We start from the raw sequence: 144,179 nt of genomic DNA on the forward strand, positions 1-144,179 counted from the left end.
CTGTATACTCTCTCTTAATAGACCACAATAACCAGGACTGCTCCGCCCAGATCACTGTGTTCAAAGTGCCTCCTTCCGCGATAGGCTGCCTGCTCTCTCCCCCCCTCCTTCCTGCCTGTCATCGCCCTCTGTGTGTCTCTGGCCAGCCCGCTGCTATTCCTGTAAAATAAAATGAAAAATGTTTGACTGCCAGCCCCTCTATGTCTTCAGGCCGGTCACATGACTCATGGCCGCTTTACTGCTACGATACACGGCTTCTGCGGAGATCAGCCACGTGATCTCCCCTTCTGACTTCAGAGGGAGATCACGGCCCCTCCCACAGAAGCAATAGATCAGAGCTGCAAAGCAGCCGTGAGTAATGTGACCAGCCTGAAGGGATTTACACTTTTCGTTTTTTTAAAACTAGTGACACAGTGTGCTACGCCAGCCTCTAATAGAGGGCCTGGCATAGTTTTATATAGGTGGGTTAACATACCCATTAAACGCCAAACTTTCAGTTATTACACAGGAAACACTGTCATTCTGAAAATCCAAGCTGGTATCAACTTATGATTACCAGTACAGAGGAAACATAATGAAACAATTTTTCAGCTCAGAATATGAAAAGAATAATTGCATTGTCCTTACATGCCTGTCACCCTTGCCCTATCATTCAGTGGGTAAATTGATGAAAATAAAGCATACCCAAATAGCTCAATATAATATAGTTTATTTAAAGCATACAAATAATGTATTTACAAAAGAACCCAACACTATGCTTTGAGTTGAATTCAATGGACTTTAGTCTTTTTTTCAACCTATTTTACTATGGTGCATGTTTATAAAGCAGTGCATTTGACTTTCACCAGTCAATGTCATTTAAAAACACATACACATGCAGAAAATGTTTGGTAAATGTCAAATTCAATGGTTTATAAACATACCTTAAGGTAATCCGTGTTAATTTCCACTCCTCTTCTGAACCACAGCGCATCCTATATGCAGTTCCGTACAGTGGTCACTATTTCTTGCAGCATAGCATCTCTGTTTTCTTTTGTAATCTAAAATGAAAGATGAAATATATTAAATAATGTTTACAGATTGAAATGACATTTAACTTTTTGTATGAAAAGTTTATATTCTGCACTTAAATTGGGCTTTGCATGAAAAGGAAACCAACCAAGTTTCTTTTTTGTTTCAGAAATATGCTAAATAAAAAAAAAAAAAAATTTGTATCAGGTTGGAATCTAAATTTCTTTTGCAGCCCTTATTTAGAAGGAAATTGTAAAAAGTGCAGTTCCTTCAAATCTTCCAAAGACTGCATTTATAAAAATAGCATTTCTCCAAGAACATTGGTATATTAGTACTTGGAGTATAGCGATGCTGCGTAAGTGCACTTTTATGTAACAGAACACATTGGGGCAGATCCACAAAGATCTGCCCCGGCGCATCGTATATGAGATACACTATGCCACGGTACCTTACCTGGCTTTATTTCGAATCCAGGAAGATTTTGCGCCGTAAGTTACGGCGGCGTAGTGTATCTCAAGCGGCGTAACGGCGCGGAATTCAAATCGGCGATTAGGGGCGTGTTTCATTTAAATGAAGCGCGTCCCCGCGCCGAATGAACTGCGCATGCGCCGTCTCTAAATTTCCCGCCGTGCTTTGCGCTAAATGACGTCGCAAGGAAGTCATTTTTTTTAATATAGACGTGAATTACGTCCATCCCGATTCACGGACGACTTCCGCAAAAAAAAAAAAAAATTCTAATTAAATGCGGGAACGACGGCCATACTTAACATGGCAAGTCTAACTATACGCTTTAACTATACGCTGGAAAAAGCCGACTAGAGACGACGTAAAGGAATGCGCCGGCCGCTCGTACGTTCGTGGATCGTCGGAAAAATAGCCAATTTGCATACCCGACGCGGAAAACTACGTGAACGCCACCCAGCGGTCGCCAAAGTATTGCATCTTAGATCCGAAGGCGTACGAAGACGTACACCTGTCGGATCTAACCCAGAAGCCGTCGTATCTTGTTTTGAGGATTCAAAACAACGATACGACGTGGGAAATTTGAAAGTATGCCGGCGTATCAGTAGATACACTGGCGTACTCGCTCTGTGGATCTGCCCCATTTAAAGACACTTTCCCTTTGGGTATTTTACATTCCTAAATATAGGAACATAGCATAGGTGTGCCCTTTGTGTTAAAAGAAATCTGTTGCTGCATTGAGAAAAATAAAAATCTCTGTAAAAGAAGAAGCTTTGTACTTACTTTTCTGTGGTGTGATAAATCTTTACTTTGCTAAAGGGCACCAGGTGCTGCTATTGTCCGACACTTTTGGGTGTGTGCTCTTCAGGACAAACCAGAGAACCCAGCAGTCAACAAGATATCCGACAGACCCAGAAGAGTTGGATAGCAGCAAAACCCAAAAACGAATCGGATTGTAATATGTAAAATATGCAAAAATAATGTGAAAAAATTTACATATAAATACAGATGCATAAATTGTGAAAAAAATACACATGTATATGTATAAATAAATCACCTTTGCATAAAAGTGAATAAACAGTTGAATCTCTTAACAGAACCCGTGCACACTAAATCATGTTTCTAAGGTGTCACGTCCGTTCAGAAACTTTCCTCAAACTGACTATGTGGCCACGCCTCCGACATGTTTCGTGACAAATCACTTATTCATGACCCCCATGAATAAGTGATTTGTCACGAAACATGTCGGAGGCGTGGCCACATAGTCAGTTTGAGGAAAGTTTCTGAACGGACGTGACACCTTAGAAATTGTGCAGCAAGCCAAGTTTGGAGACTCTCTTTGGAGCATCTCTGCCTGGAAAAACTTATTTGTTCGGAGTGCAGTGGATTGCAGTGCATATGAGTGGTGAGAAACCCTGGCTGTTTGTAGGTCCGCCGTGACCATTTTTTACACCAGCTGAGGAATATAGAGGAATACTTGGAATTGCTGTGATTTAATGCTGATTTTACTATGTTGTTTGTGAGTGCATTTTTTGTAGCTTGTACATGGTGTTTTATTAAAACTGGTATACAGTATCACGCTATTGTGAACTTTTTTCCTTTTTTTCTTATCGTTTATGTGGAACCATATGGATCGAATTTTTGGAATTTGAATTTCAATTAACACGTTGGGAGTGTTTTAAGCTTGGTCGCCAAAGCACGAGAGTGTGAGGCATATAGTTTTGGTGAGTGTTCATTTTGACGGGTGACAGAAGCACTGAACACTTGTGGTGTGGTGGAAGCCTGTGAAGATTTCTGGATTATTCATTTATGAACTATATTTTTATTTTTCACATGATTTAGTGTGCACGGGTTCTGTTAAGAGATTCAACTGTTTATTCACTTTTATGCAAAGGTGATTTATTTATACATGTGTATTTTTTTGCAATTTATGCATCTGTATTTATATGTTAATTTTTTCACATTATTTTTGCATATTATTCACTTAAGAGGATATAATTTTCCTCGATAGCGCTGTTAATATTTGCTTGATATATCTCTTAGGAGAGGTATCACTTTATTCACTTTTTTCACACTATTTGTATTTAAACAGCAGCTAGGGTGTTTCACTGATTTTCCATTAGCGTGGCTGATCAGGAGGGCGCATATATTTAGATCATTCACTTTTTTTGAATAAAATGTAAAATATCCCAAAATATTTATTTTTTACTTTTTAGGCCATTTGTCAGCATATAATATAAAACTAACAGGGAACTTGGTAAAACAGGCCACCAAATAATGACTCCTCAAGTTCAACCCGTGCCTCTTCTAACATAGTGCACCACCCATCTCAATTGGGGCCTCCTGAACCTAGCTGCCCCTGTTGTGGACTCAACCACTTTTTGCACTCACAAATAAAATTTTCAATTTTCAAGCATCATTCACATCAAAGGTCATACAGGAACACTTTTTCCTAGGCAGCTTATTTTGCATCAGACTGGAAAAACTCAGAACTACATGACCCCATTCTCACCCATCATTCACTATGGATAGTAAAGGACCCAAGGTCTTGATTACAGGGGGTCAATTCACTAAGAGTTAAAGGGGTTGTAAAGGTTCGTGTTTTTTCACCTTAATGCATCCTATGCCCTCAACATGGGGGGGTGGGTGCTTTGGTGCAAGGGGGCTCTGCCCACCCCACCCCAAAGCACCTTGTTCCTATGTTTATGGGGACAAGGGCCTCATCCCCACGACCGTGGCAGGCAGTGTTGCCAACCATCAGTATTTTTACTGGCAGCCAGTAGAAAAACAAGCACATTTCTCCTGCCAGTAAAAGGTTGCCAGTAAAAAAAAAAAATGAAGCTGTGATGCTCGGCTTGGTCCGGAGCTGGCTGAGATCATACGAGCGCCTGCTACAGTGTGATCGGGCGGCTCTGGTGGAGGCAGTGCCTGAGCATATTGTGTGATGTCATGGTGCAATGGAGCCAAGCAGAGCGGCCAGAGCCTCATGTGTGGGTCTGCGGTATGGGAGCAAGGCAGGCTAGGACTGGGACCGTCAGTACTGTTTAGGTTGGGATTGGACTGGAGGGACCACATGGCTTGGAGAGAGACTGTCACTGTGACTCAGGAGGGGACGTGTTGTGTCTTTGAGGTCTCATCATCATCTGTGCTTATGCACACTGCTGTCAGTGTCACTGTGAGAGTCAATGTTATGTGTGTGCGCCGCCCATTCTAATTGCTTGCCCTCCTGAGGCCTGTCCGAGCTACTTACCGTGTTTCCCCAAAAATAAGACCGGGTCTTATATTAATTTTGTCTACAAAAAACACACTAGTGCTCCGTGCACTGAAGAGGGAGGGGCTACAGATGTCAGCGAGGAGCAAGGAAGAAAACCTCCTGCGGGTCAGCAGCGGCTGCTAATAAAGTATTTTATAATACAGTCACAAGGGGAGACACACTGCACTCCATAGAGTATGATCGTCCTACAAAAAGACCACAGGTTTTTCATTTACTGCTTATTTTCGGGGTAGGGCTTATTTTCGGGGAAACACGGTACTTACTATATCGAAAATAAAATAAGAAATATGTTTTTTGCCTTATTATCTACCGTATTTTCCAGGGTATAAGACGACATTTTGGATGCAAAAAAATGCATCCAAAGTCAGGGGTCGTCTTATACGCCGGTGACAGTCTCCGTGCTGCGAGCGTCCATGATTTAAAAGCCGCTCTTTCTTCTCAGCGTGTCCTGTGATAGGCGGAACACAAATCTTCCCAGCAGCGCCTCTGTTCTGTGTTCCTCCTATCACAGATGCCTTCTCATCCTCGAGATGCAGAGAGAGGGGTTATACCCAGAGGGCCTGCCCCTGTGTATGATGTGTTTAACATTTACTATAAGTTTCTGCCTAGTCACTCCTAAAGGAAGGCTAATATCCACTTTGTCAAGATTAAGGCTGTGTCCGTCCATGAACGAAAGAGAAATAGGATTTTTGGACTGTAAGATTTTTTTGCTGTAAAATCCTTTTCTCTGAAGTCCATGGACGGACACAGCTTCCATATATTCTTGACTGTAGGGTTATGTTCCGTCTATCAGGCGAGGACTAGGCAGACATGTTAATGGTTAAAACATGTAATCCTTAGCAAAGCTGAACAGCCCCACCCAGGGTGCGGTCCCTCTGGTCATAATCCCTTTCACTGCAGTGAGCAGCTCAGTTCGTCAAAAAGCAGTACAAACCTAAAAAGGATGGGTGGGTGCTGTGACTGTCCATGGACTGCAGAGAAAAGGATTTTACGGTGAGTACAAAAATCCTATTTTCTCTTTTGGCCATGGACGGACACAGCTTCCTTATATTCTTGACTGTGGGGACGTCCCCAAGCAGTGTAAAAAAACGGGGGGTGGGAACAGCAATCAAAAGTCAAACTTCACCCCAACACACCAGTGCTCCTCAACGACGAGACCGCCAGGCCTTTCTTTGGACCAGACACCGATACAAACAGTGAGTCTGACCTCTGAAAGGGAGCCGTAGCAGACAGATACACCTGCAAAGCACGTACCACGTCTAGGGAATGCAACGCAGCCTCCTTGGGATACGACCGCCGTGGACACAAAGATGGAAGTACAACATCCTCATTTAGATGAAAAGCCAAAACCACCTTCGGAAGAAACGAAGGCTGCGGGCGTAGCACCGCTTTATCCCGATGGAGGACCAAGTAGGGGGACTTGCAAGACAAGGCCGCCAACTCAGAAACCTGTCTGACAGATGTAATGGCCACTAGAATGGCAACTTTCTCAAAGGGAGGTTCCTGAAGTGCTGAGAGCACCAGATTCAAATCCAACGGAGGTAGTGGTGGTCTAACAGGAGGAGCCACATGTCAAACCCCTTGAACAAAAGTGCTCACTAGTGAGTGAGTCACCAAGGGTCTTTGAAAAAAAACAGCCAAGGCTGAAATCTGCCCCTTAATGGTGCCTAAGGCAAGTTTCTGATCCACTCCACGCTGTAGAAACAGCCGGAACCTAGAAACTGAATATGTACGTGGATGCCACCTCATCTCTTCACTCAGAGATGTAGGCCTTCCACGTGCAATGGTAAATCTTCCGAGAAGACGACTTCCGTGCCCTCAGCATGGTGGAAATTACCGAATCCGAAAGGCCTCGGTCCTTCAGCACCTGGCTTTCAACAGCCACACCGTTAAAGCCAGCGACTGAAAAGCAGGATGAAGAATGGGACCTTGTGACAGAAGGTCCTCTCGCAACGGCAGTCGCCAGGGAGCATCCGCCACTAGTTTTGCCAGATCAGCGTACCAGGGACGCCGAGGCCAATCTGGGGCAATTAGGATCATCGGGATCCCCTCGTCTTCCGCTGTGAAGCAGTTTCAGCGGGGGAAAGGCATAAATCAGCCGATACTGTCCCCATGGGGCCACTAACGCATTTGTTGCGTACGCCCAAGGATCTCTTGACCTGGCCACGAATCTGAACACCTTTCGATTGAGTCGAGAAGCCAGGAGATCTACGTCTGGCTCACCCCATTTCAGGCAAAGGAGGTGAAAAACATCCGCGTGTAATGACCATTCTCCTTGGTCCAGCATCTGGCGACTGAGGTAGTCGCCAGTTGTCTACCCACGGGAATGTATACAGCCGATAGAGCCGGTACGCTCCTCTCTGCCCACCGCAAGATGTGAGTGACCTCTGAAGCTGCTACCGCGCTTCTTGTTCCTCCTTCATGGTTGACATGAAAAAAAAAATGTCTCTGAGAGCTATGGGCGGAAGTGACTTTTTGACGTCGCTTCTGCCCTGCAATGGTATGGAGACGGGTGGGGGCCCATCTTCCCCCTCATTCATCTCCATACCCACACACTGAAGAGGACCCCCGATCGCCTCCGCCAATACCGACGGCAAGTGATCTTGTGGCAAATTCACCACAGAGACCGCTTTTATCTGAAAGCAGACCGCCCGCTGAAGAAGAGAATACTGGGGTTATGGCAGCCATCTGCTGCTATAACAATGATATCCCTCTTCAAAGGGCAGCCTGTAAGTAGTTAAAAGCAGTATTATACCCAAAATATATTGCAGCTTACCTTTTATTAAATATGTGGTGCCTGCATTAGGCTTTTTTTCCCCAGACTTTTTTTTCCCCTCTGTTTTCACCTGGTGATCTGGCCAGTAACACAGCTCCTGTATTAGAGTGCACCCACTCTGAATGAAGAAGCACAGGGCCACCCTTAGACAGCAGCATTGTCAGATGTACTAGCAGATTTAAGGACACAAATTGATGCCAAATTTGCTAACAAATTGATGCCAAACGCCAGCTCACACTGCAGTTACACAAGCAGTTACAGCAACAGTATTTTTTTCCTTTGGGATAAAGGTTTTACATGAATTAAAGATGATTATAAGCACCCCTGCCAATGGTAAATGTTTTTTCTCCACACTCTGCTACATTCACATGATAGCTGTTTTGTTGAGTAACAGACTTACTGGGAGGATCACCAGATGAAAATAAGGGAAAAAAGACTTAAAAAGAACAAATACAGCCAATCACATCTAAGAATTGTAAACCTGCAATATAATAAATGTTTGATTTTGGGGTTAATACCACTTTAAGGGGAAAACACATCCTGCATTCTCCTAACCCTTACTTGATTAGTCAAAAAAGACCCTTAACAAAACATGGCAAAATGTATACTTTGTCTAACAGGCAATGAGGAGGCACAGGGAGTATTACATGTTCCCTATGCTCAAAAGTACTGGATTTTAATTTGATATGAGGTGGCAGCTAAGGACATGGATGAAACATAAGCAAAACGTCTGACATTCTGTAAAGTCAGTACATGGGCAAAATACTGCTGGTGTTACTGTCACTTACGTTAAACACTTTAACAGCCTGACGATGTCTTATTTCTTCAACAAGTGGAAGCGGTTTTCCTTTTGGTACTGGAATGGTTCCAAACACCACAGCATTTGCAGAATCCAAAACTTTATGGACAGCTGAAATAAATTTATGACTAAAGAGCTCCATTTTTCCAATCTCATCTATGACACAAATGGATTTTTGTGCCAGATTTCCAGTTTTAAGCTGTTGGCAAAACAAAGTTGTTGTCAGTAAAAAAAAAAAAAAGTGCCTGCTTAATTACAGGGCACTTCCCCCCCTTCCTGTGCAGGCCAATTTTCAGCCATCAGCGCTGTCACATTTTAAAATGACAATTGAATGTTCATGCAACACTGTACCCAAACAAAATTTGTATAATTTTGTTCCCACAAATAGAGCTTTTCTTTTGGTGGTATTAGATCACCACTGGGGTTTTTATTTTGTGTTAAACAAATAAAAAAACACCAAAAATTTTGAATGACATTTTTGAATAAAAAAATGTTTTCTTTGTTTCCGTTATATAATGTTGTAAATAAATAAGTTTTCTCCTTCACTTATGGGCACTGATGAGGCACCAAAAGGTTGCACCAATGGGCACTGAAAGGCCGCACTGATGAGGTGGCACTGGCAGGTATACTGATGGTGACTGATTGGAAACCTTGGTTGTCATGGATGGGCATGCCTGGTGGCATCCTCGGGGGGGGTTTGGTGCTGCTCTGATAATCATTCAGCGTCTGTCAGCGCGAGTTGAGGAAAAGCCGATACACGGCTCTTCCTGTTTACGCTGTGATTGGACATAGGCTCTTTAACATATGAACACCTTTGTCAGAGGCTCTTTACTAAGATCGGTGACACACCACACCAACGATCGCTGCGCTGTTTATACTGCTGGACGTCATATACCACTTTGCGCAAATCATTCTGTTATATGGCGGGCAGTGGTTAAACCAAATTACATATACATCTGACATTTTATGCGATAATCGCATACATGAAGATAGACTTCTCATAGCAGGAGAACAGGTCATAGAAAGCCACGTAATCATGCACTTCCGCCTGCAGGGGGCGCATGTGTGTCGCCAGCGGGCTGCTTCTGCCGTGGTAATTCACAGCAGAAGCCCATCTGCGGGTGTAGGGGACCCAATGTCCTCCAGTGAACTTCAGTAAAACACAGAAAACTGAGATATGTCTATATAAAAGGCATATCTCCGTTCTGGCAAGGGTGAAGGGATGTATTCTGTGTCTTTGCAAAGCAGGGACTAGAATCAATTTCTTCCCCTAATGAAAAAAGCACACCGTGTACACAAAAACACTGGCCAGACACACAGTTAACCCTTGGATCACACTAGATGTTTAAACCCTTCCCAGCCAGTGTCATTAGTACGGTGACTGCATATTTTTAGCAACGATTACTGCATTAGCGACAATGGTTCTCCAAAAGTGTCAAAAACCTACGTTACACTTAACGGTATTTCTACGAACCTTCCACGACCGCACACCGGAGAGATAAGGGCTCCTCCCTACAGGAAACACAACCAATTGACAGCTTGTTACAAGTCCCCACCCTTCCCCTTGATCACCAGTTTGTAATAAAGTAATCCTGAATCAGTTCACAAGGAGAATCTCTCCACATTAGGTACTCACCACCTAGTGTTCTGCTCATTTTCCCCCTCCACATAAGGCGGGAAGTAGGCCTGCCGTCCTGGAAGGTCTAATGTAGGTTTTCTCCCATCACCTTCCAGGACGACACAATTGAGAGGAGAATAAAGAAACCACAGGCCTACTTTAGGGTGGGACCCCTGCCTGCAAGGCCTTTCTGCCAAATGCCAGGTTTTGACTTGAATTTTTATCTCCACTCCCTAGTGCGTGACATAGGTATCCTAGCTGGATCATGTAACTGATCTGCAGGTCTGCTCCACCTATGTCCCTACCTTCTCTTCAGATGCAGAATCTAGGTGGCATGAGCTCTTAAATATAAAATCTGAGAGCCTGTGAATTTTGTACGTTAGAAAGATTGTCAACCTTCTAGCAATCGTGGGCTATAATGTCTAACTGCTGCATAGAACCACTAAAAAAGACTAATCAGACTTGTTCTGTGAAACAAGGAACAACTTTGGTCAACAAAGAACAATCTGGTTCAGGAGAACGATTTAGAAAAAGGCTCCCTGACAGGCAATACTTGTGGGTCCCCTTTTTATTTATTTGCCATAGCCATGGTAAAAAGGCCCACTCAAGGGCTGGACAGGTATGTAACCAAGCATACCCAACTTCTGTTTTTTTTCCCTATCTGAATGCTGACAGCTGTCAGATGTGAAAATGTTCTATATCCCCAGGCTCCTTATAACCCTGCGGGTAGATGCATTAAAACAAAGCAGAAAGGAGCCTGGTAAGAACTGATAGTAACTATTTCATAAATATTAGGTGTCTGAGACCATAATCCAATCCAAGCACCAATGGGTGCCTCTTGGTACCAATGAGTGTTAAATTAAGCAGATCCCTACTACAGGGAATTCAGTCTATAGTATGAGTAAAAGACGAATATTGGCTAGCTACATCCAGTTTGTCCAAGGGGGTGACATGAAGTATACCTGCCGAGCCATAAGCCGGGTCGGGTTAACAGGTCAGATAAGTTCTGATGCTGCATCTACAAGCCAAAAAACTCCTATGAACATAACTCCCTAGTTATTACTAAAAAAAAAAAAATCATGATAAGTGATTTTATGACCTTCTTCCAGTGTCCTATAACCCTACTGGGTTTCAAGCCTAGGGAATGCCTCTGGCATGCCTGAATGTATAGGACTGAATTTTTTGGACACCTGGGTTTTTTTTGCAGTCAGAACTCCTGTTCCTTCCATGTGCATGGAAAAGAAGGTCTGAACTAAAAGTGACAAATATATAATATCACAGATATACAGGACATAAATCTTTATATGGAATACAAAACAGAAGAAGACACACCCAGCCTTCACTGTTGTATTTTCTGATATAGTCACCTGTAGAACAGAGAAGACACAAACAAAACGTAAAATGTTGTGTATTTCTAATACGTATTAAGATACCATCATATAACCTAAGCAAAGAGAAAGGACACAAACTTCAAAATGTATGCTTCTGATGCTCAACAAGGTAAGGTCATACAGCAAGGACACTAACAAATGCAAATGTGGTGTTTTTTCTAATCAATTAATATGAAAAACAGAGAAGACACCTTTCACTGCTGTGTTTTTCTGAGGTACAGCAAACCAAGGTAACAGATGCAAAAAAGGACAAAAATCACTTCAGTATTGTGTATCCCTGATACCGAACGCAGTACGGTCATATAACCAACAGAAATTATACTAACACATATTGTGCATTTCTGATAATCAAGAAAATGCAGTCGCATAGCCAGTATGATAACAGAAAAGACAGATGCGACCTACAGTTGTGTATTGCTGGTGCTGGACCATATGCCGTCATAACCAGCAGAGTGACACCAACACACTTCTGATTAACAGGGTATAGTCCTAAAACCAACAGAAACGTAACCAACAATAATTCAATGTTGTGCACTTCTGATTAGCAACACTGCACAGTCATCTAACCAACAGAAATGTCACTAGCAAAAACGCAATTCTGTGCATTTCTGTTTAGCAACTGTGTACAGTTATATAACCAACAGAAATGTCGCTGACAATTCAATGCTGTGAGTTTCTGAATAGCAACTTTGTACAGTCAAATGACCAACAGAAATATCACTAGCAAAAACTCAATGCTGTGCGTTTCTGAATAGCAACAATGTACAGTCACTTAACCCACAGAAATGTCACTACCAATAATACGTTGTGCGTTTCTGATTAGCAAACTTGTACAGTCATATAACCAACAGAAATGTCGCTATCAGTAACTCAATGTCGTGTGTTTCTGATTAGCAACAGTGTACAGTCATATAGCCAACAGAAATGTCACCAACAATAATTCAATGTTGTGCGTTTCTGAAAAGCAAGCTTGTACAGTCATAACCAGCAAAAATGTCACTGACAATTCAATGTTGTGCATTTCTGATTAGCAATAGTGTACAGTTATATAACAGAAGTGCCACTAACAATTCAATCTTATGCGTTTCTGATAAGCAACAGTGTACAGTCACATAATCAATATTATGCATTTCTAGTGAGCCATGAGATAGTTATATAACAGAAAAGACACAAAACAAACTTCCAATGTTGTGTATTTCTGATGCGTGGTCAAACAATCTATCATAGGCATAGCCTGAACTCAATCCTTCACCCACCAGTGAAGGAACATTGTAGTTCCAAATAATGGAAGTCTGAGGTTGTGTGACTATACCACAGTAGTGGTAGCTGTTAACCTACTACTGCATAAGTCCGAGTAGGTGTAGCTAGCCCACACACAGGTGGGAGCAAGTCCAAGCATCAGGTCTTAACGAGCACAGACCCAGAGATCAATTAAGTCATTCTCAGGAAGAGATTATCACAATCTTAGGCTGGGTTCACACTACTACACTACTTTCATCCTACTTTGCTCTGCTACATTGGTCCTACATTGGTCCTACATCCATCCTACTTTCATGAACAGGATACTACTTTGGTCCGACTTCAATGATATTCAATGGGCCTGAAGTAGGATCAATGTAGGACCAAAAGTAGTACAGGGAGCATTTTCAAAGTCGGACCGACTTGTGTAGGACGCTACAAGACGCTCTAATAGGGAAACATTAAACACAGAGCAAAGTAGGATGAAAGTAGTGTAGTAGTGTGAACCCAGCCTTAGCCTGGAGGCAGACACCTGTAGGGCTTTACACTAAATACAGGCTAGTTTATGTAGCTCTAGCATAGAGGTTTGCACCAGGATCCCATCAATTAAGGGATGCAACCATTCCAATATGCTCTTTAGGAATGTTTAGTGGCAGGAACAGCCTGCAAGAGACTGTCTAAAAGATCACACATCTTCACTAGATTCACCCATATTGATGTACTATATTAGGGCTTATAGTGGGAGGCTGGTAAGCTAGTTTTGCAATAACCACCGCATCTGAGTTACAAGGAAGCCGTGTACATTGGTCTAGCTGAAGCTTCTGGGCTGCTCCCTAACACAAGGGAAAGGATAGTAGCACCCCTGGATTGAGGGAGGGAGTCCTATCTTAATGTCCTAAAACCACCTGGCTGTTATTAGGGATTCTGCTGCTGAGCTCCCAAGGCAAAATGGAAGTAGTACTCACTGCTGTTGTCTTTACCCTTTTTTTGCCACAGGGCTCACTTTTCCAACCTCAGGGTCACACAGGAGGAGGAGAATAGCAGCCAAAAATCACTGCCCTACAAGTTGTTGTCCCACCTGGAGAGCTAAAAAAACAGGCTTTGTGTCTCACACTGCACCAGCATACACACGCCTCTCCTGGGACCCAACTTTTTCAAAGGAAAGGGGGAAAAGCCAGGTGTGGCTAGCAGATGGGGATTCTGTAAGACAGGAGATAAAGCATACATGTAATTTTACTCTGTCTTACCCCTAACTGCAGCCTTGTACTGGGGAGGGAGGGTAAGGCGAGTGGTGAAGCCCAACTTGTTCTGGCCGGCCCAGGAATTCTCAGACCCCTAGAAGCCAGGACCTCTCATCCCTTTTCCCTCCTCCCTTTCCAATGGTTGGTTTGTACTCACCGGGCCCCGACCCGGATCTGCTTGCAGTTGTAGTTGCCTTCCCTTCCTCCTGTTCCATGAGGAGGCTGGGTTCTGGGGCTAGTACAGCGAGCCCGCCACTGTCCGCGGCCTTGCTCCGTCTCTCCACGCAGCTTTTGATGCGGCCGTGCACCAGAGTGAGGCTTGGAGTGAAGCACTTCCTGCAAGATGACTCCCGGCAATGAAGAGAGCGGCTGGCTGCGGTGTTTCATGAACATGCAGCGATTGCACGCACTCCCTGTGGCCAGAGCGATGGTGCAGCCTTGGGGGCAACTTGTGAGAAGGACAAGCCTGCCCCGGCCTCCCTAGAACCTGTCTCAAAAGGGGACCATCTGACCCTCCCCGGTCATTTGGTCTTTCAACAAAACAAACATGCTGCTGTGTTCGGAAGAAACACAATCAATACTGGGGATCAAGGGGAAGGGTGGCGACTTGTAACAAGCTGTGAATTGATTGTGTTTCCTGTAGGGATGATCCCTCATTTCTCAGGTGTTCCGTCCTAGAAGATGATACGAGAAAGTGTCAGTGTCCGATTATATATATATATATATATATATATATAAGATTGGGGTTATTAGACTCCAGCGCTAGACTAGGACTTTTTCTGCCAGCAGTGACAGATCACAATAACCTATCATCACTACAAGTAATTTTAAACATTTGAGTTTTACCATTTTCCTCATCACCAAGGTCAAGTACCCTCTCATCCATCAGAGCGGCACCACAGTTGTCCCAGGCAACCTTTGGCTCCAACACACAGAGCTTCCTGGAGGTTTCCAAGGACAGCTCTGCAGCCTTATACACGGTTGCTAAGAGGAATCGCATATCCTGCTTAGCGATCACCCCTACCTCATTAAGCATCACATCACCATAAGTACATGTGTCATCAGCAATATCTTCATCATCAGCATTCATAAACATAGCAGTTTTATAATCTCTATCAGATTGTTTTTTATCAGAATGCATTGCACCCTGCATGCCACTCAGCACATCACCCTTCCTCTCCAAAATAATTATTTTTCCCACTAGGGCAGCTTCACAGTTGTCCTGGGACACCACTTGCGTCACCATCACAGGCTCCTTGGCGGTTTCCCCTGGCAACTCTGCAGCACCTGTCTCTGTCGCTAGGGAACATGGCACACCAACTGTTTTGGTCACCCCTAACACATCTCTCCCAGCGCTCTGCTGGATTACCTCAGGTGCACACAGAGTCCATATGTCCTTTTCAGTCTTTGACCTTGCTACAAGGAGGGTTTTAACCTGCGTCTCCCCACTGATCTGGGTAACACACTGCAGCAAGTCCATTTTTACACCTTCTGCAGATCTCCTCACCGGACACACTGCTACTTCACTTGGATCACAAACTGCAACAGTCTTACCATATCCCGTAACAGGCAAGTCCATCTTCACTTGAGTGCGCTGTTTCTCAGCTGCATAGTTACTGGCCAACTCCCCCTGGTGGCCACAGGATGAAATCACAGCAGGAATCTCCCACTGTTTAGCACCCCCTGCAGACACAACAGAAAACTCCCTGTTGCCAGGGGTAACTGCAAACATATCTGAAAGGGAATCTTGGCCCACCGACAAAGAGTTCTGCTCAGCAACATTACCTCCAGCTGCACCCCAGAATCTAGAGCAAGAAAATATGCCGTGGCCCAACTGACCACATTCCAGGCATGGTGTTCGGCGACTTTCTCTTGTTGCTAAGGGAGATGGCACTCTCCCAACACGCAGAATTTCACTTGCATCTTTATGGGGGTGGTGATACTCCTCTTCCCTGCAGCTCCTCCTTCTCATCGACACATCCTCTCCCGTTGCCAACGGAAACGGTGCTCTCCCAGCTGCACATTGCTGGCTCTCTCCGTGAGGCGGCGTTGCTTTAAAGTTGCCACGACCCTCTGTAGGCAATATCCTTGTCTTGCGGTCCACTGACCTGACATCATAGGCGTTGCTATGGGCAACTGCACCCATCTGCTCACTCTTTACACTCAGCGCAGGCTTCTCATACCTTTGCTTTGCTGAAGCCTGGGACAAAGGGCATTTGGAAACTTCATGCCCCCACTCACTGCACTGCGCACCTGGCTCTCAAGACTTTTCACATTGATAGCTGGCTGGCTTACACCAGCGTTGCCAGGGGCAACAGCATGCACTTTGACTTGGATTTGGTTCAGCACAGCCAGGTGCATCTTGCACCAGTCTGGGGCTTGTTCTGTCGGTAACAACCCCTCCAGCCATAAGGTTTTGTCTCTCATTTCTGCAATCATTGCTTTCTGTTTGCGTTTTGACCTCCCCATCACTGCAAACAGGGCAATGTTTTTTTAACACAGTTCCTTTTTAAGTTTCCAAGACTTGCAAACGGCACACTTTCACATGCAGACTTCACTCTTTGCGGTTCCGCTTGAACCATCCACTCACTGGGCCTTCCCAAGTGGATACATCTTCTCAGGCCACGCTGAGCTCACTTCCACAGGTACACCACCTGTATGCAACACAGTTCATCAATTGAACTCCTGTGCAATGCAGTTTGCCTGGCTGCCACACACAGCAGTTCACAGCAGAAAACTTTGACTTTCAGTTCACATTGGCTGCTCATCACAGTATTGCTGCAAAACACACAGTTCCTTTCTACTCACTGTTTTGTTGGTATGCGAGGATCTGGAACTCTTCCAAAACTGCCCGAAGCAATACCTCCACCATATGTAAGATTTGGGGTTATTAGACTCCAGCGATAGATGCGTTTTTCAGTGAGTATGCCAATCCAGAACTGAGTTTTTAAGGGCCTGGTAGTCCACTTTTATTTAAAAGCATAAAAGTTCACAAATACAATAGCAGCCCTCGCAGGGGGTTCCACCATTCCTGTATCTTGCCAAATCAACAGTGTAGCCTCCTGGCTGTCATACTTGCTACCCAGCTGTTTCAGGCCTTTAGCCTAGGCCCCAGTTCTGTTCCTCAGAACAAACAGTTTCCCAGAGTTAAGCACAAACCTAGCTTACTCCCATTAAGGACATCTGCCTCCTGCAGACATCCACACAGCCTCCGACTTCTCTCAGAGAGATTGGGAATCCACCCGATTCCCAGGACAGACTTCCTGTCTGTGGGTGGGGCCCTGAGCTATAGTCAGGTCAGAAGTAAATATCTGAACACACAGCTGTGCAATTAGTGTGCCTTTCTCTCCAATATATGGCGTAAACCAGCACTCTTTCCCATAGCACAGAGTCCCCCCCTCACAAAATATATATATATATATATATATATATATACACACACACACACACACACATATACATAATAAAAAAATTACATGAATATATCCCATAATTTGTTGGCGCCATTTCATTTGTGCAAACCAAATCACTATATGGTGATTTTTTTTTTTTTTTACCAAAAATATGTAGCAGAATACATATTGGCCTAAATTTATGAAATGTTATTTTTTTTTTCAAAACTGGGTCGGTCTATTCTTTGTCTCCACTTTCCCCGCCGCTGAGCCAGTAGGAGAGTGCAGCAGTGCCTCACGCATGCACAGTAGGGACCCAGCCTGAAGTCGTAATTCTACACTGCCGGGTTCCCTTACCTGCAATGGCGGAGGCAGAACCCGACAGCTGATGGAAACATCAGCTGCGGTGCCAACATCACTTGACTCCAGTACAGGCAAGTGTCCTATAATTAAAAAAGTCAGCAGCTGCAGTATGTGTAGCTGCTGGCTTTTTATTTTTGCAGGGGTGGGCGGACTTGCTCTTTAAAAGAGAAGTAGGGGATTTTTTTTTTCAGCATCATACTTACCTAGATGAATACAACATCTAAATCGATGTTGTATCTGTCCCCTGGAGCCTTTGCACTGAGAACAGAGCGCTCGAACATCACTGATGGCTCGGTTCTCACAGCTCCCTGAGCAAAGAGCTGCTGACTGTCAATCAGCATTTCTCCTCTCTGCTCCCTCTTCGCTCACAGGAGCGCTGAGCTGTGGAGGGGCGGGGAGCGGCCATCTCAGGCTCTCAGGAGTTGCTGAGAGGCTGAGACGGGTGTCAGATTCCTGGGACATCAGCAGAAAGCAGACTTCAGTCCTCTCTCTGCTGAAAAGGGTCATAGGCAGTAGATGCATTGTCATCCTTGTTTATTATACTTTAATCAAGACTAGGAATTTCTTTAAGTTTATAACATATTTACTTGTAAAAGATTGTATAATTATCTTTCATAATACAAAATAAAGACATTTTGACAAGGAAAAGGGTCATAGGCGTACAAAACAAATTGCACTCCTGTAATCCATAGGCGAATCCCAGCCACACAAGCTTTGGCTGGTTTTCTCCTTTAATTGTTAGCCTCAAGTACAGAAATTACCATGGTTACAGTACTTCATATAGTAATTACCATCTTCGGGCTACATACATAGTTAGCCTGAAGAAAGAGACATAAGTCTATCTAGCTCAGCCGTGAATAGCTGCACAAGCGGTCAACCTCCTATTGCTTTCAAGGAGGCTTTCACTCGCAGCTCGTCGCTGAGAACCCCTGCTCAATCTCCTGCTAACAGCCCCATTTGCAATGCCACCCATCAGTGTCATCATTGCCACCCATCAGTGCCCATCATCCGTGCCACCTCATTGGTGCTGCCATATCAGTGCCACTCATTGAAGAAAACATACTTATTAACAAAACATGTTAACAGAAAGGAAAACTTTTTATTTTTTTTCCAAATTTTAGGTCTTTTTTAATTTAGTGTGCAAAAAAAAAAAAAAAAATCGTAGAGGTGATCAAATACCACCAAAAGAAAGCTCCTTTTGTGGGAACGAAATAATAAAAAAATTTGTTTGGGTATAGTGTAGGACCACGCAATTGTCATTCAAATTGCGACAGCGTTGAAATCTGAAAATTGGCTTGGATAGGAAGGTGTATAAGTGCCTGGTATTGAAGTGGTTAAGATTGCAGGCCTCAAACTGCTGTATAATGATAAAAGCACATGACTGTTTAAAGACCCTATCCTGTACAAGGGAGATGTGTAGAAAAAAATATTTTCTTAAAAGCCCTTAAAGAGACTGATACCACAAACAGCTCTTACAATCCACTTTCAGGGAAAAAAAAATAAAAATTGCAACTTCTACAATGAAAACAAGACCACTCACCATGCAGTCCAATATAGGAAGTGCCAAATGCTCAAATGAACTAATATCCACAACATACTGCCCAACTCTGTATTCACGTTTCCCATCTGATTCACCATCTCTAAAAAGGAAAGAGAAAATTCTGCTGAAATAGGTTACATAATAAAAATAAAGTGTAATTATAAACAAAATTTAAAATAACACCCATGTACTCTTTCAATATAATTACATTGCAATATAACCAAGTGCAATATAACCAAAAGTCATTTTTCTTTAAAAAATAAATAAAAAATACCCGGTGATCCTACCAGGCCTGGGATCTTGCTCCAAAAGGGTGACCATGTTGCATGACCTGTAGTGAATTCACTGCACTGCTGTCACCCGCTGCAGCTGCACAGAGCTTCATCGCTATGCATGCCAAAGAGAAAGGTTATTAGAGTTGCCACCACTAAAGTTCCTCCCTCTTGCTGCCAATCGGTGCACTGGCCACTTACTTTAAGGTGATGCTCTGCATCAGGACGAAGTGATGCAGGGTGTTCTCTTGGATCCTTCATCCCAGCTCTGGCTGATGGAAGACTTCTGTGGCCACAATGATAAAGTCACTGGGGCAAGGGAGCAGATTTTTTTTGTATCATCTAATGGCAGCCTCTACATTTTGAATGTGAAAAAGATGAATTTTGACTTGCTTGCAAATTCCATATCTTGCCATACAATACAGGACACAGGAAAAGTATTCTTAGAAACTACCTTCAGGTGATTGGAAACTGGCAAATCCTCAGTTTTGTAGAAAGCAATGCAGAGTAACCAAGGAATGGAGGGTAGCCTGTGTCCTGTACTGTACTGTACTCCAATTCGCAAGTCTAAATTCCTCTTTTCAAAATTGGACATCACAGGACACTGGCAAAGTATTCATAGAACCAACGCTCCCAAGCAATTAATGAAAAGGATGGGCAACAACTAGGTAAACAGAACTATGCCAACAGGCCCAACAAGGGTTGACAGACCAAACTTCAGAATGCTGCCACAAGAACCTTGCATCCGAAAGCAACATCCACAGAAGATTGGACATTCACTTGGTAGAACTTTGAAAAGGCATGAAGAGAGGCCAGGTGTCACCCTTACAAAACTGGACTACAGAGGTACCAGAAAGCCCAGGAAACTCATACCGATTTGGTGGAATGGGCATGTAAAAGTCCTGGAATAGCTTTGTCCTTGAGAGTAAGTGCTAACAATCAGTTTTTTTTATCAAGCAATGGTGGATTTGATAGCAGGGTGTCCCTTTCAAGGTCCTGAGGACAGGACAAATGGGGATGCTGCCTTACTGATCAAAGCTGTTGTTTTTAAGGTAGACTCAAGTTCCGGCACTTGACTCCACCTTTCAGTATGCGCCACGCTGCAGCCGAGACTCGCTCAGTGCCCAGCCAGCACAGTACCCCCCGCTCACCAGGTCACCTGCCTGCTCTACAGAATGGAAGAGAAGGGGAGGCTAGATCTGCTCCACCTCCTCATGTCCCCAGCCAATGTTGTGGCTGTGAAGGGATTGTGTGGGTGGGAATTGTGAAGCAGTGCACACAATGTCATTGCCAGTCCTGGGTGAGTGAACTCTCCCCTCTGTATCTTCCTTCCATATTAACTGTGGGTAGCTGAAGCTACTGCATATTCACTTCCTGGATTTACATAGAAACACACCTTCAGCTCTGCAACTCTCATTGGTCCTCTTATGACTCATCTCCCCTCCCTTCCTGGAAAAATCTCTCTCTCAGAGATCTGTAAATAATATAAGCCTAGGCTTTTTACCAGACAAGAAACAGGAAGTGGGCTGTATTTACTGGCAGAAAAACCCCTGTCAGTCTTACCGGTAACGGTATTTCCAGGACAGCTACTTAAGAGATGATTGACTCCGCCCTCTACAGGAAATACAAATCAGATACAATTTAAAAAGGCCCCTCCCTTTCCTCTGACCCTCAGTTGTTTAGAAGATCAAGCAAACCTCCACCAAAGGGTGGGAATATAGATGCTGTCCTGGAAATACCATTACCGGTAAGACTAACAGGGGTTCCCCCCCCCCCCTTCCAGGACAGCTACCCGAGAGGATAAGCAAGATACTACACCTTAGGAAGGGACAACAGCCTGAAGCACTTTTCTACCAAAGGAGAGGTCCTGGCTGGAAAGCATCTGAACTCTAAAATGCATGAGAGGAGGACCAGACGGCAGCTTTAGAAATTTCTTCCCATGATGCCCCCGCTCTTTCTGCCTATGACGTAGCCATGAATCTTGTAGAATGAGCCCAAATTCTAGAAGGAGGTCTACGACCCGACGCTTTGTAAGCTTCACAAATAGTTTCCTTAATCCATCTAGCGATAGAGCTTTTGGATGCTTTGGATCCCTTTTTGGGGCCACTGAACAATACCAACAGCTGGGAGGAACTCCAAAACCCACTGGATTTCTCCAAGTAAAGCAGCAGACATCTCTTTACATCTAAAAAAACTAAATGTTTCCTCCTCCACATTCTTGGGAGAGGAACAGAAACTAGGAAGGACTACTTCCTGGGACCTATAAAAAGTTAGAAGAAACTTTGGGCAAATAGAAAGGATCAGACCTAATCACTGTAGATCAGAAATCCTTCCCCCTGACGTAATAGCTAAAAGGAAGGAAATCTTCAAGGAAATCAATTTCAGGGAAGCTTCATGCAAAGGATCAAAATGAGCCCTTTGTTAGAGCATTTAACACTTATGACAGATCCCAAGGAGGCACATGTTTGACGATCCTGGGAGAATGCCTAGATCTGGCTGAAAGGAACCTCCCGATTAAAGATTCTTCCGCTAGTCTCTTGTCTGAAAACACAGACAGGGCCGCAACCTGAACCCCAAGGGTGCCGACAGATAGCCCCTTCTCCACTCCTCTGTGTAAAAAATCCAATACACAGGGAGTGGAAAAAGAATCTAAATCGGATTTCCTTTGCCAGGAAATAAAAGTTTTCCAAACTTTCCCATAGATTCTTCTTGTGACCAACTTGCGGCTGTCCAGGATAGTTTGAATAACTCTCTCTGAACACCCTTTCAACTGAAAGATGCGCCGCTCAGCCTCCAGGCCGTCAAATTGAAGGTCTGAGGGCTTGGATGCAACACTGGTCCCTAATGAAATAGATCCTTCCGATCTGGTAGGGGCCAGGGAAGATCCACAGAGAGGGTCTTCAGAGAGAAAAAACAACTTCTCCTGGGCCACCAGGGGGCAATCAGAATCACTTCTGCCCGATCCTGAATAATTTTCCGAACTACCAGAGATAAGAGGGGAAAAGGGGGGGGCATAGGCCAGAGTGAAATTCCACGGGAAAGAGAGTGCATCCGTCCCCAAGAACTCTGCCTCGCTCTCCAGCCAGAACGCCGGGAGTTTTCTGTTGAGACTGGAGGCAAAAAGATCCACTGCAGGAAGACCCCATCTTAACACAATCTCCCGGAACGTGCCTTGATGTTGCTCCCAACAGCTGTAACTGACGCTTACTCTGCTCAGATAGTCTGTTCATTCTCTGAACCCCTAATGTGTACTGCTCTGATTGAGGTGACATTGATTTCCCCCCAGGACAGAATCTGCTGTGTCAGCGTCAGAAGCGACTCTGAACGAGTGCCCCCTTGCTTGTTCGGGTACGCTACTGTAGTGGCATTGTCTCAGAAAACCAATAGGTCTCTTAAACAGACCCTCCTCTTGCAGGGCCAAGAGAGCTTTCCCCACAGCTAGCAGTTTCCTGAAGTTTGAGGAACGGCCTGCCTCCTCTGGCAACCAGGCTCCCTGGGCCTGCCATCCCTGAGAGTGCGCATCCCAGCCTCAACTTTCACTGGAGAATGTTGCGCCCAGTTCTTCCCTGCAGGTGTTCCCGCTGCTCCCACCAGGAAAGATTGAGAAAATCCTCTTTTGGCAGCTGTACCAGCTGATCTAGAGAATCCTTCCTGCGATCCCAATGGCGCAAGAGAAACGCCTGAAGGGGTATGGAGTGTAATTGGGCCCAGGGTACCCCTGGGATGGCTGCAGTCATTAAACCCAATAACTGCATGATACGCCGAAGAGAGGTCTGTGGGAGTAACTTAAAGGCCTGCACGGAGAGAAGAAGTTTCAAAATGTTCTCCTCTGGAAGATATATCTTTTGAGCAACAGAGTCTATTAGATAACCCAGAAAAAGTATCCTATGGGAGGGCACCAGACAAGACTTCTGTTGGTTGACTTTCCACCCTAGTTTCTGAAAGATCCGCAAGACCAACTGCAGATCCCGGATAAGGGACTGTCTCGAGCAAAGATCATAAAATCGTCAAGATATGGGACGATCGATACACCTTGTATCCGAAAAAAGGCCATGACCTCAGCCATGATTTTTGTAAAAATTCTCGGTGCTGCCGAGAGACCGAAAGAAAGGGCATTAAACTGCCAATGACTCAGCCCATTGTCCATGAGAATCGCAAATCTGAGGAACCTTCGGTGGCTCTGGCAGATAGGTACATGAAGATAAGCATCCTGAAGATCCAGGGTTACCATGAAGACCTCTGCTCACAACAGATTTCTTACAGAATAAATATTTTCCATCCAGAAACGGCTGTAGAGAATAAATTTGTTTAGGACGCTTAAATTTATGACCATACGAAGGCTGCCGGAGGCTTTCCGAACCAGAAAGATGTGGGAATAAAATCCCCAGAATTTGAGTTTCCGGAACAGGGAAAAATCACCCCTTCTATTTCCCACATTGAAATCAGACTCAACATGGCTTGCCGTATCTCTTGGTCTCTCGGCAGACGGGTAAGAAAAAATCCTGGGGGGGGGGCAGGGGTGGGAAGACTCTTGAATTTCAACCTGTAACCCTTTTCTAATGTTTGATGAATAAAAGGAATTGACGTAACTCTCCGCCCATTCCTTGACGAAATGGGACAACCTTCCCCCTACCCCTATCCTGGCATCACTGGGGATTCTTGGAAGGGGCTGAAGGAGCAGAGAGTCCCCCCCTTTTTGCTTATCTTTGTTAAAAGACCACTTTTTCTTCGCCTGTTGGTTTTAAAATTAACCTTGTTCTGGAAACTGCGAAAGGGCTTCTTATTCTGTGGAAAAAAATGTTTTACTATCAAAAGTTAAAACAAAGGCAGAAGATTTAATGTTTGTAAAGTTGAAGAAATGACTGAAGTTCCGCTTTAATGATCCTTCCTTCCATGTGCCATAGCGATCCTTCCTGCCTTCCATGTTCATAGTGAACCCTTCTTCCTTTCTTCCATATACCAAAGTGATCCTTCCCCCTCTCCAATATCTCTCCCTAAGGGTTGGTTCACAATAAAGACTCCAGCTTGTGGCACAGCGATCATAACATATTTTATAGGTACACGGACGCCCAGGTTTTGTTTAACCACAGTCCTACACTCCCTCCCACTATCATGTTTGGCCACACCCACTTAGGCCCCTTTCACATGATCGGTCTGAAGGGGAACACCTGTCTGTTTTTCAGGCGACCCAATTGAACCCTCCATTCATCTCTAAGGTGGACTTGTGTCCATTTACACCCGCCTACCTCCAATCCAATCAAATCCCTGGACATGGACCTGTCATCCGCTTGCTCTGCTCATTGTGTCCTGTGACCGATTACCGAGTCGCTAAAGTTGCTCTTGCTCTTGAAAAGGTTGGGCACCCCTGCTCTAATGGCTCTGACTATGTTCAGGCAATGAAGAGACATTTCCTTCTGATGCTTTGAAGCAGGGCAAAAGAAAGATAGCACTATGTCCTCATTAACGTGGAAGACTGATACTATGAAGAAAGGATGGTCTTGTATGTTAGATTATCTTGTCCGTGTGAATGATGAGGAACAGCTTCTTACAAGGGAGCTGTCTGCTCAGAGATACATCTGACAGCAACCAAACATGCTACTTTGCAGGAAAGGTCATCTAAGGGAATATTCCTGATGGGTTCAAAGGGTGATTTCTGCAGGGCAGAGAGAACCAAGTTGCGATCCCAAGGAAGCACAGAGTGCTGAAATGGGAGATTAATGCCAGATACACCATGCATGAAAGTTTTTACAAGGAAGTTCAAAGCCAGAAGTCATTGAAAAAGAATGGACAAGGCAGAATCCTGGCCTTGTAGTATGGCAATACATGGCACATCATCTCTGGGATTGAATTGTCTGTGTTCACACCAAGCTTATAAGGATTTCCAAGAACAATAGTAAATCTTTCTAGAAGTGGCTCATCTTGATTTTAACAAGGTAGGCTTAAAAGACTCAGAGGACCCCGCTATCTTTATAGACCTGGGCTTCAACAGCTATACCGCTAAAGTAAATACTATGAAGCAGGATGGAACAGAGGGCTTTGGGACAGCATATCTGGCCTGTTGGAGAGAGGCCAGGGGTCGTCTACTAGAAGTCTGAGTATGTCTGGTTCTTCTGGGGCAGTTTGGTGCCTTAAGAATCACAGTCTTCCTCTCTTGCTCTATCTTTTTGAGCAGACGAGGCAGAATTCACACGGGAGAAAAGGCATAGGTTAGCCTGATCTGAGACTGGTGCTAAATTATCCTTGGTCCTGGCCACAAAACAGAGGTAGTTTGTTGTTAAATCTGGGAGGCTAGGATGTCTACACCTGGGGTTTTCCATTTCTGATTGTGTGCCCTTGCAGAAGAGGGGTCCAGTGTTGCAGAGGCACTTCTATTGCTCCGAACTTCAGGATTTTGATGGGCTTGGCTTCCATGGGTGACCAAGTTTCCTGGATCGTGAGGGACTGTCTCAAGACATGTTTTTGGAAAAAGGCACAAAAGTGCACAGCTGAAATCGCTCCATTAACCACTTGACCTCTGGAAGATTTACCCCCTTCCTTACCAGGCCATTTTTTACAATACGGGACATTGTTACTTTAACTGATAATTGCGCAGTCATGCAACACTGTACCCAAATACAATTTATGTCCTTATTGGTAGCATTTGATCAGCTACAACTACAGTTTTAATAAAACATACCCGATTCTTGACAAAATTCCATGTTTTCCAGATAAAGTGACAACATCAAATCCTATTCTCCTGCCTCCTTGTCTAACTTCTTCTGTGTAAAAGCCATCAATGGGGGTACCAGATGACTTTAAAGCTTCAGAGGCTTTATGGATTAAGGTGGTTTTTCCAATTCCTTAAAAAATAAAAATATTTATGTATAGTTTAAGGTTATACCATCTAAGCATCAACACCCAATCAATTACAACTAATGCAAACACTGAAGCCTGGTACACACAGGCCGATTATCGGCTGGTTCAACAAAAACCGGCTGACATTTGGCCCGTGTGTACACCAGCCTGTTGCACAGAAGCAAAAGAGGAAGGGTCAGTGTGTAATAAAAAGTCCATACAGCAGGCATGCAGCAGATACAACGCAAAAATTGCATGGTCAGCATGTACAATGTGGCAAGCAGTAGATGCAGAACAAGTGGCAAGCATGAGTTGGTAACAGGACATAAGCCAGTTTGTAAAATATAGCAACAGAAGTCTTTAACCAGGCAGACAGGGTTTGATAAGACGTGTGCACTCAGAGTGTACAGTTGCCAGGTAATAACCAACCAGCAAACTGTACACATTGAGTGCACACATGTGGCAATCACAGCATTAAAAGAAAATACATGTAAAAAATAAAAGCAAGGGCCAAATAAGTGTCACTGAAAGAGTTCTAAACAATCCTGCACCACATCCCAGAAACATGTAACAATAAGTAAATGACAATCACAAAAGGTTGGAGGGACTTTTAAGGTGACTGCTCATCCAAGAGATCAGACACAGATAATTATACAAATATCAAAGTTTATTCTAGTAAAGTCAACAATCCAAGCTCACAACAAAGCTGGCTGTTAGTCCACAAAAACATAAATTTAGAAATCAACATACATCCATGTAAGAAAAGTATAAAAACCATCCCTTATTGCAGTATAGTTCCCTATCCACAGTAGGGATATAACATGGGTAAAAGTAGTTATTCCTGCGCTACAGTGAAAACTATGTGTGCAGAGGGTAAGGCCTCATTCACACGGACGGACCGTCTATCCGTTTTTCTGACATCCGTCAACGGATGACAATGCATTCCTATGGGCAAACGGATGACCATCCGTTACCGTTCGTTAACCTCCGCTTCCGATCCGTGAAAACGTATATTAACGGACGATGTCCGTCAACGTCCGATCAGTTAAGATCCGTTTTGAAGAATTTTTTTTTTTCTTTATTATAATGAACTTAACCTGGTCCATGAAAGGCCAGGCTTGTGGGACTCAACCTGTCAACCACAGTGACAGAGTTAAGAGTTAAGACACAGCAACTGTGGGAGGAAATCTATAAACTTCTGACGCCAGATTGGTCCACCATGACTCTCAAACAGCGTGATCAACGTGGTAAGTGCTGCCCAACTGCAGCATGCTTTCTTGTCAGTGTTTTTATGTAATCATGAGATTATGGAAACATGCGAGTAATGTACTGTTCAGTCTCTCGCTGCAGCAAAGCCAAAGCATGTGGCACTCTGGGGATTATTTACTAAAGGCAAATCCACTTTGCACAAGTGCAAGTTACAAGTGCAAAGTGCACTTGAAATTGAACTGGAAGTGCAGTTGCTGTAAATCCGCTTGTAGTTTGCGCAAAGTGAATTTGCCTTTCGTAAAAAAAAAAACTTTGCTTTGTATGTATTTTTAACGCTTGTACTAATGCATGTCAATTTGTGCGCACCTTGTCCCAGAAGGACATAATTTTTGTCCCTAATTGCTGTCCTTGTTGCATGCTCAGTTTGTGGTGACCTAAGCATCAAAATATTGCTGTCTATCTGGATATGTTGATAGCATTATGTGCACATGATGTTTAATATTGTGAATAGGCAAGGGCATGCTGACTCCTTCACAGACTATGGAGTCCTATTGGTTATAGTTTTTTTTCTTACCCACTTTAATTAAAATCTTATTTTTCAATGTGTGTTTACAGGATTGGAAATTAATAAAAGGTGGCGTTCTCTCAGAGACCGTTATCGCAGAGATTATAAGGATGAGGCAGAGTGTGTGAGCGGTTCCAGAGCTACCACCAAGAAAAAATCCATCTACTTTGAAATGTTGTCCTTCCTAAGCAAAGTCATGGATGTTAGATCGTAAGTGACGTTTGGATGTTCCATCTAGAAAGTGAAAAAAGTAGGTATCCATATAGTAAGGTAATGTTCCTCCTTTTTATTGTAGTACATCAAACATCTCAGAGTGTGAGGAGAACACTGATGAGACAGAGGCAGTGCAGGGAGGTGAGCAAGCCACACAAGGAGAAGACCAGTCCCAGTCTGTGGATGCGGATGAGACAGCACGTCCAAGCTCTTCACAAAGAACCGTGAATGTAAGCATACTATTGATTGGTAATCTTTATCTTATGTACACAAAGGCATCATTTCATGTCTCAATCTGCATATTATTCTCTACAGGTTAGTCATGACAGGCCAACATCACGATCCTCGCGGCGTGGCAAAAAGCCAGAAAATACAGAAATGGACAAAGCTATGCTCCTTTATGGACGAGATGACCTCCTTTAACCACTTCCATACCGCGCCATAGGGAAATGACGGCGGCAGGAACCCCTCGCCGAACCAGGTGGACGTCCTGTGTTCCCAGCGATCTAGGGCACGCGCACCCGCGGCAGCCGCGATTGCCGGTAATCACGCCAGGAGTGTGGATCTGTGTGTGTAAACACACAGATCCACCTCCTGTCAGCGGTGAGGAGACCAATGTGTGTTCCCAGTACAGAGGAACACACATCGGTCTCCTCCCCTTGAGAGTCCCCTCCCCCCTACAGTTAGAACACACCTTAGGGAACATATTAACCCTTTCAACGCCCCCTAGTGGTTAACCCCTTCCCTGCCAGTCACATTTACATGCATATTTATAGCATTAATCGCTGTATAAATGTGAATGGTCCCAAAAACTTGTCAAGAGGGTCCGATGTGTTCGCCGCAATGTCACGGTCACAGTAAAAAAAAACGCAAATCGCCGCCATTACTAGTAAAAAAATGTATAAAATAAAAATGCCATAAATCTATCACCTATTTTGTAGATGCTCTAACTTTTGCGCAAACCAATCAATATACGATTATTGCAATTATTTTTTTGAGGATGGATTTTCGCGCCAAAAAGGTGTGGAACATATAAACTTAAAAAATAAAATATATAATGTAAAGCTGCTCCCCTAAAAATATAAGAGGACAATACCTCATTAAATTTTAGTGAATGAGTGATAGGTAGGGGGCGCTAGTTTAACAAATTTATGTCTAGGCTAAATAACAAAAATAGTGTTAGACAATAAATCTAATCAATGTGTGATAGCAATTACAAAAATCATGTGATATCAATTAAAAAATAAACAAACACATATCAATCAAAACTAAATAGCAAAGACCCAGTTAGATCAATAGTGAAAGAAAAAAGATTCACGAGAGAACCTCTATTGGAAGAGTGATGTGCTCCCAAAACCATAAATCAAGAAAAAAATATAATAAATTCTTTAGTGATAATGATAATGTCCATAAATTTCTGTAGTAGTGGTGAGCCACTAAAAAATAAAGGAGTGAATCTTGCAATGGACCAGAAAATAAACATGCAATCTTCTCATGAACAGCAGTGCTTCAAAATCCTTCCACCAATTCCGCAAAACGACACCCAAAAGTGTAAATAATAAATGCGCTTACCAAAGCGCTTTGACTCCTTTAACTAAAAAGAGAGTCAAACACGCTTGTGCAGTTGTCAATTATTTTTTTACCAAAAATATGTAGAAGAATACGTATCGGCCTAAGCTGAGGGAAAAAAATGTTTTTTTAAAAAAATTGTGATATTTATTAAATAAAAAAGTAAAAAATATTGTGGTTTTTTTTTAAATTGTCGCTTATTTGTTTATAGCGCAAAAAATAAAAACCGCAGAGATGATCAAATACCACCAAACGAAAGCTCCATTTGTGGGGGGAAAAACATAAAGATTTAGTTTGGGTACAGTGTTGCATGACCACGCAATTGTCATTCAAAGTGCAACAGCGCTGAAAACTAAAAATTGGTCTGGGCAGGAAGGGGGTGAAAATGTCCTGTATGGAAGGGGTTAAAAGACAGGAGAGTAAGGATCCATTATGTGATCCAAACAACCCAAATGAGTCCTTTCTGAAGACAATTTATCACACACTTCAAAAAGTACCAGCAGAGAGGCAGATGGAGATACATATGGGTAATTATATTTAATTATGTGGGGGGATGTATTAGAGCTGTAGAGACAGGAATGCCATGGCCCACTATTAGCCAGTATGAACCCCCTCAGAGGCCATCCCGTCAATATTACTATGAGCCCCCTTGCCTTCCGGCCCAGCCATATCTACCGCCCTATCCACAGACCCCTGTGCGTTCGTACAGCTCAATGCACAATACCCAGAGGCCTCCCTATGCTTCCTCTCCTGCTCATTCCTCACAGGGAACATATCCTCCGAGTGCAAACATTAGCTCAAATTCTGCCGATGTTTCTCAAGCAAATAGTCAAACCAGCTCTCGTTCTTCTTCCCAATATTCTACTTCATTTTCCCCATCCCCCTCCTCTTGTTATCAGGATTTGTAACCAGTTTTATTTTGTGAAAGTGAAAGACAGTGACAGATAGTGAGAGATAGTGTGAGGCCTCGTACAGACGGACGGACTGTCCGCTGAAAACGGTCCGGCGTCCGCCCGGAGATTTCTGTCTGATGGTTGTACACACCATCAGACAGAAATCCGTGCGTACACCAAGAGACGTTCATCTGCTGATACACACCTTCTCATTTTGGTATGTCTACGCTGCAGTCGTGGGTGCAGCTGGTCCAGTATGTAGTCAAATGTAGCTACGGTGGGACGTGAGAGGATGGCGTCGCGGACGTGACGTGACGCTGTGAGGGTGGGAAGTGCCGGAGCGCTCTATGGCAGCGAGGCAGCGTGTGTGCGGTGGGGATCCGAAAGATGCAGGAAACTGAGTTGATGTCAGAACCCCGAAGCTAGTCCCACGCTGCCCGAAATTTAAAAAGGAACTGTAATTGATGAAATTGATGCATTTTGTAAGATGGTCATATGGTGAAGCAGGTATTGATGTTTTTTGTTGTATGAGGAGCAGAAATTTGCATTATTTGAAGAGCGGACACAGAACACAATATCTGCATATCACTGGTGCAGGATCCACAGGAGACTGTGTAATGCTGGTAAACCCCGGTGCTTAAGACGGGGATACGGCGAAAAAAAAAAAAAGTATGAAAGTGTCTCTTGGACCCGTTGCCTCTCTTGCTGCATGAACATTATTGAGAATAGACCTGTCAGTATATGAGGAACGGGAGGGAGGAAGATAAACCTCTAAATATTCCCCTAAACGCAAGGCGGGCGCCCCCCTCTGTTCTTTCTCAGTTCTCTGGTGTTTTCTGCAGACTTTCTTTCTTCTTTTTTTTTTTTCTTTTTTTTTGTTGTGCTGATGCTGCTCGTTTGTCTACTTGTGTAGCATTGGCCTCTCTTAGAATACCCCTTAGTAGGGAAAGGGAGGGAGATAGGGGAAGGAGAAGGGAAAGGAAAAGAGAGAGGAAGGAAATCTCCCTAAAATTCGCAAAACTGGGGAAGAGAATAAGACCCTCCAGTAATAGCAGGATGAATAGAACAACGAGGGGTGTTACCTCAAAACCAACTAAAAACAACTCGGGGAATAGTTCTATACAGCAATATATGACGCAGGAAGGGAGTCTCAAAAGCCCAGGGCTTGCAAAAAAGATCAATAAGAAGAAGAATGAAATCAAAAAGGGAGTAAGTAGTGCGGAGAGCTCTAAAGGTGAAACAACAATAGAAAGTGAGCAAGAGCTCAACAATCTGGAAGAGCAAGTCCAAGATATGCAACCGCCTACAAAGGCAGAGATGAACGCAATGCTGCTGAGGATGGAAAATGTTATCAGGACAGAAATTAATAAAGTAAGAACAGATCTTGGCGGGCTCCGTGAAAGAGTGGAAGAGACTGAGAAAAGAATAGAGGAACAGGATCAGGAAATAAATGACCTAAAAAAACAAGTAAGGGCTCTGAGCGATAGCCAAAGATTGGCGGCATATAGGATAGAGGACCAGGAGAATCGCAACAGGCGACAGAACCTGAGAATTAGAGCGATAGTAGAAGAAAAGGAGGAAGACCTGAGAGCTATCATGAACACAATATTCAACCCTCTGCTTGAGAGGTCTGTACAATCAAAGCCCCTTAAGATAGAGAGAGTTCACCGAGTGGGGAACCCCCAACAGATAGAGAGGTATGGCCCAAGGGATGTTATCATTAGATTCAGGAATTATGTCGATAAAGCAGAAATCTGGGGAAGACTCAGGGGGAAATCCCTGAGATATAGAGACTGAGCTACAAATATTCTCCGATTTGTCTAAAGAAACGTTGGCAAGAAGAAGACACCTGAAACCCCTCTTAGATCTAATGCGGGCACATAATATAAAATATAAATGGGGGTTCCCGGCTTGCCTCATAGGCATAAAGGGAGGTAAAACAGCACGACTTAGGTTCCCGGAGGAATTAAATGAATTCTGTCACAAAATGGATCTAACAGCCCCAGAGTTGCCGGACTGGGTGGGCTAGTCGGGTTTCTTATAGCCCCGAGGCTGGAGGGGCTGGATTGGGGGGGGGAGGTGGGGCGGGGAGCTGATGGAGCGCCCTAGAGTACCACCACTAGTGAGGAGCCGTAGGTGGAGGAGAGGAGACAACCTATAGCGGCTCTCAGGCCAGGATGGGGGGGGGGAACGGGAGGGGGGGTATTTGGAGGGATGAGGGAGGGGGACCATCTGAACGACTCCACAAGAAACTTTCCTAAACTCTTCAAAAAAAGGAAAAAAAAAAAGAGGGGGGGAGATGTATATCTATAAATGACAGAAATCAAGTTTCTTACATATAATGTAAAAGGATTGAACTCGCATATTAAGAGACATAAAATTCTAGGTGAATTAAAGCAGTATAAAGCAGATATAGTCTACCTTCAAGAGACTCACATTACCTTAGAATCCAATATTAAGCTGTACTCATCTGATTATCCTGTTTGGTATTATGGGGACACAGTTTCATCACGATCCCGTGGGGTAGCAATAGGTTTTGCAAAAGGAGTTCGATTCACTCTTGTGGATAGACAGACAGACCCCGAGGGTAGGTATCTATTCTTGAAAATAAAACTGGGAGGAGAAGATTTTACCTTGGCGAATGTCTATGCTCCTAATGTTAATTCAGTCAAATATATTAGTAAGATTCTTAGAAAATTGAAAGAGTACGAAGAAGGACAGGTAGTGATGATGGGCGATTTAAATTTTTGTATGTCCCCGAGTGTCAGGACCTGGATTTGAACCTGGGACCTCAGCTGTGTCTGGCAGTGAACCTTCTCACTGAGCTATCTGGGATGCTGGACAGCTCCCTGTCTTATCTGCTGGACAAACCCATCTGATACATTGAACATTCCTGCCTTGTGTCTTGATTGTCTTGAACCCCTTGCTCCTCCCACGAACTTCCTGATATAAGCCATGTCTCTGCACTTCCTCCTTGCCAGAATATTGTGCTATCTCCAGCCTGTATCTTGCTCCTGTCTTCCCTGCTGCCGTCCATATTTGCTACTGCTCGTTATCGACCCTTGGCTTGTTATCGACTACGCTTCTGCCTGATCCCAACCTACAAATACTCATTACCGACCCCTTGGCTTGTTATCGACTACGCTTCTGCCTGATCCCAACCTACTAATACTCATTACCGACCCCTTGGCTTGTTATCGACTACGCTTCTGTTTGATCTTTACCTGCTTATCTGCTATTGTACCCCGGCTTTCTCACCTCCTGGTGGGGCAATCCTGAGGACCGCGACCTGGCGCTAACACGCAGCAAAATCCATCTTCACCTTCAGAAGCTCTGGTGAACACCGGTTAGCGCTTAGATTCCACACCTCAGGTGACCCCGTGTCATCAGCCAGGGTGACCTGCTCTGCTGCTATAGCTACTGGCCTCTGAGCCTGACCCCAGATCGTGACAGAATATTCTGGCCCAAAACATGGAGGCCGTTGTAGCAGCTGCTGTAGCTCCTCTCAGGGTGCAAATCGCTGAGTTGCAGACGTTTGCTGTTAACTACCAGGAAAAATGTTCTGAGTTACAAATTGAAGTGAAAGCACTACAAGAGGAAATCCTTGATATGAATAAACAATTGCGTGACTTTCGTGCTCGAGACACTGCTGCCGTAGATACTAATACACGAATGCCCCTACCACTTAAGTTTAACGGAGACCGCCGCCATTATAGAGGGTTCCTTAATCAATGTCGCATATACTTTCAGATGCAACCTGCTGCATTTACTTCGGACAGGAAAAAGGTGCTGTTTATTATCAACCTCCTGACTGAGGAAGCTTTAGCCTGGGCCTCCCCTTATGTGGAGAAAGATGATGTCGTCCTGGATAATTTAGATTCTTTTGTGACTGCGATGAACCAAGTTTTTGATGATCCTAACCGCTGCGCTACTGCTGAGGCAAAATTGCACAATTTACGGCAGGGTAGACGCTCTGTTGCAGAGTACACAACTGAATTTCGACGCTGGATCTCAGATACCAATTGGAATCCAGCAGCACAAAAGAGTCAGTTCCGTCAAGGACTCTCGGAACAAGTAAAAGATGAGCTTGCCAGAGTAGAAAGTCCTGACGACCTTGAGGCTTTTATTAAATTGTGTATTCGAATTGATCAAAGACTTACTGAAAGGAGAAAGGAAAGGAGAGACTGGGAATCTTAGGCAGTAATGGTGGCATGCGTTTTTCTACTACTCAGTATCCTCCTAAGGTTTCAAGATTTACTCCTGATTCTGACACTCCTGAACCTATGCAGGTGGATGCTCTTAAAAGATCTATTACTACTCAGGAGAAAGAAAGACGACGTTCAGAGAACTTATGTCTTTATTGTGGAGACTCCGGACATTATGCAGTTAATTGTCCCAATAAATTTAAAAGAACAATTGCAGCAACAGATATTACAGTATCTGAACAAATAAACTCAATTTCTCAGTCCGTCTCTCCTTTGATTCAGGAAGCAAATAAGGTTAATTCTTTATCAACTCATTTTGTCATCCCCATTAAGCTAATTTCTGAGGGCCGTGAAATCCCCTGCTCTGCTATGCTGGACTCTGGGGCTGGAGGAAACTTTATGGATATAGAGTTTGCCCACCACAATAACATTCAAGCCATAAATACATCTTCTCCTATTGAGATGGAGACAGTTGATGGTTCACCCTTATCCTCAGGACCTGTTACCCATAAAACCGTTCCTTTGGTAATCCAGTTTGAGGCGGATCATCGTGAGACCATCAGCTTTCAGTTGATCACATCACCCAAATTTCCCATCATTTTGGGCATTCCTTGGTTCTCCACTCACAATCCCTCTATCAACTGGGGAGCACGGACCATAGATTTCACATCCTCCCACTGCAAGGAACACTGTAGGGAATCTTATCAAACAAGTTCTCCGCTGGTCAAGGAATTGCAAGTTGGTGTGGTAACTACCCAGTCATATGACGACTTGCCTCCACAATACCATGCATTCCGGGATGTCTGTGATAAGAAAAATGCAGATCAATTACCTCCTCATCGCCCATACGACTGCCCCATTGAGCTGCTTCCAGGGGCCGAAATACCTTTTGGCCGCCTTTTTAATCTCTCAGAACCTGAATTAAAAGTGCTCAGGGAGTGGCTTGATGAAAATTTAGAAAAGGGTTTTATTAGACACTCAACATCTCCTGCATGAGCAGCTCTATTCTTTGTTGAAAAGAAAGACTCCACCTTGCATCCATGCATTGATTACAGGCACATGAATAAGGTCACAATTAAAAAACGTTATCCACTCCCCTTGATCTCGGAAATGTTGGAAAGACTTTGTTCTGCCAAAGTGTTTACAAAACTTGACCTACGGGGGGCATATAACCTGGTCCGTATTCGTTCAGGAGATGAATGGAAAACCGCCTTTAGAACCAGATATGGGCATTTTGAGTCCTTGGTCATGCCTTTTGGTCTCTGCAATGCCCCTGCGACCTTTCAGCACTTCATAAATGATGTTTTTCGAGATCTGTTGGACCACTTTGTCATTGCTTATCTGGATGACATCCTTATCTTTTCTGATAACCTGGAAGAGCACCGCAAGCATGTTTGCATTGTCTTTGAAAGATTAAGGCAGAATCGACTTTACATCAAATTGGAGAAATGTGAGTTTGAACAAACCCAGATCCAGTTCTTAGGGTATATTATTTCTCCAGATGGAGTGGGCATGGATCCTGAGAAGATTAAAGCAGTGGTAGATTGGCCTGCCCCCGGAAACATTAAGGAAATCCAACGATTTGTCGGGTTTGCCAACTTTTACAGAAAATTTATAAGGAACTTCTCTAAGGTGATAGCTCCAATTACCCAGCTAACAAAGAAAGGGGTGCACTTTGTGTGGTCATCTGAGGCACAGGCTGCTTTTGGAAAGTTAAAAACTCTTTTTACTTCTGCACCAGTATTGGTACATCCCAATCCTGAATTACCTTTTATAGTGGAAGTGGATGCTTCAAACTCTGCCGTGGGAGCTATCCTCTCCCAACGACATGGTGAAAAGATGCAGCTACATCCTTGTGCTTACTTTTCTCGTTTAATGTCTTCAGCCGAAAGAAATTATGACATTGGGAATAAGGAGTTGCTAGCAATTAAAGAAGCATTTTCTGAATGGAGGCATTTGCTGGAAGGCGCTAAGCATCCTGTAACCGTTCTCACCGATCATAAGAATCTGGAATTCATTCGTTTGCCAAGAGATTGTCTTCTAGACAAGCACGTTGGTCATTGTTCTTTTCCAGGTTCAATTTTATTATCTCATATCGACCTGGGTCAAGGAATGGTAAGGCTGATGCCTTATCACGAATGTTGTCTGGGCCTCTCCAGGAAGACAACTCTGAATACACAGTCCTGCCTCAAAAAAACTTTCTAGGTGTCACAAGTTCTAAAGCATTCTTGAGTCTTCTCAAGGAAGGGTACGAGAATGACCCACTCCTCAAAGATCCTCCTATGAACATCATCCTTGATTACAAGAATGGCTTCTGGACTCAAGCACATCGCCTCTATGTACCTGAAGTTGCTCGGGTTGAAGTCCTCAAGTTGGTTCATGACTCCAAACTTGCTGGACATTTTGGAGTTTCTAAGACGGAGGAACTTTTATCCCGTTCCTTTTGGTGGCCTGGGTACAAAAGAGATGTCAAAAGTTATGTAGCCTCGTGCCTGGTCTGTGCTCGCAATAAGACACCCCGAGCTTCTCCTTTGGGGTTGCTCCAGCCACTCCCTGTCCCATCAAGACCATGGGGATCAATTTCTATGGACTTTGTGGTTAAATTACCCCCCTCTAAAGAAATGACCACTATCTTGGTTGTTATTGACCGCTTCACTAAGATGGCTCACTTCATACCAGTGAAGGGGGTACCCTCTGCAGAACAAACTGCAGAGTTGATGGTTCGAGAAGTCTTTAGACTACATGGAATTCCAGAAGATGTAGTTTCTGACCGAGGAGTACAGTTCACTTCAAAATTTTGGAAAAGCTTTTGCTCAGCTTTAGGAGTAACAATTAATCTATCTTCTGCTTTTCATCCTCAGTCTAATGGTCAGACCGAGAGGACCAATCAAACGTTAGAGCAGTACCTCCGATGTTTTGTTAGTTATCTTCAGGATGACTGGGTTGACTATCTTCCTACAGCGGAGTTTGCTTATAACAATTCTAAACATAGCTCCACCTCTCAGACCCCTTTTTTCCTAAATACCGGGCTTCATCCAGCTTTTATCCCTGATCTCCCTATCTCAACTCCAATTCCTGCTGTTACCAACAGATTAACTGCTTTACAGGAGATCCAGGGAAAATTGATCGAGACTTTGAGGGAAGCTCAGGAAAGTTACAAGAAGGCTGCAGATAGACATCGCAGAGCACTTCCTACCTTTCATGTGGGTGATCAAGTTTGGTTATCTACTAAAAATCTGAAGGTTCATGTTCCATCTGCAAAGTTGGGACAAAAGTTTGTGGGACCTTTCCAGATCTTGGCCCAGATCAACCCAGTTGCCTTTCGCCTAAAACTTCCAGCAAGTATGAAGATTCACCCTGTGTTTCACATTTCGCTACTTAAACCTTTTCACGAAAATACTTTTTCTGGAAGAACACTTCCACCCCCTCCACCTGTTGAGGTACAGGGTGAAGAAGAATACGTGGTAGAGAAAATTCTTGATTCCAGGATCTATAGGAACAAATTGCAATATCTGGTTCAATGGGAGGGATACGGGACAGAAGAAAATTCTTGGGAGCCTGAGCAGAACGTTCATGCTCCTAGATTAACAAGAGGATTCCACCAGAGGTTCCCTCACAAACCAGGCCCTAAGACGTCCAGTGGACGTCCTGGGAGGAGGGGAGTACTGTCAGGACCTGGATTTGAACCTGGGACCTCAGCTGTGTCTGGCAGTGAACCTTCTCACTGAGCTATCTGGGATGCTGGACAGCTCCCTGTCTTATCTGCTGGACAAACCCATCTGATACATTGAACATTCCTGCCTTGTGTCTTGATTGTCTTGAACCTTGAACCCCTTGCTCCTCCCACGAACTTCCTGATATAAGCCATGTCTCTGCACTTCCTCCTTGCCAGAATATTGTGCTATCTCCAGCCTGTATCTTGCTCCTGTCTTCCCTGCTGCCGTCCATATTTGCTACTGCTCGTTATCGACCCTTGGCTTGTTATCGACTACGCTTCTGCCTGATCCCAACCTACAAATACTCATTACCGACCCCTTGGCTTGTTATCGACTACGCTTCTGCCTGATCCCAACCTACTAATACTCATTACCGACCCCTTGGCTTGTTATCGACTACGCTTCTGTTTGATCCTTACCTGCTTATCTGCTATTGTACCCCGGCTTTCTCACCTCCTGGTGGGGCAATCCTGAGGACCGCGACCTGGCGCTAACACGCAGCAAAATCCATCTTCACCTTCAGAAGCTCTGGTGAACACCGGTTAGCGCTTAGATTCCGCACCTCAGGTGACCCCGTGTCATCAGCCAGGGTGACCTGCTCTGCTGCTATAGCTACTGGCCTCTGAGCCTGACCCCAGATCGTGACACCGAGCCTCGATAGTACGTCCCATGTACAGGGGACTAAGCGGGAGCATCTTGAGTCGTTCAAAAAGCAAATGTCGCAGAGTCAAATGGTGGATGTTTGGCGAATTTACAACCCCAAGACCCGTGACTATACGTTTTTCTCCTCTGTGCATGGGACGTACTCGAGGATCGACTACATCCTCGTGAACCATAGACTTTTGGAGAGTGTGGTTGAGACAAATTGCGAGATCATGACGATTTCAGATCACGCCCCTATAACCATGAAAATAAGAACATCCATACAAAAAGCCAGTCCTCCAGAGTGGAGACTGGATGAAGGTCTGTTGGAGGACGAGGATGTGGTCGAGAGATTTTCGAAAAGAGCTGGAATTCTATTTTCAGGAGAATGACAAGGAGGATATCTCAAAAGCCTCACTCTGGGATGCCCACAAGGCCTATATAAGAGGGACCTTTATTAGAGAAGGGGCAAGGAAAAATAAAATAAGAATGAGTAAACTTAAAACATTAAGGGAAGAAATATATAGGCTAGAACAGGAACATAAATCACAGGGGCAGAGGGAAACGCTCCGAGAGCTAACTATAACAAGAGATGAATACAGAGCTCTCGTCGAGCAAGAAACCAAGAAATTTATAGATAGGACAGTGAGAGAAAGATATGTATGGGGAAATAAACCTAGTAAAAACCTGGCCAGAATGGTAAGAAAAAAGAAGACTAGGAATTTCATTGAAAAAATCAGGGATGGGAATGGGGAGCTTGTATATGCGACAAATAAAATAGCAGACTCTTTTAGAAGCTACTATAAAGATTTATACGATGTTCAACACAAGATTAGGGACCTGGGAGAAAAAAATGGCAAGATACGGGAAGTACTACAGCAAGCCAGCCTATCGAAGATAGAAGAGCATGAAAGATTAAAAATGGAGGAATGTATAACTGAGCAGGAGATCAGGGAGGCCCTAAAGAACTCCCCTAAGGGGAAAAGTCCTGGGCCAGATGGCTTCACGACCGCTTATATACAAAAGTTTAGTACCATCTTAGTACCCAGAATGTGTCAATATTTCAACGGTCTGGGGTTAGACTATGAGATGAGTAGAGAGGCGCTAACAGCGACGATTACGGTTATAAAAAAAGAGGGGAAGGATAACACGATTTGCTCAGGCTTTCGACCTATCTCGCTCCTGAATGCAGATACTAAATTGTATGCGAAAATTCTGGCTGCACGAATGAAGGGAGTGATGACAGACATGGTCCATCCAGACCAGGTTGGATTTATCCCGGGAAGGAAGGGTAAAGATAATGGGGTCAGGGCACTTCTTCTCCTTCAACAGCTGAGGGAAAGTGGGACCCCCGGTCTGCTCCTGTCTGTAGATGCTGAGAAAGCGTTCGACAGGGTAGACTGGGGGTTCCTGATACAAACATTGGAAGCTATAGGACTAGGCCCAAGGATGATAAGGTGGATCAAAACTCTTTACCATCACCCATGCGCTAGGATAAAAATTAACGGATCCTTATCAGCACCCTTTGAGATGAGAAATGGGACCAGGCAGGGATGTCCCCTGTCTCCCCTTCTTTTTGTGTTAACATTAGAACCCTTATTGGCAATGGTCCGACAAAACCCAGAAATCTATGGAGTAGAAGTAGGAGAAGAGGAGCATAAACTGTCGGCTTTTGCCGATGATGTTTTATTCTTTATAAGTAGTCCAAGAGTCTCTCTCCCAAATTTAATAGCTACCTCAAGACAATACGGTGAGGTATCTAACTTTAAAATGAATACAGCAAAGACGGAGATTCTGAATGTCAATATCCACAAAGAAGAAGAACAATACTTGCGGAAAAAATATAGCTTCTCATGGCAGAAAGAAATAAACTATCTGGGCATTAAATTGGCAAACACCCTTAAAAAATTTTATAGAATAAATTATATCCCTCTGCTCGACGAAATAAAAAAGGAAACTAAAAATATCTATAACAGACCAATTTCGTGGTTCGGAAGGATCAATGTGGCAAAAATGATCCTAGTTCCTAAAATTTTATATAAATTTCAAATGGTCCCAATTTATTTACCACCATCATATGTTAAAATACTTAATTCCCTTATTATGAATTATATTTGGAATAACAAAAAACATAGGATCTCGGCTCAAACCTTAAAACGGGCCAAAGATAAGGGGGGTTTAGCGGTACCAGACATTAGATTGTATTATAACGCTTCGGTTCTCTCAAGGGTTATAGAATGGGCTAAAGAGTCACAGGATAAAAGATGGATAAGTATTGAATATTCACTAGCTAGGGCACAGTTAGGGAGATTGATTTGGAATCCACCACAATTTAGATTTATACACACGTCAGCACATGCAATCACACAGAACGCTTTGAGGATCTGGGATAGATTACACAAACAATTAAAAACAAAATTCAATTCACCTTTTATAGATCTAAAAGAAAACGAATATTTTGCACCAGGGACAAGGGAAGTAGGTGGTAATTGGATAGGAAATAGAGTTCAGTTAAAAGATATAACACTAAAGATTAAAATAATGACATTTCACGAAATCAAACACAAGATGGATTGTATGACGCTTGACGAGTGGAGGTACTTGCAGTTGTCATCATTCGTCAAACGTCTTCCACAACCTATACGGTCACGAGAGGAGTACACCATATTGGAACAAATGTGTAGCACCGAAAGCTCAAAAGGGAATATTTCCAAAATATATAAATATCTGCAAAAAATAGATGAGTCGGATACGCTAAATTATATTCAAAAGTGGGAAAGAGACCTAAATGTTCCAAGGGGGAAAAACAACCATAGGAAGAATCTTAAACCTGACTCACACCTCGGCGGTAGATGTAAGAACCGCGGAGATGAACTTTAAATGCCTGACGGGATGGTACGCCACCCCAGACAAAATGGGCAAATTTAGAGAAGGAGAGTCAGAGGAATGTTGGAGAGGATGCGGGTACAGGGGAACAATGGCCCATTTGTGGTGGAACTGTCCAAAGATTAAAATCTATTGGAAAAAAATCATGACCCTGATAAAAACTATAACAAAAAAAGAAGTAGAAGACAACCCATGGGTAGTCCTTTTTCATGGGGGGGAGGGGTCAGTTAAAGAGTATAAAGCTTCACTGGTGCCCCATTTGCTGAATGCAGCAAAACGCTTGATACCGTTAAAATGGAGGGCGTTGGAAAGTCCCCAAATGTGGGAGTGGATTGACTCGGTCGAGGATACATACAGGAGGGAGAAATTAAAACTTGGTACAGATAAAAATAAGGAGGAGTACAAGGACATCTGGACATCTTGGTTAGAATTTAAAAAATCTTGGAGTTTCGCAGAAAATTTGAAAGAGGAATAGGAAAACAGTCGGAATAAATGGAATATGTTCATTAGGTGGAGTCGTGAGATGGTCGGGGGGGGGGGTGGGGGGCGGAGGTCGGGGGGAGGGGTAGGGTTGGGGGGAGAGGGGTAGTTTATACTTTTCCCTAGTGATGAAAAATATATTTGGTAATTTTGTTTCTGTGTTAAAAAAAATTTAGTCCCACGTGCATGGAGAAAGATATGGTATACAAAAAAAAAAAACAGGATATAAAAAGTAGAACAACATTTATAAAAATATGTATAAAACCACAAATGATGCAAAACCGGAAGTAGAGACAGAATTATGAATAAAATCATGAGCAAGTCTCTTGCTGTGGTTGGTCTGAAGTGGAAAAAAAAAAAAATGTAGCTACGGTCATCCTGGTAAAGTTAAAAAACTTAGTGGGATACTGTCGGAGATGAGCATAGTGCAGAGCCACAAAACCTTCAGAAGGCCGCTTCAGTAGCATTGGGTGGGACCATAATCGACGTCTCCTAGCCACAATCTGCTTTTTCTTGCTCTCCATTCTCCTCATATTGGCAAATACGACAAACAATGTCATACTGTCCCAAAAATAGTTGGAATCCATCGCACAATGCAGATAGTACACAAAAGGACAAATGAAGGACACAGCAAGGACAAGTCACTCACTGAAAACTGCAATGTAGCATGGGAGGAGCAATGCTTTCTGGGTACTGTCATCAAAGCCACAGAAATGTCTGTAAACGGATCAAAAAGGACGCAAAAATGGATGTAGACGGGTACATTATCGGATGTAAACGGATCGGAAGGCGGATGAAAACGGACGTAAACGGATCGAAAGACGTATGAAAACGGATATTAACGGAATGGATGATGGATGAAGACGGATGAAAAAACAGATACAAACTGATACGTTTTTAACGTGGCTAAACTGATGGTGCACGTGTGAATGAGGCCTAAAGGTGCAGCAACTACCATATGGGCCAACCACTACCCACAGTGAGACAGAAAAAAATCAAGGGATGGTGTTGCACTCCAATAGCATAGAATGGTGTAATTGGTAAAATGTATAAATAACCCAAATAATATAATTGATAAATGAATGTGCAAATAGACTGACTGAAAGATAAAATCGCTATAAATGCTAAGATAAGGTGCATCCAAAGGTGTACTGAATGAATGTGCAAACAGTGCAGATAAGGTGACTCAAGTGCATAAATAAAATCACAACGTAAAGATAATAATATATGCAGTCGCAGAGGAAATCGCAGGATGGGGTTATGCTCCAATCAAAATGAATGACTGGACATAACTGATATACAACAATGATGGATGAATAAAACAGTGAACTGAATAAGAGTGCAAATACATACAAATAGGTGACTGTATAATGCGAGTAAAATCACATCATATGAATGGTGGATGGAACCACAAGATTGTCCAATTGTTACAAAGTGTAAATGGTGCAACTGCGACTCAGTCCAAGAGGTGAAGAAATTGCAAGGTGCAAGTTGAGTGCTGGGTGCAGAAATAGAATCGCAGGATGGTGTTATGCTCCCATCAGCATGAATGTCTGAACTAATATTCACTAACGATGGATGATGCAACTGCGACTCAGTCCAAGAGGTGATGCAATTTAATCAAAAGAAAATCGCAAAGTGCGAGTGAAGTGCTGGGTGCTAAATGACACCAGCAGGTGGCAAGGTGACTTGTTGGTAAATCTTCGGTGTATGGTGACACCCAAAGGTGTGCTAGCAAATTACCTTACGGCTGCAAGGTAAGCAGCATTCAATAAAACCAATGGAATCACTTGGGGGTAGAGGGGATAACTCCTATCCGTCCTTCCAGTAGTGTGGTGCTTCATAAGACAGCTCCATGTCACCAGGCAGGGTAGAGAAAACATAGAGGAGGCTCTACTGTGCAAACGTCACTTCCGGTGTCCAAACGTTTGCACAGTAGAGCCTCCTCTATGTTTTCTCTACACTGCCTGGTGACACACTTTGGAGCTGTCTTACCTTGCTGACCACCCAGCCTGGAAGGAAGCCTTAACCCCCTAGGCACCACACTACTGGAAGGACGGATAGGAGTTATCCCCTCTACTCCCGAGTGATTCTATTGGTTTTATTGAATGCTGCTCACCTTGCAGCCGTAAGGTAATTTGCTAGCACACCTTCGGGTGTCACCATACACCAAAGATTCACCAACAAGTCACAGGGATATAACATACAACTGTACGACATAAAACCACTAACTGAACCCACGTCTGGGATGTTTGTGACCCAGAAAAAGAGCAAAAGAGATGTCCCCCCACTCTTAGGAGAGAGGGTTCCCCTTTATTGTGAAGAGGGCTTTGAGGAACAATTGGTTGTTCCCTGCTCTAGTCCAGTTGGCTGCAGTTTGACAGACAGAAATCGCAGCAATAGCTGGTTATAGAGCTGGACCTGCAAAAAGACAGCCTTTAGGAGTGTCTCAAACATTATCTCTGTAGAATCTCTGAATGAAGGAACATCTTCAGTTGATACAGTGAGAAGTCTGAGAAATAATCGCTACTGTAAAGGATTAATTTTTTTTACTGTGGAACAGTGAAAGTAATATTTACAGTAGCGATTATTTTCTCTTTTTCTACTATAAAGGGCTAATTTTAGATCTTTAACCCCGTTATGTTGCTGGCTGATTAATCGATTATGAAAATAGTAATGGATTTTTTTTAATCGATTAGTTGTTTTGGCCTTACTATATAGAGTCCAAGTTTCCAGTGCAGTTGCAGTGCGTTTTTGATACAATTTTCTAGGTTTCAGTACAGTTCTGTGCAGAAAAATTGCAGCTCTACTTTTTTTCCCCACTGGTGTGAACTAGAGCCATTGAAATACATGGAAAACACTGTGCATGCATTTTTAGTGCAGAAAAAAGCGCATTGAAACTGCATCTGGTGTGAACTAGCACTAAAGGATTTGAGAATCGTCGTTCAATAAATTGTGTGAAGATTTACTTCAATTATCCAATCGTGTGCAAAGAAAAATCCCTGTTTTCTTCATTTCATCTGAACAAAATTGGATAATTGAAGTGAACATTTACAGAATTTATTGTGTGAACACATTGTATTTGGGTAAACCCAAAAGCAAACATTCTTTACATTCATTCTCCCATAACATTTTTCTTTTAGGCTCTTTCTTCCATTTTCATCTGGTGATCCAGCTAGCAAGCCTGTTTTTCAAAAGCACAAACTCTCCAGCAGAATGTATCAATTTACATGGATGAGACAAACCATTTAACAATCTCAGGAGTGCTTACAATCATCAGCTTGTATTTATTCATGTAAAACCTTTATCTCAAAAGGAAAAATCTGTTTGCTGTAACTGAATATAAAGAATTATCTGGAGTTTGGCTTCAATTTGTTAGTGTATCTAAATCTGCTAATACATTTAACACTACCCTCCCTCCAGACTGACAATGGTGCTGTGCCTCCTGTGCTAATTCAGCTAGAGTGATGTCACACCAGGGTGGCTATAAATCAATGACATAAAAAAATATTGTTTTTGATTTTTATCAAGTTTATTTTAATAATGCTTTTGGAATAAAAATCTATCTAAAGGTAGTTTTCTATTTAAGATACATTAATAATTTATTTTATTCCGTATGAAATTGAGCTCATTTATGTAGCATGAGACTGTATATTCTGCAATATTTACATTTTTGGTAAACGCATTCAATGAATCCACGCTCAGCAAGCTGAGATAACATGCACTGCATTGATGTCACAGGGTTCATGGCTAATGAGATAAAACAAAGTTCAGGAATATTCCTTTATACCTTTTTTTTGCAAATCTATGTACACTACAAACGGTATGATTGAATCAGTTCTGATATTGCTGTTTTACTAATCAGACCGCTTATTATTCTAAATAGGAAACCATTTTGTTTGAAAATATTAAAGATTCAAACTACGAGCAAGAATAATTCCTTACATTTAAAAAGCACCTGTCATTTCAGATCCATCATGGCAGCCCTTTTTAGTGAACATCCCCTCACCTGCTGCCACCACGTCCCTCACCTTCTTGTGTTACGGCCACATCACCAGCCGTCCCAAGTAAATGGGACTATCGGTGAGTCAACAGCGGGCCAGTAGCCAGAGTAGCCCCTGTGAGACAGAGAGGACAGTTGCTCTTTAAAAATTATGATTTAAATGGAGTTGATTTAAATCAAATCCACCGTGTCACAGTCATACAGGTGGTGTGTTACTGGCCAGATAAAAACAGAGGGGGAAAAGCCAAAGAAAAGAAAATTGATGCACCCACCACATCCAATGATCGATAAAATGCAATAAAATAAATGTTTGGTTTTGGGTTTTATAGCGCTTTATGCTCATGACCTCTGGCTGAATGTGGCTTTTTAATGTTTTTGTTTCTTTAGGTACATCAACAATACTTACCAGCAACCATGTAGCATGAGAACACCACTCAAAGTATGTCCAATCGGGAAGACTTTCACAGGACACAGTATGTATTGACAAACCATGCAAAGGTTATATCCCTTTAAAATTAAAGATGAACTTTAGTCTGGCTGGGAGCCCCGAAACTTGTGGTTTCGGGGCAGGGGAAAAATTATTTCCCCTGGTAAAGTCAGAATTTGCACAATAGAGCATCACGATTTTTGTGGCACCTGGGCCACCCATAAAGTTAAGAGTTAAGTTAGATGAAAACTCTCATATATTCCCCGGTAAGTGAACAGTCTCAGATAATACACCTCGATGAAATAAATCCCCCTACATAAAAGTTTTATATGTACAGTATCTCACAAAAGTGAGTACACCCCTCACATTTTTGTAAATATTTTATTATATCTTTTCATGTGACAACACTGAAGAAATTACACTTTTCTACTATGTAAAGTAGTGAGTGTACAACTTGTTTAACAGTGTAAATTTGCTTTCACCTCAAAATAACTCACACAGCCATTAAAGTCTAAACCGCTGGCAACAAAAGTGAGTACACCTCTAAGTGAAAATGTCCAAATTTGGCCTAAAGTGTCAATATTTTGTGTGGTCACCATTATTTTCCAGCACTGCTTTAACCCTCTTGGGCATGGATTTCACCAAGGGGTAAACAAAAATTTGAGGGGTGTACTCTTTTGTGAGATACTGTATATCTGCTGTCTTCATCTTTATATACTGTTTAGAATGTACACATCATGTTAGATTTTTCTCTTCCTGGCTAGCACTGCAGTGAAGCCCGGGCATACAGCCAAAACAGCCGATTGGAGGAAAGGCACACACCTCCTCTTTTCATTGGTAGAGACTTTCATCTCTGTCCCTTGAATAGTTCAGGGATGTGCTAATCTATTTATAGCATCCTCCCAAACACAAAACTCAGGCTGCTTTTATCATATGTGACAGAGAACGCTGATAACAGAAGAACAGAGCAGGAGACAGGTACTTTGAAGAGAGATAACAAAACACTGCAGATATATGTGCCCAGCTCAAAATTTCATGAATCTAATTTTTCACTCCCAAATGACCACAATTGATTGCAAAATTAGTTCCAGTCGCTATTGTCATTGAGAGAGAGCAGAGACCTATTTTTATGTCTTACTGAAATCATCATGGATTCCGACTTTAATGATTCATGAAATAGTGCTACAGCTTATGTTGTGGAGGCCATTTATGAGAATGCATCTGAAACACAGTACAATATGTTGTCGTTGCTACTGGACACATCCTTTACTTTAGAACTGTTTTTCTTCTGGATATTTTTCTAACATGTATAGTAAGCTGAGAAAATATCCTTAAAAAAAAAAAAAAAAATTCATTCTAGCGTCCTGTGTCCACGAGGTGTCACCTCTTGGCTGCAAAAGGGAATCAGTACACTTCTGAAAAGAATCATCAGTTATCCAAGAGCCAATAACCACTTGGACAGCTTCAGAAAGCCCTGCATTTAGCAGGTACAATTGTTCCAAAGAAAACAATAAGTAATGCACTCAACCGCTGGTCCACTGGTTCAAACAGAGCCTGAACGCTTGAAGTGCCAAACAATAAATTAGCAACCTTGTCTCCCTCGGCGGCCATCAGCCTTGGACTGAAAACGTCCCCAGCACACCTCCCTAGCCAGACAGACTGGCATTTATCGTGACCACCGTTCAAAGCAATGGCAGAAACTTTTCCTCCTTGGGTATCGGATGCCGGAGCCACCATAGCTTCAACGATGTGGTTCTTCGTACTCAGACAAATCTGAAAATCCAAGGAGGCAGGGGGACTAGTCCCATTTGGACAAAATTTCCCTTTGAAGGCATCCTTGTATGTAACTAAGCATATGCATACATCATCAGCCTCAACACCTGCATACAGTAGTGAAGGGAGCCCCCACTACCAGAATAGCAGCAACCAGATTGCTGACAGAAGCTGCCAGACCATGTCTAATGGAAGGAACACCTATGCCCTCGCTGTGTCGATAGTCCAGACTTTTGGTTGTGATTAGTGCAAATTGCAAGGCCATCCTCCAGAGCCGCCTCCCACTCTGCCCGCAGCAACAGTTTGTATATATAAAAAAAAAAAAAACACCCCTACACAGCAATGACTAGTTGTCTTAGCAACGTCAACACCCTGGTAAAACCCGTGGGGTAGAAGACCAAAGGGTAATACCACAAATTGATAAAGTGTTGGTGCCCACGACAGATGGGAACATGCAGATAGGCGTCCTTGATGTCTATGGATGCAAGAAAGTCACCATTGACTAAATGGATTCTATGTGGAACTTGTGCACTTTCACAAAGTGGTTCAAAGCCTTGAGATCCAGGATCGGCCAAAACCGGCCCTCCTTCTTTGGAACTGTAACTAGGTTGGAGTAACAACCCCAAAAACATTCTGCAGCTGGAATGAGAATGATCACCCCTTGTGCCAACCAATCCTGGAAAGCCCAATACAACAGGCAAGCGAGGGACAGGCGCAGGTTGGAGGCCAGTGAAAGAAACTCTGGGGCCAGTGAAATACTATCTTGTACCCGGAGACTATCAGCTCGTGGAGCCACGTGTCAGAAATCAGGGAACACCATGTGCCCACAAACCAGTGAAGATGTCTCTCCACCCTGAACCCGGGTGGGGGTGCACCTTCATGCAGAGGAAAACTTCTCCAAAAGAATTTGAGGCTGGATGGCAGAGGCTTGTTTTGTACCCCTTGCTTGGGTCTTTAAGGATTTGGAGGCTTTGTCGGCAGATCCCGTGGAACAAAAAAGCTTCCAATGCGCTGACAAAAAAGGTTTACATTTAGGCCGAGGCTCCATCGACTGTGGAAGAAAAGTACTCCTTCCCTCTTGAAAGATTCTTAATGATAGTGTCCAGGGTGGCTCTGAAAATATGTTTCCCAGGGAAGGCCACGCAATAAGAGCTTTTTTGGAGGTTTGGTTCCACAGACCAACATTTAGGCAACAGCATCGACCTCAGCACCACTGCCAAAATTGAGAACTTTGAAAGCAAGGGTGCCACGTCCAAGAACATATCATGCACAAACTGGAGACGCTGGATCAACAAGTCCGCCAGTTCCACATAAACCTGGGAAACTTGATCATCCTCCAATCCGTGGCAAAGCAATTTTTCCTATTCAGGAAGTGTCTGCGATACCAGGGAAGAAGAAAACACTGGTCTGCCACGGCTTCTGCCTTCCCGTAACCCTAAAGGACAGGGATTCCTCCAAAGGTATTATGGCTTCATTGAGCCTGGAGGTAGGAGGGGCAACAGGTGGTGTGGTCCACTTATTTGGTTTCTTCCAAAAGATAACGCACAGCAAACAGCCTAGGGACCACAAAGGGTTGCGGAGGTCATTCCCGAACTATGTAGAACAATTGATCAACTAAGACAAATAGGGGCAAATATAAGACTTACACATGCCAAAGGGGACTGACCCCTCACCAGTTTACCGCACCAGTGTAATAAGCGCATTCACTAGCGATTGTTCATGCGTAGCAGCAGCCAAGGATTCCTCCCCGCTATCAGAGAAGGCAGGAATGTGCGTCAGCAGTATCTGCCAGGGGTGCTTTGTCTACTTCAGCCGAAAAAAACAGACTCGTGATCCAAAAAGGGTGAGAAAGCTGGCAAGAGTGGAGGTCACTTATTGTTCGCCTTACACCCATAGCCACCCAGGCAACAAAGGGCTCCAGAACCACCGTCAGGGCATCAACCAGCACTGGGGACCCAGAGGAAACCATTACCTCGCTAGAAGCTTGACCCTTGGACTCCATGCTGCCACCAGCCTAAACCCCTTAAAGGACACCACCTGGGACCCCCAAAAAACTGACACCACAGCGCTAGCAGAGGGGAGGGTATAGAGCAGGACTCACTACCTTCCTGTGTCCAGTAAGCTCAAGAGAACCACTGCAGTAAAGCCCAGATTGCCAGCAGTTCCTCTGAATACAGAAACCACGCTGCTGCAGGAAGATAGCTGCTCTCCTGCCTTTAGAGGCTGCAGAGTGAAGGAGGGCACGCTGCATGGGTTACAGGAAGATGGTTGCCACTATTCCCACAATCCAGAGGCCCAGAACACTGCCAAGACAAAGGAAAATGGCCACCTTGTGCTCCTGCGGTGGCCCTAACCCCACCCCCCCCATAAAAACCTACACAAGGGAGAGTCCCCAGGATGTTCCAGCACCCCAAAACCAACAGCGGACTGTGCAAGAAGGAAGGAGAGCACACAGATCCTTCACAGCAGCTTTAGTCCAGACAGGGAGTAGGTGAACCTGCAGTACCGACTATCCCTAATGGAGCACCCAAACCAATACAGCACCCTTAAGAGCGGGAGAACACTTTCCAGTCCAGGGAACGTGGGCACGCTCCAGACGAAGCCCCTCTCCACTGCAATGGGGGGGGGGCTGTCAGCACATGCTCACTGGCCCGGCTGGGGTTACCACTGGATCTAAACCACCAAGCTCAGCCCTGCTGTTGATTGAAGATCTTTGTAGAAAAAAAAACTCTCAGAAAGAAAGGAAAAAGAACAGAAAAAGTCTCTGACACTGGGCAGAAATAACTGGTTTGCCTACCCAGAGAAGGGGGTTAGATCAGTCAGGACAGCGATATAACCCTATAGTCAAGACTATGAAGATGCTGTGTCTGTCAATGAACGAAAGAGAAAATCAGTTCATAAAAAGCCTTTTTTTATTTTAAAAGGCAATATAAACAGTGGAATTTATAAAGGGTCAAATTCACACAGACAGATACATGAATCTTTCCATGTCTCCTGTGTTGACATTTCTTCTTCAATGCACTCACTCCAGCCCTCCCAACCTGGTCACTACACATGGCCAAGGAGTTTTGTACTGGGGTGAGCAGAGCCTGATGGGGAACTGAGATGACTAGTTCCTAATAAGGTCCACTTAAATTTTTATTGACAACAGGCGGGAGTGGGAGGATCCATAGCCACTATGCGGTTCAATAGTGTCTTTCAGATCTGCCCACTGCAATGCACTATGAAAACTTAAGCCGACCTGATGGGGAATTAATCTCTCTGTTCCACATCAGGCTCCACTCACCCAGTAACAAGTCATTACCCATATTTGGGTAATAACGCCACCTGTATCCACGTTTACATTTAGCTTTCAGCCAAGGAATCTCCCGCTCGACAGCTGAATGGGGCCAGAGATACAGCTCTATGAGGGAAGCTGCCACATATATGACAAATTCACAGTACAGGCAAGGCCTGCTCTGGGAACTGGGATACCTCTGTACATCAGCTAAGAAATGGTCTCAATTACTGGCAGTATCTGAGAACTGGCATTAGCTCTTTAGGAATTTGTCGCTGCCATAGTGACAGATTGTTACTAGGGTTGTCCCGATACCAGTATCGGTACCGATGCCAAGCATTTGCCCGGAATACTTGTACTCGGGCAAATGCTCCCGATGCTTCACCCGATACTTGAACTGTCAGCGGTGATCAGTGCATGGGGAAGTTACAAGCACCGATCACCGCTGTATAGATTTAAAATTTCTCTGCTTCTCTCTCCCCTCCCCCCCCCCCCCCAGCTGCTTTTTAAATCAGCGGTGATCGTTGCTTACAACTCCCCCACACACGATCACCGCTGACTGCCCCGTGTCCTCCTCCAGCCCTCCTCCATTTTGCTGCAGTCTCCCTCCCTCCCTGTCCCCCCCCCCCGTTTCTCTCTCCCTCCGTGTATCCCTCCGTGTTTCTCTCTCCCTCCGTGTATCCCTCTGTGTCCCCCGCCGTGTTTCTCTCTCCCTCCGTGCTCCTCCTCCACCCCCTGGAACTGTCAGGATGGAGAGCGGGGTAGGAGCCGGTAAATCCGGCTCCTTACTGTGCCGAATGGACAGAGTCAGTGATCACAGACTCTGTCTATTCACATAACTGAAACATTGTAAACTGTGATTACAATGTTTCAGTTTATGAATGAAGAGAAGCGGCTGTCTTCACTCCATTCATTTTCAACGCAGCTGATGCTGCTGAGAAAGGGACTGTACCTAGTCCCTTTCTCTGTCTCAAAGGGGAGATGTCAGAGGTCTGTTAAGACCCCTGATATCTCACCAAAGCCCCCTAACAGGGCTAAAAAAATAAAAAATAAAAAAAAAAAGAATAAAAAAAATGATTGTAGAAAATATTAAAAAAATAAAAGAAAAAAACACACTGACACGGTCCACCCCCCCCCCCCCTTAAAAAAAAGAAAGCATTATAAATAAATAAAAAAAATTTAAAGCAAATTGTTAAAGATAAAAAAAAAAAACTACTGACACATGTGCCGCTGTCACATCAGATTAAAAAAAAGTATCGGTATCGGCGAGTACTTGAAAAAAAGTATCGGTACTTGTACTCGGTCTTAAAAAAGTGGTATCGGGACAACCCTAATTGTTACTATGATGTTACTGAAACTCTGAATTAGGCACAGATTCATTTTTAAGGGATCTACCACCAGAAAAGGGCCGTTTTGAATGTCCACAATAGTGTTCTCTAAATAATTTTATTTCATATGTTTGTCCCCATTAAGTGTATGCAACTTTAACCATTTTTGTCATTTCTTTAATATTTAAGCTTTCATTCAGGCCAGATAGTATAGCTCACACTATTCTTCCAACACTGACTATGAGAGCTGTTGCTCTCATACATGGAAGCCACAGTGTTTGCCCACCCCTCCTCTCCCCTTGCCAACTGACAAAATACTTTGTATTACAAACACCTCGTGACCCTTAACATTTTTGTACACTGTATATTAAAGCAGCCCTCAAAATTTCCACTCGCCTACTAGCATTTGGCGAGTGGATTTAAGCTGGGGGCGAGTGATGACAGGGCAGGACAGTGCATGACCATTCTCCCTCCAATCTGTGCCTACACTTAAGAGTCCCGATGAGATTGGCGGCCGAAGAGGAAAGGTGCATGCTCGGGAAAAGTAGTCTGGTGAGCCGCGCACAGGCAGAGCAGTACACAGGTGCTCTACTTACAATTCTCATTAAGCCATGGGACCCAACAGTATGACCTCTCTGAGCCTGCCCCCCTCCCCCGGGCCCCGACCAATGTAGCTGGAGAGCAGAAAGTAATGAGTGAGGTGGAGGATTGCAAAAATTACCACTCCGGTGCAGCGCTCACTGAAAGTTGCCCTGACATGAGAGCGGCAGCCTTCTAGTTTGTGCAGTTTTCTTCTCCTTGTGCTCTATGTAAGTGTCCAACAGTTTAGCCTGAGCACTGTGAACAGACTGGTCTCAATGTGTGCTGTGCGCTGTCAGTGTGCGCTGTGCTATGGTGTCAATGGCTGTGCAGTTGTGTGGATCTCAGCGCTGGATTGTACTCCCTCCCGCTGTGCTGCAGCTCCTCTCCTCTCTGCCAGCCTGAATAAAAGAGGGAAGTGGGGACATGCAAGCGTAGAGCCGCACACACAGGCTCCTGATGAGATGAATGGGAGAGAGAGAGTATGGATGGGAGTTGCAGAGGAGACAGCAAGAGAATGGGGAAGAGACCCAGTTCTAGTGCCCTGTCCCTCTGGTCTGCCCCCAGTGCCCTGTTCCTCTGGTCTGCCCCCAGTGCCCTGTCCCATTTTGTTAAAGTTGTTATTGGTAATATTTAATTTTGTAACTTGATTCTGCATAAAACATTGTCATTCCATGAGATAATCTACGAGGGCGTTTTTACGGGTGCAATTAGGCGCAGGGCAGTGTATGATTAGGTGGGGCAACTGGTGGCGAGTAACTCTTGAGGCCTGGCTAGTAGCTCAGGACTTGAAAATTTGAGCCCTGTATTAAAGGGTATGTTCACCTTTAGGGAATAAATAGTAAATACAAGTTTTTGCAGTAAAAAAAAAGTGCATTTATTATTTTTTTCCCCCAGAATCCTGCAAAGCATTGCGGGTGCAATCTCAGGCTCCTGCAGACATTTTCTCCAGATTTCTGCCTGTACCTCTATGTGGGCTGTAACTGGAGAAAGTGTCATCAGCACCCTTGTAGTTCATTGAGACCTAAAACCGTTCTGCTGTTTTGGCCCTACTTTTTCTATGGGTCACAGGTCACTTAGTTCTGCACTTCTGCAAACCCAGATTAAGCTGAAAGTGGGCTAAAGTCTGCTGTTGGCTGACGTCACTCAGCCAGTCCAGATTCTAGACCCAGACGCTTGAGTGGCTCTTGGTTCAGCCTCTCAGCTGCTCCCACCTTCTGCACAGTTCTACAGTAAGCACTACAGGGGCAAAGCAAGGCCAAGAACTGAGTGATCAGCAGTCTTTGATCAATCAGTTCACAGGTCTTAGAGGTGGCAGTGGACTGATGTTCCACCTAGGTGAGTATTTGCTTTTTTTTTTTTTAAGAAAAAAAAAAATATTGGCCAGTCCTGCTGTAACTTACCACATGACTAGCCGTCAGCCAATGACAGCTGATCACGTGGGGTAAACAGATGGGCCCAGATTCACAGAGAGCAAGGCACACATTATGCCGCCGTAGAGTAACCAATGTACGCTACGCCAACGCAGCGCAGAAAGGAAAGCAATGCATTCAGCAAGCCAGTGCTCCCAACGCTGCGCCAGCGTGGTGTGGGATTCGAAGGCGTATGCCAGCGTAGGTGGAAGTGGGCGTGACCCATGCAAATGAGGCGTGACCCCATGCAAATGATGGGCCGAGCGCCAGACAGATACGTATCACGAACTGCGCATGCGCCATGACGTGGACGCAGCCCCCTGCGCCTGCTCACAACCATGTCGGAACAACTGCCTAAACTACGCCGGATCACTGCGTACGGTGTGAACGTAACCTACGCCCAACCAGACACATGTCCAATGTAAAATACGCCAGCTTGTGTTCCCTGGTGCAGCCCTTTGTATGTCTGCTGCTGGGTTGCACCTCCTTTATGGGGAATAACTTTACGCCGGACGTACAACTTACGCGCACCTCGCGTAGCCTGCGTCGGGCGCATGCAGGTTCATGAATCGCCGTATTTCCCTCATTTGCATGTTTGAATGGCTAATCAATGGGAGCGGCACCATGCACCCAGCCTAAATGTGCGCCCACCCTACGCCAGCGTAAGCAAGCTACATCGGCGGGGTGTAGCCTGGTTTTAGGCGCATATCTGTTTGTGGGTCTGGCGCACAGATACAATGGCGCACATTTGCACTTACGTCGGCGTAACTTGTTATACGTCGACATAAGTGCTTTGTGAATCTGGACCAAGATCGGTAATCTGCTTTTTTTTTTCCTCACATTGACAGCGTGAGGAAAAAAAAAAAAAAGCTGATCATGACTTCTGACAGAGGGACATCGGTCCCGAACAGGGAGAGACACTGCTGCTATGCAGTGCCCCCTACAGGTGCATATTAGTGCCGCCAACCAGTGCCTCACCATCAGTGCTGCCTTATCAGTGCCGCTTATCACTGCAGCCTCCTCAGCACCCATCGCTACACCCTTATCAGCACCCATCAATGAAGGAGAAAGACTGCCCGTTTTCAAAATTTTCTAACAAACTATGATCAAAATTGTCTTTTTTTTGTTTGTTTTTTAGCAAAAAAATAAAAAACCTAGCGTTGATTATATATCACCTAGGGTTGTCCCGATACCACTTTTTTAGGACTGAGTACAAGTACCGATACTTTTTTTCAAGTACTCGCCGATACCGATACTTTTTTTTAAATGTGTCCCCAAATGCAGCCATGTCCCCCCACAGATGCAGCCATGTCCCCCCACAGATGCAGCCATGTCCCCCCACAGATGCAGCAATGTCCCCCCATATCCAGCCATGTCCCCCCCATATGCAGCCATGTCCCCCCACAGATGCAGCCATGTCCCCCCCATATATGCAGCCATGTCCCCCCCATATGCAGCCATGTCCCCCCCATATGCAGCCATGTCCCCCCCATATGCAGCCATGTCCCCCCCCATATCCAGCCATGTCCCCCCCATATCCAGCCATGTCCCCCCATATGCAGCCATGTCCCCCTTACCTACATGCTGCCGTGCCGCGCCGCCGCTTGGTTAATACGGGCGGGGAACATTACAGCTTTCATTTGAATAGCTGTAGTCTTTCGCGCCGCGCTGCATATAGACACTCCCCCTTGCTCGGGATTGGACAGTTCACCCGAGCAAGGGGGAGTGTCTATACGCGGCACGGCAGGAAACACTACAGCTATTAAAATGAAAGCTGTAATGTTCCCCGCCCGTATTACACAAGCGGCGGCGGCAACGGGGAATGCGGCGTAGCGGCAAGTATTCTATTTAGGCATCGGGGGTATTTGCGGGAGTACGAGTACTCCCGCAAATACTCGGAATCGGTCCCGATACCGATACTAGTATCGGTACAACCCTAATATCACCAAAAGAAAGCTTTATTTGTGTGAAAAAAATTGATAGAAATTTAATTTGGGCACAGCGTTTCATGACCGCGCAACTGTCAAAGTGTGACAGCGCTGAAAGCTGAAAATTGGCCTGGCAGGAAGGGGGTTTAGAGTGGTTGTAAGCCTTAGTTTTTTTATTTTATTTAAAATAACAAACATGTTATACTTACCTCCACTGTGCAGATCATTTTGCACAGAGTGGCCCCGATCGTCCTCTTCTGAGGTCCCTCGGCGGCTCTCACGGCTCCTCCTTGCATCACGATTATTGCAATTTTTTTTTTTCACTAAAAATATGTCGAATACATATCGGCCTAAACTGATAAAGAAATTTGTTTTTTAGATATATTTTGGGGATATTTATTATAGGAAAAAGTTAAAAATACAGCTTTTTTTCAAAATTGTCGCTCTATTTTTGTTTAAAGCGCAAAAAATAAAAACCGCAGGAGGTGATCAAATACCACCAAAAGAAAGCTCTATTTGTGTGTGTGTGTGTGTGGGGGGGGCGTCAATGTTGTTTGGGAGCCACGTCGCACGACCGCGCAATTGTCAGTTTAAGCGACGCAGTGCCAAATCACAACAAAATGGCCCGGTCATTGGGCAGCCAAATCCTCTGGGCTGGAGTGGTTAAACTACATTATATATGTACGGATAGAATTGTAGGTCTAATGGTAATCCACTCAGTAGATAACGTTATTCGATTACCTAGATTTCTATATGATAGCAAGTAAATTCCTTCTCCACTTTTACTAAGCACACCACAGACTTCAGCTCTCACACAGGACCTAAGAACCCAACCTCCCACAGACTAATGAAATGGCGTTCACCTGGAGGGCCTGTCAGAAAAACGTGTCTGTACATAGCCAAGTAGATATACACTTCACTCCGGTAAGAACAGGAAGAAACGTCACTAAGCCGAGCCGACGTTCCGTCAGAATCGGCGACCGGTCGGATTAGGTAACGGAAGAGACGTTTCGTCACAACACTGCGACAACCTGAAGTGACGCATTTAATCGAGTAATACACTTACAGAACATTCCTCGGGTTTACCAAAAACATAAAACGTCTCCATAAAAGCGACTGCCAACAATATGGACATTTGTTTTTCAAAATCAATCGGCCAGGAAAAGATATGACAGAGTCAACGGACTTTCTTCCCTTAAAAATAATGGCGGCTCAGCTATCTAGGGTGTGTAGGTTGCCATCTTGACCGGAAGTCCGGGGAGTGACAGTTCTCACTGGCGGAAGGGTTAGCCGTGATTGTTGTAAACATGACTGAAACCAGTGCATGGGCTCTCCGGCTGAGAAGGCAGCTGGAATACAACAACTTCAATGCAGAGCAGTACGTGAAGGTCCTGTCGCAGCAGTCAGATGGAGATCGGGACTTACAGGAGCATCAGCAACGTATACAGAGCCTGGCTGATGAGACAGCACAGAGCCTTAAGCGCAATGTCTACCAGAATTACCGGCAGTTTATTGAAACCGCCCGAGAGATCAGTTACCTGGAGGGAGAGATGTACCAACTCAGCCACATCCTGACTGAGCAGAAAGGCATCATGGAGAGCGTGGCTCAGACTCTGCTACATACCGACCGCACCGAGGCCGCCCGAGAGCTGCAGGCAGCTTTCCATAAGGAGGCTGAGGAGGGAAAAGTCAGGAACCTGACAACCCTGCTGGAGAAGGTGGAGGGCTGCAAGAACCTGCTTGAGACTCCAGGGAGGTATGGGTATAAGACACCAGTCATCCGCTGGATATCTGGCATGAGTGACCTCCTTGGTATAGAACATGACTGACCCCGAGGGTATAGGACAGGGGTCTCCAAACTGTGGCCCGAGATCCAGATGTGGCCCTTTGTTGGCCTTTATCCGGCCCTTGGGGCACAATTCCTCCCACTGACATGAGGCACTATTCCTTCCACTGACGCCAACAATGGGGCACTATATCTTCCACCAATACCAATAATGGGATACTATTCATCCTACTAATAGGGGGAATACACCTCCTCCTATTGACCACCAACCCTGAGGCCATATTTATTCTCACTGATGCCGGGCCATAACATTTTCTGCCCCCGCTGGCCACAATCCGACCCTCCTAAAGTCTGAAGGACAATAAAGTGGCCCTTTGTTTGAAAAGTTTGGAGACCCCTGGTATAGGATATGAACAATTTTCTCGGTATAGGGTAAGGATGAGCTCTGGCGTGTTCGCATAGAACACGTGCAGAGCCCGCCAGGAAGTGTGCATGGCGCTGCGCTAATAACAGCCAGGGAGACATTTCACGATCCCTGCAGTCGAGCATCGGGACAATGTCTCCCTAGGTGTGATTAGCACAGCGCCGTGCACACTTCCTGACGGGCTCTGCACGTGTTTTATGCGAACACGCCAGAGCTCATCCTTAGTATAGGGTATAAGTGACCTGGGTATAGATTAGAACATGACTGACCCACAGGGTACAGGGGGTCTCCGACTTAAGAACTCAATAAGGACTGTATGTTTGTTTGTAAGTGAAATCTGTCCGTAAGTCGGAACACTGCTTGTAAGTGTAATTTCCGCCTGTGCAGGGATGGGAGATGTTCCGGCTTCCACCTGTGCAGGAATGTGGCATGTTCCGGGCTCTTCTGGCCATGCAGTACATGAAGTACTGCAGTGTGGAATGTGGCAAGATAGCTGCTCAGAGGTATCCGGGACCATCGTGGAGCACAAGCAGACAGCATTGAGGCCCGTTCATAAGTAGGAGTTGTTCGTAAGTAGGGCTTTCGTAAGTCGGGACCCCCTGTATATGATATGGATAATCTGCTTTGTATAGGGCATAAGTGACCTCCTGGGTATAGAATAGATCATGACTGACCCGCAGGGTATAGGATATGGACAATCTGCTGCGTATAGGGCACGGGTGGACCTGCTGCTTATAGGGCACGGGTGGACCTGCTGCGTATAGGACGGCATATTGGGAACATGGTTTTCAGGGATCTAAAAAATTTATGGTAAACAAATCGAAAAGCTGGAGGTGTCTTATAATTCAGATGTACCATCGATTCTGTGTATGTATTTAAATAAATTGATAGTGCAAGAAGGAAAGGAATGAAGCATAATGGAAAATTGTATCAAATATTTAACCACCTCAATACTGTGCACTTTCACCCCCTTTCTGCCCAAGCTATTTTTCAGCTTTCAGCACTGTTATATTTTGAATGACAATTGCGCAGTCATGCAACACTGTACCAAAATGAAATTTTAATAATTTTTTCCCCACAAATAGAGCTTTCTTTTGGTGGTATTTGATCACCTCTGCGGTTTCTATTTTTTGCGCTATAAACAAAAGAAAAGCGACAATTTTGACAAACAAAGCAATACATTTTGCTAATAAATATCCCCCCAAAATATATATAAAAAAAATGTTTTACTTAGTTTTGGCCGATGCGTATTCTTCTACATATTTTTTGTAAAGAAAATAGCAATAAGCATATGTTGATTGGTTTGCTCAAAAGTTATAGCGACTACCAAATGGGAAATAGATTTATAGCATTTTTTTTACTAGTAATGGCGGCGATCTGTGATTTTTTTTTATCGTGACTGCGATATTGTGGTGGACACATCGGACACTTTTGACACTCTTTTGGGACCATTCACAATTATACAGCGAACAGTGCTATAAATATGCACTGATTACTGTTTAAATGTGACTGGCAGGGAAGGGGTCAACACTAGGTGGTGATCAAGGGGTTAAATGTGTAATCTAGTGAGTGATTCTAACTGTAGGGGGAGAAGACTGACTGGGGAAGGTGACCGATGGGTGTCCCTATGTACAAGGGACGCGCACCGTAGGTCTCTCCCTGACAGGACGTGGATCTGTGTGTTTACACACACAGATCCACGGTCCTGCTCAGTTACTGGGCAATCGCGGGTGCCTGGCAGACATCGTGGCCGCCAGGCACGCGCATTGGGTCCACGGTGGGTTCTCGCGCGACCCCTAGCGGCTCGGAAGGCGAGGACGTCATATGACGTAAAACAAAATGTATGCTGCCATGGATTGGCGCCATGGATATGACGTCCTCCCAGAACGAGAGGCTTATCGTCCCGCCGTCATTTGACGGCGGGCGGTAGTCTAGTGGGTAGTAATTTTCCTTTCCTGGCGCCAATCCATGGCAGCATACATTTTGTTTTACAGGTACTTATGTAGCGCTGGGAAGTAAAGCATCACTTTACATATATATAGCACATTCATTCTCTGCCCTCAAGGACTTACGTTGTTACCCTGTTAACTAACATTCATACATACTAAGGGCCAATTTAGACAGGAACCAATAACCTGCTAGCAAAACTTTGGAGTGTGATATGGACCGGAGTACCTGGAGGAAGCACACGCTGGCACAGGAGAGAACATGCAAACTCCGGGCAGGTAGTGATTGGGATTGAACCGATGACCCTAGTGCTGCTAGCGCGAAGTGCTAATCACTTAGCCACTGTGCTGCCCTACATGTGGTAGTATGCTGCCATGTTGGGGGTCAGGAAGACCGAAAAGTATTTCAAATACTTGCTGTAATTTTCATTTCTTGGCACCAATTGAAAACAATTTAATAAGACGCAAATTTTGTGAGCACAGAAGAAGGTGATAGTCTGGGCAGAATTTTGCCCTATTTTGTGTTTTTTGGTCTTTCTGTTAGACACTATACATAAGGGTGTGAAAATACATGCGTCCACATGTGTCAGAAGCTCATTTCTAATCTAGAAGCATGTAATCTAATGCTTTGCTATGTATGAATTCACACCTAAACATTCAGCTGCATCTAGGAGCATCCAGTAGAGCTGCGTTTACACAAACCAGAATATTGTGTACTCTGGGATCATTTAGCGTGGCTTCCTGCAGCTAAATGTTGTGTTTAAGTACATTTAGATGCAGGAGAAATAAATCAGGGAAGTATAAAATGTTTTTACTCCTCCCAGATCAATTTCTCCTGCGCATGAGGCCTTACAATGAAGAGGCTTCATGGCCATCACATGCATGTTCTGTATACCTAAAATTGCTCTAACTGCACTGTAACGGTCACCACCGTTTACGACCTTCCATCAACTACGACAGCTCATCTGACACACAGACAAACCAGAAAAACGAGACTTGCTCCGTGTTCTCTGGTTTCAAATGAAGACAATTTTAATGGTTTCTTCTCAGCTTATATACCGTACAAGGCATTAAAGGAACAATCAACCCCCCACCCACACCTAAGGCTAATTACTAACCTCTCTGACAAGTCGGGCGCCGGCCAATAATTATCATGTCTAATCACTGCAATTCCTTATTTAACAGCATAACAAACAAAACCCCATCACACACTGAGTTCCCTAGGCAGACATTCCGTCTCCGCATACAGCTTGACACCTATTCACACCTCTGAGCATCACTAGGCTTTAGACAGTGTTATCGCACATAAAACAGTATTTAGTATGCATAATTAGAGTTCTGGGAGCAAGACCTGGGTTAACACCTTTTTCACAAGGACAATGGAATGTCTTCACTGGCCCTGACTCAATTAGCATGTCACTAGTCAGGCGAATCTTAGAATGAGTCACTATTGACTGGTTGGGCCAACATCCTGCAATATCTCAAAATCCTGCAATACGAACTATCAGTGATGTCCTAACTCATGTAATACATAAATTATGATTCACTTGCCACCCCATGCCCAAAGGGCACAGGGTGGACTCAGACCCAAGAGTTATCAGTGACGCTGACACAGGAGTATCCCCCACCCTCACAAAGTCTCTGGGTGTCCCGGGTCATTCCGCTACATGCACTATGCTATGCCAGCTTCAATAAACGGACATTTCTCTGTGGAAGTCAAAACTCCAGACTGCCCATGTGCCAGTATCCTAGTAATACAAATGACAATATTTACATAGTAGATAAGGTTGAATAAAGACAATAGTCCATTCATTTCAACCTGTGTAGGTCTATGTGTGTCAGTGTTGATAATCATTTCCCGTATCCCTGTATGTTGTGTTCTTTAAGATGCACATCCAAGAGTCTTTTAAAAATATCAATACTCCCTGCTGACGCAACCAATTGTGCAAGAGAGTTACACATCTTTATCTCCCTGACAGTGAAAAAAACCCTGCTCAGCTTAAAGTGGATGTAAACCCTCACTTATACCCAGTGAAGTGAACAGCCTCAAATGATACACAGAGATGAAACAAATCTTCCTACATAAGTTTTATGTATGTCTGCTGCCTTCAGCTTTATATACTGTTTAGAAGCGCACGTCCTTTTTAGATTTTTTTTCGCTCCTCCTCTTCCCCTATAGAGTGGATCTATTGCAGACCATTGTGAGACAGCTGATTGTAGGAAAGGCACCACCCCCTCCCCACACAAGCCGAGGTTCTCTCCAGTAACACTTAAAATTTCTGTCGCCCTTCACTGGACTCTCTCCAGCTCCAAGCACGTCCTTTCTGAGGCTGGTGACCGCATACTCCAGATGTGGCCTAACAAGAGTTTATACAGTGGCAGGATTATAGTTTTAGCTCTGGCTTATATCCTCTTTTTTTATGCATGCTAATATTCTGCCAGCTTTGGTAGCTGCAGGCGCAAAAGATTCACTGGCGCTCTATGGGAAAAAACTAGTGTCCCAAAATATCAACATAAAAACCCTAGTATGGGAAGTGAAGTGGACAGTCCAGTGCCTGCGGAGTTAATGGTACCCGGGAGTACCAATCATACACATAAACACCAAAAAAATCTGCGCTCATGGAAGTCCACAAAGTCAAATCACCCCAAAATAATGAGGATAAGGAAAAATTATTTGTGTAAAAAATATATATTGGGAAAAACAATCTTTTAATTGAAGACAACTTCAGTGTTAACAGTAGACAGTCTGGATTTGATGATATAACACACTTGACCAGGTAGCATATACCATATATGATATTTCACCAGCAATCTCACACAGTCTCAATTGGGTCATAGCTCACGGTTTTAGTCTAGCATGCCATCCGCAGGTAGACCCACAGTACCTTGGAGGAAGATTGATAAAACGGGGCACTGATGAGGGGATGGATGTTACCTTACCAACCGGGACCTGGCGGGGCGGGATCCGTGTCGCCTCACGTGTCACTACAGGCAGATGGACGCCGGATTCCCCAACGAATCAAGCCGCCGGTGACACAGCGCGGTGCGGGTCTGTGGGAGCGGACCCTTACCCTGTGCGAGGCGCTGACGTTCACACGTCTGAGACGACGCTCAGCATCGAAACAGGGATGCACTGAATGCCCTCTGGTAGAGGTCGACCGATATATCGGTTGGCCGATATATCGGCCGATATTTGGCGTTTTTAAATTAATCGGCATCGGCCGATTTGTGCTTTAAAAAAGCCGATTGATAAGTTCAGCACCGCGACTTGCAAAAGCCTCTGCCAATACAAGTCAATGCAAGTGCTTCCCGTAGAAGAACCTTCTCTCTCTCCTGGGCAGCCTGCCAAGTTTTAGAAAACATATACAATGTTGCTACTTATCAATTAACTGAACTCTGTGTAGGAGAATTCTCAGTTTAACCATTTAAAGGCTAAATCTTTTTTTTACAATTGTTGCTTACAAGTAAAAATCCTGTATTTTCTGCTAGAAAATTACTTGGAACCCCCAAAACATTATATATTTTTTTTTTAGCAGAGACCCTAGGAAATAAAATGGCGATTGCTGCAATATTTTAATGTTACACGGTTATTTGCGCAGCGCTCTTTCAAACACATTTTTTGGGGAAAAAATATACTTTAACAAATAAAAAATAAACAGTAAAGTTAGCCCATATTTATTTTTTTTCGACCACACCGCTCCTATACCGCGGTAAAGAAGCGGCTAGCAGGACTTTTCGAAGCGTTCCTGCTAGCGCGCCGCTTCAGTGTGAAAGCCTTCGGGCTTTCACATTGAAGAGTACAGGGCATGATTTATCATGCGGTATAGCATCGCTATTTTTAGCGCTGTACCGCATGAAAAACGTCCCAATGTGAAAGGGGCCTTACACAAAAACAGGTAATGAAAACTTTTTGGTTTGAAAAAAAATAAATATGGGCTAACTTTACTGTTTAGCCCAAAAGGCGCCTGAAAAATCGGCTTAACATATCGGCCCAAAAAAATCGGCATCATAAATCGGCTATCGGCCGCCGTGATTTCTAAATATCGGCATCGGTATCGGCCAGAGAAAAACCCATATCGGTCTAACCTCTACCCTCTGGTGGGGAGTCTGTAAAATACACGCTCTCCTGTGTTGTGATCGAAACTGCAGTGGAAAGTCAATAAAATTAAGTTGATAAAAACAGTATAACAAAAATTAGGATGGAACTTCCATGGTAAGGGGGGGGGGGGTTGAAAATATTCCTTGACTTACGCGTTTCGCGCTTACAGGCGCTTTTTCAAAGTCAATAGGACATAGGCAAAAGGCCTAAATTAAATAGTCTAAAATAGGGGAGGGGTATTGTGGAGAGGAAGAGGAAATGGATACAAAGGGGGCATGTATACAGAAACCAAGAGCTTTAACCCCTTATAAAACCAAAGAACTCTAAAACTTATACATACAAAACATTAAAAAAAAAATATATATATATATATATATATATATATATATATATATATAATATATATATACACACACACAAATTAAAAAACAGTACTAGTAGTCATAATTCCTCAAACATGTATAACTGGATGCCGGTAAAATATTATATAAAAATTGAATTAAAAATTATTGATTATATATAAATAGTAATAAGAGCAATAGGACAGCCCTAATAGAATCATGCCACTAGTGGCGTGTATAGAAATTGATAAAATTAAATATAATAATAGACACAAAAAGGAATACAAAACTTTAGGGAAATAATCTGTCTGTATAAAAAAGTGAATTAAATAAGGGTATTGATCTTGATTTCTTCATTCAACCCATTAGGTGCCAGCGAATCAAACATATAAATCCAAAATACTTCCCTTCTGCATAGAAGGGAAAATCTCTCATTGGTAGTGAGTGTACCCTTAGGGATATGTTCGATCACAAATACTTCCAGATGTTTAAAATCTTTACTATGACAATGATTAAAAATGTCGAACACTGTGCTCCGTGCACCCTTTTTTAATGAGACGACGGTGGTCGCCGATTCTGGCACGTAGTGCTCTAATCGTACGACCAACATAAAAAAGGCCACAAGGACACCGTAGTACATATGACAAATTCTGTAGAACATGTCACAAACTGTTTGATACTAAATACTTTGCCAGAACGCATGCATATCCTGTCCGTGCCATGAGTAATAAATTGGCAGGTCAGGCATGCTTGTTTTTTACACTGGAAGATCCCCTTTCTGTCGTTAAAATAACTTCTGATATCCAGGGGAGAGCCGAGGGCTTTTTTTGTATCTTACTGGGGGCCAAGAAATGTTTAATTGTTCGGGGCCTTGCGAAAGGTGACTTGCGGGGTGGTTGGAAGTACTGGGGCCAATCTCTGGTCCAAGTGGAGGATCTTAAAGTGTTTCTTAATAATACTGGCCACTGACTTGTAACTATCATTATACATAGAGACAAATCTGATGTATGTTCACTCTCAGACTGTCTTTAGTATTGTGTTGTCAGGGGGTTTCAAAAAGAAAGAAAAAGCCTCATTAACCACTTACCCCCCCGGACCATATTGCTGCCCAAAGACCAGAGTACTTTTTGCGATTCGGGACTGCGTCGCTTTAACAGACAATTGCGCGGTCGTGCGACGTGGCTCCCAAACAAAAATTGGCGTCCTTTTTTTCCCACAAATAGAGCTTTCTTTTGGTGGTATTTGATTCACCTCTGCGGTTTTTAGTTTTTGCGCTATTAACAAAAATAGAGTGACAATTTTGAAAAAAATGAATATTTTTTACATTTTGCTATAATAAATATCCCCCAAAAATATATATAAAAAAAAAAAAAATTTCCTCAGTTCAGGCCGATACGTTTTTTCTTCTACATATTTTTCGTAAAAAAAAAATCGCAATAGGCGTTTATTGATTGGTTTTGCGCAAAAGTTATAGCGTTTACAAAATAGGGGGTATTTTTATGTCATTTTTATTATATTTTTTTTACTAGTAATGGCGGCGATCAGCGATTTTTTTTTTTTTTTTTTTCCGGTACTGCGACATTATGGCGGGACACTCTCGGACACTTTTGACACATTTTTGGGGACCATTGGCATTTTTATAGCGATCAGTGCTATAAAAATGCATTGGATTACTATAAAAATGCCACTGGCAGTGAAGGGGTTAACACTAGGGGGCGGGGAAGGGGTTAAGTATACCTGGGTGTGTTCTTACTGTGGGGGGGGTGGCCTCACTAGGGGAAACACTGATCCTCGGTTCATACATTGTATGAACCGAAGATCAGCATTTCCCCTGCTGACAGGACCGGGAGCTGTGTGTTTACACACACAGCTCCCGGTCCCCGCTCTGTACCGAGCGATCGCGTGTGCCCGGCGGCTAGTGGCGGCTGGGAGAGAGGACGTCATATTACGTGCTCTCGCCCAGCAGAGCCACCTTGTGGACGTATAATGATGGTGCGCCGTCGGCAAGTGGTTACTCAAATCTTGAGGGTAACCCTTTTCCTCGAATTTTTTCTGCATTAAAACACTCTGTTCAATATAATCTTCGTTCCTGGTACAATTTCTTTTTAGTCTATTAAATTGACCTTTGGGGATGTTCTTTTTCCAAACGGGATGATGACAGCTGTTATAGTGGAGGTAAGAGTTGCCGTTGGTGGGTTTTGTATGATTTGTTGTGATTATTTTGTTTTGCTCATGCGTTGGTACTAGGTCCAAAACGACCAGTTTGTAAGGGTCTAGTACATGTGTAAATGTCAGATTAAAAGTATTCGAGTTGCAATGGGAAAGAAAAGAAAGGAAGGCCTCAGACGTCCCACTCCAAATTAGAATAACATCATCTATATATCGTCCGAAGAAAACTATATATTCAGCGAAAGGGTTGTTTTGCCAGATGTTTTCTTCCTCCCAATGTCCCATGGTAAGGTTGGCGTACACAGGTGCATAATTCGCTCCCATTGCTGTCCCCTTCAGTTGTAAATAGAACTGATCACAAAAGGTAAAGTATAATGCAGTGGGGGGAACGGCGGATTTTCCCCCAGAGGCACTGTTGGCCCATATTACGGTGATCCCTAAAGAGGGGAAGGATCCGGCAGAGTGTGGTAGTTATAGGCCTATATCACTGTTAAACGCTGATCTAAAACTTTTCTCTAAAATAATAGCGTCTAGACTGCAACCATTGATAGCACAGTTAGTGGACATGGACCAGGTGGGATTTGTGCCAGGGAGGGAAGCAAAAGACAATACGATTAAAATCCTTAATCTGGTGCATTATGTTGGAAAGAAAAAAATTCCCTGTGTATTTTTGAACACTGACGCAGAAAAAGCGTTTGACAGAGTGAGTTGGCGTTTTTTGGAGCAAGTGCTGAGACAAGTGGGCCTGGGTGAACGGATGGTCAGATGGATTATGAGTATGTACACAAGCCCACGTGCCTCAGTAAGGGTTAATGGAGTAATATCACCCCCTTTTAGAATTACGACGGAACAAGACAGGGATGCCCCCTATCGCCCCTGTTGTTTGCTCTTACATTAGAGCCCCTGTTAAATAGAATTCGACAAAATGCGAATATCCAGGGAATTCAGATGGGAGATCAGGTACATAAAGTAGCTGCATATGCGGACAGACCTGCTCTTTTCAGTGACCAACCCTCATGTATCACTCCCAACCTGGTAAGAGAAATAGAGAAATATGGGAGATATTGAACCTGAAAATAAATAAAACAAAATCTGAGGCAATGAAGGTGGCGATCCCAGAACCTATGGGCGAAATAATAAAACGGAATTTTAAGTTTAAATGGGGGAAGGTATTAAAATATTTAGGTACATATATATCACCAGAGATCAAAAATATATATGCATTGAATTTTCCCCCATTGTACAATGCAATACGAATTTTGTTAGATAAATGGAGAAATGGAATGCACTCGTGGTTTGGGAGAGGAAGTATAGTTAAAATGTGCATTTTGCCAAAGGTTCTGTATTTGTTTCAGGCACTGCCAATCTCTATACCAATGACCTTTCTTAGACAGGTGAATACCCTGTTTATGAAATTTATTTGGGCAGGGAAAAAAAGCCAGAATTAAAAGAGATCTGCTGAGAATGCCTAAAGTGCAGGAGGGATGGCAGTCCCAAATATAATAAAATATTACAGAGCAACACACTTGACCAGGTTGGTAGACTGGTGTAGACATGGGGAGTGTAAACGTTGGGTAAGTATAGAGCAGTACATGTCAGATACCTTTAGGTAGAGCACCTTGGTGCTATGCGGCTCTCCCTAGACACTTAAGAGACACCCTATAATAGGTCCCACACTGTTAATCTCAGCAAAAGTATGCGGCGATAAGAAATATACACCAAGTAAATCACCACTGTTACCCATAATTGGTAATCCTAATTTTATCCCAGGGATGGAAGAAGGACATAGTTGAAAAGTTTAAAGGAAAGAACCTCCGACAGGTCTCGGATTTTTTTAAAGCCAAATGCTTGGCCATCAATCGGAGATCTGACGGAGGCTGGAGGTTTATTTGAACTCTCAACGTGGCAGGCGCTTCAAGTAAGCCATTTTTTAAGATCGCTGGGCTCGGTAACTGAATTTCAAAGGCAGCTGACAACAATGGAGATTTATTGTAATGGGGTGGAACCAGTATCAAGAGTATTATCTAAAATGTATGGGTTCTTGAACATGCCACCGGAAGAATTTGTGATGCCGGGAATGCGGGAAATGGGAGAAGGACTTGGGGAGAACCTTCACCCCAAGTCAGCATAAACAAATAATATACCTAGCATTCAATTCTTCGGTATGTTCAAAGATACAAGAAGCTAACTACAAACTCTTTATACAATGGTATTACACCCCAGAAAGATTACATCAATTTGATAAAGAAGCAGATGAAAGGTGCTGGAGGTGTGGTAGAGAGCAAGGAACTCTGATCCATATTTTCTGGTCCTGCCAAAAAAATCAGACCAGTACTGGGAGAAGGTGAGAAGAATTTCACAAAAATTTGAGGAAGAGTTGATCCCAGATGATCCTGCCTTTTTTCTGTTACATAGCTCACAGATACCGGTGCAGAAGTACAGGAGGTCGGTAGTGCCCCATTATGGTTAATGCAGCAAGGGTAGGAATAACGTTGAGGTGGAGGGACTCGTGCCCCCCCTCTATTGCAGGTTGGCTTAAAAGGATTCAAGAGGTTGGTGCAATGGAAGACTTGGTGCATTCAGCGCAGAATAGGAGGACACAGTATGAAGAAACATGGTCAGGATGGAACGTATTTATAAGATCGGAGGAAGGGAAGAAGTTATTAGAGTAAAGGCAGAGGTGAAGAGAAGGAATTTAAAAGAACCAGTCCTACGTCTCGTGAGAGGAGAGAGGGGGGGGGGGTTTCTATAGGGAATTTTTTTTTTTTTTTTGGGGTGGGAGGAGGTCGGTTGTTTGGGGGTATTAAATAAGAGTGGTAATAGGAATGATGACTGTTAAGGAAAAAAAACTGAAGGAGAATGTATTGAAGTTGTAATTACATCTTGTCAGTTGTAGTATTTTTGGTTATTTGTTGGAAAAACATAAATAAAAGATAAGTAAAAAAACAGAAGGTAAAGTAATTATGTTTTAAACAAAAATCAACAGCCTCAACTAAAAATTGGGACTGGAGGGAATTAAATTCCCCACTTTTATTCAGAAAAAATTGGACCGCCCTAATCCCAACCTCATAGGGGATAGAAGTGTACAATGAGGCGACATCGAGGGAGGCCCATAGGTATCCTGGTTCCCATATATAGTGTTTGAAGGGCCTCTATTACCTCTTTCGAATCCTTTATGTAGGAGGGCCATTGTGTAACAAGGGGTTGTAGCATATGATCAATATACGTAGAAAGACCATTAAGGAAGCTATTAGTGATGGCTACGATGGGACGTCCCGGAGGGTCTGTGAGGGATTTATGAATTTTCGGCAAATAATAAAAGTGAGGGGTGCTGCACTCAAAAGGGAGGAAAAACTGCCTCTCTCTTTTCGTGAGCACTCCTTTTTCCCAAGCTATGTAAATAAAAGTTTTCAATGTCTGCTGATATCCAGGAAGGGGGTCCTTGGATAATTTTAAGTATGTATCCGTATCTGCTAGGAGGCGACTGGCCTCTTTCATGTAGTCCGTCTTATTCTGGATAACTATACTACCCCCTTTATCCCCCTGTTTAATAATAATAGTGGCGTTGGTCTTTAGAACCTTGAGAGCTTGATTTTCTTCTAGCGTTAAGTTATTGTGTTGTGATTTTTGGGTTTGTCACAAAGGGCTAGCAGGTCTTTATAAACCGCCTGATAATACGTCTCGATGAATGGCCCTTTGGAAGATCTGGGGAAAAAAGTAGACTTAGGTTTAAAAGTAGTGTTGAGCATAGGATGTTCTACCTGAGACATAGGAACATCACCCTCTGTATGGCCCTCTTGCCATAAATCTTCCAGGATTTGCATATATCCTCTTCAGGCGTAACTGAAGGTAAAGGTGTTGGTGCCACTATTTGGTTTGTATTCTTAGATTTGTGGTTGACCAACGAATTAGTAGCAAAATGGCGTTTCGGGGGTGAGCTGTCTAATGAATGAATGTAGATCTTAAATAGTCCAAATTTATTTGGGCCACTAGAGGGAGAGAAACTTAGGCCTTTTTGGAGAACTCGGATTTCGAAAGGAGTAAGTGTGTGGGATGAGAGATTGTAGATTTTTATGGTGTCTCTACTAGACTCCTTTCCATTCTCTCCTTATTGTTGTCTCTTCTCTCGGACTCCTGCTCTTCGTCCTCCTTCTAATTTTCTTTTTTCTTTCGCTCCCTTCGGAGGTAACCTTTGAAAATTTTGGCCTATAGAGGGTACACATCCCTGCAAAGGATCCAATTGGGAAGGGATACATGTACCATCCTCTAATGATTTGGGTCTAGCTCCCAGTGTTTTGTAAATTTCTAAATCCCGGGAAAGGGGACTAAAACTATTGTGTGTGGGGATATTGAATCTCTCTGTTGTTCTAGGATGATTAGATAAAGTTATATTAGCAGATATTAAAGTAGTGGGCTCTACAGTGGTAGGGGTGGGGGCTGGAGGGGGGGGGAAGAGGGAACAATATTCATCGTTCCAATCTCCATAATAGACACTTCTCCCCTGTTATCAACCGATTCAGGGGGACATTTATTCTGTGCAGGGGGAATTCCCAAGGGAACAAAATTGCTATTCCTCTGTAACAGAGAGGATTCGTAGACCCTCTGTTGATGTTGATTGTAATCTCTACCTTGTGATTTAGGTTTGTTTTTACTTTTGTCTTTGTTCTTTCGTTTTGTTTGTATTATTTGTAATGAAGCACCTGAAGTTTCGCTCGTGTGCGTTTCATTCGAAAATTTGACCATTGCTATAATCAAAAAGATCCCTTTCAAGTTTATTTGTTTTTTTGAGGATCAATAGATCCTCATCTTTTTTGACATTTCTATTAGTACTTCCAACCATTTAGAGAAAAGACAAGAGGAACTGTACTCTTTGATGATCGTTTCTTTTCCGTAGCTTGCTGTTGAGCCAGTTTCAGTTTTCTTTCTCTTTGTATAACCAGTATTTTGATCCATTTTATTGTGCAGAACTCAGACAAGGATCTCTACTCCTTTGTGAGGTCCTCGTCTAGAAAACTGCACTGCTTTTTGATCCGTAAGCCACGGGGAGTAATTCCTAGTTCTAAATATTTCCTTAAAAATATGTCAGACATATTTTCAACCCCCCCCCCTTACCATGGAAGTTCTATCCTAATTTTTATTATACTGTTTTTATCAACTTCATTTTATTGACTTTCCACTGGCAGTTTCGATCACAACACAGGAGAGCATGTATTTTACAGACTCCCCACCAGAGGGCATTCAGTGCATCCCTGTTTCGATGCTGAGCGGCGTCTCAGACGTGTGACGTCAGCGCGCTCGCACAGGGTAAGCGTCCGCTCCCACAGACCGCACCGCGCTGTGTCCCCGGCGGCTTGATTCATTGGGAATCCGGCGTCCATCTGCCTGTAGTGACACGTGGAGGCGACACGGATCCCGCCCCGCCAGGTCCCGGTTGGTAAGGTAACATCCATCCCCTCATCAGTGCCCCGTTTTACATCTTCCTCCCAAGGTACTGTGGGTCTACCTGCGGATGGCATGCTAGACTAAAACCGTGAGCTATGACCCATTGAGACTGTGTGAGATTGCTGGTGAAATATCATATCTGGTATATGCTACCTGGTCAAGTGTGTTTATATCATCAAATCCAGACTGTCTACTGTTAACACTGAAGTTGTCTTCAATTAAAAGGATTGTTTTTCCCAATATATATTTTTTACACTAATAATTTTTCCTTATCCTCATTATTTTGGGGTGATTTGACTTTGTGGACTTCCATGAGCGCAGATTTTTTTTGGTGTTTATGTGTATGATTGGTACTCCCGGGTATCATAACTCCGCAGCACTGGACTGTCCACTTTTATGTTGATATTTTGGGACACTAGTTTTTTCCCATAGAGCGCCAGTGAATCTTTTGCGCCTGCAGCTACCAAAGCTGGCAGAATATTAGCATGCATAAAAAAGAGGATATAAGCCAGAGCTAAAACTATAATCCTGCCACTGTATAAAACTCTTGTTAGGCCACATCTGGACTTCCATGAGTGCAGATTTTTTGGTGTTTTTGGTAGCTGCAGGTTAACTTGCATGCTATTTCTCAGTCTATCTTCTACTAGGACCCCCAGATCTTTCTCCATCCTTGATTCCTACAGAAGTTTTCCACGTATGTGAGTAGTTTGCATTTTTGTGTTTTTAGTTCCCAAGTGCATTACTTCACATTTCTCCACGATAAACCTCATCTGCCATGTAGTTGCTTTTCTGTAAAATTTCCATATCCTGATGTGAAGTTATTGCATTGCTTATTTTTGTGTCCTCTGTAAAAACTGAGATTGAGCTTTTTATCTCATCCTCTGTCATTTATGAATAAATTAAACAGAAATGGTCCTAAGACAGAGCATTGGGTATCCGACTTACCACTCCAGTATGAGTACACATTATTTATCAATATCCTTTGGACACCATTTTTTTTTTTTATCCAAGAAAAAACCCTATGGTCCATGCCTACAGACCTCAGTTTGTAGATTAACGTTTATGAGGAACTGTATTGAATGCTTTTGCAAAATCCAGATACACCACAACCACAGGCATCCCCTATCTAGATGGCAGCTCACGTCCTCGTGAAATGCTACAGATCTGGCAGGTTACTACTAATGATACTGTTTTCATCAGCAAATTCTTGGATATAGTCCCTTACCAACCCCTCTAATAATTTACCTACTATTGATGTTAGGCTTACTGTTTACAGAAATGCAGTGCATCTGGAAAGTATTCACAGCACTTCACTTTTTCCACATTTTGTTATGCTACAGCCTTATTCCAAAATGGATTAACTGTTTCAGCCCCAGAAGGATTTACCCCCCCTTCCTGACCAGAGCATTTTTTGTGATTCTGTACTGCATAATTTTGGCTGACAATTGCGCAGTCATGCGACGTTGTAACCAAACAAAAATTATGTATTTTTTTTTCCCCCACAAATAGAGCTTTCTTTTGGTGGTATTTGATCACCTCTGGGGTTTTAATTTTTTGCGCTATAAACAAAAAAGAGCGACAATTTTGAAAAAAAATAAATATTTTTTACTTTTTGCTATAATAAATATCCCCCAAATATTATATAAAAAAACAAATTTCTTCCACAGTTTAGACTGATATGTATTCTTCTACATATTTTTGGTAAAGAAAAATCGCAATAAGTGTATATTGATTGGTTTGCACAAAAGCTATAGCATCTACAAAATAGGGGATAGATTTAGGGCATTTTATTATACTTTTTTTTTACTGGTATTGGCAGCGATCTGCAATTTTTAGCGCAACATTATGGCGGACACATTGGACACTTTTGACAATTATTTTGAGACCATTGTCATATATACAGCGATCATAGCTACAAATAGCCACTAATTACTGTATCTATTACACTGGCAGGGAAGGGGTTAAACACTAGGGGGCGATCAAGGGGTTAAGTGTGTCCTATGGATGTGTTCTAACTGTAGGGGGGATGGTCTCACTACAACATGACAGAGGTCACTGCTCCAGGTTGACAGGCAGCAGTAGATCCATGTCATGTTGCTAGGCAGAACAGGGAAATGCCTTGTTTACATAGGCATCTCCCTCTGTTTCACGATCGTGGGCCACCGGCGAACATCGAGTTCGCGGGCATGCTTGCGCATCCCGGCTAGGCGGCAAATTCAAAGGGAAGTACAGGTATGCCCATTTGCCTGCCTGTACCATTCGGCTGACGTAAAGCAGCATGCGGCGATCGGCAAGTGGTTAAAATCATTATTTTCCTCAAAGTTCTACAAATACCCCATAATGAATGACCAGGTAAAAGAGGTTTGTTTGAAATCTTTGCAAATTTATTAAAAATAAACAAGGAAAAAAATTGCATGTACATAAGTATTCACAGCCTTTGATCAATACTTTGTTGAAGCACCTTTGGCATCAATTACAGCCTCGGGTATTTTTGATTATAATGCTACAAGCTTGGCACACCTATTTTTGGGCACTTTCTCCCATTCTTCCCTGCAGGACCTCTCAATCTCCATTAGATTGGATGTGGAGCGTCGGGTGCACAGCCATTTTTCAGATCTCTCCAGAGATGTTCAATCAGGTTTAATTCTGGGCTCTGGCTGGGCGACTCAAGGACATTCACAGAGTTGTCCTGTAGCCACTACTTTGTTATCTTAGCTGTGTGCTTAGGGGCGTTGTACTGTTGAAAGATGAACCTTTGCCATAGTCTGAGGTCCAGAGCACTCTGGAGCAGAATTTCATCAAGGCTGTCTCTGTGCATTGCTGCATTCATCTTTTCCTTGATCATGACTAGTATCCCAGTTCCTGCCACTGTAAAACATCCCCACAGCATGATACTGCCATCACAATGTTTCACTGTAGGTATGGTATTGGCCAGGGGATGAGCGGTGCCTGGTTTCCTCCAGACATGATGCTTGCCATTCAGGCCAAAGAGTTCAATCTTTGTTTCATCAGACCAGAGAACTTTGTTTCTTATGGTTTGAGAGTCCTTCAAGTGCCTTTTTGCAAACTCCAGACAGGCTGTCATGTGCCTTTTACTGAGTGGCTTCCATCTGGCTTCTCTACCATAAAGGCCTGATTGGTGGTGTGCTGCAATGATGACTGTTTTTCTGGAAGGTTCTCCTCTCACCACAGAGAAATGCTGGATGCTCTGTCAGAGTGACCATCGGGTTCTTGATTACCTCCCTGACAAAGGCCCTTCTCCCCCAATCGCTCAGTTTGGCTGGGTGGCGCAATCTAGGAAGAGTCCTGGTGGTTCTAAACTTCTTCCATTTATGGAGCATACAGAGTGAGACCCAGGTAAGACTACAAGGGTCAAAAAGCGGCTACTTCGGCAACAGAGGGTCTTAATTGGAGTTAATTCTAAAAAAGTACAACATTTATTTAATTTCACAATTTACGCAAGATATAGTAATTCATGATGAGACTATAAATACCAAGACAACTTCATTCACCATACTATAAGTTTTCCTAAAACAACACTAAAAGGTGGTACTATAAGAACATACAGGGAACAGAAAACACACAGAAAAATACAAACACAAAATCAAAAACAAAGTTTCGGACACCAGCTGACATTCACACAGGAACTGTAATCGCATTGATATAAAAATATATGAAAAGAAAGAAAAAATTCATTCATTAAGGTGCGTTCGACAGGTTCCTTGTGAATAGTCCCCAGGGGATCTAGGTCAATTTTTAATCTCCCTAAAAGCTTAAAACCTGCTAAATGGTTACCATATTTTCCGGCGTATAAGACGACTCGGCGTATAAGACGACCCCCTAATTTTCCAGGAAAATTTTTGATTTTGGGATATACTCACTGTATAAGACTACCCCCCTTCTTACTAGTCTTTCTGGAAGCTGAGGGGGAGCCAGAACCGCTGACAGAAACAGGCTTTTTCAAATCTCACTGTGCCATTACATTCCTCACTGTGCCATTACATTCCTCACTGTGCCATTACATTCCTCACTGTGCCATTACATTACATGCCCAGACTGTGCCATTACATGCCCAGACTGTGCCATTACATTACATGCCCAGACTGTGCCATTACATTACATGCCCAGACTGTGCCATTACATTACATGCCCAGACTGTGCCATTACATTACATGCCCAGACTGTGCCATTACATTACATGCCCAGACAGTGCCATTACATTACATGCCCCCACATTGCCACTGTGCCATTACATGCCCCCACATTGCCACTGTGCCATTACATGCCCCCACATTGCCACTGTGCCATTACATGCCCCCACATTGCCACTGTGCCATTACATGCCTGAACTTGTTACACTCACTTTTTTTTCCCCAGCGGTGACAGTCTCCATACGGCGAGCGCGAGCGTGAATTATTTCAAAGCCGCGCCTTCACTTCAGAGTGTTCTGTGATAGGCGGCACACAAATCTTCCCAGCAGCGCCTCTGTTCTGTTTCCGCCTATCACGGACGTCTTCTCATCTCGTCCGAGGGTGAGAAGGCATCTGTGATAGGACAGAACAGAGACGCTGCTGGGAAGATTTTTGTTCCTCCTATCACAGAACACTCTGAAGAGAAGGCGCGGCTTTGAAATCATTCACGCTCGCGCTCGCCGTATGGAGACTGTCACCGCTGGGGAAAAAAAAGTGAGTACTGAGACCGTACCCGGCGTATAAGACGACCCCCGACTTTGGATGCATTTTTTTGCATCCAGAAAGTCGTCTTATACGCTGGAAAATACGGTACTGGATAGACTAAATTGGAGATAATGGTTCTATAGCTGAATGAACAATGATCAGGTCCTGTACACAAGTTGATCGGAGCATTACATTTTTAGGTGTCAGTCCACTTATGCTTGAAGGTGAAATTTGTTTAATACCCCAAATACTTTGTAATCATTGATTCGTAAAAACGTATTCGGTCCCACTTGCGACAAATGTAAAACAAAGAGATTTTTAGGAGCATATAGTTGCATTGATGAAAAATGACAGTGTTTGGAAGGTGGTATTATTCAGGTACCAAGGACATTCAGTGTATGCTTCTATATATTGTCCAAACCACTAATGATTTACTTGCATCCAACAAGAAGGTAGCAAGAAAGTTCCAAGGCACGGAACATTGATTTCTAATAGGTAATTGCTGAGAATGCAGAATATGGCCAGTTCTATCATCATCAGGGTAATTGAAACTAGCTGCTGCGTAGGTGGGCCAAAATGAAGAAGCACTGTACAATTCACACAATAAAGATCAAGGCGTTTCACATAGCATTTTTTCAGAAGTCAAGAGTCAACTATTTCAGGAGAATTGCGTCCATGAAATCAGCTGATTGCTGTATCCTGCTGGATCTTTGCTAAGCCGAGATCCGATTTCAGACGTGCTTGGGATCCATAGACTCCAAGACCTCTTTTATGAGGGCAAGTCTTCTGGTGTAGGGCTGGTTGATCCGTTGCTATCGCTGCTCGGGATGTGTTACTGGGATGGATGCAGACACCTTCCAACCCACAATCTCGGTTTGAATGGGGCATTTTGTAGCTGGCATCACGTGACTAGAGGTGATGTCAACGCGTTTCGCTAGAGGAGTAGCATAGTTTCATCTGGATGGGGAGGGGCTAGGAGTTATCATTCCCTTACATCGACAAGTCTGTTCTGACAACACCGCCCCTCATTTTCTTCTAAAAGGGATAAACCATGCATTTTTTCCAGTTTCTTGTCTGAATTGCTCTTCACATAAGCTGGATGGAGCCAGTACCTCCTCTATATTTCCTAATTTATGTAATTCAGTAAGCCCAGTATTATGTCTTTCTGAAGTCAACTCCTCCCATAAATAAAAATAAAAAAACATACACTCATGCAAAGATGTGATTGAATCCATTGACTCACATATATAGTCATTGGATTCACCACCGTATGTCCGTTTTTCATCCATCTGTTTTCGGATGGGATAGCGGGTGTCAGCGGATGAACATCCACTGACACCCGATCTCATCAGTGTCTGCTATGCTCCGTTTCTGCAGACGGAGAAAAATCCTATTTTTTGCGGATTGGATGAACACGGACAGACGATCTGTGTTCATCCGATACCCCCATAGAGGAGAGCGGAGATCTGACAGGGCGGTCCCTGCACAGTGTGCGGGGACCGCCCTGTCATCCGCCGGCTCAGCGGGGATCAACGGAGCGATTCCCGCTGAGCAAGCGGATGATAAATAAAACAAGTGAAAGATATCTGCGCTGTGAAAAAATCTTAATTTGTACTAAGAGGTGAATGGGGAGGGGCACAAGTGACTAGAAACGGCAATAAAGTGTTACAATATGATAACAATATAATGAACAGTCTCTACATACACAATAGTGATACACATATGATCAAAAATAAAAATAGAAAAGTCCAACAGCAAGGAAAAAACGCACAGTTCTTGATAGATCTGATACAGCTGATGGATGAAAATAAAGGGAAGTACTCAATGGAAGAAGACCCGCAACAAGAATCTGGTGATAAAGGTAAGCCGCACACCTTGAAGTGTAACACACACCTCTAGTGGTCCCAGCAGCTCACCTCACGGCTAATATGAATAGCCTGTTTACAAAACACTTGCATATGAAGTTCTGGTCTTTATGGCAGATGTTATTCTTATAGTCCCAGTACAGAGCAGTACATGTAAAACAAGAGAACATACATCAGGATGGTGTAATACTGATATGTCAGGAAGCCTAGCACGTAACCAGCGTTGGATGCACTCGCATGAATGAAAAAATATGGGGCTTATCTCCGCGAGCAGCGAGCTCGTCAGTGTCCTGCTTCTCCCCCTTTCTCCAAATCTCCCGTATGTCAAGCTGGAGATGCTAAGTGACTCGAGTGGTAGTGTCACAAAAAAGAGGGAAGGAGGGAACATCGCATAATCCAGTAAACAAGGTCAATTTTAATAAAACCAGCATAAAAAACTCACATTTGAGCAGGTAAAACTTGCATGGTATCCACGAGTAGCGAACTCGTATTGCCGTCCGTCAGATGCTAGAGTATGTCCAGCGCTCCAATCCCGACGCGTATCGTCACACCACGTGACTTCATCCCCTGATGAAGGTGGTGTGACGATACGCGTCAGATACTCTAGCATCTGACGGACGGCAATACGAGTTCGCTACTTGTGGATACCATGCAAGTTTTACCTGCTCAAATGTGAGTTTTTTTATGCTGGTTTTATTAAAATTTACCTTGTTTACTGGATTATGCGATGTGCCCTCCTTCCCTCTTTTTTGTTTTTTTGTGACACTACCACTCGAGTCACTTAGCATCTCCAGCTTGACATACGGGAGATTTGGAGAAAGGGGAGAAGCAGGACACTGACGAGCTCGCTGCTCATGGAGATAAGCCCCATATTTTTTCATTTATGTGAATGCATCCAACACTGGTTACGTGCTAGGCTTCCTGACATATCAGTATTACACCATCCTGATGTATGTTCTCTTGTTTTACATGTACTGCTTTGTACTGGGACTATAAGAATAACATCTGCCATAAAGACCAGAACTTCATATGCAAGTGTTTTGTAAACAGGCTATTCATATTAGCCGTGAGGTGAGCTGCTGGGACCACTAGAGGTGTGTGTGTGAGACTTTAAGGTGTGCTGCTTACCTTTATCACCAGATTCTGGTTGCGGGGTCTTCTTCCATTGAGTACTTCCCTTTATTTTCATCCATCGGCTGTATCAGATCTATCAAGAACTGTGTGTTTTTTCCTTGCTGTTGGACTTTTCTATTTTTATTTTTGATCATATGTGTATGTAGAGACTGTTCATTATATTGTTATCATATTGTAACACTTTATTGCTGTTTTTAGTCACTTGTGCCCCTCCCCATTCACCTCTTAGTACTAGTTTAAGATTTTTTCACAGCGCAGATATCTTTCACTTGTTTTATTTGTCACTTTTGTCTATTAAGGTAGACCTTCCTAGTATTTGCAGCAGTTATTTCTATTTGTTTGTATTACTATTATCTAAATTGCATAACTGTTATTTAAAGGGTAACTACAGTTTGATAGAAAGTGCAGTTAGCTTCTGCCCCCGATCCAAAATAACTCCCACCACCCTTGATGCACACTGACCTCAATTGGATAACAATTGGATAAATACAGCCCACTACAGTTCTCGGCACCTTTGGCTGAAATCTTCTTTTCCCTGTCCGCGCTTGGACAGCAGGACAAAACTGACTTCAATTGTGACATTTTCAGATACAGCGCAGCTCAATAGAAGTCACCATAGAGGTCTAAAGAATGTAATGTTCAGGCGTAGCCAGGGGAAAGATGATTTCTAGCCAGAGGTGATAAATATTCCTGTGGGCTGCAGTCATCTGATTCAGGTAAATACATTTAAGATGGGGAAAGAGGTCAAAAAGATGACTTTACTTTTTTTGAAATTATCGTTAATCTTTAAAAGTAGGGTTGCACCGATACCAAGCATTTGCAAAAGTACTTGAGAGGAAATGCCATCGGTGCCTAGTCTGATACCTGGATACTCATGGATGATTGGCGTTGGGGAAATTTATAATCCTCGATCTCCGTGTGTGGCTTTCAATTAATAGTCAAGGTGAGCCAGCGTCATACATGATAAGACAGCAGGATGGTCAGGAGGCGCTTACGTGTCAGTGCACACTGGATATTAGCCTGAGCTCGTCTGTGTGCTGGTGCACTAGCATTGGCCGAATGGGAATTGGCATTAGCCGCAGAAGAATTGGCATTAGCCGCAGAAGAATTGGCATTAGCCGCAGAAGAATTGGCATTAGCCGCAGAAGAATTGGCATTAGCCGCAGAAGAATTGGCATTAGCCGCAGAAGAATTGGCATTAGCCGCAGAAGGATTGGCATTAGCTGCAGAAGGATTAACATTAGCTGCAGTAGAATTAGCATTAGCTGCAGTAGAATTAGCATTAGCTGCAGTAGAATTAGCATTAGCTGCAGTAGAATTAGCATTAGCTGCAGAAGAATTAGCATTAGCTGCAGAAGAATTGGCATTAGCTGTATGAAAATTGGTATTAGCTGAACTAGTTTCCTGACATAGGGTTCTTTTTATTTATTATTTTGTTAGGGTGCTAATACTACTACTACTACTACTACAAAAAAAAACCATAAATAATAAATTCAATAAATGAATAACTAAGTACAGTGGAACCTTGAATTACGAGCATAATCCGTTCCAGGAGAATGCTCGTAATCCAAAGTACTTGCATATCAAAGCGAGTTTCCCCATTGAAGTCAATGGAAAGGAAACAATTTGTTTCGCATTGACTTCAATAGCATGCAATACCGCATTCGCGGCCATAGGCGGGGGCGGCGGAGAGCCTTGAAAACGGGCGCAAAGGCCTGAAGACACTTCGGCAGACCTCGGAAAGACTTTGTCCGCCGAGCTTTCCTCGGGGCCATTTCATGCATTTCCGAACGGCGCCGATCGACTGCGATCGGTGGCGGTCGGCTCTGGCGCCCCCCCCACCTCAGGCCAAATGTGGTACTGCAGGCCTAAATAGCTTGAATTCTGCTCGTTTTGCGAGACAACACATTGCAAACCGAGTCAAAATTATTTTAAAAAATGTGCTTGTCTTTCAAAAAGCTTGTTAACTGAGTTACTCGTAAACCGAGGTTCCACTGTAATAGTAAATAATTACCCCTAACCCTTAGGTCCTTTTCACACGGGGCGGATCAGTAATGATCCGCCTCCGTATGCTTCCGATTGCTAAACGGGGATTGCTCCGTTGATCCCCGCTGAGCTGGCGGATGACAGGGCGGTTCTCCGCTCTCCCCTATGGGGGGATCGAATGAACATGGACCGTATGTCCGTGTTCATCCGATCCGCAGACGGAAGGAAAAATAGGGTTTTCTTCCGTCTGCAAAACCGGATCTTTGCGGAGGCAGATGAGATCGGGTGACATCCGCTGACATCCGCGATCTCATAGGGACCAATGTATGTCCCTTTTTCATCCGCAAACGGATGGATGAAAAAGCGGACATACGGTCCCGCACGTGTGAAAGGGGACTTAAAGTAAAATAATAAGTAACTAAAACACCCAACACAAAATAAATAAATTACTTTTTTTTGTTTAGGTGTTTATTATTATTTATAATAATTTGTATTTAATATTTTTAAGGTTAGGGGTTAATTATCATTTATTATTACATATTATATATTATTTTATTTATTTATGATGATTTTTAGTTATTTGTGAATTTAAATTACATTTATTCATATATTGTTTTTTATGTTTTTTATAATTTTTTATTTGAGCAGAAAGTTACGACTAAGCGTTTTTCTATTTATTCTAAGGGGAATAAAAACAGCTGGAGGAGCGGTATACATGCCGCTCCTCTCACCGCTCCAAAGATGCTGCCGACAGGAGATTTTTTTTTCTCTCCCGCCAGCGCATTGCCTCAGTGTGAAAGCCCTCGGGCTTTCACATTGAGTAGGCAGTGAAGGAGTTTTTCAGGCGGTATAGCAGCGCAGTGTGAAAGGGGTCTTGCTTCCTGTCCTTGTGACTCTCATAGAAATGGTAAGGGAGTGGTTGTATTTGGAACAGGAAAGCATGTAGAGCAAAATAAATATCAGAAGTTCTAATTATTACAGACATTGATTACAAATATAAGCAGAGGCTCTAGCCTTTTCCTTCACTAGCCAAATGAAAATTAAAGTGATATTAAAGTCTTGTTTTGTTTTTTGTTTTAAAAATAGACATGTTATGCTTACCTGCTCTGTGTAATGGTTGTAATGGCTTCTCTAGTTCCTCAACAGCGCTCCTGGCCCCTCCCTCCTGCCAAGTGCCCCCACAGCAAGCAGCTTGCTATGGGGGCACCCGAGTTGCTGCTCCATGCAGACACGGAGCCACGTCTTGTGCCCACCCCCTCTCTCTCTTCATTGGCTCACTAAATTTGACAGCAGCGGGAGCCAATGGCGCCCACTGCTGCGTCTCAGCTAATCAGGAGGGAGAGTCATGTGAGGCTCTCGTGAAACATTGCTGGATCGAGATGGGGCTCAGGTGGGCTGAGGGGGGCTGCTACACACTGAAGGTTTTTAGTTTTAATGCATAGAATGCATTAGATAAAAAAAAAAACTTCTGCTTTTAGAACCACTTTAAGTTTGGGTTGGAGTTTTTTGAAAAAAATAAATAAAATCAGGGGGGGGGGGGGGGAGCAATGTACCATGTTATCTAGGAACAAATGTAACTATGAAAAGGTATTAGAAAAATTAGAAAGTTATTGTCTACAGTTTACTTACCTTTTTTTTTTTTTTTCTTGTTTTCCATTTATTTTCCAGGTACTTGGTATATAATGGAGACTTGACAGAGTTTGATGTGGACAGCATGACCCTTATACAGAAAGTTCATGCATTTTGATGAACGACTGCTTACTTATTGCTACTGCATTACCAAATCGCAGGGGTATGTACAAATATAATTGCACTGCATAACTTGGATGACCTCGCTGTAGTGAATGTAAAGGAAAATCCACCTATGAAAGATATGTTCAAGATCCTTATGTTTCCTGAAAGTCGGATTTTTCAAGCAGAGAATGCAAAAATTAAGAAAGAGTGGCTTGAAGTTTTGGAAGAGACAAAAAAGAACAAAGTTTAAATGATAAGCGTAAAAAAGAAGAAGCTGTCATGGTTACCCCTGCTGTTGCAGAAGTGTCAACTAACCCATTTTTGAAGGAGGAAAAAGCAAGATGAGGAAGGAGGAGGAGGAGGAGGAGGAGGAAGAAGAGGTTGATCTTTTCTTTAGAATGGATTCAAGAGCTCCCTGAAGATTTGGATGTCTGCATAGCCCAGAGAACTTTTGAAGGGGCCGTTGATTTGCTGGATACATTGAATAGTTACTTGCAAGATAAACTTAACCCATGCTGTGCAGGAATTAAGAGCAAAATCGATATGCGTGTTTCGACAGTTAACTGATGTTTTGGTGTTTGAACTTTCCCCTGACAGATCTTTAAGAGGAGGTCCAAAGGCATACCCGTAGAGCTGTTTTCTCAGCTTATACGTTTGGGCCAGTCTTACCAAGGCATGTGAGCTTTTCTTAAAGAACAGAGCTGTGGCTGTGCAAACTGCTATACGTCAGTTGAGAATTGAAGGAGCAACATACTTTACATTCATAAATTGTGTAATGTTTTTTTTACTAGTCTACTGGAGACAGCCAAGAGTTTGAGATGGACTTTGCAGGCAACAGTGGTTGTTACTCTGCCTTCATTGTATGGTCCCGTTCTTCCTTAAAGATGTTTGTTGATGCTTTTAGTAAACAGGTCTTTGATAGTAAGGAAAGTCTTGCCACTGCAGCAGAGTGTGTAAAAGTTGCCAAAGAGCACTGTAAGCAACTTGGTGAAATAGGTCTAGATCTTACATTCATACTCCATACATTTCTAGTGAAAGACATAAAGGCTGCTTTGCAGTATAACAAGGATATTATCATTGAGGCCACCAAGCATCGTAATTCTGAAGAAATGTGGAGGAAAATGAACCTGATGACCCAGAGGCTCTGGGAAAGTTAAAAGAAGAAATGAAAAAACTGTGGAGTAAGCAGTTTTGACCAATACACAGGCGAAGATTGTTGGGTCAACCTAAGTTACAACCCGTTGTGGCCTTCACAAAACAAATCATGGCCTTTTAGAAGAAGCCCTTAAACTGTACTTTCCTGAGTTGCATATGGTTCTCCTGGAAAGTTTGATGGAAATTATATTGGTGGCTGTTCAACATGTAGACTATAGTCTAAGATGTGAACAAGAATCTGAAAAGAAAAATTTCATCAGACAAAACGCGTCCTTTTTATATGACACTGTTCTGCTTGTTGTTGAAAAGCGATTTGAAGAGGGTGTTGGAAAACCAGCCAAACAATTGCAGGATCTGAGAAATGCCTCTAGATTGGTCCGCGTTAATCCTGGCACTACATCAGTGGTCTAACAATAAAATAAGTTCTAAACCGTGCAGTCTTTTAATTAGCAGAGCTTATGTTTTTCACAGGTCCCCTGAAAAGTTTATTTTTATTTTTTTTATTTTATTTTTTTGACATTCTGATTTTGAGCTGCCATATTGTCTGCTTTGTTCGAGGCGAATAAAATCTCTCTACTATCCAGTACTGCTACTAGTGCTCTTATACGTTGATTTACCGTATTTCAGTGATATTTTAAACACTCCAACTATGTGGAATAGGTTTTGAGACAATCTTTTGAATAGTTGCTAAAATTTTCATTTTACGTTTTTGTACTTGGCGTATTAAACAACAAAAACTTTGAAAAATACAGAATATCTGCACTTTAAAAAGTATATTAGTTTTGCTGTGGCTTAGAATTAGCAATCTATAGCAGGCTGGCTAAAATTTGAAACTAGCAGCCCTTACTGTAGAAGCTAGTCTACAACTGTACATTGTATACTTCTTATGGTTTATATATTTTAGTCTAGATTTTGGCTAGAGGTCTAATCAATGGCAAACCCAATATTCATTTTAGTTTGTTTGAAACTTAATTTGCTAAATGTTCCATTTAGGTTCCCTTCATCTAAAATCAAAGCTTTAGTCAAATGGTTAAATGCACAGTTGGAATACATGTTTACTGTTCTACATGTCAAGTGACAAGCTACAAGCCATACATCTCAGCCAAATGTACACACCTTTTTCACACTGCACAGCCAGATGGGTGAAAAGTGTATTTTGTCATTTAGCAATTCATCATTGGTTCAGCAGTTCAACATCTCATGTCCCTCTCCACCACCAGCCTCCACACTGAATCAACTTCATCACCTAAACTGGGTATACATGTACCAAAAGTCGGGAGGTTTGGCATAATGACCTTCTGAGGCGTCTGTCAATCAGTGTATACAGCCAATAGCTGCAAGCATTGATCTGTGTATTCTGACCGGGGAGGCGCCCTCGCTGTGAGAATACAATATAACAGTGGAAAAAGATCCCTGCATAAACATCACTTGTGTTGATGTGGTAATCTGAGTTATTTTTCATTCAACCCGCATGGAAGCTCACCTGGGAGGTGGTAAAGCTGACCCAGGAAGCAGTAATGCTAAACTAGGAAGTAGATTTGCATGTGTATTACAAGAATACTTGGCCAAGATTATAAATGCGTTTGCAGTTTAAACAGTAAACAGTGTGTTTCAGTTGTGCATTTAGTTGAGCAGTATTGTTTTCTATTTTTTATTTTATTTTTTCAAACGGCAATAAGATTTTTCTCATTAGGTGCCACAATATTAATCTTGCAATCTTTTTAACAAAATTAGATTTAATAAAAATTCATTTGACATAGCAGAGCTAATGTAGGCCTAATACAGTATAGGACTTTGTTTCTCAACTCCAGTCCTCAAGGCTACCCAACAGGTCAGGTTTTCAATATTTCCCTCAGATGAAACAGCTGTTGTAATTACTAAGGCAGTGAGACTGATCAAATCACCTGTGCAAAATAATGAAAAGCCTGAAAACATGACCTTTTGGGGTACCTTGAGGACTGGAGTTGAGAAACACTGGTATAGGAAACAGTAAACATAATGTGTGTTTATCTTTAAATACTGGCATTAGTTTTCAGGCATCGTGCGTAATTTCAAAGCCATTATTCATATTTGTTTATACACTTTGTGTTTAATTGTCAATATGACTGTTTATTTCTAAGATATAACAATGTCTTCTAATAACTGAACAATGCCTAACATACTATATCTAAAGCTTTTATGACCTATTTTTGTGTATTTGGTAAAATAAAAATAAGAAATACTTGTCTGCTGTGTACTGTGAAAATATGCTCCTTTTAGTCTATTTACATACACTGGTCTAACCACACAGCACAGTAGAAACCTGGAAGGCCATTACAGAAAGCAGACTGCTGTGTTAAAGTGATTGTAAAGTCGTGTTTTTCTCTGTGCAGTTGGTGTTGCACAGAGCAACCTGGATCCTCCTCTTCTCGAGTCCCTTATTGTTGCTCCTGGCCCCTCCCTCCTGTCGAGTGCCCCCACAGCCAGCAGCTTGCTATGGGGGCACCCAAGCCGAGTCATAGCTCCCTGTGAGCCAATGGCGTCACTGCTGTGTCTCAGCCAATCAGAAGGAGAGTCCCAGAGGGCTAAGACACTCGTGGACATCGCTGGAGAGAGACGGGGCTCAGGTTAGTAATTACGGGTGCTGGGAGGCTGCTACACACAGAAGTTTTTTTTTTTTTTATCTTAATGCATATAATGCATTAAGATAAAAAAACTTCTGCCTTTACAACTTCTTTAAGCCGGCCATATATGAGTGCCTTTTTTTTTTTTTATCCAGCCAAAAAACGGTAATCGTGGAGAACTAGTCTTTGCAGTTGGTTACCAGCTCTACAGCAGAGACAAACTGCACCCAAATGGGGAGAGAAGATGGGCAGAAGGTTGGAGGAATTTTTAAACTAGGATGTGGAGGGGGTGGGATCAGAGGAAAGTATACAAATGCAGTGAGGAAGGGTCAGAGTGTACAGATGGGTGAAAAGTCTGGGAGTGTGGGTGGCTCAAACCAGATTATAAGGAAACTAAAGCTTCCAAGGCTAGCAGGCTTGCTAAATCCTAAAGGGCATAAAAAGGTGTGCAAGGATAAAATGTACATTAAAAGGTATGTGCACACATACTAGACGTCTGGGTAACAAAATGGAACAACTCAAACTTTTGATACATGAGGATTTTTACTTTGTGGGAATGTGAGAAACCTGGTTTGAGAGCCAACATGAATGGCTCGGGACTGTCCAAGGGTACTCTCTGAATTGGAAGGACAGGGTGGGTAGAGGAGCGGGAGGGGGTGTGCTTTTATGTGAAGAGCGATTTGATAGTAAATATGGGGGATGACATGGCTAACAGGGCTGGTTTGGAAATGCAGTCTTTATGGCTGGAACTTCAAAGGGACAAATCAAATAGTGAATTAATTGTATGTGTATGTTATAGGCCACCTAACATTGAGGAGGAGAAGGTGTGTATCTACTTTCACAAATGGAGATGGTGGGGAGGCAGGGGATGTAATAATCATGGAGGACTTTAAACTATCCTGATATTGACTAGGTAGGCAGGCAGAACTGCTTACTCAAACTAAGGCTCATTATTTCTTGAAAGTAATGCAGGACAATTTTTTATGATTCAAACGGTGAAAGCCCCAACTAGAGATTTGCTCTGCTGGTTCTGCTAGCTACAAATAACACATGTTGAAGTAAGGGAAAATTTAGGTAACAATGATCACAGACATAACATTTGCCATAAATTCTAGGAAAAATTCACATAGGGGTAGGGCAAGAACATCTAATTTTAATAAGCTGCCACCATGGCTGAGAGTAGTTTTAGTTCATTGTGCATTGAGAGGAAACTATGAATGAATGATGCAGCCATGTGGACTCGCATTGCAGCGTTATTTTCAAATGATTAGGGCGGGCGAGGCTAAAAGGTCACAGGGAGATTCCACTTGTTTCATCAGTTCAGTAACTTTTTCCAATGAAAAAAAATGCATTCAGTTTTTACATCGCCTTTTTTTTTTTTTACATCCACTACCAATGCAAAAATTGATAACTTGTCCTTTTACTTCTGTTTTTATCTGTTCTGTTTTTTTTTAACTGAACAAAAATAGGGCTTTGCATGCATTGATGTCTGTTTTTCATCTGTCAACAGATGGATGAAAAATAGACAAACGGAATGCCCATGTGAAAGAAGTGTAGCTGCTGACTTTTAATAACCAGACACTCGCCTGTCCCACGATCCAGTGATGCAGGCGCACCAAGCCCCGTTCCTCTCCGCAGTATCGGCATTCTAACTGAGGCTTCACAGCTGGGTCCGCAAAGTGATTGGCCGGGCAATCTTCAGGGACCTGTGAAGTGTTCCTGAAGATTGCAGGGAGGGAGGGGGAGAGGTGATCTTTAGCTGGGTGGCTAAATACTCATTTAAAAAGCCATATTTATGAAAAAAATAACTTAATAAACATAAGGCAGAAGGGTCATCATCAGCATTCCAAAACGTCAAAGAGTGCAAAAAGGAATGCAAGAGTGTGATCAGGGCAGCTAAAATAGATTACGAAATACACCTTGCTAAGGAGAGTAAAAAAAGGAAAAAAGAATATTTATTTATTTATATATATATATATATATATATATATATATATATATATAATAAAAAAAGAAAATATTGGCGCCATAAAAGATAATTGGGGGAAGTTGGTCACAAGTGATAGGGAGAAGGCAACTGATTACCCACTTGCCGAACCGCCTTCCGCATATTATACTGTGCAAGGCGGCTCGGCTGCGCAAACGGACATACCTGTTGGTCAGTCCGTGGGTCTGCGGGTCCGGCGGACTCTATGTCCGCCCGCGATTGCAGTAAAGAGAGGCTGAACGGGAAATCTGTCTATGTAAACAAGGCAGATCCCCGCTTTTGACAGGAGGAGAGAGCAATCAGCTGTTCCTAGTGATCAGAAACAGAGATCTCTGTCTACTTGCCAGTCAGTCTGTCCCCCTGACAGAAACCACCTCCCTAGGGAACACATAACCCCTTGATCGCCGCCTAGTGTTAACCCCTTAGGGTCAGATTTGTTCACACGCAATGTTGCCGTCCCTCTAAAAATTGCTGATCCCCGCCATTACTAGTAAAAATAATAAACAAGTCCCTAAATCTTTCCCCTATTTTTGTAGATGCTTTTGCGCAAACCAATCAATATACGCTCATTGTGATTTTGTTTACCAAAAATATGTGGCAGGATACATATTGGCCTAAACTGATGAATACATGTTTTTTTTTTTTTATATATATATATATATTTTTTTTTGGATATGTATTATAGCAGAAAGTAAAAAATATTGTTTGTTTGTTTTTTCAAAATTGTCAGTCTTTCTTTTTTTCATATGGCACAAAAAAAAGACGCAGAGGTGATTAAATAACTCTAAAAGAAAGCTCTATTTGTGAGAAAAAAAAAAGACATTCATTTTGTTTGGGTACAACGTCGCACTACCGCGCAATTGTTAGTTAAAGCGAAGCAGTGCTGTATATTGAATGTACCCTTGTGGCTGACAGAGCCCAACTTCAAAAAAGACTAAAACAACTTAATGTGAACAAATCTGCAGGACCAGATGGCTTGCTTGTGAGAGTTATTAAGGAACTTATCCAAGTTATAGCCAGACCATTGCTCCTAATTTTTTAAGGACAGCTTACTGAAAGGAATGATGGCAGCAGATTAGCGCAAAGCAAATGCAGTGCCAATTTTCCAAAAGAAGGGCCACGATATATACCTGTATACTACAGACCAGTCAGGCTAACATCAATAGTATTTAGCATACAAGTATCGTTGCGCACTTTTTATTTAATTTCACTGTGAAGTAAATGAGAGACGGGTTTCGGACATGCTCCTCTCACATGTTACACCCACATTGGGTTCCATCAAAGATTGTGGGTGAAACATGTCAAAAAGGGCATAACCATTGAGCAGAAATTTAGTAGAATCCCGTCATTTATCACACACCGCAGTCAAATGCTATATTGTATCTGGGAGTAAGATGTGCTCTGTCTCTGCCAGCACCTGAACACAGAGTGTAAACCAGGGAGATTTATATGGTGGGCATCGAGTGGCACCAATCTTTTACAGTATCAATAGTATATAAACTGTTGGAAGGAATGATAGGGAAGCATATCCATGAATTTGCTCATGAAAATAGTTGTTGCAGACTAAACTTTTGCTAGAATGTTACTATGAGGAAGTGAGGTATATTTGGATAGAAGACGGCCTGCGGACATGTATCTAGATTTTGCTAAGGCATTTGATACAGTCCCCCATAAATGGTTAATTTACAAATTAAGGTCTTTTGGCATTGATGATATGGTATGCACCTGGATAGAAAACTTTATTTTTTTTTAAATCACAAGCTTTTTATTATGCCATTTCTCGAATGATACATATAATCATACATGCATTTAAACATCCCATACAATTCAATTGAAATACATTATTCTAATTCAGTTCTTATAATATGACAGTATCCATATATATTTTAACTGTACCGTTTTCTTCCCTTTCCCTGCCCCCTCCCAACCTTTTCTCTAATCTCTACATGAGGAGTCTATCTGTCACCAATTTTGGTGGTGCAAGGCTCGGATCTCCCAACCAGGATTGCCATATTCCGTTGAATTTACCCACTGCCTTCCTACGTTTATAGGCCAGACGTTCTCTGAAGAATAGTGAATTACCATATGTAATCCATTGCTTCCCCGTGGGGACCACAGGTGCCATCCAGTATCGCGCAATAAGCTTTCTAGCTAAGTACATCAGTCTTGTTATCATATAGTACCTTCCTTTCGTATATTTTTCGACATCAATGGCCCCCGAGAAGGTATACCAAGGGGTCCAATGGAACTGGTACATGTGCTACTCTGGTAATACACTGAGAGACTTCCTCCCAAGACCGGTGAAGCTTTGTGCATCTTCATAATAAATGTATGAAATCCCCTTGATGTACCTTGCACTTTGGGCACATGGGAGAGTCCCTTCTTTCCCACCTGTATAGCTGCACTGCTGTTCTATAAGCCCTATGAATGATAAAAAGCTGCGACAACTTATGAGATGCAGAGACGGATACCACTGGAAGAGATTCAAGAGCCCTATCCCACTGATCCCCGTCTATCGCCACAATGTCTTCTACCCATTTGCTGCGACATCTAAAAGAGGCATGGTTCTGGAATGTGGTCAACAATCCCTCATATATTTTTGTTATTAGTCCTCTCGGGACATCTGCTTGCAGGACTTCGGTCATCAAAGGTGATGACGATACTACCAGTGAGTGTGTCCGTTGTTGTGCCTGCAGAGCATGCCGGAGCTGGAGATATTGATAGAAGCCCCTAGGGGCTAGCTGAAATTCCCTACACAGCTGTTCATATGTTTTCAGTACCTCGCCTTCATACAGCTGCGAAAAAAACAAAATCCCCCTCTCTTTCCAGGAGGTAAAACCCTGTAAATCTAAGTATCTAGTATTATGCCATATTGGAGTGAAGGGTAGTGGGCCCTTTATCCTCAGGGCCTTCCGAATCTCCCCCCACACCTATTTAAGTAGAGTACCTATAGGTGCGGAGTGTGGTATACTAGGCAAGTCAATCTCCATATGGGAAGCCACCTTTAATAAGGGGGCCGACGTAGTCACCAAGTTACTAATAGGGTTCTCTCTTTCTTCCCGCCCCCATCCCCCAACTGTTGAAACTGCAATTCCAGAAAGTACATTTTAGGGTGGGGGACTGCGAGTCCCCCCTATCCTTTCCATACTGCAAGGTGGTTAGTCTGATCCTGGCTACATTTTTCTTCCATATCAACTCCCGCATTAATGTATCAATTTTTTTAAACCATTTTTTTCGATATCCACATAGGAGAGTTATGGAAGACATATATGGAAGACATATAAAAGCTGTGGAGCCCATACCATTTTTATTAGGTTTGCCCGTCCCACCACAGATAAAGGAAGCTTACACCAGCTATTACATTTCACTCTCTGCCTTTCCAGCAATAGGCCCAGATCCCGCTGTAGATACTCAGCCGTGTCCGGGGATACCACCACTCCCAAATAGCCAAAACTATTCGTTATGCTCCGCTCCTACTGGTAACTGTTCCCTCAGTAGATCTATAGGCATTCAAATTGATTTAGACCAATTTATAGTGAAGCCGGAAAAGCCTCCAAATTCTCCTATAATCGCTGTTCGCAAGGAGGCTGCCGTGTCCCCTAGATATATAAGTGCATCATCTGCGTATAGGGAGATTTTGTCTTTCCTCTGGCCCCTACGGAATCCGACCACCTCCGGTGTGGTACGGATCAATATAGCCAGGGGCTCAACTGCCAAGGCGAACAGCAATGGGGATAACGGGCACCCCTGCTGGGTGCCTCTATGTAGCTCAAATGAGGAGGAGAGATTGTTATTAATACGGAGTCTGGCTCTAGGTTTGGAATAAAGCACCTTTACCCATGCTGTGAACCTACATCCCCACAAGTCTGAACCTTGTCAGAGTTTCCACCGGCACCTGCAAGTTCATATACAATCGTTGTATATTGTAAGCTGTAGATCGAGTAGGTATAAAGACAGACTGGTCTCAATGAACCAGTTTGCCAATAACCTGAGATAATCTCCTAGCCAGAATTCTAGCCAGCAACTTAACATCCGCATTTAATAAAGAAATTGGTCGGTAAGAATCCGGTAAGAGCTTATCTTTACCTGGCTTGGGTAGTACTATGATTATAGCCTTCTGCATGCTATCAGGTAAGTTTCTTGTATCAACTGCCTCAGATAAAGCTTCCAGCAAAGGCGGCAAAAGAACCTCACCATAATGAGAATATACCTCCCCGGTAATCCATCCGGACCTGGGGATTTATGTTGCGGGGCCCCTTCCAAAGCTTCCTTCAATTCTGCCAGTGTGATGGGGAGATTTAGCAGAGAGCTGGGGGAAGGGACAACCTTGTAGAAACAAGGCCATATCAGACTTGGCATAACTAGTTTTAGAGGAATATAAATCTTTATAAAAACAATAAAAATCATTTAGAATATCGGAGCTAAGGGTATGCGTCTCCCCAGACTCCGCCCTTATGGCTAGAATATTAGAGGAATCCCGTTGCTCCATAGCTACCAGGGCTAAAATATGTCCCGTATTTTCCCCTTCCTCAAAATAACTCTGCTGATGAAAATATCTCCTCTTCTCCGCTACAGTCAACAAAACTGAATTGAACATAGATTGCGCCTCAGTCCAAGAGTCATGGTTAATATGGGATGGGTCTGCTACCAAAGCTTGTTCTCTGGCCTTCATTTCGTCCCATACCTTATTCTCCCATTCCCTAGAACGGGTTTTGATACCCGAGATCTCTCTGATCAGACATCCCCTCAAGAATGTGGATGGTAATATAGTGCTATGTGTGAGCCCAATGGCAATGACTATATGCACCTAGTGAGGTGTGACCATATAATGTGACACAAAAGATGTAATGACAAAAATTACACAACAACAAAATGTGAAATACGAATCAATAAAGTGAACAATATAAACAAAAATGTAATATAGTGTCCATAACAAAATATGAAACGATAAAGATGTCATGAGATGGTAAGGAACTTCCCAACAGAAATCTTCAAATATGAGGTGGAATACATATGCGCTTACCGCAACTGTTGGACCCAAATGTCGTACGGCAGTGGCTCAATCGAGCTTGGGCTGTCCCACAAAGATGTCACCGGAAGTCCAGAAGAAAATGGAGTCTGCCTCATAGGCAGTCAGATGTCGTCAACCCAGGAAGGGGCAGAAAGACCACATGTTCATCGGCCACCTACTACTCCAATACTGAAGAGGGTCTTCAGTATTGGTCTTTTTTCACTACATACTCTGTACAATCCAGACAGGTGAAGGAGATCCTCAGGAAACACTGGGGGGTTCTCCAAAACGACGTTTTTGGGACCCGTGCTTCCCGAGAGGGCAGGTGTGATCTTTAGAGGGGCACAATCAATTCAGGGTCAAATAGCCCCCAATGTGATCGATCCACCCAAGAAGGTTTAATTCTTTCAGGTTTGCAAAGGTTATTTCCCTTGCCGTAAGTTCAACGTATGTTCAATAAACATCAGTGGCAAACACAAAAGTGATACTTTTTAATCATCTGTCACTTTACGCACTTACCAAATTAAGCGCTTCACAACATGCGCTAGTCAATATATTGTATATCTCCTGACATGTCCTTGTAAACAACAATATGTGGGATGTACCATCAGGACTTTCTCCACCCTTGTTAACGAACATATTGCTAAGATCAAAAAAGGTAAAATCAATCACAGTTTCTCTCGTCATTATTTGCAATGTCACAATCGCGACCCTACAGGGACACAGTTTTTGGTGATAGACCAGTTTGTTCCACACTGGGGAGGGGAATCTCGGGTGCGGGGTGTCTCCCGTTTAGAAACCAATTGGATTGTTGAGTTACCTACCTACACGCCGTTTGGTATGAATGTTGAGTTCAGCCTAAACAGTTATCCATTTACTTTTGAGGTTTCATTTTTTTATTTATTATTGCTTCCACCCTGCTCCACTTTTAGATTTATGTATAGATAGGGAAATGTAGCACATGTTCTGGCCACATTCATACGTGTACATGTCCCTTTATTTCATTATTGTTGGTTTATTCAGGTGTATTCCATTCACACACCTCTGGATGGCACTGTGTAGCTTTTCAGATTTATCATACATAGGGCTTTGATGTAGGTTATTGTGTTTTAGATGTCTGACTAGTTTCTTTATTTTTTAGGGTCAGCTTTATTATAATGTTTGTGGTATGTATGGAATCTGCCCTGGCCTCTGTGGCTTTTGTTTCACTTACTGTTCTATTTTGAGACAGTGGGTGAGAATGGCGATTTGAGTGCATAGCAGGAAGTGAGATAATGCCCATTGGCTCTATTTAGATAGTGTTGGGTGTCATTCTTATCACGTGATAGTTGTAGAGGTGACTGCGTCTGCGCTGTTTATTTCCATGTCATTCTGACATGATGGGCGTGACTTTTTCGTTACATGATTGCCGCGCTGACAACGTCATCCAAGTCACGTGACTGGGACGCCCATACACCATTGGCTGTTGTTTAATCGCCATGGTAACGCGGTGCGCGACGCTAGGTTTTGGGCACACGTCTGATTTCATTCGGTCGGATGTCCTTCCTGGTTCCTTTGGGTCACATGATCATTGCGTTAGTGACGTCATGTGTTTCCCGTGACTGCGGCATTTGTGCACTATTGGCAATGTTTGTGGCAATATAGTATACAATGCCAGGCACTGGAGTGCGTATCAGATTGGGATCCAATCGGGCGCCCTCCTTGTCTTTTTCTCTCAGATTTGATATTTGACAAACAGTTTGTTGCTGACATGTCTACCTGAACTAATGGTGATTGGGCAGGGACAGTCACATGAGAGAATGACCTCATTTTGGTGGGTTGTTTGCCATGTGCTGCTGTTGTTACTTCCTGGTTCGATTTACTTTGAACCAGGAAGGACTTTTCTTTTTGTAGTGATTGGTCCGTTTACAGGAAGTTGGACCATGGTCACATCACGTGACTGAGCTCTGTCCAACCACATTGTTCCATTTACCACATCCTGTTTGATTGGCTGGCCATTGAGTATGGCCTTCTATGTTTTAGTATAAATATATGGCAATATGGGGGAGCAGGTTAATGCCCCTGTAGACGTCCTATTGGATCAAAACTCGTCGGACTATGCATTTTGCTCCCCATATTGCTTTTAATACTCATGAATTACATAGTTAGTCAGGTTGAAAAAAGACACAAGTCCATCCAGTTCAACCACAAAAAAATAAACAAACAAAATTAAAAACATAGTACAATCCTATACATCCAACTCCATACCCACAGTTGATCCAGAGGAAGGCAAAAAACCCCAGCAAATCCAATTTGCTACAGCAGGGGAAAAAATTCCTTCCTGATCCCCCGAGAGGCTTTTCCCCGGATCAACTTTACATACAAATCTAAGTACTCAGTTATATTATGTACATTTAGGAAAGTATCCAGGCCTTTCTTAAAGCAATCTACTGAGATGGCCAGAACCACCTCTGGAGGGAGTCTGTTCCACATCTCTTACTGTGAAGAAACCTTTCCGTATTTGGAGATTAAATCTCTTTTCTTCTAGACGCAAAGAGTGCCCCCTTGTCCTCAGTGTTGACCGTAAAGTGAATAACTCAACACCAAGTTCACTATACGGACCTCTTATATATTTGTACATGATGATCATATCCCCCCTTATTCTCCTTATTCTCCTCTTCTCCAGAGTGAATAAATTCAGTTCCTCTAATCTTTCCTCATAGCTGAGCACCTCCATGCATCTTATCAGTTTGGTTGCCCTTCTCTGCACTTTCTCCAGTTCCCCGATATCCTTTTTGAGAACTGGAGCCCAAAACTGAACTGCATATTCCAGATGAGGTCCTACTAATGATTTGTACAGGGGCAGAATTATATCTCTCTCTCTGGAGTCAATACCTCTCTTAATACAAGAAAGGACTTTGCTCGCTTTGGAAACCAGAGCTTGTAAATTAGCGACATCCTGTAAGGACGTTATTACACTGCATAGCTTGGTGTCATCTGCAAAGAAAGAAATGTTACTGTTGATCTCAGACCCAATATCATTTATAAAGATATTTAAAAGTAAGGGTCCCAACACTCAACCTTGGGGTACACCACTGATAACCTTAGACCATTCAGAGTAAGAATCATTAACCACGACTCTCTGAATTCTGTCTTTCAGACAGTTTTCTATCCATTTACAGACTGATATTTCCAATCCTGTAGACCTTACCTTGAATGAATGAATGAAAAACTTCTATAGCGCGGCACACGCGAACTGAATCGCTTCTGGGCGCTTGATGGTTCCTGTCTCTTGTCATCAAAAGAACAGAGTTTTAATCTGTCTTCTGAAGGCCAGGTGGTTTTCCTCCAACCTTACACATGAGCGTAACTGTATCAAATTAATCTCTCCAGTATCTTTCCAACTATAGAAATTAAACTAACAGGTCTATAGTTACTTGGTAAAGACTTTTTTGCCTTTTTAAATATGGGCACCACATTGGCCCTGCCCCAATCCAGTGGTACTATTCCTGTCATTAACCACTAGCCGACCAGCCGCCGTCATTCTACGGCGGCAGGTCGGCTCTCCTGGGCGAGACCACGTCATTCTACGTCGGCTCTTTGAGCCGCCACTAGGGGCGCGCGCGCGCCCCCCGCTCGCCCCCGACTCCCGTGCGTGTGCCCGGCGGGCGCGATCGCCGCCGGGCACACGCGATCGCTCGTTACAGAGCGGGGACCGGGAGCTGTGTGTGTAAACACACAGCTCCCGGTCCTGTCAGCGGGGGAAACGCTGATCTTCTGTTCATACAATGTATGAACAGAAGATCAGTGTTTCCCCTAGTGAGGCCACCCCCCCCCTCCACAGTAAGAACACACAAGGGACATACTTAACCCCTTCCCCGCCCCCTAGTGTTAACCCCTTCACTGCCAGTAGCATTTTTATAGCAATCCAATGCATTTTTATAGCACTGATCGCTATAAAAATGCCAATGGTCCCAAAAATGTGTCAAAAGTGTCCGAAGTGTCCGCCATAACGTCGCAGTACCGAAAAAAAATCGCTGATCGCCGCCATTACTAGTAAAAAAAAGATATTAATAAAAATGACATAAAAATACCCCCTATTTTTTAAACGCTATAACTTTTGCGCAAACCAATCAATAAACGCTTATTGCGGTTTTTTTTAACGAAAAATAGGTAGAAGAATACGTATCGGCCTAAACTGAGGAAAAAAAAATGTTTTTTTATATATTTTTGGGGGATATTTATTATGGCAAAAGGTAAAAAATATTCATTTTTTTCAAAATTTTCGCTCTATTTTTGTTTATAACGCAAAAAATAAAAACCGCAGAGGTGATCAAATACCACCAAAAGAAAGCTCTATTTGTGGGAAAAAAAGGACGCCAATTTTGTTTGGGAGCCACGTCGCACGACCGCACAATTGTCTGTTAAAGCGACGCAGTCCCGAATCGCAAAAAGTACTCTGGTCCGGGGGTTAAGTAGTTAATGAGTCCCTAAAAATTAGATACAATGGCTTTGAAATTACAGAGCTCAATTCTTTTAGGATCCGTGGGTGTATGCTATCTGGTCCAGGTGCTTTATTCACCTTTATTCTGTCTAAATATTTCTGAACCATATCACTTTTGAGCCATTGCGGATTTGGGGCTTTGTCACTACAACCCCCATTATGGACATGAGCTCCCCCATGCTCCATTGTATACACAGCTGAAGAAAGCATTTAATAAATTAGACTTTTCTTTGTCCCCAGTCACCCACTCTAGATTATTTTGTAAGGGGCCTACATGCTCAGACCTGACCTTTTTACTATTAATATATTTGAAGATTTTTTTGGACTTTGTCCTACTATCTTTTGCAATCTGTCGTTTTGAATTTTTGCATCCTTGATTTCCTTTTTACATATCCTGTTATATTCTTTGTAACATTTAAAAGACACTATTGTTCCTTAATTTTTATATTTTTTAAAAAGGTCTTTTCTTATTGTTTATAGCTTTTTTAACCGTGACTGTGAGCCACATAGGTTTTATTTTTAGCCTTTTAAACTTATTGCCTATGGGAATATACTTTGCAGTGAGTTCACAAACAGTCTTTTTGAAGAATTCCCATTTCTGTTCTGTGTTTATCGGTGCCAATTTTCCCTCCCAGTCTAAGTCCTGGAGAGCAGCCCTCATCTTTGGAAAATTTGCTCTCTTGAAATTAAGTGTTTTTATCTTTCCTGTATGTATTTCTTGCTTACAGCTAACATCAAATGAAATCATGTTATGGTCACTGCTACCCAGGTGTTCCTTAATCATAACCCTCCCCCATCTATCCCCATTCCACTCTCGATTAATGTCTGACCCCTAACTGACCTGTGTGCCGATGTAATTCTAGGTCACCCTCCCACCTCAAGCCTAGTTGTGATCACCTTTTTTATATTTTATTATGTATATTGGTTTTTATCATTAAAACCTCTTTTTGACCTACACCAGGGATAAGCAATTAGCGGACCTCCAGCTGTTGCAAAACTACAAGTCCCATCATGCCTCTGCCTCTGGGTTCATGCTTGTGGCTATCAGAGTCTTGCTATGCCTCATGGGAATTGTAGTTCTGCAACATCTGGAGGTCCGCTAATTGCATATCCCTGACCTACACCATTGGAGCCCCCATTTTTTCTTCTCTTTACATTGTATTCATGGAAGATACGTTTTTTTTAGCCCTCTCCAGTTGGTTTCTACTACCTATGCCAGGGTTCTCACTTACCTGAACCAGATCATGTTTGGATGCTTGGAGGATCTTTATGATTGCCATACCCACGGTTTACTAGGATCTTCAGTATTGGAGTAGTCGGTGGCCGATGAACATCTGGTCTTTCTGCCCCTTCCTGGGTTGATGACATCTGACTGCCTATGAGGCAGACTCCATTTTCTTCTGGACTTCCAATGACCTCTTTGTGGGACATCCCAAGCTCGATCGATCCACTGTTGTATGACATTTGGGTCCAACGGTTGGGGTAAGCGCATATGTATTCCACCTCATATTTGAAGATTTCTGTTGGGAAGTTCCTTGCCATCTCATGACATCTTCATTGTTTCATATTTTGTATACTATATTACATTTTTGTTTATATTGCTCACTTTATTGATTCGTATTTCACATTTTGTTTTTGTGCAATTTTTGTCATTACATCTTTTGTGTCACATTATATGGTCACACCTCACTAGGTGCATATAGTCATTGCCATTGGGCTCACATGTAGCGCTACATTACCATCCACATTTGTCTGAATTTTGTCATATTCTTGTGTAGCTGCTTCACTCCCGTTCAGGGTTCCTTCTTTGATACATTTATTTTTGTTTTTGGGTAGCGCACATACTTTTCTCTTCATATCCCCTCAAGAATGCCTAGTGAGTCCCATACCACCACTGCACTTGCAGATCCATTGTTAAATTGCAAAAACTCCCATAGTAAGCCTACCGTCCTGTCTAGGGACGGGAATAGGGTCAACCAAAAAGGATTCACTTCCCACAGCGGGCGCCAGTTGCAACGGTGGCATCTAACCGTACCCAAAATAGAGAGTGATCCGACAATAATCGCGGCTCATAAGCCAAGTTCCTTATCGGTTGCATTAATGCCTCATTTCCCAAACCCAGATCTATACAGGAAAGTCTGCCATGTGTGGCAGAGTGGCATGAGTAACATCTATCATCGGCATGCCAAACGTCGTGGAGTCCCAATTCTGAGAGCAGTGAGGCAAAATTTGTTTTACCAGCTATCAATCCTGTCTCTTTGGGTACCAGAGACATTCTATCCAGACCAGTCCAGGGTATTATTGAAGTCCCCCAGTGCTAACACCGGGGTTTCCGGATATAATGCCATAAATTGTGCCAGCCTTCTAAGGGATACCGCCGAAAACAGAGAAGGAATATAGACTTCAGCAATAATACATATTAACCTATTGAGCTTGCACAGCAAGAAAACATATGTGCCTTCTTCGTCCACCAGCTGTTAAATGCATTCAAAAGAAACATTAGCACCCACCATTATGCTAACTCCCCTGGAGTAAGAGGAATACGAAGAGTGATACTGCGTCAGATATTTGCGTGAGCGCAACAGGTGGATAGAGTCAGGCCGCAAGTGCGTTTCCTGCAGGCATATTATTTGAGGCTGCAGCCTTTCAAAATATTTAAACATTGCATTTCTTTTATCCCTGTCCCCTAAACCCCTGACATTCCATGTCATAAGTAGTACACCCTTTTTTGTTACATTATTCATTAAGACCAGCCCTAAAAGAGATTATGCATATACCCCCCCCCCCAAAAAAAAAAGATAAGCCAAAAAATGTTCAAAACACCCTTGAGTGTGTGTGCATCAATAAAAAAAACTAATGTCAATCATGTTTCCCCATTATCAAGGACAGTATTCCTGTGCCCTCTGGTGTATATATAAAACATACATAACCTCCATAGTGTTTGTAATTGTATTTGTAGATCACTATTTAGTTGTAGTTTTTCTCCCTACCCCCCCCTCCCTAACCCTACTCCCCTCTTTCCTTCCCCCTAAACCTCCCCTCCCCCTTTTCCCCTCCCTGACACCCCACCCCCCTCTTGGCCCATCCAGGCCTTCACCCGGGGGTTGTACCTATGGCCTTTATACTACTCACATTCATCCTCTCCTATCCTCTAACATACTTCCCTGTGCTACCCACGCTCATTCTCACCTCCCCTCTACCATACATCTATACCCCTTTTCCCAGGGGTATATCTCCCACCTCCTCTCTCTCACCCCCTCTTTAGTTAATACTCAGTGCTATTTTCAGTGCTACTTTCTGTGCTATTAAGCTGCTTTAGAAACTATACTTACATTTTTTCCCCCCAAAACTACCCCACCTATTTAAATTCATAAACATTCTCTTGATCTATTAACATACTTACTCTATTACTAAATTGTGCAATCCACACAAAAAAAGGGGGGGGGACAAGTCTCAAAATCAGTCCAGTTGTTCTCTTATCCTATAACTCATGAAGCATTATAGATCATTCCTATTTTCCTCAAGTCACCTTTCCGCACTTATTGGAGAGTCAAAAAATTGTGTCCCACCCTTCGCTAACACTCGCAGGCGTGCAGGATAAAGTAACGTGTATGCAAGTTTATGTTGCTGGAGCATTCGTTTAATTGGAACGACTTCCCCTCTCTGCCTCTGAAGATCTGGGGAGAAATCCTGGTACAGTAAGATTTTAACCCCGTTGAAAAAGATATCTCCCTTTTCTCTGGCCTTCCGGAGCAAAGTCACTTTGTCGGTATAATTAAACATTTTTATAAGTAATGGCCTGGGATATTTATTTGCCGGCCGAGGTTTAAAGGGGATTCGATGAGCCCGTTCAATACCAAAAAATTGTGAAAAAAAGGAAACCCCCAAAACCTCCCTGAACCATCCTTCCAAGAATGCTATGGAGTTAGCTCCCTCGCTCTGTTCAGGCATGCCTATTATCCTAACGTTACTTCTGCGGTTTCTGTTTTCTAATTCATCAATTTTAGCCGCATGTACGTCCATTTGTTTCTTCATCCCAGTAATTACTTGTCTGAGGGGGAGTAGGTCATCTTCGACAGTGCTAAGTCTCTCTTCTAATACCGTCATTCTTTCTACCTCACCTTATCCCCCATTGAAAGGAGCTCTCCCTTAATGCCTTTCAGCTCAGCATCCAGGCCAGTTATTGAGTCCCTGCAGGCATTGATGGCGTGCAAGAGATCTCGCAGTGTGGGCTCTTCCTCCCTTCCCATGTGTCCACCCTCCATACTAGCCTCAACTGGCTTGACGGGAGTTAATGCGGCAGTTACAGTGGTGATTTTTCCTCCCCCTGCCCCTTTAGTACTCACAGTTTTTGTGCTGGATGTCACTACTGGGCTTACTGATACCTGACCCCTGCTCTGGCTTTTCCGATGCACTGAGGGTCCTACTTGGGCTGGCTGCTGATAGTAAGTCCCCTTTGCTGGCGATAGGGTAGTTTGGGCGAAGCGCTCCAACTTTGCTGCTGCTTTTTTGCAGAACAGGTATTCTTGCTCCTTTCCTGGGGGTGGTGGGGCTGCCTGGTTCTTTGCAGAGTGGGTGACTTGGGTTCCTACTTGAGATGCGTGGTTCTGGACTAATTGCTCCTCTTCTCCATGCTGTTTGGCCATATTAATATACCAGTTTATGGATTACTGCCATATAGTGCCTGCTCCTGTTATACCACCGTGCTGCAGAAACAATGCTCCCAACTCCTGCTTAGAACCAGTAGGGACAAAAAAAAGGGAGGCTATGTATAGCTTTAAATAATATTTCAGTGTTCTTCCTCCGTTCACCCCCCTATAGACTGCACAGACGCCAGTCTCTCACCCAACGCCTACCTCTCAAGCAGCTGCTGCTCGCCGAGACGCCGTTACAGCTTGGTAAGGTCACGTGGGGCCACGATATTGTGGGATCACAAGGCTCCAAGGAATTTTAGAGCTCCATCAGCCAAAGCCCGCTCACCGTCAGTCCCCTCTCCCCACACTGCTCAGCCGACCCCGAAGAGACCACACCGCCAACCAGGTTAGTCGGGTCAGGGATCACCAGCCTTCAGCCTGCAGTCCCCAATCCACAATCAGCTTGATGCCCAGTGACCTCCAAACTCCAGCACAACTGCGGGTCAGATCCTCTCCCCAGCACTTCACGCTCTCTGTCTATATCTAGAGCAGCGGCAGAGCAGATGCAGGGAAATAAAGCCGGAAACCAGGCTCCTGTAGTGACACGGCACAAGAGTCAGGCAGGTAATACAGCAATGCAGTGGTGGTAAAAATGGGGGTACAATAGTGGTGCGATAGCTATTAGCCTCTCCTTCCCACTTTAGACACATCAGTCCGGCATGATTTTTCAGTCAGAGGGGGATATAGAGTGGAGGATTTTCACATGTTCACACTAACACTCTCACTCGCTCCCTCCCGCATCCGGCCACGCCCCCCCCCTTTGCCAGGTCAGATAGAAAACTGGTTGATCAGACAATCACAATGTGAGCACATTTACCAGCTTAAGCCCTGGTTTACACTGGAGCGCTTTGACATGTCAAATCGACAACAATTGCAGTCAATGGCACTGTCCTAATCGGTACGATGCCACATATGTGGCACTGTACCGATTTAAAAAAGTAGTTTCTTTACTACTATTTGCGATTTAGGGCTGCGATTTACATTGACATCAGTGCAGAAACTTGTAGATATGTCTAAAATCGTGGCCGAAATCGGGACTGACCTCGCACGGCTTCATTTCTGCAGCTCAGTGTGAACCTGGGCTAACAGTGTTTTATTTTGCAATGTATCTTGTTTTTCCTTGTCAAAATATCTTTATTATGTGATTCAGAGAAAATTGTACAAGTAACATATAACAAATACAATACATAAGGGAGAAACTCCTTTGCGCATATACAAGAGTATACTAGTATCTTGTTCTTCATTATTGAGTGTCACCAGCAGATATAGAATGAAGAGGTTTATTCTGCAGAATTGTATTGCACTCATATTTTTCACGCATGTGCTTTTTTCTGCATCATAAATGAAGAAGATCTCATTTTTTTTGAGACTATTGTGAGAACATTTTGATGAACTTTCAAGGACGATTGACATTTTCTAAGCACTGGTTGTTGAATATATTAAAGTGGAGCTCCACGCTCTTTTTCAACTTTTCTTCATCCCCTGCTGCTCAGTCCCCTTAAACATATTTGGCATATAAACATATAAAATATAGATGCGCTAATATTAACTTAAAAGGTGATAAAACGTACAAAGAAAACTAATCAGGGAGAACACTCCATAAACTGCGAATTACTAATATGTCCTTAATTAGTGCACAGTGATTAGCAGGATTCCATGCAGGGAAAAAATCACTCTCTTCAATCTGAATGCTAATCCAGCCCTCCACCGCTGTGATCAGATGATACAGGCACTTACAGACAGGGATTGCATGAAAGAAAAGAGAAAAAGAGATCGAGATCGAGCTGAGGAAACAACATACTGAGTGGCGTTTTCATGCTTTACTGAAAGCGGGGATTCGTGAGTGCATATGTCAATGCTCTGATTAAGTTTTTTGATCTGTCATCGAATATTGCGCAATGAGGTTTTTTCTCTTTTCTTTCATGCAATCCCTGTCTGTGAGTGCCTGTATCATCTGATCACAGCGGTGGAGGGCTGGATTAGCATTCAGAATGAAGAGAGTGATTTTTTCCCTGCATGGAATCCTGCTAATCACTGTGCACTAATTAAGGACATATTAGTAATTCACAGTTTATGGAGTGTTCTCCCTGATTAGTTTTCTTTGTACGTTTTATCACCTTTTAAGTTAATATTAGCGCATCTATATTTTATATGTTTCACTGTTTGGATTTGGTATCACTCAAGATAGCAGCTATATTATTTGGTTTTTTATTTAGGTGCATGTGGAATTGATTATTTAATTAGCGCTGTAGTATATTCTTCACATATTTGGCATATATATATATTTTTTTTTAACTCACAATTTTATTAGTTATTAACTTCTCCCCCAGCCGCGGCCTGAGTCCCTGAGAGCGTCACCCCCATCCGCTATGCCTCCTGGGAGATGTTTGTAATCGATCCCAGAAGGCAATAGTCAGTACAAGCTATACCAGCCCCGCAGATCGCGCTAAGCCACGTCCCCCGTTTCCTTATTGGCCAGCACGTCATGACACCCAGCAGAGGGGCGAATTCCTGCCTGTAACCATGGTGCTGGACGCTCCTCACTCCTCGCTCACAGCAGCGATTGTAGAATCTGCACCCCATTTCGGCACCGATCGGAACCCCCCTTCTAATGGAGTTTTTTTAAACGCCGATCGGCGGCAAGCACCACCCTCTTCTAATGTTGCAATGTGTTTTTTTTTTATTCGGCGATCGTCGGTAACCACTCCCCACTTCTAATGTTGTAATGGGCAATTTTTATTCTGCGATCGGTGGCAACCAAAAAGTCAACACCCCATTTTGGCACTGATCGCCCCCCCCCACTTCTAAGGTTCTTATGGGCGATTTTTATTCAGTGATCGGCGGCAAACAACCACCCCCCGCCCGCTTCTAATGTTGTAATGGGCGATTTTTTTTATTCGGCGATCGGTGGCAAACAAACCCCCCACCCCCCAATGCATTTAATATTGTAATGGGCAATTTTTATTCTGCGATCGGCAGCAACCAAAAAGTCAACACCCCATTCCGGCACTGATCGGCACCCCCCCCCTGCTTCTAAAGTTCTAATGGGTGATTTTTATTCAGTGATCGGCGACAACCAACCCCCCCCCCACCGCTTCTAATGTTGTAATGGGCTTTTTTTGTTTATCATGCGATCGGCAGCAACTAAAAAGTCAACACCCCATTTTGGCACTGATCGGCAATCCCCCCCGCTTCTAATGTTGTAATGGGCAATTTTTATTTGGACGATCGGCGGCAACCACCCCAAACCCCCCACCCCCGCTTATCAACTTATAATGTCACCTACTTCAACGTGGATCAGCAACCCCCACCCTAACAACTTTTAATGGGCAATGTCACTCATATTCGGCGATCGGTAGCAACCATCGTCAATCACCCCCCCGCTCTATCAACGTTTTACTTTTAGCGAGAGCATCAGGAAAACCAATCCCCCCCCTCCGGTTATAAACTGCTAATGGGCAATGTCACTGTCATTTATCTTCGGCGATCGACGGGCAACCACATTCCCCCTCGCCCCCCCCCCTCACCCCCCTCCCACGCTTAATCAAGTTTTAATGGGCATATTGTCATTTATATTCGGCAAGTTTATTATCATTTCTGCTCATTTACTTTCAGCGAGATCGTCAAAACCCCCCCCCCCCCGCTTATTAACTTTTAATGGGCACTGTCATAGTCATTTTTATTCGGCGATCAGTGGTTGATTGTCATTTCTTTCATTAACTTTCAGCGGCAACCCCTCACGGTTATGAACTTCTAATTAAATCTCTAATGGGCACCGTCATTCGGCGAACGGCGGCAAACCCAAACCCCCCCCCCCGCTTATAAACTTTTAGTGGGCAATGTCATTGTCTTTTTATTATCAACTTTTAATGTCATTGACTATCAGCGATCGGCAATCCCTATCCCCCGCATATCAACTTTTAATGGGTTATTCTCAGGAGAGGTCTGACACTGCCGTTGCTGTGGATACCTGACCTGAAACCGCTTGTGCACTAATGAGCATGTGCGAGCATCTGCAAAGCTGAAATCCAGGAAGTAGTACTGTCTGGCTTCATATGCCCACACTTAAGATGGCCACGTGTCTAATGCTAGTTTATAAACTTTCAAAATGCTGTAATTAACCTAACAAAACGGACTTTGTTTACAGACTAACTTTACTAGAATACATTAAGCTTGTGTATTATAGGGGTATTTTTATTTAAAAAGTGTAATTTCGGCCGGAGCTCCACTTTAACTACTTCGATTACCAGACATTTTCACCCCCTCCTGCCAGGCTTAATTTTCAGACAGTCATGTAGCACATGGACCCAAATGAAATTTGTATCATTTTTTTTTCTCCACACAAATATACCCTTTCCTTTGGTGGTATGTTAATCATTACTGTGATTTTTTTTTTTTTTTGCTAAACAAAATATTGAAAAAAAAATGTGTTTTCTTTGTTTGTTATACATTTTTGCAAATAAATCATCTTTTCTTTCTTAAAGTTAGGCCAACATGTATTCTGGTACATTTCTTTGGTAAAAATAAAAACCTCAAATAAGTGGTATATTATTCAGTCTGTTGTGAAAGGTATTGGGTCTACAAACTACGGTGTACAGCAATGTTTCTAAACTCCAATCCTCATTTACCCGCAGCAGGTCATGTTTTCAGAATTTGCCTCAGAGGAAACTGCTGTGGTTAATATCTAAAAAAAAATTCACAGTGACACCGTACTATTCTGGGGCGGTGATCAGGATTTTTTAAATACACATGATTGCTTAAAAACAGTGAATATCACTGTTATAAGCAACCATTTTTTACGAATGACATCCATTCATCCAGTGTGTACTATTGTGAAGCTATGATTGGTCACGGCTATCACATGGTGCAGATTGCACCATGATTGGTTCACAGTGATCACATGGTACACACAGGATCTAAAGATCAACAAAATAAAATGCAATGAATGGAAGCCTTCATTATACAGTGGCGGCCAAATGTTTTGAGAATGACACAAATATTTATTTTCGCTTGAGGCGAGTACTCACGAGCAGACATGTCCGATTGAAAAACGGTCCGCGGACCGTTTTCATCGGACATGTCTGCCCGGGACCGCCGGGGACTTCTGTTTGATGGCTGTACACACCATCGAACAGAGGTCCGCGCGTTAAACAATATGCGGGGCGTGTCCGCGGTGTCGGCCGCGTCGATGACGCGGTATGTCGCCGCGACAATGAGCGGGCGACGTGGGCGGCCTGCCTTTAAAATGCTTCCACGCATGCGTCGAAGTCATTCGACGCATGCGAGGGATGGCGGGCGGCAGGACATGTACGGTAGGTCTGTACAGACGACCGTACATGTCCGGGCGGACAGGTTTCCAGCGGACTGTTTTAAAGCAAGTCCAGGAAACAGTTGTCCGCTGGAAACCTGTCCGATCCACCCGAAAATGGTCGCTCGGGCCTACACACGGCCAAACATGTCTGCTGAAACTGGTCCGCGGACCAGTTTCAGCAGACATGTTTGGTTGTGAGACGGGGCCTTAGTGTTTTTAGACCTTTTTGTCAGATGTTACTATGGTATACTGAAGTATAATTACAAGCATTTCACAAGTTGTCAAAGGCTTTTATTGACAGTTACTTTAAGGTTATGCAAAGAGTCCATATTTGCAGTGTTGACCTTCTTTTTCAAGACCTCTTGCAAATTCGCCTGGCATTGCATAATCAATGTTTGGAGTTTGTCAGAATTTGTGGAGTTGTTTTTTTTTTTTTGCTTACCACTTCTTGAGGATTGACCCACAAGTTCTTAATGGGACTAAGGTCTGGGGAGTTTCTTGGTCATGGACCCAAAATTTCGATGTTTTGTTCCTCAAGCCACTAAGTCATCACTTTTTTTCTTATTGCAAGGTGCTCCATTAAGCTGGAAAAGGCATTGTTTGTCACCAAACTGTTCTTGGATGGTTTAAGTCGGATTGGATGGCTTTTGTACCATTTTTTATTCATTGCTGACAACGAATCCCTACACTTAAAGAAGAAATACAGCCAGAGATCATTTGGCTGTACTTCTCCTGTGGATCCTGTGGATCACAGGAGTGCATTTCCGTCTGCACTCCTTTGACCCATTTCAGCTAACAGGGGGCTGACATAACAGAGCTGGTCCAGGCTTGGGCAAGATCACAAACCATATGGTTGGAATCTGCCCACATGCCTGGACCGGCCCCCCGACTCAGCCTCTCAGTGAGCCACTAAGAGCCTGAGCTGGCCACTCCCGCCCCCCCTCCACAGCTCAACATTCCAGTGGAATACCTGATCCCATACTTATCTTTTAATGTACAAAAAAGACCAGTGGTATCTGAATATCTGAAAATATCCCGTAGTACCTAAAAACTATAGATTACCCAAAGTATCCACACAGCCACCAGGGGGACCAATCTGCCTGTACATGTCTGGATAATTGTTTGGCAAAGCACTTACACCTTTGATGATGAAAACATATGTTAAAGATACAACTGATCTTTTGTAGAAGCTGAACAATGCTCATTTACCTGCATGCCCTATTTTGTTTACATGGGATATCTAGTTTGTAACACCTCAAATAGTTGTGTGGAAGGGTAGAAAGACAGCCAATTTTTTGGTCAGGTTTCTCAGTCCCTTGTAGAGTGTTAACCTGGGACTATCCCGCGTGTGGAGTCTAAGCCCAAGCCTGCTTCTTCACAGGGCCACTGATGGTGAGGATAAACTTTCAGCAAGCTGGAATCAGGTTATGGCCCCCCAGGGTACGCCCAGCTGATGATACAGAGACCAACTATGTATGCTGATTACATATAACAGGAGACAGAGGAGCATCTCGGAAAAGAGTTGAGGTCAGGGCGGGCAGCAGGACAAACACAAACGGAAGATGAAGTGGAGTTGGTTGCATGGGAAGTCAGACAATGAATACACTAAAACCACTAGGCAAACAGGAGCTCAGAGTACTAGGAAGTTGCTCAGGCAATGAGGGCTACACTAAGCACGTCTATAAGGGAAGCAAACTAGGAGGCGGGCCAGGAAGTAATAAAAGGGAAGGAAATAAAAACACCCACAGTATTGCAGCCACTGCCCATAGATGACACAGAAGACAACGAGACATATGAATAGAATCACAGGTCTAGCAGAACCACTGTAGCAAAGTGGTAAGAATTACACAGGCAGGAAACTGCAGGGTAAACATTTTATGCTGGAGGCATCCGATCAAGGTACTTAACACATTGATTATATGATGGAATTATTGTAGATTGTACTGAAGAACACAAATTATTATGGAATATACCACTACATATACAGTATCTCACATTTACACCCCTCACATTTTTGTAAATATTTTATTAATCTTTTTCATATATAACAACACCTGAAGAAATTACCACTTTGCTACAATGTAAAGTAGTGAGTGCACAGCTTGTTAACAGTGTAAATTTGCTGTCCCCTCAAAATAACTCAACACAGTTATTAATGTCTAAACTGCTGGCAACAAAAGTGAGTACACCCTTAAGTGAAAATGTCCAAATTGGGGCCCAATTAGCCATTTTCCCTCCCTGGTGTCATATGACTCGTTATATACAGTATGTGTACACATGTCTCAGGTGTGAATTGGGGAGCAGGTGTGTTAAACTCTCTCATACTGGTCAGTGCGAAGTTCAACATGGCACCTCATGGCAATGAACTCTCTGAGGATCTGAAAAAAAGAATTGTTGCTTTACATAAAGATGGCCTAGGCTATAAGAAGATTGCCAATACCCTAAAACTGAGCTGCAGCACGGTGGCCAAGAACATACAGCGGTTTAACAGTACAGGTTCCACTCAAAACAGGCCTCACCATGTTCGATCGAAGAAGTTGAGTGCACATGCTCAGTGTCATATCCAGAGGTTGTCTTGGGAAATAGACGGATGAGTGCTGCCAGCATTGCTGCAGAGGTTGAAGGGGTGGGGGGTTCAGTCCGTCAGTGCTCAGACTATACGCGCACACTGCATCAACTTGGTCTGCATGCTGTTGTCCCAGAAGGAATCCATCTTTAAAGATGATGCACAAGAAAGCCCGCAAACAGTTTGCTGAAGACTAGCAGACTAACGGACAAAGATAAACTTATATGGTTCAGATGGTTGTCAGGGTTCTGTGGCGGCAACCTGTTGAGGAGTACAAAGACAAGTGTGTCTTGCCTACAATCAAGCATGGCGTTGGGTGTGTCATGGTCTGGGACTGCATGAGTGCTGCAGCGCTGGGAGGTACAGATCATTGAGGGAACCATGAATGCCAACATGTACTGTGACATACTGAAGCAGAACATGATCCCCTGCCTTCGGAGACTGGTCCACAGGGCAGTATTCCAACATGATAATGACCCAAAAACATCTCAAGACAACCATTGCCTTGCTAAAGGAGCTGAGGGTAAAGGTGATGGACTGGCCAAGCATATCTCCAGACCTAAACCCTATTGAGCATCTGGGGGGCATCCTCAAAGGGAGGTGGAGAAGCATAAGGTCGCTAACATCCACTAGCTCTGTGATGTCATCATGGAGGAGTGGAAGAGGACTCCCGTGGCAACCTGTGAAACTCTGGTGAACTCTATGCCAAGAGGGTTAAGGCAGCTGCTGGAAAATTATGGTGGCCACACAAAATAGTGACACTTTGGGCCCAATTTGGACATTTTCACTTAGGGGTGTACTCACTTTTGGTGATAGCGGTTTTGACATTAATGGCTGTGTGCTGAGTTATTTTGAAGGGGACAGCAAATTTACACTGTTATACAAGCTGTACACTTACTACTTTACATTGTAGAACATTTTTATTTCTTCAGCGTTTATCACATGAAAGGATATAATAAAATATTTACAAAAATGTGAGGAGTGTACTCACTTTTGTGAGATACTATATACTGTATACTTACAGGCCAGAATCAGATTATACTTTTTTGTAGTTTTCAACTTTACCCACAGAGTCAACTTCAGAGAGCAAAAAAAATGTTGGTGATTGTTGTAATATTAATATATATGTGTAGGTATTTAAAATATTGTGTTATATGTATGGCATGGTATACATACAGGCATTCAAGGTTACACATCAAAGGGTGTTTTCTGACCAAAGGGGTTAGTGGTCAAACACAGATCAAAGGAACAGCTGAAGACCCTTGGATGTGTTAATCTTGTCCAAGATTACCTAGGTGTGTGAGGTGGCCTGTTAACCTCAAAGGATAAATTGCTTACATACATAAGGAAGTATTTATTTGATGATAATTAGACTTGAGGGGGTATTCATTCAGGAAACATTTGGTTGTCCTGAAAGAACCACTCCCTCCAGTGTGAGACCAGCTTTGAGACAGTCAAGCTGGCATTCAGTCGGTCTTGTCACTGAGAAACATGACACAGGACTAGAAGTGGAGAGAATATACCCCCTATGTATTCTCTGCATGAATATATGTTGGTCTGGAAGTGATCAGAATATATATTCTCTAAGATGAGACTTTGAATTACCCTGTTGGATTTTGTATCATCTGTGGAATTTGGACTTTGTTTGTTATTGGAAGTTTAACTAAAATGCGTTCTCTGGAGAGCCTGTGTGTTGTTGCAGAACAACTAATTTATAGGCATCATATAATAATCTAAGATATAAATTATCTAAGAGGACTGGACACTATACTTTTATTATATCACTACATTTATTCTGTATGGGAAAATCCATTAAATGCCTTCTATGGATATTTTTATATCACTACAGTAATGACATATAAAGGGATTTCATATTTAGTGTATATGAAATGGTTCATGAAATAAATAATAGGAGTTATCCTGTACATGAGCTGAACATGGAAGAATGACATTAGGCAATGATGAACATTAGGCGATGACTTTGAGAGGTGGTCATCAAAGAAAAAACTATATCTATATCTCAACTCTGTCTTTTTTTCTCATCCCCCTTATGGGTAGAAGGATTCAAATAATTTAATTGTGCCAATCACTCTTAAGCCAAAATGAAGGGGTGTTTGCAAAAAAAGGATGTCAGTGTAAAAGTCGCCTATGTAAATACTGTATTGCGTTTTAGAAGTTGGTTAGTTAGTTCCCATACAACTTTGATGTTTATTCACTGATATGGGGGCCTTTCGCAGGTAGTACTTGATCTAGCAGAAGCGTTAAATACACATTTGAAAACACATATTGTTACATAGTTAGTCTACGGTAGTTCAACCAAAAAAGATAAAAATACAATCACTATACACAATCCTATACCCAAAGTTGATCCAGAGGAAGGCAAAAAACACAGCACAAGCATGATCCAATTTGCTATAGCAGGGGAAAAAAATAATTCCTGATCCCCCCAAGAGGCAATTGGATTTTCATTGGATCAACTTTAGCTATAATGTTAGTACCCTGTTATATTATGTACATTTAGGAAATAATCCAGGCTTTTTTTTTAAAGCAATCTACTGAGCTTGCCAGAACCACCGTGGAGGAAGTCTATTCCACATTTTCATATCTCTTAATTTGAAGAAACCTTTCCATATTTGGAGATGAAGTATTTTTTTCTCTAGACATAAAGAGTGCCCCCCTTGTCCTTTGTGATGACCTTTAAGTGAATAACTCAACACCAAGTTGACTATATGGGACCACTGTATTTGATCATGTGATCATATCCCCCCCCTTAATCTCCTCTTCTCAGAAGGAATAGATTCAGTTCCTCTAATCTTTTTCATAGCTGAGCTCCTCCATGCCTCTTATCAGTTTGGTTGCCCGTCTCTGCACATTCTCCAGTTCCGATATCTACATACGCATCAGAGTTGTAATTCTGTTCAGGCCAGTCTTGGGGCCAATGCAACTCTGTAGGACACTAGTTAGCCACTTGTTTTGCAAGTAAGCTTGGACACTGCTGAATAACAATGAAAGAGCAATAGCAACACTGATGAGGTCATCACTTGCTTTTCATATCAGCAAGCTTACATTTCCAGACAGCCCTCTCCCAGACTGATTCCTGCTGTGCTGGGATTACAGAAAAGCTAAAATAAAGACGGATTCGTGTAATGATGCTAGCTGCATTAAAGAAAATTGAAGGATTGTTTGTATTAAATACTTAAATGGAATAAGTGTTTTTTTTCATATCATTTAGCTTGAATGGAAAACTGCAGTGAAATAATTGTGTTGGGCTGATCTCCTGCAAATGCTATATATCTAGTTGTGTCTGGCTTCAATCCTTCCTGAGCAATGAAAACTGGGTAGCTGTGATTGTCAAGAGAGGTCAGAAATGTCCACATATTTCTCCCCAACACTGTGTTTTAGATGGTCTATTAAAGCTTATGTTGTAGCTTGGTATACTTTCCCAGAACTTGTACAATTTTATTAAAGTTTATGTAAAACCCAAAAGTGATTTTATAAGTTCTGGAAGATGTCATATCTGACGAAACGCTTAGGACGGGAGCTACGTGCCATTATGTCATCAGGTCCAGGAGAGTGAGTTTCAATCAGTTCTTAGTGCCAATTTGGATGTGCAGTCAAATTCCCTTATGTGAGTTTCTTTTTTAGAGGTTTTAAATAATGAATTTTTACACTATGTGGAACGTATTGTCCCCTTTTTATTCTCCTTAAATTATTTTACCTTAAATTATTTCTATTGGGTGGATGAAAGCACGGAAACCGACCCCAGACATGAATATATTCATATAGATTGCTTTTTTACTTCTATTTAGTAAAGAGTCAACTGGTGAGCCTCCAGGTGTGTCTCTTTGGTGGCAGTGATCAATCTGTTGGGGGATTCACAGCACCTTCCCTGCTTTCTGTTTTGGAAGATTTAATATCACTTATTGTCACGTTTTTGTGACTTGATTGGACTCTTTATGTTATATTTTTTGTGACTGTGTTTTTCTTTGATATAGCGCAGCACATTTTATATACCATATGTTATTTCATTATGAAAAATATCTCAGTTATAGCAGATTTTTTTTTCACTTGTTTGAAATCTCTCCACGACGTGTTACGTTTTGTTCATAAAAAGTTCTGAATAAAGTAGGATAAATTAGAACCCCAATCAAGTTTATATTGTTGTCTGTGTCCCCAGAATCAACCTCTCTATTTGTTCTGGTGACCTTTGTCAGCAAGCAAGGGCATTGCTACTTCTGGGCACTAGTGATTGCTAGATTTTTTTCTGATTTACAGAGCTGCAGTGCCACTTCTGACCATCTGATAGCCGCAGTTCAGAGCTGGGGTGCCTCCCACTCAGTTTCCGGTCACATGACAGCCGAATTACTTCACACAATAAACGGTCAAATGCTGAATTCCCATGCCTCTAGGCCGAGACAATCTGGTCAATTCGTTGTCCCCAGACAAAAATCCAAGATGGACACCACAGTATGGCATATAGCCTCCAGTGACTCTGCCTCACAGAAAATAGACATGTAATCACCTCAGCGGCTCAAAATTTCACCTCTGAAAACATGGCAGGACCCCCAACAAATACTTTCCCCCTCTCAAATCTCCACTGAACCTCTTATCAGCTACTCAGTATCTGGCTCTCCCTACACATCCATAGGGAACAATTCTTCACCTCAGAATACCTTATTTCTGTCAGAAACTCATCTCAGAGACCATGGTTTTCAAATGGAGGACCTATTCCAGAAATTTTCAGAACTTCTGGATAGGGGACTGGCTCAAACAGCGGTAAAAAATAACTGGGACTGAAAAATGATTTCCAAACTTTAGGAGCAAGGATAGACACAATAGAACATAAATTGGAAGAAAACAGTTGTCTGTTTATAATCAACATTCCAAACATTTATCCACAGTCAGAAGCAACTTAAAGCGGTTGTATACCCGCTGTCATTTTTTTTTTAAACCTGAAAAGCAAAAGCCATAATCAGCTAGTATGCACTGCATACTAGCTGATTATGAAATATTACCTTGGACGAGGTGCGAGGAACTTACCTGGTCCACGCCGGGGAGATGTCATCTTTCCTCTGTGTGGTCTTCCGGGTATCGCCGCTCCAGCGCTGTGATTGGCTGGAGCGGTAATGTCCGGCTGCCGGCCCTTTACCCGGGATCCCCGCTGCGCATGCGCCGCTGCAGTCAGTAGTGCATTTCGGGGGGAATATCTCCCTTAACCTGTAATGGTTTAGGAGATATTCTTTATACCTACAGGTAAGCCTTATTATAGGGCTTACCTGTAGGTTAATGTGGTACCACTTTACTTACTACCACTTTAATTATGCCATCTCCAGAATTGATGAACTGGAGGACAGGTCCCGAGGTACAATATTAGAATCAGAGGGTACCTGAACTGTGCTAGATGTCTCCTCAGCAGTCCATGAACTAATCAAAACAATGCTACCTAATGTTCCCCAACACCACCTTGAACTAGAAAGGGCCCACTGAGCCCTTGGACCCCCCAGAAAAGATGGAAAACCCAGAGACATTATTGCCAAACCACATTATTATTATGTAAAGTAAAAGGTCATGAAACAGGCCAGATCTGCCTCCCAAGTTTTATGCCAGGGACACCCTATCCAGTTATTCGAGGATCTCTCTCCCTCCACAATTCAATGTAGAAGAGCACTAAAACCATTATTACTAGTCTTGACGCAGAAAGAAATCAAATATAGATGGACTTTCCCTTTTGCAGTCAAGTTTTCTGTCAACAGAAAATCATACTCCTTCGATAACCTTCAGGAGGGAGAACGCATATTACTACAACTCAAACTCATCTCACAAGAGGCTGAAATGGATAACTTCTCAACCGCCACCGGTTCAACCAAAAGTCCCACTCCAACAAGCCCTCAATCTCCCCTTTGGAACAAAGGAATAATGAAAGAAACAGCGACCCCATCTGATTCATTCTCTTTCTACACCACCATTTTCCTATCTCAGACCTAGAGTCTGACAACAAGACCTGTCTGTGAACCACTATTAAGGGATCCTCCTTCCCCTGGGTTTTTTTTTAATCCATGCCTGCCTTACAGTTTGTCATGGATATGCAATAAAGTCTGGCAGCTTACCTGTCTCATGTGTTCATTAGAGGCCTGATCTAACTTTCTGGCTGTCTTTTATCACCTTCCTCCCTGTATGGCCCCACCCAGGCCATCCCAGGAAGTCTATATTAACTGTTGCACTACAGGTCTGCAGGGCTGTTCAACCTCTGTTTGTAGCTTGTTCCTGTCTGCAGTTTGTTACGTTTACCTTCCTGTGTACCAACCTTGGCTCCTCTCTGACTTCTACTGTTTGCCTGTTTCCCTGACCCTGACCTGTTCCTTAAATACCCTTGTCTGCTGTTGCCCCGACCTCGGCTTACCATCACTATCGCTTGTCCTGGTTGCTGCTTCCCCTCTCTCCCTGCGGAAGTGTGGATCTTGGGGACCCCAGGGGTCGCGACCTGGATTCTGCTGCGGCGAAGGCCATTCTCACCACCAGAGGCTCTGGTGAAAACAAAGCTGGGTCTTACACTCCGCGCCCTGGGGAATCTTGGGCTCACGCTTCCTCTCTGATCGCAGAAGTCGGCCATAGGGTTCACCTACCCATTAGAAACCCACAGGACTTCTGAGGGATAGGTTGTCTGATCACCACGGGTCAGACTACTTTCTGTTCTAGTTTTGAGGTTTCAGGGGGTGCCTCCCCTCCTGAACCCTGGTTCTACATGCTAGGAGACTTTTCCTTTTCTTTCATATTTTTTCCTCTCTCTTTACTCTGTTATTTTATTTTATTCTTCCCTAAATGCCTAACCTTATCATATTTCACAGAACTTTGGGCCAGATTCACGTAGCCCGGGCGTAGCGTAACGTAACCAATTTAGGTTACACCGCCGCAAATTTTCTGTCTAAGTGCCCGATCCACAAAGCACTTACCGGTGTATCCTAAATCCGTCCGGCGCAAGGCGTGGGCCAATTCAAATGGGGCGGTGGGTACCATTTAAATTAGGCGCGCTCCTGCGCCGGACGTACTGCGCATGCTCCCGACGCAAATTTCCCGACGTGCTTTTGCGCGAAATTACGACGCGCCAACGTTTTGTGAATCGCAACGTGAAAAAAAGACTTGCGCGGGAAAAAAAAATGTTTAAAAAAAATTCAAAAGCGTGCGGGAAAGACGGGTATACTTTTACCTGGTGTAGTAAGTTTACACTTTGTAAAAGGTTGCCCTCATTGCTGATGGCAAACTAACGACGGGGGGAAAAAGTTCGTTGGAATCGCCGTAACTGCTAATTTGCATACCCGACGCTGGTTTTACGACGTGAAACTCCCCCCCCAGTGGCAGGCCCGCGGTACTGCATCCTAAGATCTGACAGTGTAAAACTATTACACCTGTCGGATCTTAGGGATATCTATGCGTAACTGATTCTATGAATCAGTCGCATAGATAGAAACAGGGATACGACGGCGTATCAGCAGATACACCGTCGTATCCCTTTTGTGAATCTGGCCCTTTGTGTCCCTGATTTGCAGATGGATATCTTATTCCCCTACTACTGGTTGGGAAAAATTCCTGAAACGCCTCTGATTAGAAGACTACTAGGGATGAGGGGGGATGTTGAAAGTGGGTGTTTCTCCCCTGGCCCTTTTGCCTAGTTCACAAACCCATCTTAAAATAGCCTCTCACAATGTCCAAGGTTTGAATTCCCCAATCAAACGAAGACAATTTTTGGACTATTACAAATCACTTAAATTAGATGTCCTTTTACTCCAAGAGACACACCTTCCTATATATGGTATAGTCCCAAATACGTACACCCATATTTCCCCCAATTTCACCTAGCTAATGCAGAAAATAAAACCAAGGGGGTAGCCATTATTTTTTTTAAATCCTGCAAATGTAAAAAATCCTTTGAATATATCGATCCCGTAGGGAGAATTTCTCAATCGAACTGCTTTGGGCTGCCCATGAGGCTTACATTTGAGGTAAAAATATCCAAATTTCTACCCAAACCAAACAGGATCGTAGGGCTGACATAGAGCGCTTGGTAACGGAATATGCAGCCCTATGAGCTAGTCATAAAAGGGATCCCACCAAGGTTCCCATAGCCCTAATAGATAGAGCCAGACTGGAGCTTAATCTTGCTCTCGCTACACAAGCAGAAAAGGCAATTATCTATCCCCTATTATAAGGCCTTTATAGACATCTTAGCACCCTATCTGACCAAATTTTTTTAAACTAAAACACAGGGAGTCCCCTTGGACATGCACCTTAACACAGCATATATCACAGTTATCCCAGACAAAAACCCTGAGGATTTTCAGGTCTTCTACATTCCCTCTACTCTAATTCCAAGGCACTAATTTGTTTACAAGGCTACTATTCTAAACCACTTAACATAACACGAGGCACAAGGCAAGGGTGCCCACTTTCACCTCTCATTTTTCATTCATAGAGACTCTGGCAATAGCTATCCGACAAAACCCAAACATTAAAGGGGTAACTTGTGTAGTCCAAACTCACAAATGGCAGACTCTTTGCTTGATATATACTCCTATTTGTACCTCTCCATTGATCTCCCTTCCCAATGTCGGTCAAGTTCCTACACAACCTTTCTAAGTTTTCGGGCCATAAAGTCAATTATAAAAAATCACAAGCCCTTAACGTCTCGGCTACCATCCATCTGAGGTTTCCTTATTAAAGCCATCATTTAAATTTGAAATAGAATGACACCTCATTCAAATATTTATGTATTACATTTACTGCCTGTATTGAAAACTCTATATACACACAATGATCCCCCCACTGTTCAAGAAATTAGAAAGTGACCTTTTATCTGGTCCAAATTACGAGTTATCCTGGCTGGGTAGAATCAACTCAATCAAAATGACATTACTCCCATTACTCCCTAGATTTCCCTATTACTTTAGGTCGTCATCCAAAAATCCATTTGAAAAAACTTCAGAGTAAAATACTTAAGTACTCTTGGGGCTCATCTGGATATTGAATACCCCAAAACAGCCTTTTCCTTCATAGTAATAAGGGAGGCCTAGGTCTCCCTGAAATACATACATATTATCTTGCAGCTAGACTAGCGCTCCGGGATAGCCTTAGAAATCATTCGGCCATTGTTTCTGCAGGACGTCCACTTGTAAATCTGTTGGGGAACCCGGATTTTCCCCCTGGTTTGGATTTAGAAGCATTTAAGTGAGGGGTGGACAAGGGACTATACCGTATAGGACTATTCTTCTACCTTGGTGGACTTTTGTCTCTAAACCGCTTAAAACTTTGGAACTTCCTGATTCCAAAAGACTTTGTTTTGATCAAATCTCACAATTTTTACAACTAGTCTGGAAAGGAAAAAACCACTCCCCCCCCAATTCACGAAATACAGTATAAGCTATGGCGTGACCAGGCCGGGGGGCAAAGGGGAGGTATATCCGTAATATATTCGTGCCTCACTCACCCTACAGTGAAATCCTTATATATGGAAAATGAGCTTCAAAGTAGATGGGACATAGACACCTGGCATACAGCCTTCTCAAAGTCCTTCAAGGTTATTCTAAAATGTCTCAACTGATGGAGGCTAATATCAAAGTATAAACCAGGTGGTATCTTAACCCCCGCTAAACTTGCATCTATATGCCCTACAGATGATCCGACCTGTTTCAGGGGATGCCAACTTAGGTTCAATAACCCATATCTGGTGGGAATGTCCTAGAATCCGCCCCTTTTGGGGAAAAATCTTTTCTATGAATTCCAAGGTCACTGGTTGCCAGGTTTCTAGGTCTCTTTCAATAGCTCTCCTAAATGCTCACATACCTCAAATACCAAAAACTACACAAAAACGAATCCATTTTATTCTCACAGGAGCCAAGCTTACAATTGCCAAAAGCGTGGAAAGAAACCTAAACCCTTCTTTCTGGAAGCCCAAAAAAAATATCTTTGATAATGACTCAAGAAAACCTAGCTAGTATTTTAACTGATACAGTTCCGAAATTCGAAAACCTTTTGGAACCTTGGGCTAGATATGTAGGAATCTCTCTTACCCAGGGTGTTCCTCTGGTTCCTACATAACTTTAAGTTAGGCACGTTTCCTATCTTCCCCCCTTCTTAACCCTTCTTTCCTTTTCCTCTCATACTTTTACCCTCTTTTTTTATTTTTCCCTCCTATAGGCATTTCTGGTGATGTTCTGAGGGAGAAAAAAAAAAGCAAGGGAAGAGGCGCCTCTAAGTGTAGATGTTTTAAAAACAATTTATTAAACAGGTTAGTACAGGCAACTCACAGTTGGTGATGTTAAAGTAGGCATTGTACAAAATCCATAAAGAGAAGTCATCAGGTCAGTCCATATGCTCCTTTGCCTGCTGGGGCGCTGTGCTGCATGAAGGTGTCATTCACCGCTGTATGATGGTAGTAGCCGGCGGCGGTGGGGGAGCTTCAGAGAAAGGAGTCATAGAGGCTGAGGGAACTAACTGACAGGTTCTCAATCAATGGATCATGATCTTCTGGAACCACTGGTAAAATATTGCGGTCAGGTGGAACTGGTTTATTATAATTGGATTTCATATTAAAGAATCTTTTTAGGGTAAGCTTTCTGATAAATTTGTTTAGATCTTTAAATAAAAGAAAGAGATTAGATAAGGTAGTGGGAGCAAAGCTGAGTCCTCTACTTAACAGGGAGACATCTTCTGATGTTAGGGTATGCAAGGATAAATTAAACAGTTTCACAGTTTCCGCTGTTTTACGCTTGTTTTGGGGTTTTCTCCCCTACATCCTCGTCTGTGTATTTTCTTTATAATCTGTGTTTTGACGGGGCCGCCGAACTCCAAAAAAGAAGCTGTCATTCAATCATCATTCCACAATTAAACAGTCAATAAGAATGAAGTATAATTTCTACGTAAAGAATTTTATAATACACTGTATTTCTAACACCTACCAAAGGTACATAAAGATCAATCACATCCTTCTGGTAGACCTATTGTTGCATCTATAGATAGTATCACTAGTGGTGTCAGGATAAGTACTCACCGAGGCTGAGATGCCGAGGGCGGCTACCTTTGCGACTCTGTGCACTTCACCCCCTGGAGGTGGAGACAGCGGGGAAGGGCACAAAGAGGCACCGGTTACCAGCAGTGGATGATGCGTTGATAGTAGATCACTGGAGAACAGGTCAGCGGACACAGAGCAGGACTGTGGCAGGTACAGGCAGTGATTCAGGCGCAAGCAAAGTTCAGGAAACTGAGAGCCAGTTCAAGTCAGGACTATAAGCAGATCCGGGATACAAGCCAATGGTCAGGGATACAGAAGGTGAGAAAAGAGAAAATTACCCCTAGGGGCTTTGTGCTGCCGCAAGGAATAAAAACTTACCAAAAAATATATAAAAGTATAAATTTATTTAAATATGTTGTACGGAACAAGCCCCAAACAGTAGGGACTCAAGATATGAACTTGGTAAAAAACATAAGTCATACATGGCAAATAAAAACACAAGGTAGAACAAGTACAGACATAGCATAACAGTACTGTAAGTATACAAATACTATGGGCGAAAAACACCCCTACGCGTTTCGACTTTTTATAAGTAGTGGTCTTCTTCAGGGAGTATTAGTTAGACGCTGCCATAGGTTCTGTAAGAAAGAAAATACATACAAAGAGAGATACATATAGATAAGTGGGACATAATAACAGAAGAACACAAAGAGGGCCCGCCACCCACAGCCATATAGGTAGATGGCGGGATGCGGGTAAACCTCCTGCAAAAGTGGACTGGTGTAGAAAATCCCACTGCCACTCACCCAAGACGTCCAATGGAAGGCGTAGACCCGGACCAGATGAACCACTGCCACACCATCAAACTCCCCCGGGGGGTACCAGAGGGGTGGAATAAGGGGAGAGGAGCTCCCCTGGTCAGTGTAGAAAAGGACTCGAATTCAGGTGGCACCACCAAGAGAGGTACCGCCCGGGCCTACGAGAGGTCACCAGATAGCGCGCCAAAGCCGCGCCCCGAGGCGGGCCGGAGGGGGGGGCCGGGGGCGGTACCCCCCCGGGGGAGTTTGATGGTGCGGCAGTGGTTCATCTGGTCCGAGTCTACGCCTTCCATTGGAAGTCTTGGGTGAGTGGCAGTGGGATTTTCTACACCAGTCCACTTTTGCAGGAGGCTTACCCGCATCCCGCCATCTACCTATATGGCTGTGGATGGCGGGCCCTCTTTGTGTTCTTCTGTTATTATGTCCACTTATCTATTGTATCTCTCTTTGTATGTATTTTCTTTCTTACAGAACCTAGTGGCAGCGTCTAACTAATACTCCCTGAGAAGGACCGCTACTATATAAAAGATCGAAACGCGTAGGGGTGTTTTTCGCCCATAGTATTTGTATACCTTACAGTACTGTTATGCTATGTCTGTACTTGTTTCTACCTTGTGTTTTTATCTGCCATGTATGGACTTATGTTTTTTACCAAGTTCATATCTTGAGTCCCTACTGTTTGGGGCTTGTGTCCGTACAACATATTTAAATACATTTATACTTTTATATATTTTTTGGTACGTTTTTATTCCTTGCTGCAGCACAAAGCCCTAGGGGTAATTTTCTCTTTTCTCAAGACATATCAGGGTGTGCAGCACTCTCTATCCATGGGTTCCAATACCCTTTCCTCGCTAAAAAAAATTTGGGTGGCTAAACACCCGTTCCCCAGGGTTCATACCCATGGACTCAGGACATGAGCTTTAGGTCTGTTGTATTTATTTATGCATCTGGTTTTTTGATTCAATTGTTTTTTGACACACCATTGATAATCTGTTCAACATGAGCATCCAAAGACCAACAAACTTGTTACTGGTTCTCCTTCCATTACTTTTAAAAGGGCCATGTCCTTAAAAGACAAGCCAGTGCAGAGCAAATTTAAAGGGGCCACCACAAAGAAACACTGTCCCGCATTTGGAACCTCTCACTGCGGCCAGTACTCGCATTGTCCCCTTATGCGTAAGGAGAAATCCTTCCCATTACCAACGGTTGTGATGTTTTTTCCACACCATTTCGCTAACTGCCAGACCCGCGGAGTTGTCTACCTAATGTCATGTGAATGCAACGCATTCTACGTTGGCAAGACTAAACAAGAATTTTGACGTCGTGCAGCCAGGCACGAATATAACATGCAAACTGGAAACCGATACCTGCCCCTTGGCAGGCATGTGGTTTTTAAACAGAATTCCAAAATGCCTAAAACCACCTTCGCCGCCATTGATCGAGTTCATATACCGATCAGGGGCGGCGATTGGAACAAAGCCCTCCCCCAGTGTGAGCAAGGGTGGATTTTCATACCCCTTGCCACGGTGTACCCAGGCCTGAACGAATCCATCTCCTTTGCTCCCTCCCTAAAGGGGTTTACATCCGGGAAAACCGACTTAATCTAGGACGCAGGAGAGTTATGGCCGCCTTGTATGGCAACCTACCTCTCATCCTACATGTTTGCGTCCTGTGTCCATCCACGGTTTGTTCTTTGAAGGTTTTTTGTTTCCATCAGCATATGGTTGGTTTTTCCCCTTTTGGATCCCCTTTCCAAGTGTGTATGATTATTTACAATATGCTCATGCTCTCCAATTTAGTTATGATTTTATTATCATTTCTTTGTTCTTTTCTTATATACATTATTTTGTTTGTTTCAGACTAATATGTCCATTTGGTATATTAATTTCTTACACGATACAAATGTACTTTGCATCTGTTTCTGATGCTCCGCATTTACCTAAATATGATCGCCACAGCAATCTGTCCATCTAACACTATACTTTAATAATATTTTTTCAGATTTTTTACCACCCCCATGGATGTCCATTTCTTGGATTCCGGGCTGGACCGTCCAACACATCCGCATCCTTCCATCATCATCTTTCCCCTGGGCGGCTCCATGGGTGCACATGTACCGGTATGGATGCCAGCAGGAGATTTTTCCTTCCCTGGGCCTCACGGCAGGCGGGGACTCTGCACATATCCGGGCTGGCCCCAGCTCTTGTGCTTTTTCTCTGGTGGCCTTCTTCCCACTGGCCACTGGGGGGAGTTTCTGCGCCTGCCGGCGGCGTCCCAGGTCCCTAGCGGCCAGCACGCGCCCTTGCCGAGCGCGCGGGGTCGCGATGGTGTCATGGCGCCGACGCCTCGCGCGACCGCGCGCGGCTCACACCACCTGCGTGCCTGCGCGATGCCATCCACGGACGAGGAGGATGGAGTCGGTACACCGGGGACCTAACGATCCCTTCTGGAACGCCACCACTTGCCGCCTCACGGCGGCCTGGGCGCGCTGTATTGCTGCGTGCGCGGCGGGTGGGTGTGGGTGGGGGGGGCGGGGTTTGGCCGTGTGGGGGGGTGGGTGTGGCGTTCCCGTGGATGGGGGGGTTTCCCTGTGGGGTGGGGGGGTGTGTGTGGTGGGGGGGTCTTCGGCGATGCTTACACCTGCCACAGCGGTGGGTGTGGTTCCCGGGCAGGTTTTGGTCCATCCGGGCCCGCCCCCTACTGCATCATAGGGTGGGGTTGCTATAGGTATAGAGGGAGTGCACTCCCTCACCTGTTCAAGATATACCATATATAAGCAGCCAGCCTCATTGGGACAAATTCAGATCCCACGGCGACTGTGTTTGGTGGTTACGACAGATTTTGGCTGCAGGAAGGTAAGTGGCTCTCTTTTCCATTTCCTGCAAACTTGCCATCCACCCCGGTATCCCCATTATTATCTTACTCTTCTACTTCGTTTACTTTTCAACAGACGTCAGCACCTCCTTCAACAGGTGTCTCAACATCCCTCCTTAACAGGAAGGCTATAGCTTTAACCATTTTACCATCTGACCATCTTACCTCTGTGAGCTTTACAGACAGCACAGGTATTTTTTCACCTTTTTATTTGCTTCCATACTAGCCCCTTTCCCCTGCAGTTTCTTTTCCCACCCTCCTCTTATTCACCTGTTTTCATAATTTTATTCACATGCACACACACCCATAGATCACTCATACACTTATAGTCACATGATTATTATCAGCATTTTTATTATCATTATTTTTATTTTCATTTGTATTCCTTTTTCTTCTCTTTTTCACTGCAACATTCCCCATATTTCCCGTTCCCCTTTCATCCTTTTTCTCTTCTCCCCTTGTTGTTTTCAATTTTTCTTTTGCATTCCTACCTCACACTGCTGCTCTACCACATCCCTTTCACATACACTTCCACATTTCTCACTAGACCACACACTGCATTCTTCATTGTTATTCATTCAGTCACTTACACACCCTCTTTGTTTTGTCTTATGTAACTTTACCATGCTCATTATTTTTGGTTTGTTTTCACTCTGTGTCCTATTGTTGTTTTGTCGTTTCCCCTCATTCCCACATCTCTTTTTCTCCCCTGTGCATCTCCCTCATGCAATTTCCATGCCTACACATTCAGGCTTCTTGTTCAGCCTGGCGTGTTTGTACTCATATATTTACCATTTTTATTCTCTAGACATGCTTCCCAGTCTTAATACATATACGTGTATCTATATTACAGGGTCTTCACCGCAACCTTAGGAGGGGAGCGCTCCCCCGCACCCTAACTTACCCATCCCAGTGTACACGGTGGTGTCCGGCCCCCCTGTGACTCAGCCAGGCGCGTGTGCTCGCCCCCACCTGCTTGGCCTTGATCCGCCATCCACGGCCCCGTCGGCCCCCCCCCCTCCCTGTGCTCCTTCCCCACCTCGGTTTGCCCTCCTTCCCCCCCTTTTTTGCCTGCCGCCCCCGCCCCCCCCCCCTCCGGCCCGCCTCGGGGCGCGGCTTTGGCGCGCTATCTGGTGACCTCTCGTAGGCCCGGGCGGTACCTCTCTTGGTGGGGCACCTGAATTCGGAGTCCTTTTCTACATGACCCAGGGGAGCTCCTCTCCCCTTTTTCCACCCCTCTGGTAACCCCACGGGGGAGTTTGATGGTGCGGCAGTGGTTCATCTGGTCCGGGGTACTACGCCTTCCATTGGACGTCTTGGGTGAGTGGCAGTGGGATTTTTCTACACCAGTCCACTTTTGCAGGAGGTTTACCCGCATCCCGCCATCTTCTATATGGCTTGTGGGTGGCGGGCCCTCTTTGTGTTCTTCTGTTATTATGTCCCACTTATCTATATGTATCTCTCTTTGTATGTATTTTCTTTCTTACAGAACCTATGGCAGCGTCTAACTAATACTCCCTGAAGAAGACCGCTACTTATAAAAGGTCAAAACGCGTAGGGGTGTTTTTCGCCCATAGTATTTGTATACTTACAGTACTGTTATGCTATGTCTGTACTTGTTCTACCTTGTGTTTTTATTTGCCATGTATGACTTATGTTTTTTACCAAGTTCATATCTTGAGTCCCTACTGTTTGGGGCTTGTTCCGTACAACATATTTAAATAAATTTATACTTTTATATATTTTTTGGTACGTTTTTATTCCTTGCTGCAGCACAAAGCCCCTAGGGGTAATTTTCTCTTTTCTCAAGACATATCAGGGGTGTGCAGCACTCTCTATCCATGGGTTCCAATACCCTTTCCTCGCTAGGGATACAGAAGGTAGGAAGTCCGAGGTACAAGCCAGAGGTAAAAGGGGTAGAGACAGCAGCAGATCCGATGAAACAAGCCGGGGGTCGGGTACAGGAGAAGGCGTAGAGAAGTCAGGTCCAATCCGGGTCAAGACAGGTCAAGGTTCAGGTTTCAGGAATTTGTTCAAACAGGAAAAGCTGACAACAAACCAGCAACCCGCCATAGGCTTGGGGCTGGTTTAAATAGGCCGGGCTGAGCCTTGATTGGTGGACGCGCGTGGGGATGCACGGGCACGCGCCGTAGCGCAAATCGTCCACTGAAGCTACTGGTTCCCTGACAAGTGGCTTCTCTCAAAATGTTGATGTTTTCTTACAACCTCTTGCCCAGAGTTTTCAATCTTACATATGAGACTCCACTCATTTGTTAGAACTTCTAGCCCCATATTCCTAAGAAGATAGTTATCTCTGGTTATCTCTAGACGTGAATTCATTATACATGTCTAAACCCCACGACATAGGATTGTTGGCCACACAATATTTCCTATTACAAGATCCCATGCTCAACCCTCATCAAGCCACTTTCATTTTAGATGCAACACACTTTTGCTTGACACACAACTACTTCCTTTTTAAAGGATGATTTTTATCTAGAAACCCATGGTACAGCGATGGGGGCCAATCTTGCGCCCTCATATGCTAATCTTACACTGGGGTACTGGGAAACCCTGTTCATTTGGAAAAATAAATCCTTTGCCAAACACATTATATTCTTCGGTAGATTTATTGATGACATCATTGTGATTTGGGATGGCCCCTCCACTTTGATTGAATTGTTTGTTGCACACTGTAACAACAACCACTTAGGCCTCTCTTTTTAAATCAGTTTGAAACAAAGATATGTTGTCTTTTCTAGACTTTGAACACAGTCACGAACAAGGTACTATCTTTGCTAGAAATTACACCAAACCCACTGTAAATAATTCGTACTTACATTATGATAGCTGTCATCACCCACAGTGTGTCAAAAACATTCCAAAGCGTCAATTTTGTCTATTTAGAAAATCTACACGAGGGACTGTGACTATATCACAAAGCAGACACCTTAAAGCGGGGGTTCACCCTTAGAGGGCACTTTTCCCCCTTCGCTTCCTGCTCGTTATTACTAGGGGAATCGGCTATTTATTTTAAAATATGTGCAGTACTTACCCGTTTACGAGACGCATCCTCTCCGTCGCTTCCGGGTATGGGCTTCGGGAATGGGCGTTCCTTCTTGATTGACAGGTTTCCGAGAGGCTTCCGACGGTTGCATCCATCGCGTCACGATTTTCCGAAAGAAGCCGAACGTTGGTGCGCGGGCGCAGTATAGAGCCGCACCGACGTTCGGCTTCTTTCGGCTACGAGTGACGCGATGGATGCGACCGTCGGAAGCCTCTCGGAAGAATGTCAATCAAGAAGGAACGCCCGCTCCCGAAGACCATACCCGGAAGCGACGGAAGAAGATGCAGCTCGAAAACGGGTAAGTACTGCACCTATTTTAATACAAATAGCCGATTCCCCTAGACCGAACGAGCAGGAATCTAGGGGAAGAAAAAAAAAAAAATTAGAAATGGGTGAACTCCCGCTTTAAGACAAAATTCCTAGATAAAGGATGCCTTAAAGCTTTAATTGACCAAGCTTATTCCACTTTTGTTTCAGGAGAGCCACCCAAAACCAAATCTTCACCAGAATACCCACCAGTTAGTTTTATCACTGTCAGGAACCATGAATCAGAGGGAGACAGGAAATGCAGTAAAAATCATATCATTTAATATAGTGGTAAAAATGGTAGAGAGTCTCTAGATATGTTGACCAAGGCGAAGGCATAGGAGATCTAATCCACACAGCTTAAATAACCAGCAGTGCTTGTTAACGAGCAAGATATGATCACCAGGTGAGTCGCTGAGGAATGATCAGTGCTGGCAATTAACCAACAGCTGAGCAGCCTGAGCTCTGAGAAGGGAGGGCTAAGCCCAGCCCTGATAATCACTAGATATCACAGCCAATACAAGAAAATGGAAAGGATCTTATATAAACATCAGAACATTCTAAAACAAGATCTGCATATAAACTCAGTTGTGTTAGATAAACCCATAGTCACCTATAAGCTCCTTGAAAGCTCAAGAGCATCAGCAAAAAAAATAAAATCACGGTGTCTGTTTCCTCTCAAAGGGATGTATTGTTGTTGAAAAACATTATGCAAAACCTGTGACTTTGTAAAACATGGCCAAAAAAAGCTTTACCCATAAAGGGAAAATATACCACTTAGAGAACTTTTACAATTGTTCTACAGACTATGTAGTATATTGTCTTATATGCCCGTGTAAGTTACTGTATGTTGGTCGCAGCATCAGACCCCTCAGACAATGCTTCGGCAAATGTGTATGTGTTGTGTCACCGGCGCTCATCAATAATTATTTTTGTTTTGTTTTAAATAGTGATCTGCTACAGTATTGGTGAACACTTCTAAAAAGAAGTATAAAATGTGAAAAAAGTTACATATATGTGTACATATATTACTGCGCTGATTCTATACCAAAATGTGGATATGATACACCTGCAAATATTATAAATCGAATTCACCAAATAAGTTAGTTAAATAAATAAATAAATAACCAATGTGCACCAAAAAAACAGACAAAAAAAGATCCAACCCATAAAGTACATAAATCAATAAGTGAAAAGTGCCAAAAAACAGTCCATTTCTCGTCAAAATAAAATTAATACAAATTCCATTGGAAATTCCATAAAGAATCAATCAGATATTCGTGACTTTTCCACCCGTTGTGTCACCACCACCTCTTTACAAAATATGCGCTCACCAGACCAAGATGTAATTAATGCCTATAACGATATTAGCCAGAGATGTTTCTCCTCTTTCCGCAGCACTCCTGTTGCTTTCTTTCCCCAATTAGGTTCTTTAAATAAAAGGCCTGATATGGTGTAGTATGTTCAAAAAGGTAGCGGATTTATTCATACAAAAGTCACATAAAGTTTACACTCACATGTGTTTATGCCTGTTCTGACTGGCACTAGTCTATCCAGCGTAACCGCTCACTATGTTTTCCCACCGGCGTGCGTTCCACGCCTCGGTGTTTGAGCTGTTCAGCGTTCGGAGGTGTCGTGTGACGTAGTTCCGCTAGTTTGGATTACCCAGAAGCCTCTACGCATTTTGCATACATGAATGCGTCATCAGGAAGCTATGGGTGTCATCTTTGTGTTAGTATTTATATCATTGCCTTAACGAATTATATCTTTTACTATTTTACTATAGTTCCTATACCGCCATTTTTGTTGTGGGTCGCTTCGGCAAAGACTGACGCGTCGTTGAAGAGGGTTATGACATAGATAGTCTTTCAAAATATTTTATTTTTAGAAAATAAATATTACAATTCAGAATATTACGGTACATCTCGTAATGGATAAAATCTGGTAGATGACCTCTTAGAATAAATGCTACTATTTTGTAGATAAATAAAGACATATCATTAAAACGATAGATGTGGTTTTAGTATGTTAAATAATTAATATGAAGAATTTAAATAAGAGAAGTTTCTCCTATATAGGTCAACTGATAAACAAAGATATTTCTGTTCTCCTGGTGCCCCTTATCGGGAACTAACTGCTCCAGGGGAGGAAACCTCTCACCATACTTGCAGTTTCACTTAAAGATCCCAGAATAGCCAGGCTAAAAGAGATCGGCCTTATTATCTATGAAAGAGGATATTCTATCTATCATTTCTATGTAAAATCAGAAAATAAAAAAAAGGGGGGAGATAGGCTTCCCTCAGAACATTACACAAGTAAAATGCGCATGAACTAAATTACAACAAGAATTTCTCGGTAGTATATTGGATAAGAATAATATTGTACATGGAAGTGTACAGTTAATAGCATTAAAGAGTCCAAGCTCAAAGGGGTATATATGGGAGAGAGTCCAGGGACAAATGGAGTTTGGAGAGTTGTTGCAGGGGTCACATATACAGTCTCAGGGCTGCCATCATAGGGAAAACAGAAACCATGTTCCAATACTGCGTGTGTTGCGGCAGTCGCGCTCCTTTGTCAAGCTGTCTTAAAAGAGAGCGACTGCCTCAACACACGCAGTACGCCCGCTCGGAAATGCGTCGCATGCCAGTGACGTCACTGCCCCTCGACTGCTGTGATCTCCTACACTCCAAGCCTTGCTCTGAAGCTCCCCCACCACCGCCGGCTACTACCATCATACAGCGGTGAATGACGCCTTCATGCAGCATAGCGCCCCAGCAGGCAAAGGAGCATATGGACTGACCTGATGACTTCTCTTTATGGATTTTGTACAATGCCTACTTTAACATCACCAACTGTGAGTTGCCTGTACTAACCTGTTTATTAAATTGTTTTTAAAACATCTACACTTAGAGGCGCCTCTTCCCTTGCTTTTTTTTTTCTCCCTCAGAACATCACCAGAAATCCCTATAGGAGGGAAAAATAAAAAAAAAGAGGGTAAAAGTATGAGAGAAAAAGGAAAGAAGGGTTAAGAAGGGGGGAAGATAGGAAACGTGCCTAACTTAAAGTTATGTAGGAACCAGAGGAACACACTGTAGAGATTCCTACATATCTATCCCAAGGTTCCCAAAGGTTTTCGAATTTCGGAACTGTATCAGTTAAAATACTAGCTAGGTTTTCTTGAGTCATTATCAAAGATATTTTTTTTGGGCTTCCAAGAAAGAAGGTTTAGATTTCTTCCACGCTTTGGCAGTTGTAAGCTTGGCTCCTGTGAGAATAAAATGGATTTGTTTTTGTGTAGTTTTTGGTATTTGAGGTATGTGAACATTTAGGAGAGCTATTGAAAGAGACCTAGAAACCTGGCAACCAGTGACCTTGGAAATCATAGAGAAGATTTTTCCCCAAAAGGGGCGGATTCTAGGACATTCCCACCAGATATCAGGCCTTTTATTTTAAGAACCTAATTGGGGAAAGAAATCAGCAGGAGTGCTGCGGAAAGAGGAGAAACATCTCTGGCTAATATCGTTATAGGCATTAATTACATCTTGGTCTGGTGAGCGCATATTTTGTAAAGAGGTGGTGGTGACACAACGGGTGGAAAAGTCACGAATATCTGATTGATTCTTTATGGAATTTCCAATGGAATTTGTATTAATTTTATTTTGAAGAGAAATGGACTGTTTTTTGGCACTTTTCACTTATTGATTTATGTACTTTATGGGTTGGATCTTTTTTTGTCTGTTTTTTTGGTGCACATTGGTTATTTATTTATTTATTTAACTAACTTATTTGGTGAATTAGATTTATAATATTTTCAGGTGTATCATATCCACATTTTGGTATAGAATCAGCGCAGTAATATATGTACACATATATATAACTTTTTTCAAATGTTTTACTTCTTTTTAGAAGTGTTCACCAATACTGCAGCAGATCACTATTTAAAACAAAAAATAATTATTGATGAGCGCCGGTGACACAACACATACACATTTGCCGAAGCATTGTCTGAGGGGTCTGATGCTGCGACCAACATACAGTAACTTACACGGGCATATAAGACAATATACTACATAGTCTGTAGAACAATTGTAAAAGTTCTCTAAGTGGTATATTTTCCCATTATGGGTAAAGCTTTTTTTGGCCATGTTTTGCAAAGTCGCAGGTTTTGCATAATGTTTTTCAACAACAATACATCCCTTTGAGAGGAAACAGACACAGTGATTTTTTTTTTTGCTGATGCTCTTGAGCTTTCAAGGAGCTTATAGGTGACTATGGGTTTATATAACACAACTGAGTTTATATACGGATCTTGTTTTAGAATGTTCCGATGTTTATTTAAGATCCTTTCCATTTTTTTGTATTGGCTGTGATATCTAGTGATTGTCAGGGCTGGGCTCAGCCCTCCCTTCTCAGAGCTCAGGCTGCTCAGCTGTTGGTTAATTGCCAGCACTGATCATTCCTCAGCGACTCACCTGGTGATCATATCTTGCTCGTTAACAAGCACTGCTGGTTATTTAACCACTTCCCGCCCAAGGACGTCATATGACGTCCTGGACTTTCAGTGGGGATATCTGAATGATGCCTGCAGCTACAGGCATCATTCAGCTATCCATCTCTTCAGCCGGCGGATCCCTGCACCATAAGAACGATCATAGCGGTGGTTCCGCTGCTTGATCATTCTTATAGGCGGCGGGAGGGGACGCCCCCCCCTCCCGCCGCCATCCGGTGCTTCTCCGGGCTCTCCTTTGCCATCGGAGACCCGGAGAAACGATCCGCCGGCGTCCTATGGAAACCATAGAGTAGACTGGTGACCATATGGTCACCAGTCATCTCTATGGTCGTCAGAGGCCCGGGCGCGATGTTATGACGTCACGCCCGGGTCCTGGAATGTAAACACAGCCGCAATTGCAGCTGAAAGCATTAGATCGGTGAATTTTTTTTCACGATCTAATGCTTTCCAGCCTGGAGGAGAGATGTGGGGTCTTATTGACCCTGCATCTCTCCATAAAGAGTACCTGTCACAAACATTTCTATTACAAGGTATGTTTACAGTGATCAAAAAAAAAATGACAAAAAAAGTGTGAAAATAAAAGAAATCGAGTAAAATAAAAAATAAAATAATACATTTTTTTTTTTAAACGCCCCTATCCCCGGTAGCTCGCGTTTAGAAGCGAACGCACACGTAAGTCCCGCCCACATATGTAAACGCCGTTCAAATCACACATGTGAGCGCCAGCAACAATTCTAGCACTAGACCTACTCTGTAACTCTAAATTTGTAACTTGTAAAAAAAAAATAAGCGACGCCTATGGAGATTTTTAAGTACTGACGTTTGGCGCCATTCCATGAGTGTGCGCAATTTTAAAGCGTGACATGTTAGGTATCTATTTACTCGGCGTAACTTCATCTTTCACATTATATAAAAAAATTGGGCTAACTTTACTGTTTTGTTATTTTTTAATTCACAAAACTGTTTTTTCCCCCCCAAAAAAAGGCGTTTGAAAAATTATTGCGCAAATACTGTGCGAGATAAAAAGTTGCAATGGCCGGAATTTTATTCCCTAGGGTGTCTGCTAAAAAAACATATATAGTGTTTGGGGGTTCTGAGTAATTTTCTAACAAAACAATTATGATTTATGCATGTAGGAGAGAAGTGCCAAAATAGGCCCGGTATGGAAGTGGTTAAGCTGTGTGGATTAGATATCCTATGCCTTCGCCTTGGTCAACATATCTAGAGACTCTCTACCATTTTTACCATTATATTAAATGATATGATTTTTACTGCATTTTCTGTCTCCCTCTGATTCTTGGTTCCTGACAGTGATAAAACTAACTGGTGGGTATTCTGGTGAAGATTTGGTTTTGGGTGGCTCTCCTGAAACAAAATTGGAATAAGCTTGGTCAATTAAAGCTTCAGGGGATCCTTTATCTAGGAATTTTTTCTTAAGGTGTCTGCTTTGAGTGCTTTAGTCACAGTCCCTCGTGTAGATTTTCTAAATAGACAAAATTGACGCTTTGGTATGTTTTTGACACACTGTGGGTGATGACAGCTATCATAATGTACTGTATTTTTCGCCGTATAAGACGCACTTTTTCTTCTCCAAAACTGGGGGGAAAAAGTTGGCGCGTCTTATTACGACAAAGAGACATTTTTTCCTGTGTTAAAACTGCCTGGCATGTACTGCGGGCTTCCCTCTCCCTATAGCGTGCCTTGTCCCCCCCTCCTCCCAGTCTAACTACGTGCTGCTGAGCTTACCTTTAACTCCATCCGTGCGGGCTGTGCCTGCTCATGTCTCCCCCGGGCAGACGTGATCCTTGCTTGGAACGGCCTCATAGACAGCACAGCACAGCATGGCTTCCTGTAATACACACCCCCCTCAGCCGCTCCTACTAGCTTAGGGGGGGTGTGGTGCTGCTAAGACCTTCCGGGGCTCTTCTCCCTGATGTGGGAGTGAAGGGACTTTTCTCTCTATTTCGGGCGCATGCGCACTGCATCCCACGCCCGATTCGATGAGCCGTTGCTTATTCTCCTTCCCTGGCGGAGTGATCTGTAGCTGAGTGATCTGTAGCTGTACCTGAGAGTGTGAGGCAGGCAAGGCAGCGGCAGGCAGCTGACAGGGTCCATCCAGAAGGCAGAGAAGTAAGAATTTGTGCCTACTGACAGGTGTGGGCTAATATAATTGAATTAAAAAAAAAGTGCACTGTACATTCCTAAATTCCTGTATAACACACAGGCAGCAGATAGTAGTTTCTATCTCACAGTGTGTTACTTGGCATGGCTGTTGGGTTCTGATTTTGTAGCTTGGTCATAAGTTAACAAGGTCAGCACCCGACAGCCATGTCATGTAACACACTGTAACAGTGCCAGCCATGATAGTGTGCCTGTGTGTTATAATGCTGATGACAGGTTGGTGTAAAAAAACTAGCTGTCCATTTACACCTGACTGTCCTCCAATCCAATCCGCTAGATGGAGGGGAACGGATCCCTTTCCGTTTTGTTTAGCGGATCGGATTGGAGGTAGGCAGGTGTAAATGGACACAGGTCCATTTAGATCAATCGCTCTATATTAGTGATGGGAGGCTCAGATCAGACCTGTCATGTGAACCCACCCCCAACGTTTTCCTTTCCATTTACTGCAGCAGGGTGGCACGGGTATGCTGGATGCTGGATCACATATACCGTATGTATGATACTTTATCCAGCCTGGTCCTGCACTTTGTTTCAAGGCTGGGGGAGGGACCAGGGGCGGAGTTGAGGGTGGGGCTGCAAAAGGGGCCCCGCCAGGTAGGCTGTACGGGGCCCCATGATTTCTATCAGCGGCCCTGACTGTATCAATCTACCGTATGCTGCCCTGAAATGTCCGCACGTCTGCCCCTCCTGCTCCATACGTTCCGCCTCCTCCGGCCAATGTTTACTGTGCTCAGCTCCGCCCCTACTTGATTTGATGCCCGTGATTGATGGGCAGAAGAATTGATCCGCCAAAGCTCTGCCCCCCAAATCCCGAGGGGAAGACACCGCCCTCCCTACCTCCGCCCCCACTTCGCCTACTACTCTATTGGATGCCCATGATTGATGGGCAGAAGAATGGCTCCACAAGAGCACCAGATGAAATATGGCTGGATAAGAGAGCACCAGATGAAATATAAGGGGGGAAGGGAAATGAAGAACATATTGGTACCGTAATATTGACAGTTCTTTCATTTACGCATTTCTTGCAGAAAATTACCGTTACCTCCTTTTCAAGATGTCTAAGCAGAAGAGACTGGCATATAAAGTTGCTTTTAAGCTGGAAGTAATCAAATTTGCTAAGGAGCATGGAAACAGAGCAGCGGAGAGACATTTCGGGCCACCTCCAACTGAGAAAATGATAAGGGAGTGGAGGAAACAGGAGGATCAGCTCCAAAAGTTGGATAAAAGCAAGCACACCTTACGTGGACCAACTGCAAAGTGGCCAGAGTTAGAGGTAGAAGTGAAGGAGTGGATCACACGTCACTGGCAAAATGGACTTTCTGTCTCAACAAAAATGATAATCTATGAGGCCAAACGCATTGCTTTGGAGAAAGGCATTCAGGATTTCACCGGATCGCCATCGTGGTGCTATAGATTCATGAAGAGATCTGGCCTTTCTATGCGCACCAAAACCAGAATTGCACAAATAATGCCAAAGGAATACGAAACAAAGATTCTATCTTTTCAGAAGTTTGTTATTGATGCAAGGAAGAAGAATAACTTTGAAATTAGCCAGATTGGGAACATGAATGAAGTCCCGCTAACGTTCGATCTAACAGAACCGTAGATAACAAAGGAGCCAAAACCATAACCATAAAAACCTCAGGGCATGAGAAAACCCACTACACAGTTGTGCTGTCCTGCTGTGCAGATGGTACCAAATTGCCTTCGATGTTGATCTTTAAAAGGAAAACATTCCCAAAAGAAACAATTCCACGGGGAGTCGTCGTGCACGTTCATGATAAAGGGTGGATGGACGAAAATGGCATGAGGCTGTGAATTGACAAAGTGTGGTTCAAACGTCCTGGCGGGCTTCTGAAGAAATCTTCCTTGTTGGTGCTTGACCAGTTCAGAGCGCACATTACGGAAACTACTAAAAAGAACTTTAAGGAAGTTGAGACCCAAATAGCGGTGATTCCTGGTGGTCTTACCAGCCAGCTGCAACCTCTGGACGTTTCCATTAACAAACCGTTCAAAGTTCTGATGCGAGAGGAATGGAACACCTGGATGGCAGCTGGGAACCATGATCTGACGCCTACTGGGCGGATGAAGAGGCCCACTATCACACAAGTGTGTGAATGGGTTAAAAGGTCATGGGACTCCGTGAAGGAGGACATTGTTGTAAAATCCTTCAAGAAGTGTGGCATTAGTAATGCCTTGGATGGAACAGAAGACAACATCTTATTTGACACCAGTGAGGAAGAAAGTGATGACAATGAATGTGTGAATCTGTCCTTCCTCATTTCTGACAGCAGCGAAGAAGAGGAATTGTTGGGGTTGGAATGAAAACATTATAAAATTGTCCTTCAACTGCTGTTAACATTATCCAGTATAAAATAAAATAATAAAATATTTTACTGCAGTATTTGGTTCAGAATCTTTTTTTTCTAGATTTTCCTCCTTTAAAATTGGGTGCGTCTTATATTCCAGTGCGTCTTATACGGCGAAAAATACAGTAAGTAAGAATTATTTACAGTGGGTTTGGTGTAATTTCTAGCAAAGATAGTACCTTGTTCGTGACCGTGTTCAAAGTCTAGAAAAGACAACATATCTTTGTTTCAAACTGATTTAAAAGAGAGGCCAGTGGTTGTTGTTACAGTGTGCAACAAACAATTCAATCAAAGTGGAGGGGCCATCCCAAATCACAATGATGTCATCAATATATCTACCGAAGAATATAATGTGTTTGGCAAAGGAATTATTTTCCCAAATGAACAGGGTTTCCCAGTACCCCAGTGTAAGATTAGCATATGAGGGCGCAAGATTGGCCCCCATCGCTGTACCATGGGTTTCTAGATAAAAATCCTCCTCAAAAAGGAAGTAGTTGTGTGTCAAGCAAAAGTGTGTTGCATCTAAAATGAAAGTGGCTTGATGAGAGTTGAGCATTGGATCTTGTAATAGGAAATATTGTGTGGCCAACAATCCTATGTCGTGGGGTTTAGACGTGTATAATGAATTCACGTCTAGAGATAACCAGAGATAACCATCTTCTCAGGAATATGGGGCTAGAAGTTTTAACAAATGAGTGGAGTCTCATATGTAAGATTGAAAACTCTGGGCAAGAGGTTGTAAGAAAACATCAACATATTGAGAGAAGCCACTTGTCAGGGAACCAGTAGCTTCAGTGGACGATTTGCGCTACGGCGCGTGCCTGTGCCCGTGCACGGCGCGCGCATGCGTGCCTCTGCATTCCAGCATGGTTCTGTTCTGCGGGCGCGCGCCTGCCCGGCCTATTTAAACCAGCCCCAAGCCTATGGCGGGTTGCTGGTTTGTTGTCAGCTTTTCCTGTTTGAACAAATTCCTGAAACCTGAACCTTGACCTGTTTTGACCCGGATTGGACCTGAATTCTCTACGCCTTCTTCTGTACCCGACCCCTGGGTGTCGCGCATGCTCTGAAACACGTTGTGTTTTCAAGCCTCCCGATAACGTCACACGCCATCTTTCACGCTTCGCTCCATGCTGCCATACACGATCATAACCGGAACCGCACAGACTTTGCCGGCTTCCTTTTCTGTGACACCGTGGTCTTGGCTCCCCTGGAGCGGCGCACAGAACCCCTCTCATCGGGACGCTTTCATCATACAGATGAGCCGATACCACATCTTCCTCCTGTGAGTTTTGAATATTATCTTTGCCATGTCCAATAAATGCTGCACTTAGAGGCTTTTTGTTCTGTCTTTTTATGCATCTACTACAGAGTTGACTCTGCTCCTGAGAAAAGCCTTGGCCCTGAGTATACAAGCGTTACAGACTTCCACTTATGGCTCAGTCCTTTTCCGTTGGTCCTGCATCACCTTTTTTTTAACTCCTTATGGACCTTGTTGGATATCAGAACTTATACAGAACTGTGTGATAAGTACTTAGAGTTGTTCCTGCACAGCCCTTTATAGGGGTTTACCCTGAGCGCATGTCATATATGTCTCATAAAGTGTCAACTTATTCTTTTTAATCTACTCATATGAACTACTTTCTACAAAACTGAAGCATGCTGGGACTGGAAGGGTATACTTGGCTCGCCAGTGGGGTTTTAGTTGCAAATGTTGAAATCCTCCTGCAGGTGACAGTATAACCCAATTGTCTATAATCTACTACTGATCATGTGTTCCCGTAGCCCAGGTTCACACTGAAATCGTGCGAGTTCAGCTTTCAAACCGGCATTGCAGTCTGACTTCGGGGGCAATTTGAGAGTTTATTGAAATCGTCCCCAAAGTCGACAAAAGTAGTGCAGGAACTACTTTTGGGAATCTTTGTTGCGCCGCACCGATTCGGATGGTGCCGTTGCCAGCAATAGGCTCCAATTTGGCATGCAATTTGACATGTCAAATCACATGTCAAATTGGCCCAATGTGAATTTTTTTATTTTTTCTGTTTTAATGTTTTTATTGTTTTAAACATGGAAACAACTGTGTTACAAGCAAGCCAGCTTGATATGCTCACAGTCAGAGAACAAAACATAAATCAATCTTACAAAACATAGTTATGGGATTATAAACCAATATTACGATTAAACCCAAGAAAGAGCATTCATCTCAGGAACAATTACAATGTCATGGCTCCTGGAGGTTTAGAATAGATTCTCTATCTACATGGAATATAGGTGGTCAGGCACTAAAATGGTCAACTGATATACTGTAAGTTTATTGGCATAATACCTACTTTTCGAACCTCCATCATGTGCTCTTAAAGTGTGAAAGTTGGCACAAAATGGTGAGAACATAAGAAGAAGAAGTAGGGAGAAGCAAAAGAGAAAGAAAAGCAGGGAAAGCAGCAAAAAAGAGTAAAGGGAAAAAAGGAGAAATAAGGACTGGGGTTCACGTCTCCTTGGCTCTGTCCACCCAGCTCAGTCAGGTGGTTGCAGATAGAGTAACCAGGGATTTAAGATTTTTTCTAACTTAATATGTTTGCCTAGCTAGAAGGCTAGCTATTTTTTCATGTAGCATTTTCCAAGACAACTTATTTTTTATCGCAGCTAGATCCACAGCAGCGGTTTTCCATGCCTTGCAATAGTTATTTTAGCCACCAGTAAAAAGTAGAATATGAATTGTGTATGTGTGGGGGCACCCTCCAGAGGCTCATTTAAGGCTGGGTTCACACCTAATACATTTGTAGCTTACAGCAGAGGTCCGGTTCCACCCTGTTCTCTGTTTCAGGGCTGAATCAGGCCCGGATTTGTGCCTGAGTTCCGCCCTGAAACTGAGCCAAAGAGGCAAAGGACTCCTGTGCAATCCGTTCTGCAGCGCCCTGGATATATGTGAACCGACTCTATTGAGAGAGAGGGGAAACCGCATCCAATTCGCATAAGTGTGAATCCAGCCTAAGAGTACAATTTTGGCAGATTTAGGGACCTTCACATTTGTGCCGTGTGGATCAGAGTGAAGCGTCCAGAATCGGCTTACTTTGGGGCAGGTCCACCAAATATGGTACATAGTTTCCTCCTGTCCACATTCCCGAAAACATACAAAGGTTGCCTCAGGGTACCTCTTGGCTATCCTGGAGGAGACCAGGTACCATCAAGATACCACCTTATAATTTGCTTGCACCAGGGTCATGTTGAGAATTTCACAGTGTATTCTAGCTGTTCAACTGGACTAATTCAATTCTCAGGCAGGATCTCCTCCCCCAAGTCCGTTTTCTAGGCCTGTTGGTAAGACCATTTGTCTGGCTAGGTGTAAAAAATAAGTATAATATTATAATGCCTCCCTGCGGGCCTAAGTCTATAAAACACCTAGTTTTGTGAAACATCTTAGTGGTAATGTCCTCTGTAGATGATTTAAGAGACTGCAAACAAAATTGAGGATCTGGTTTAGTCTGAAAGATTCTACAGGGACATTCCAAGTGTCTGGTGGAAGCACTCTGGAGGGCAGACGTGAAAAATTGAAAAAAAAATGTATTTCATTAGCAAATACCTACCAGAAACATAATTTTAGTATCATTTTAAACATGATAAATCATAGAATAAAGTGTATTTTTTTTTACAGTAAAACAACTTACTAAAAATTACAAGAAAACAGACAAAATGCACGTTTTCACTTTCTATGTCTTTTTGTCTATAGATCACATAAAAATTCTTTTTTCAAGACAGTGGCCCAGATTCAAGAAGCAATTGCGCCCGCGCAACCATAGTTGCGCGGCGCAAGTGCTTACTTGCTCCGGTGTAACGAGTGCTCCTGATTCAGGAACCTCGTTACACCGACTGCAGCCTAGGATGTGACAAACATAAGCCTCCTTATGCCTTCACATCCCAGGCTGCATTCTTGCGTTGGCCGCTAGGGGGCGCGGCCTTTGTGATCGGCGTATAGTATGCAAATTGCATACTACCACCGATTCACAAAAGTTGCGCGGGCCCTGCGTACGCAAGGTACGGAGTTTCCGTACGGCGCCTTTAGCATAAGGCTGCTCCTGCTAATAGCAGGCGCAGCCAATGCTAAAGTATAGCTGCGCCTCCCGCCCGTGAAATTTAAATTTCACGTCGTTTACGTAAGTGAACCGTGAATGGCGCTGGAATTGCGACAACATTTGCCGCAATGCACGTCGGGAAAGTTTCCTGACGGAGCATGCGCTGTTCGCTCGGCGCGGGAGCGCGCCTAATTTAAATGATTCCCGCCCCCGGCGGGATCATTTACATTAGGCAGCCTTGCGCCCGGCTGTTTAG

At 43.3% G+C, this 144,179-nt stretch overlaps 2 protein-coding genes across 2 annotated transcripts; one reads left to right on the plus strand and one right to left on the minus strand.

Moving 5' to 3' along the window:
* Positions 1-689: 689 nt before the first annotated feature.
* Positions 690-58,321, minus strand: NTPCR (nucleoside-triphosphatase, cancer-related). The gene is made up of 5 exons (XM_040350684.1): positions 58,181-58,321; positions 26,055-26,217; positions 19,107-19,206; positions 8,312-8,521; positions 690-1,040 (listed from the first exon to the last, which is right to left on the minus strand). The coding sequence occupies exons 1-5, from the start codon at positions 58,212-58,214 to the stop codon at positions 975-977; spliced, it is 573 nt and encodes a 190-aa protein (XP_040206618.1). The 5' UTR covers positions 58,215-58,321; the 3' UTR covers positions 690-974.
* A 15-nt stretch (positions 58,322-58,336) lies between these two features.
* Positions 58,337-87,746, plus strand: EXOC8 (exocyst complex component 8). The gene is given in 10 exon segments (XM_040350683.1): positions 58,337-59,073; positions 84,854-84,927; positions 84,930-84,994; positions 84,996-85,157; positions 85,160-85,431; positions 85,433-85,668; positions 85,671-85,724; positions 85,727-86,157; positions 86,160-86,190; positions 86,193-87,746. Coding segments are annotated over 10 exon segments (2,067 nt in total). The 5' UTR covers positions 58,337-58,624; the 3' UTR covers positions 86,486-87,746.
* Positions 87,747-144,179: the final 56,433 nt, after the last annotated feature.

This window comes from Rana temporaria, chromosome 4 (assembly GCF_905171775.1).
Source record: "Rana temporaria chromosome 4, aRanTem1.1, whole genome shotgun sequence".
In the NCBI taxonomy this organism is placed as follows: Eukaryota; Metazoa; Chordata; class Amphibia; order Anura; family Ranidae; genus Rana; species Rana temporaria.

Bases quoted from the DNA above. Each gene is read 5' to 3' on its own strand.
- NTPCR (XM_040350684.1), bottom strand. From the start codon at position 58,214: ATGTACAGACACGTTTTTCTGACAGGCCCTCCAG. The intron at 19,207-26,054 runs GTATGTTTTATT...TTTCCTTTTTAG, and splicing joins GGAATTTTGTCAAGAATCGG to AGATGGTGAATCAGATGGGA. The intron at 1,041-8,311 runs GTAAGTGACAGT...CTTTCATTTTAG, and splicing joins AGGCTGTTAAAGTGTTTAAC to ATTACAAAAGAAAACAGAGA.